General features: G+C 44.0%; 1 long non-coding RNA gene across 2 annotated transcripts; it reads right to left on the reverse strand.

Moving 5' to 3' along the window:
• Positions 1-17891: 17891 nt before the first annotated feature.
• Positions 17892-86853, reverse strand: LOC123362692. 2 transcript variants are annotated; one of them, XR_006576522.1, is made up of 4 exons: positions 86640-86853; positions 80039-80215; positions 36083-36156; positions 17892-18115 (listed from the first exon to the last, which is right to left on the reverse strand). It is a non-coding gene; the product is annotated as an uncharacterized LOC123362692 (long non-coding RNA). The 2 variants fall into 2 exon arrangements; XR_006576521.1 differs by having other exon boundaries at positions 80039-80218.
• Between the last annotated feature and the right edge of the window lie 57326 nt (positions 86854-144179).

Genomic DNA, 144179 nt, shown 5'->3' on the forward strand with positions numbered 1-144179 from the left:
CATTTTTCTTGATGATACTCATCATGTTGCTTAGCAAGTACTGATTCTACCTTCTGGGATGTGCAGAGGTGCCTATGCAATCACATTTAGACATGAGCTATTCTGGGAATAATTGCTCTGCTATCTGAATATAAAAGATGGCAAAGGGAACATAAAAGTTTCACTAGGATGTGAAACAGATGAGGTGAAAACTTAGTTGGGTTTATAAAGACCTATTATTATTTCAGGATTTTGTTTTAGCCTGATGTAATTGGTATATGCCTTTTAAGATGCTGTCATACATTCTCTCCCCGCGTTTCAAGACTTGCTGTCTCTTTCTTTGATGTAAATAAATCTGTAGCTTGGCTTCTGCCTCACATCAAGCTTCCTTATAATCACATTAATTCTAGTAACACTATTGATAACACTAAAAATGGCTGGTTCCCTAGGATACGGTACAATAAAAATTTTACATATGGTGCTCCCTGTAAAGTATCACAAGGAAAATCTGACAGTGAGTAGTGGAATAGAGAGGAAATGCTTTGGGCAAAAGGACCGTCATACAGGCAGAGAGGGAGAAATGATGGGCAGAGATAGAGGGGAGTCAAAGAAAAGAGGACCATATCTGAAGACCTCCAGATGCCTTGTAAATCATTGTTTTTGCAGAGCAGATGCAGGAGAGGGAAGTTGGAGGAAATGGAAGGTTGCAGAAGTGAGTGGAAATTCAAGTTAGGCTAAAGTCAGGAGGAAAGATTTTAAGATGAAGTCCAAAGAGAGAAAAGCCCAGTTAAATATTACAGGACTAGTGAAAGTATTGACTGTAATCATGGAGAGCTGCGGGGAACAGAGACAGGGTTGTGATTGGAGGGTTGGAATGAGCAGGAAGGGAACTGGTGCATCAGAGCTCAGAAGTAAGATGAGGCAAGTCCATGGAGACTTTGGAAAACCAAGAAGAGCATTTTGGCATCAGCGATGAATAGGAAGTCAGGGAAGGTTATAGGCAATAGGAGTGAAACGTTCCTGCTTCCTGAAGCCAGTACTCTGGTGTCAGCATACTAGACACATCACTCCTCCTTGACACTTAAGATGATAAGAGAGTGGCTTTATGCTAAGTGTGGACTGATGTGTCAGTACTGAAACAACTCAAAGTCCTCACTGAACATAGGGATTTGGTCCAGTTTTCACATTAGCCAAAGGAAGCATAGGAGGAAGATGAATCAGATGATAAATATCAGTTTTCTATGTGCAAATTTGTCCTATCTGCCTGTGTTAAAAATAGGTTTTATCTGCCCACAGGAGCTCTGAGAAGTTGCACTTGTCAGGTTGTTCCTGCAGGAGCTTACATGAGCGTGAATGACTGTTTTAGAGGTGTATTTAAGCCTTATCAAACCTAGCTACACTGCTTTCTGCTGACCCGAACCCAAATGCTGAAAGCGTGGTTCAGGAGATGAGCCACTGGGCCACAAGGTGAAAGAACTGGCCAAGAAAAGCTCTCCATCTCCAGAGCACAAGTTGCAAGAGAAGGCTGGATGCATGGACAAGATGGCTGGATAGGACTTTTGTGCTCTGGTAGCTCATCTCCAGAGAATGGGCAGAGGGGAGAATCCTAGTTTAGCTATTCCAGAGCTGCATGAGAATTTGAACCCAAACATGTCTGGGTTTGACCTGCCCCTAGTTCTTCTTGCTTTCTCAAGATAAAACTCAGTTCTCATTTTACAGCTCATTTTTTGCCCTAAGTAGAGCACAGGTGAGGTTCCACGTCAGCCTTGTCCTTTACTGAGTGAAGGACAAAAGCATCCAGTTGCCTCTTCTTTCAGAGGCTTATTTCTCTGTGACAATCCTTTTTCTTAAACCTTGGTTTAGGATTGCCTGAGAAACTATTCCAATGAGCACTCTACTGCTGAATGAGAGGTGTCTCCCTTGGGGAGAGGGCTGCTACTGCACTCCTTTCATTCCCTAATGTTGGGCTCATTATGTAGTGCGCTTTTCACACCCTGAAGTGCTAAGTGTCAGGTGACACCAACTGAAATGATGGGTCTAATCCTCATGAGAAGAACTAAACTTTAATTGTGAAGTGCTCTTAATCTCATAGTAAAGCTAATTTATTTATAGTTTCCTTTTGTCTCATTAGTTCCAGAGAGAATTCAAGTGACTTCCCCGACCCCCGTAATACATTATCCATTTCCGTCTTTGTTCCAGCGTCCACATGTGGAAGCCAAAAATTGAGCATTCAAAGGAAACTAAGGAAGGGAGGCACAAGAGATAACAGAGCACTGTGAAATGCTGATGGTGACAGTTCATCTGACTTCAGTTCATTGGAGTCCTTTCTATTGTGGATTTTTCTCACCTTCACATAAAAGGTACGGTATCGATTACAACCACATATGTCTAATCTAGAGATGGACTTTATTGATTGGTGGAACTTTGTGTACCTGAACTTGCTAGTGTTTGGAAGTCCACAGACAGACAAGTTGTTTGTACTATTCATGTGTCTCGTGCTCAGCTGCAGGGTGTTGCTAGTCCTCACCACTAAAGGCCTGATTCTGGCAGACACTTATTACTAGCTGTAGCGCTTACTACTGTGAGCAGTCCCAGTAGTTTCAGTGCAGGACTACTCACTGGTGTAAGTTCTGTGTTTGCTAGCTTGGACCCTACTGTTTTTTAAAAAATAAATACATTCAAGGAAATTGGAGGGTAGCGTAAATGTTTTGAATGACACTTCCTACAGATCCACAAGCTAAAGTACAAGTACAGCTGAAAAGGTGCCATGCAATGTGTGCGTCTCTTCAGAAAGTTTTTGAATCAAGGTTCACTTTTGGGGATGGGGAAAATGTTCAAGCTAGGTGTGTTTCCATCTGAACTTGTGGCTGTTTCTTTGCAAATTTATGAGCTAGGATATAAACTCAGCTGTCACAAGGTCATAACACTTGAGACAGAACTTGTCGGGGCATGGCAATTTTTTATCACCTTGCATCCAAAGTATCACTGATTTTCAATCTGATGGTATATAGGCTATGAAAGTGATTTCAGGACAGGAGTGGCAAAAGGTCCCTAAAAGTGGGAGGAGCCACTGGCGCTTGAACCATGGCTCTGCCCCCACACCACCCCTTCTTTCTGAGGCTCCGCCCTCACCCCACCCCTTCTCCCTGAGCCCCTGCCCTCGCACCGCCTATTGCCCCAAGGCCCTAGCCTCGTAATGCCCCTTCCCCCCAAGACCCCACCTCCCACTCATTCCTCTCCACCCTGTCGCTCATCCTTATGGCCGGGAAAAGGTGTGAGGGCACAGGCCCCCTTTTTAAAAGTTGGGGGTCATGGCCCTCTGGTCTCCCCCTGTTGCGGCGCCCCTATTTCAGGACCTGTGAATGTGCTTGTGGGATGCAGGACTGATGAGTTAAAATGATGATCCCAGAACTGCCGAGACAGATGGTGGTACTCAAACTTCTTTGCCTACTTGAATTTTCCTAAGGCGTGTGATGTTCTTAGAAGGCAATAATATAACTTTTTATTTACTTGTGCATAGCATTTTAACATGCACCCATCTCAATCGCCGTGCTGATGAGTGCATGTACAAAAATCCCTCACACAATACTCAACATTCTGTGACTCTGAAAGAATCCTGTCTCAAGGGGGTAGATTGGGTTCAGTATCGGGAAAAAAATGCTGGAATTTTTACTCTGCACATTGTCAGATTCTCATCCATGTTGCTCTTGGGAGTAAACCCCCTAAATATGAAACATGTATATTGTTGCCATTCAGATTGACCTCAGCAATGGACAAATTTAGCATTAAATAGGCTCTTAGAAGCTTCACTTAACCATTTCCCTGCTGCCAGAACCATTTGTGGGTTCTAGCAGCTGCTTTCTGTAGGATGTCAGCATGTACCAAGCCAAGAATGACCAGCAGGCAGCAGCACTGGACAAGATACCTGATACTTTGTTTAGTACTATGGGTATATCTACGCTGAAAATAAAAACCCACGGGTGGCTCAGGGCTGTTTCATTGCAGTGACTTCTGGGCTCAGGCTGCAGCATAAGCGCTAGGACCCTCTCATCTTGCAGAGTCCTATAGCCCAGGCTCCAGCCCAAGCTCGGAAGTCAACAGAGCAATAAAACTACCCTCCAATCCAAGGCCCAGTCAGTCAGCTGGCATCAGCCAGCCATGGGTGTCTAGTTGCTGTGTAGACATACCCTAAAAGGCTGATTCTGCACCACTGAGGTCAAATGGAATTTTGCCATTGACTCCAATGGCAGGATGATCAAGCCCTAGAATGCCAGATGAATTGATTAGTTGCATCTTTGTTTTTAGTTTGTCTTATGTCACTGCAGAAAGCATGAGTGCAAATGTGAGCTTCAGCTTATGCAGCAAGGTTTTTGTTCAGTTAGGCTTTTGACTGAACATTTGTGCTGTTATTTTCCTTCCCTTTGTAAATGTTTTGTAGCTTACCGTGTTAGTTTGTACAAAGGGCAGAACTGCCTATTAGTTACCATCCTTGTACAACGTCAGTACTTACTGCTGTGTGCCTGAAGTAGGTACTTTTGTTATAAGCACTATTGGGTAAATAAATAAAGGATCTTTCACAGAAATTGAGAGTCTTGTTGCAGAAAACAGGACCAGTGTCCTGGAGGATGCCTGGGGCCATCATAATATACATTCCATTGGCCTTCTTTGCTGCAGTTGATCAGCCCATTCCCATCTTATGGAATCACAAATCTCCCTTGTTTCTAGAACACTTCTGCTTGTCAGCCACTGAGTTCCAGTTGCCTTATTTTTTAGGTTCAAAACACATCACTTTGGGGTCTTTAAAATCCATCTGACACCCTGAGTTTAATTTTTTCTGAAGATTTTCTGTTGTACGTCATTTAAATTAATAATGTTTCTGGTTTGGGTTTGTCAGAGAATTTTGCCTCCCCATAGGCACAGTGCTGAAAAGCATCCAGTGTAGTCACAATACCAAACCCTAACTAATGTCTTCTCTTCACTGAGACCCATTGACATATTACACTCATTTAATCAACTTGCTTTGTGCTATTTATCTACAGGTCACTCTCTGGTTGCACTTTGTCAAAAGCCCTATTAAAATCTAGAAGGACATCATATGTATCTCCTGTGTCAACAGCCTTAAGACCACTCCAAAAAAAGGAATTAAGTTGGACTAGCAACAACTAACTTTCATAAAAAACCCTTCTAGTTCCCACTTCCTTGGTGACGGTTCTGTATGTTAGTTTCCACAGTTTTATCTGGAGCTCAGTTTAGACTAGCTGAGTTACAGTTTCTTTGTTCAGACACGCTCCCATTTTTAAAGATAGGAGTAACATGAGCCATCCTTTAGCCCTATACCTGGACCCAGGTAGAGCTTAAATATAGAAGGTAGTCTGCCTCTCCTAACTGAGAACGGGAACACATTCATTAAACGCACTAGAAAAACATTTCAGCATAATAATAATAATAATTAGATCTTTGTTCCCCCCTAATTTCCTCCTTCATCCCCTCATTCTCAGATAGTTGCTGATCCTCTAAATATTAACACTGGCAGCATGCAAGCTCTTCACTCTGCGATGCAGAAAGTCTGCAAGCTTTTCCATGTGAGACAGGAAACGGGGGAGAAAAGGGGTTGAACAGGAGATAGGGCCTTGCATACCAGTTGGAAATGCTGGCGAACCGCTCCCTGGAGTTCTAATTGAAAATCAATCTGATATATAATTAAATTCTAGTCATCACATATGCACCAACTAGTCTCATTAGCTCTTAGCCCAGGCAGAGAAGGAACGATGCTATTGATCAGCTCAGGACTACTGCACTATCATCAATACTAAATGGCTCATCCTAGGGCCTGCTTAGCTATACTGATGTACAGCTGGCAGGCAGCTCTGTGCAACTCAGAGACTGAAGGACAAACAGCTGACTCCAGCCAAGGTGTCCAATATTCCCTAATCATTTAAGTGCATTGTGGAGTGAGCCTGCGCTCGCCCCTCAGTCTCTACCCTGCCATCAACCTTGCCAATAAATCAGCTTTGAACAGGCTCCAGAGAGAGAGAGGAAAAGGAGGCTGATCAATTCTCTCCAATATTAGATTGTCATTTTAGCTTGTATCCCTCTAGTTCTACTTTGGTTAGATGCTCTGTAATGATTTCTACCAAGGTCTGGCAACATACATTCACAGCCCCAGGTTAAGGGTATAGGTCCAGTTTCTTTACCTAAGGAGGAAAGGAATAATATTGATTAAAAAAAAATTAAATGGAACTATAGTAACAATTTCATATTATTTAGTGTTTTAAACTGTTTTAACTTTAAAAACAGCCTGGGCACTCCATACGTGGGATCTCATTGATCTCTCTACATTCCTTGTGGCAGAGTGACATTATGTAGTCTAAGAATCCTGTGGCACCTTATAGACTAACAGACGTTTTGCAGCATGAGCTTTCGTGGGTGAATACCCACTTCTTCGGATGCAAGTAGTGGAAATTTCCAGGGGCAGGTATATATAAGCAAGCAAGAAGCAAGCTAGAGATAACGAGGTTAGATCAATCAGGGAGGATGAGGCCCTGTTCTAGCAGTTGAGGTGTGAAAACCAAGGGAGGAGAAACTGGTTCTGTAATTGGCTAGCCATTCACAGTCTTTGTTTAATCCTGAGCTGATGGTGTCAAATTTGCAGATGAACTGGAGCTCAGCAGTTTCTCTTTGAAGTCTGGTCCTAAAGTTTTTTTGCTGCAGGATGGCCACCTTAAGATCTGCTGTTGTGTGGCCAGGGAGGTTGAAGTGTTCTACAGGTTTTTGTATATCTGCTGCTCTAGACAGCTTTTGATATTGGTATTAATATTAAGTGACTTGTGTTTCTCTTTGGTGCTATATTATTAATCTGTTTAGGTGGTTATAATGCCTTCATTACCATAATATATGTGCACCTAGCAAGTACCAACATAGAAAACATTGTCAATTTACAGTTAAGATTAGTTCAGTAAATATAATTCCTATCCAGCATAAGAACGTTACAGTTAAATGGTAAATTAATCATGCTTCAGTAATCTATTAGAATTCTTTGAATGTGTCAATAAAATAGTGGGTAAAAGAGAACCAACTGATAGAATTTATGTATTTGAACATTCCAAAAGCCTTTGTCAAAGTCCCTGACGAGGCTGTTAAGGAGACTAAGTAGTCATGAGGTGTGGGGCAAAGTTCTGTCATGGATCAGAAACTGCAGCAGGCACCTTAGTTGGGAATAAATGTTTGCAAGACAGGGCTTTGGATTGGACTATAGGTGGGATTGCTGCCTCCTCTTAAGGTTGCCTGACACACACGTCTGATTTTAAGACTATTTTTAGTTGCTTATAATTTTGCCAAGCTTTAACCATGGGGGCCGACATTTTCCATGCTGGGCGTGTGCCTTAGACTGATTTTTTGCGGGGAGGGAAATGTCAGCCAAAATGGTTCCGCCGATTCTGAGAATAAGGCCAGGGGAAAAAATATGCCAATTTTTTTAACATGGCAGAACCACAGTCTTTTCTTTGAGATGCTCTAGTGCCTCTCTGCTTTGAAGAAGGGGCTTGACATTTGGCAGAGGGTGGCCTTTGTGTCAGGAATGTGCCTTTTGCTGTCCTGTGAAAATCCATCCGAATGTGGCCAAGCTATTAGCCTTTGAAAAAAATCACAGTTCACACATGCTCAGCAGAGACTTGCTAGATCTGTAGCTAAATTCCCCAAAGATTCCATCCACAGTGGGCATGCTCCAGCCTGGGGCTGGGCAGGACTTTCCCTGTAATTGCAGCTCTGGCTGCTGAGGGCTTTGCTGTCTGACCTGTACTCTCAGGTCCCGCCCTGCTGGGCCCAGACAGCATTGAGGAGGAAGCTTCCTGATTTGAATGCAGAGGGGACAAAAACCAGACCTAAAGGGGTGGGGTAGGAGGAGTAGATTGGAACAAGGAGGCTGGTGGTGGGGAGACTGGGACTGGGAAGCAATGGGGTGGAGACTGACTGGGCAAGGAGGCTGACATTGGGGAACAATAGGGTGAGGGGAATGTCATAGGGTGATTGGCCCTTTACGGGGAATTGGGTCCCAGCCCCACCTGCTGTCAGCAAATATCTGTGAACCCCACTGGCAAAGTGTCCCATCCCCTTCTAGGGCTAGTCTACATAGAGGTTGACAACCTACTACTGCTACCAGTCTCTCAGTTAGCTCAAGTGGCAGAGGTCTATGTGGTGGATCTAAAGCTTCCAACTCTGCTTCTGAACAATGAGGGTGTCAATATGACGCTATATAAGGGAATTTCTGTTTTTTTCAATTTGGTTTTTTTAAAACATCGGCAATGATTATTATTGATTATTGATACATTATTAATATTGAAAAGTAAGAACTCAAAAGTTAGGAAATGCCAGAATTAGGGCTGCCTATGCACCCAAAGCTCAACCCCTTTGAGCATATTCATTATGATACAATCTTCAATTACCTGATCGCATGCTATTTTTTCTACTTGACCCCTGCTTCAGTGCACAAGACTGGCCCTGCTCTGGGGTGTATCATGCTTGTATACAGAAGGCGGATTAAAATGTAGTGGGACCCTTGGCATAAAGAAGATTTGCCCCCCCTCACCCCCACCATGAGGCCCTAACCCTCCCCTTCCCCCCATGGCCCTGCCTCCTGGCCTGACCGGAAGCCGGGCTGTGATAAGAGCTGCTCAGGGAACCTGGGCTGCAGTGGGGAGCCCTGGACCCTCCACCTGTTCTGGATGGCGCAACCTGGGGGACACACGGACACTGGCTGGGGGCTGCTCTTAGGCACCCCGGCTCCTTGCCCAAGGCAGGTGGAGGATCCGGAGCTCCTCACAGCTGCTCAGGCACCCTGGGCGGCTCTTACTACAATCTAGGGTGACCATATGTCCCATTTTGGCCAGGACAGTCCCCTTTTTACACCCTGCCCCAGATGTCCCAACTTTTTTGGCAAAAATGGGCATTTGCCCATCATCAGTTGGCAAGAGCAATTGGGTCAAAAGCCCAGTTTTGGCAAAAAGGGGCTCGGGGTGGGGAAGGAGGAAGGCTGAGGCGGGGGAGGCTAGAAGGGAAGGTCAGTTTACAGATACATGGAGCAAAGGGACAGTGTGTATATATATTTTTAAAAGAGAGGGGAAATTTTGGCTGTCCAAAAGGCCCATTCACATAGGGAAAGAGTGAGGGGAGCAGAGAAAAGCCTAGAGAGCTTATATATAATGTACTGGACTGGCTGCAAAAGTCTTAAAAAAACCCCAAACAGCTATCGGGGAAAACCAGCTATTTATTGAGGTCAACAAAGGAACCGTGTACAGTTGCTGCACTTTATTTTACTGCCTTTATAGTTTTAAATGAGTTAGAACTGCCTGTCTTAGTGCAACAGGTTTAATAAAGAAAAACACGTAACGATTTCAAATACTTCAATTATTCAAATACTGTAACTTAGATACGATATGTAAATTTGCCTTTTTAAGTGATTTGAGAAGCTAATGTAGTCCAAGTGTCTGAGCAAAGGCTGTGGAGCCAGAAAAATGAGTTCTCTTCCTTGCTAGGTGATCTTTGCTTATTGCATAACTTTGCATTGTCTGAGTTTCCACATTATACAATTATTTTTACTTACCTCCCAGCAGGGAGTGAGGATTAATTATTTAGCTTTTATGAAGCAGCTTGAAGTTTAAAAACACTAAATATAAGCTACATATTTATTGAAAAAACACTAGATTGTAAGCTGCTCAGGGCGGGAGCCTTGTCTCTTTACATGTCAAAGAATATAAAACATTAATATAAATAGGCAGCATAGAAATAAATATGAATGAAAATAAAGGGCTCCATCCCCCCAAAAATGTGGCTATCCTAAAGTTGTCACCTTTGGTTTGAATGAATAACCCCGCTGATACCTGTGACCGTAGTTTTGGAGCCTGCAGTTTCAGGTGAGTGAGTGAGGACAGCTGCAGCTGTCAGTTCACATAATACAGCATTATGCCAGAGAACTCTGCCTAAGTGCCAAATTTTGAAATAGTTGAGACATGAAGTTTTCTATTAAAACAGTATTGTCTATTCGTAAGCGTTGGAGACTGAGAGTCAGGACTCTTGGTTCTCTAACTAGCAGCGATACTTGATTCACTTTGTGCTTGACTGTAGGCAATCCACGTAACCTCTGTGTGTTTCACTATAATAACCATGTGTAAAATGAGGGGGGAGAGGGACTCGGGGGGGGGCAGTTCCAAGCAGGAGGTGGGGGGGAAGAGGGAAGGAGAGGGGCTTGGGGGGCAGTTCTGCATGGGAGGGAGGGGGGAAGGATAGGGGGTCCGAGGGGCAGCTCTGTGCAGGAGGGAGGGGGAAGGAGAGGGGCTCCGAGGGCAGCTCTGTGCACGAGAGAGGGAGGAAGGAGAGGGGTTCGGGGGGGCAGCTCCACATGTGGGAGGGGATATGCTCACCCTACCACAGCTCCAGCATCCGGCCTGGCCAGGGAGCAGGGCCGCAGGGGGAAAAGGAAGAGCAGGGCAGTGGGGCCAGAGTTCTGGCCTGCGGGGGGCCCCACAATTGGCCAGGGCCCCTGGGCATGGGCCCCATTGGCCCATAAGTAATCCGCCACTTGTTGTATAGTAAAGGAGGCTGTTGTTTGCAGATCCCTTACTTCATTTGTTGAAGAAGTGGAAAGTACATAGTGAATGAGGCGGGGATTACAGAAAGGACTGTCTCATGCTTAAGGCAGTTGAATGTTGCCCTGAAGAACTGGATTTTAGAACTCTGCCACAGAGTTCCTACGTGATGCTAGTCAAGTCACTTAAACCAAATTTTTCACAGATGGTCACTAATTCTGTGAGCCTTATTTTCTGGGTTCCTGACTTGAAACCTTGGGATCTGATTTGCAGAAGTGCTGAGCACTCAGAGCTGCAACTGAAAGTAATCTCTGCTTTGAACATATGAAGTGCTATGCAATGCTAAGTACTCTTAAAAATCAGGTCCTCAGTGTCTGAAATGGAGCACTCAGAACTTGTCAGTGCCTCAGTCTGCAGAATGGAGATAATATTCCCACATCTCACAGGGGTGTTATGAAAATAAATTCATGAATGTTTGTGAAGCTCCTGGCTACTATAGTGATGGCTGCCATAGAAAAGGCCATGAGGAAATAAATAATGCCATCTTCAGAGCAGGGTTGGAATAGTGTGCAGGAAATAGAGCCTAGGGTCACACATTGAACAATGAGGAGAAAACTAAATATTGAATGGCTGATCATTCAGTGAGCGCTGTCCATCCAGTGCACTGAATGAGGCAGGGGTTGGTGCTATGTTCACAGCACATACACATGGAGAAGTTAGAGAAAAACATAAAATACTCTATCTGGAAGGCTGTGGTGTAACACTACTTTATTTCCTAGCATCCAGAACCCTAACACTCAAGAACCAAGAACAGACAGAGACAAAGCAGGCTGCTTCCTAAGGCAGAGAGGCATAACTCCACTCACCTACTGTATGCTGGCTCTTTGCAGACTGACATTGAAAGACTCAGAATACAAACTTCCCTAGGAAACTTTCTAGCCTGCATGCAGGGACAGGTAGTGTCTTTACATTTAGAGTGGTAGCTTGTAATTTTAACACACTTTTCAATACATCACAGTCGGAGGGAAGAACAGTAGGTGATTGTGTAATTAAATACTGCACCATAATACACATGGGTAAGGGGGATGAACTAAGATTGCAAAGGGAGCCTTAATTATGGCATTTCCTAACTTCTGAATGCTGGACTTTGCTGGAATAATGTACTTTTAACTTTTTGTATGTGAGAACCCATGGTCTCACAAGTAAAGGGAAGATGGCAACAAGAAGCTCTCAAATTCACACACAATGCCTATTCTCCCTGGCTTTTCCCAAAGGTATTCATGACTTAAAGAGCTGATCCCACATTCTACTGCACTTTTCTTGTTTCTGTTCATCTTCCATCTTCATGAATCTCCGAGTCCATGAGCAGCACTTCACTGGCTTGAGAAATGGCTGATTGTTCTGTGATTCTCACATTCCTGGTCACCACTCTTTAGCAGGTGGGGTGTTTCTTTCATCTTTTCTTTAATTTTCCCATTAAAATTTGTGAACAGAAATATGGGGATAGGAGGGGCTGATGCTGAACTTATTTAGCTGCCCAGTTAAAAACTCCAAAGGAGAGAACTGAAATGGAAAAGCCATTCCCTTTTCTTTTCATTAGAACAATGAACTCCACTTGGGTTTGTGTAGACTGATGGAAGGGAAATGTAAAGAGAAACTGTGGAAATAAGAATTTCTATTTTGACCCTTCCCAGCTAATCTGACCCCTCAGTTACTTATAAAAATAAACCCAGAGGATATGGAAGTGCCGAAGAGCAAAGGATATAAAATTGTTTTTCTTCAGTAAACTCTCTTTGACATCCTGTAGGGCCCTTGTACACGTACGATACATGGATGTTATCTTTTGCTTTGCATACTTGGAATATTTGGAACATAAAACCCACATTACTGTTTGAATTGTTGTGAACTGTTCTTGGTGCAACTTGGGAGGAGCCTGTGAGATGAAGCAGGATGGCTATGTATCGTATTTGGGCCCCAATATGATTTTCGCACATATTTTGTTAATATTTGTTGAAATATGTGATGCCTACGAGTATGCTTAGATCGTAAGCGTTTGGGGTAGGGATCTTCTTCACTCCTGGAAAGCCTCTGCAGCTGACTTCAGTAACTATATTTAAACAGTTCTTAGCTGTTCAGTATGTCTGTTTCAGTGGCTAAAATAATGAAAACGTGGAGGTAAACCCAGCCCCACATGACCAGCCAGCATTCTGTGGACAACTAACAAGTGCCCTGCAGACCCCAGTCTCTGAACCTCTGCTGTAGTATTTGCTCCCCTCCATGCCATACAGTGGAAGGCAACATAAGGACAATGGTTTCTTTCTCTGTCTTTGCCAGTGAAAAATTGGGAATCCTAAGAACTGTTTGCCATTAGCTCAGGCAGCATGGAAAGTGACGACACACAGAAATCAAGTTGATTTTTTTCTTACATTATTGAAGCTAATTATAATTCTTTGGAGACTCTTCAGATTGCAAAGTTTCATCATCATCATCATTGACAACAGCTAATAAAAGAAGTACTGCTTCTACTAGGGTTAATATTGCAATTTGTCTGATCATTAATGGTATATAAACCAGTGGAAACAATGCATCTTTTGTAATAGAACTCCTACCAGAAACCTTGGACGTTTCATAAGAAGGAAACATTGGTTCAGACTACAGCATAAATGTGGTGTATGATTTTCATATAGAAAATGAAGCATTAACATATACTACTATGCCAAGAACTTGCTACACAATATTTGTGGTTTGTATACTGCATTCAAAATGGGAGAAATGAAGGCAACATTTTTCCTAACGCCCATTACGCCCTTTTTTTTTGATTGGGTGATGCAGGAGGCTACTTTCACGTGATAATGGTTTTAAAAGTCATTTGTGTTCAAATAAAGCACATAATACAGAGTATTCAATGCTTCTGAAACTGGGATCATACTGTTTTAATTAAAAGGTCATCATTTGCTTGTGAATTGTTGCCTGGTTATTCCCCCCCCCTCCCCTTGTCTTTTGAATACAGCACTGAGAAGCTACTGTATGCTTGGCTGCTAATAAGATTTCAGTCTGTAACAGTCATGTCATTTCATAAGAATATTGGCAATTCAGTCTAATTTGCAATAATGAAGAATTCATACCTTCTTCCTTATAATAAACCATTAGTGTTGATTTTCAAGAACTCTTTGAACGCTGGGGAAGGTCCCGAAGATTGGAAGAAAGCTATGTTGTGCCACTATTTAAAAAAAGGTAAATGGGATAATCTGGGTAATTATTAGATCTGTCAGGTTGACATTGATCCCAGACAAAATAATGGAAAAGGTGATATGGCACTTGATTAATAATGAATTAAAGGAGAATAATATAATTAATGTCTATCTAATGTAAAACAGATCCTGTCAGACTAACTTGGTATATTTTTTATAAAATTATAAATTTGGTTGATAAAAGTAATAGTGTTGATATAATATAGTTGCACTTCTGTAAGGCATTTGACTTGGTACCACAACATTTTGATTAAAAAATTAGAATGATGCAAAATTAACACGGCACACATTACATAGATTAAAAACTGGCTAACTGATAGATCTCAGAATGCAACTGTAAATGGGGAGTCATCATCAAACAGGTGTGTTTCTAGTGGTCCCCGTTCTTGCCTTACACTATTTAACATTTTTATCCATTACCTGTAAGAAAACATAAAATCATCACTAATAAAGTCTGCAGATGATGCAAAGATTAGGAGAGTGGTGAATAATGAAGAAGATAGGTCATTGATACAGAGAGATCTGGGTTGATTAGTGAGTTGGTGCAAGCAAACAATATGTGTTTTAACATGACCAAATGTACAGTAATACATCTAGGAACAAAAAACCATAACCCATGTTTACAGGATGAGGGACTGTATTCTGGGAAGCAGTGACTCTGAAAAGGACTCGGGGGGCCATGGTGGATAAGCAGTTGAACATGACCTCCCATTCAAGGACTGTGGCCAAAAGGGCTAATACAGATGCTCCCCGGGTTACGCAAACCTGATTTACAGAAATCTGGACTTACGGAAAAAGTTCTGTAAGTTCCGTAAGCTTTTTTTTTTTTTTTGCTTAATTGTAGGAGATACATTCCCGACTTATGCAAAATTTGACTTACGCAAGGTGTTATGGAACGGAATGCCTTGTGTAAGTCAGGAAACGTCTGCACAATCCTTGGAAGCAGGGGTGAGCTGGAGCCGGTTGGCACCGGTTTGCATGAACCGGTTGTTAAATTTAGAAGCGGTTTTAGAACCGCTTGTTAACTGGCTTCCCTGTGAGGGAAGCTTTGATGGGCTCTGGCTGGGATGGGTGTAATTCCTCCTCCCGGCCACCAGGGGGCGCCCTGCTGCGAGGCGGGAGGCATGTGAACTGCCTCCTGGCCCTGTTGCTGCTGCTGCTCCTCGGACCTCTGGCCCTGGGGCTCCTGATGCTGCCTGGTGGGTCCCCGGCTGCCTCCTGCTGCTCCCAGCCCCCCCCCGTGTGAGTATCTGCACCCCTCCCCCGCTCCCCCTGCCTGTACCCCCCCCCGCCGCAGCCAGCCCCTGTCACCCGGCCCCAGCCCCCTGTCTGCACCCCCTGCCCTGCCACCCCCATTGCACCCCCAGCCCCCTGTCTGCACCCCCTGCCCTGCCACCCCCATTGCACCCCCTGTCTGCACCCCCTGCCCTGCCACCCCCTTTGCACCCGCAGCCCCCTGTCTGCACCCCCTGCCCGCAGCCACCCCCCATTACACCCCCTACCCCCAGCCCCCTGTCTGCACCCCCTGCCTGCAGCCACCCCCCATTGCACCCCCTGCCCCCAGCCTCCTGTCTGCACCCCCTGCCCTGCCACCCTCTCCTGCCTGCAGCCAGCCCATCTGCACCCCCTGCCCTGCCACCCCCCATTGCACCCCCTGCCCGCAGCCCCCTGTCTGCACCCCTCCCCCACCCAGAGCCCCCTGCCTGCACCCCCCCGCCGCAGCCAGCCTGTCACTCTGCCCCCAGCCCCCTGTCTGCACCCCCTGCCACCCCCATTGCACCCGCTGCCCCCAGCCTCCTGTCTGCACCCCCTGCCCGCAGCCACCCCCCATTGCAACCCCTGTCTGCACCCCCTGCCCAGCCACCCCCCATTGCACCCCCTGCCTCCAGCCTCCTGTCTGCACCCCCTGCCCTGCCCCATTGCACCCCCTGCCCGCAGCCAGCCCGTCTGCACCCCCTGCCCCCAGCCCCCTGTCTGCACCCCTCCCCCGCCCAGAGCCCCCTGCCCGCACCCCCTGCCCAAGCCCCTGCCCCTGCCCACAGCCAGCCCCTGCCACCCCACAGCCCCTGCCACGCCCCCTGCCCCCTGCCCCAGCCACCCCCTCCCCCTGCCTGCACCCCCCCGCCGCAGCCAGCCCCTGTCACTATGCCCCCAGCCCCCTGTCTGCACCCCCTGCCCTGCCACCCTCCCCTGCCTGCAGCCAGCCCCTGTCTGCACCCCCTGCCACAGCCACCCCTCATTGCACCCCCTGCCTGCAGCCAGCCCCTGCCACACCTTCTTCCCTGCCACCCCCCTGCCCACAGCCACCCCCCATTTCACCCCCTGTCCCCCTGCCCGCAGCCCCTGCCTGCAGCCACCTCCTGCTCCCAGCCGCTCTCCCTGTGTGTGTCTGCACCCTCCCGCTCTCCTCCTGCCCACAGCTGCCCCCTGCCACCCTCCCCTGCCCGCAGCCTCTGCCCCCCCCCCCAGCCAGCCCCTGTCTGCACCCCCTGGCCAGAGCCAGCCCCTGCCATCCGTCCTGCCACATCCTCTGCCACAGCCCCTGTCCCCCCTCCTGCTACAGCCCCGCCACCCCTCCTGCCACAGCCCCTGCCAGCCTCTGCCACCCTCCCCCACCCGCAGCCAGCCCTTGCCACCCCCCCGCCATCTGTCCTACCCACAGCCAGCCCCTCCCTGCCCTCCCCCGCCCAGAGCCACTCCCTGCCTGCACGCCCGGCCCAGAGCCAGCCCCTGCCCACAGCCAGCCCCTGCCATCCGTCCTTCCACAGCCCCTGCCATCCCTCCTGCCCCCTGCCACAGCCCCTGCCACCCCCCTTGCCCGCTGCCACAGTCCCTGCCTGCAGCCAGCCCCTGCCCACAGCCCCTGCCACCCCCCCGACCCCTGCCACAGCCCCTTTCCCCGCCACAGCCCGTCTGCACCACCTGCCCACAGCCAGCTCCTGTCTGCACCACCTGCCTACAGCCAGCTCCTGTTGCAGCCAGCCCGTGTCACACTCCCTGCCTCCAGCTAGCCCTGCCCCATGCCCCTGTCTGCAGCCAGCCCCATGTCCACTGGTGCCCTGCAGTTCTCAGGGCACTAACCCTGCACACCTGCTTCAATGAGGTGGGGCAGGGAGCAGCTGGGACCCACACATGTGCACACCCTAGGGTGACCAGACAGCAAGTGTGAAAAATCGGGACGGGGTGAGGGGATTTCTTATATAGGAGCCTATATAAGAAAAAGACCCAAAAATTGAGACTGTCCCTATAAAATTGGGACATCTGGTCACCCTAGCACACCCCAAGGGAATGGCAGGGACCCACACATGTGAAATGGAGCTCATTTCTAGTTCAGGCCCATCTTTTAAAAAAACTTTAGGTAGGGTTAACATACATCTGTATTTTCCCAGAGATGTCAGGCTTTTAGGTTCTTAAATCGCTGTCTGGGTGATAAATTTTAAAAATTCCTCCCGGGAAAATACGGACATATGGTAACCCTATTGGTACAAAAAGTACATACTGTGGCACATCCCTTAAATCAGAACTTTTTATAGGGAACCGGTTGTTAAGATTTTAGCAGCTCATCACTGCTTGGAAGTATGAACATGGGAATCTCAAATATGAGTAGAGAACATATATTACTCATTTGGCACTAATGCGACTACTACTGGAATATTGTGTCCACTTTTGGTGTCCACAATTCAAGAAGGAAGTTGGTAAATTGGAGAGCGTTCAAAAAAGAGTTATGAGAATGATTAAGGAAAACATGCCTTATAGTGAAAGACGCATGGTGCTCAATCTATTTAGATCTACATACCCAATTAACAAAGAGAAGATTAAGAGTTCACTTGATCACAGGAAGTACCTACATGGGAACAAATATTTGATCATGTTTTCTACAGTCTAGCAGATAAAGGTATAACAAGATCCAATGGCTGGAAATTGAAGCTAGTCAATTTCAGAGAAAAAAAAGGGAAATTTTTTAACTGTGAAAGTAATTGATAATTGGAACTACTTACCGAAGGTTGTAGATTTTCCATCAGTGGCAATTTTTAACTCAAGATTGGATGTTTTCTAAAAGATATGCTCTAGTTTAAACAGGAATTAATTCAGGGCAGTTCTGTAGCCTGTGTTATACTACAGGAGATCACATGATCCCAGTGGTCCCGTCTGGCTTTACAATCTATTAATCAAACCAGATTGCATGCATTTTACTGTTCAAAAGTTTTAAAATTATTTTTGCTGATATTTCTCAGGAAGAAGGCAGTTTAATCTCTCAAAAGTGCCACTGGACTGCATTACTCCTGCACGGAGGTTCATCTTTATCTGACAAAACAGAATAAAAATAAGAAGCATTGATCAATAACCTAACTAGTCATTAATGGCAAACTTTCCTACACTATTTAAGTATAGCGCAGTAGATTCTTTTTTCAAAACAAAGTACTGAAAGGATCTAAATAAAATCTGGAATGTATAGTGTACACAGAACATTCTGGGCCCAGTTCTCTGGTATGTGCTGTTCCAGTACTGCAAAGCAGCCCCGGTTTAACTGGTCGAGGCATACTGGTGAACCAGCCTCCTGTTTCCTCAATAGCACATGCAACACAATCCGTAACAGCCAACACCACATCATCAACCACTACAGTATCAGCACTGTATTCTCCAGGGATGGTTCAAAACAATGCAATGACTTTATATTGTAAAGCATTAAACAAATATTTCAGCCTTACTATGCTGGCCCAAACCTACAAGGTTCTGAGCATTATCATCTTGCATCCTTGGGCTTCAGAGAGAGTTGAGGGTGGTCAGATTGTATAGAATGATTGTTCCCTCTGGAGTCTCGTGTAAATCAATGTGACTCAGTTGTCAAAGGGGCCTGCTTAGTGCCTACAACATTTTCTGGGGGATATTGAAAACTTTGTTAAAATTGTGATCTTTCACTTTAAATTCTCTTAAGTTTCTTGATCCTGCTTGAAGGCTAGGGGGCTTTGTAGGGAAGTGTGCACAGTGTGATCAGAGTCAATTTTCAGGCAGCCAGCCTAGAGTAAGATGGGGTGAGTTGTGCCTCTCTGTTTTAGGGAGCAGCCTGCTTTCTCTTTCTTTTTTGAGGGTTCTTGTATGTTATTCTGAATTCTAAGTATTAAAGTAGTGTTATGTTTCAACCTTCCAGCAAGAGTATTTTAATGGTTTTAGCTAACTTCTCTGTGCGTATGCCATGGGTATAACATTTTCCACTTCTGCTTTGCATAGTGCTCAATGTATACCTACCTAGGAAATAAATATTGTTGTCGACTCGTTCCATTTGCACACATACATATTGCTGTATTTCCTATCTGATATAGACACTGGATTGTTACTGATTTAAATATATTGATACCACGTTTCAGTAGACCCAAATAATTGGGTAAAAGCAAAGAGATTTTATTTTAAGTAACTAGAGGAAAACTTGCCTATATCTCGTCAGATTATCACTTTGCCTTACAATATTTCACTGGCTAATTGTTGTTGAGACACTGAAGGAGCTGCTCCCAAAAGAGTCAATTACTTAGTCCAAAATGGATAATAAAAATGTCCTATGGATTGAAATGTAGTTCAGTTTGAAATGAAATCATATCTCCCTGGAGAATATTAAATGGTCTGGAAAAAATGTGTTCCGCTATTCACCTCTATGTTGCAACAATATATGCTGCAAAATACTCTCTATTAAATTGGGTTGACATTAAAAACTTCCTGGTTCAAATAAATTGATGGTATAATAAACTAAGAATGACTTATTATGAATATTTCTACTTTGGACAGGGTGAACTGCAGACACTTAGGGCAAACAAGGTTCTGTTTTGCCCGGGGCTGGATCTAGCATTTTGCTACCATAGGCAGCAATCTTCTACCTTTGTCAGTCCACAGGCATTCACACAGTTACTGAATTTTTTGTCATTCCTAATATTTTACTGGCCTTTGTTGTACTTGCCTCTGATCCACTGTCCTATCTAATGACATCACTTCAGGAAGTCCTGCTCTTGAAAGTAGTACAACCAGTAATACTTCTATTTCATCTAACCTAATGTAATCTTTGCACTTCGGTCTAATCTTTCTAGTTATATAGCCCTCCTCACAAGAGTATCTGAGCACTTTTCATCTAAGTCTCTCAAAGCACTTTAACCAGTGAGGGTAAACATCATTGTCTCCACTTTACAGACAGAATAGCTGAGGCATAAAGTAGTTGAGTGACTTTTGACTTTAGTGAGTCAGTGACAGAGCTAATATTAGAACCTGGTCTCCTGATTCCCAACCTCTTCTTCAGTCTGCTAGAACTCAGCTCCCCGTATATTAGTAATGTCATAATGTCATTTAATACTGATTGGTTGCTGTGAGTGTATTGGGCATTATAGCTGGTTGAAATTTTATTTTTCTCATGGAAAGTTTTGACAAAAATGGAAATAAAATTGCTTTCATTAAAATTTACCACAAAAAAATCAAAACCACACATTTTTAATCAAAAGCTAAAAAATTTAAACTGAAAACTGAAAAATGTTGATTCAGAAGTGCCACAGTGGTGCATAGCAGGAGTTGTGTAGTTCAAATGCCTCATGCCCTCATTCTCTTCTGTGGGCCAGCCCCCCTGCCTGGACTACATCTCCCATGCTGCAGTATGGTCTTCCCTAATGCTAACCAATGCAAGGCACCGTGGGAGTCCATGGCTGCAGTGCATCATGGGAGATGTAGTCCTTCTGGGGAACTCAACCCATAGAGAAGATTGGGCAAATGTAGCACTTGAACTACACCTACTGCTACAACCACAGTGGCATTTTTAAATTGACATTTGTCAGTTTTTGGCTGAAACTCTGAAAACTTTTCTGTTTTCAGGATTTTGTTTTTTCAATAAATGGTTGAAATTTTCTGTGGAAAGCGGACACTTCCATGGAAAAAAAATTAGTTTTGTTAAAACCCCAATTTTAGAGAGAAATTTTTTTGCCAGCTGTATTGTTCACTCCTGGAAGTGCTACCTTTTAGGGTTAGTTCTCTTGAAAGCAATGGAACAACATTATGTATCCCTTAGGTGGGTAGAAGGTACCCATGAGTAACTAGTAAAGCTGTGTGACTTCACATTATATTTGTGTGTGTGTTTGTGTACATGTGTTTGTGTACAAAAGTGATCCATTTCTACAACTTGCTCTGCATTTTTGGCAAATACTTGAGATGAAAATGGTTAATTGGGGGGGAGGGGGTGTTATGAAAAAGCTGGGATAATGATATGGTCTCCATTGTTCCTGAAACTAGGTAAGTTTGGCGTTTTCCTGCTCACCTATGTAGAATAGAATGCCTTGAATAGAAATACGTGAATTAATACCTTCTTACTGGACATATTTTAAAATAACACTTAGAATTTCTCTATGTTTAAGTAATCAGAAGAGAGAAGACCTGCATGAGCAGTTGTACCATAGAATAACATCATACAACAACCCTGAACTTGTTGAAGAACTGTGGTGTAATATGTCTTGCTTTAATGCTCTGATTTTACAAAAACACACACAATCTTTTAGGGCTCTTTCATGCTCCTATTTGAGATCAAGGACAGCATTCCTGTAAGAACATAATCAGTAACTGGTATATACACACACACTGAGGCAGTGGGAGCCATTGGAGTGCATTATATCACCAAGGAAACTAAACTTAAGCTCTGGGATGAAGACCATGGTCAACAACTCTCCTCCTCTGTCACAGTGAAACCTCCAACAATAACATACCCGGCCAAAACAAGACACTCCATTGCACATGCTTCTTCCTCCAGGGTGAGGATGAGAGAACAGCAACATGTGACAGATATGTCGTCATGTTGCTTAATGCACAACTGCAAAGCCCTTGGCTATTATGGGGATGAGCATATTATTAGAACCTATGTAGAATAGAATGCCAAATTCACTTCTAGAACTGAGCTTTTGGATAGGCTCCTTGTGGTGAGATCAGCTCCCTTGAACTGCCAACAGCTAAATCATTCTAAGTTGATGCAATTAAATGTCACTGTTGTTGCTGAAAATGTCCAGTCCTAACCAGTGCCTGCTCCAACATGGGTCTCCCGTTAAACCCCTCATTTACATACTGCAATTAGTTAGAGAGTCAGGGCGTGGATTTTTGCTGCAAGGCACAAGGCTTTCTTTTTTAATCAAAGAAATAGCTAATTATTTGTCTGACTAGATTTTTCTGTAGTTTCACTCTATTAACAGCCAGACACATGTATGGTATTTGGGCATAAACTCCCAAACTAGCCATATTTGTTTTGATGGGCATTTTTGTTGACATAGAGGAATCCTGCAGTTCTGTGCTTGATGAAGATATCCGAGCATACATCTATTGTAAGCTCTTTGGGGGCAGGGACTTTGTGTTCAGTGTTGGTGCACCGCCTAGCACAGTGAGGTCCTGGTCCACCACTGGGCTCCTAGGCACTACTGTTATACAAATAATAATCCGAAAGGTCTGACCCTTGTGTAGAGACATCATAGCACAGCACATGCTGAGAATCGTTTGAAGTTCATTCCTGTTACGGTCACTCAGGATATGTCTACACTGCAGTCGGAGGTGTGATTGCAGCTCTTGTAGGCATGCCCACACTAGCTTCAGTCTAGCTAGTGAGGCTGAATATAGCAGTGAAGACCAGCATGGACCCTGACACATGCATATATTTCCATGGTTCTGGGATGTCTGAAGATTATGCCACTGCGTCTTCACAGGCTAGATTAAAGTTAGCACAGGTCTGCCTACCTAAGTGGCAATCACACCTCCGATTGCAGGGTAGACATCTCCCGGATGTCAGCTTTCTGATTCTTCTATGTTGGGCTGGTATCAGGGCCGGCTCCAGGCACCAGCTTAGCAAGCAGGTGCTTGGGGGAGCCACTCCGGAGAAGGGCAGCAGGTCCAGCTATTCGGCGGCAATTCGGTGGAGGCTCCCTCACTCTCGGTCAGAGCGAAGGACCTCCTGCCGAATTGCCGCGGATCGCGATCATGGCTTTTTTTTTTTTTGGCTGCTTGGGGCGGCAAAACCCCTGGAGCTGGCCCTGGCTGGTATCTATTGCTTTGGGCAGGCCTCCATGTCATTGCTAGAGTCTTGTGAGACTGTGTATCACCACCAAGCACACATCAGGAAAATCAGAATGAAAAATCCTTTTGTTGCCTTCTCTATGTTTTCACTGAGTGACTGTTTAGCTGATGTACAATAAGGATAAAACACAAAGATTAATGCCTTTGAAACTGGAACAAAATAGATAATTGGGAAGTAACTAGTAAAAATTACATAGCTGCAGTAATAAATCAAATTCTGGTTTAGTACGTATGATGCGGTTGCAGCCAGGCTGTAAAACGGTTTCTTTCAAATTAGTATTTGTTATGCAATAAGGGTTCTTTACCTCGTGTGCTTCAAACTGGTAAAACCCCATAAAGGCTCCACTCTGTCTGTCCCTTATTCTCACAAGGCCATCAGGAAAGCTATTCAGAGAGACAACTTTTCTCAGTCAAATTAACCCATTGTGAATGAACTGTACAATTTTATTGTCCCAGCCTCATAGTGTGGCTAGATCATTCAGTTTCCTTTCTCCTTTGCTGTTATAATATAGGTGACCATATGCCATTCTTAAAGGGAAACAAATTGATTTTGTGCTCTTCTTTTGCTTCTTTACCTCGTGTATGAAGAAGTTTAGGGGTTTTTTTTAACCTGCTTTTTGCCTTGTCTTGTCTGTCTCTTTTGGTTTCATTGGACAACTTGTTGGACGCCTCAGAGACAATGGCAACAGAGACTGACAGTCCATCCTTTTACATTTGTGACATTGTATTTATTTCCAGGACAACAGACTATTGTCATAAACACAGAATTATGTCTCATTATAGCATCTTACAAACTGAAGTTGGGCTGGGCGGTCTTCAAGTGAAAAAAAAATCCCCAGAATAATAAGGGGTGAGCTCCTCAATACAACTTCAGCCCCTTTACACTGGGTAAAGTGTCTGGAGTGGTAGAAAGGGGCCCTGAAAAGCCTCGGTATCAATCCAGGGAAGGATTTCCCCCTGGTGCAAGTATTGGTGGGGACAGCAATACGGCTGATCTCCGAGGACTCCCCTGCAAGCCATGTGTCAGGATGGGGCTGGGACCAGGAGAGGTATGTCAGGGATGGTGTCACAGTATGCAGTGCTGTTGGGACATTGGCCAGTGTTGTGGCCTAGAGAGTAGCCTGGGAAGGCTGCTGTAATGTAGACAGACCCCTTAGGACTGTCGAACTTATACAGGGGGCCCCTTCAGCCCCTGGAGGAGCCCAAGATCAGGAGGGTACGAAGGTGGCTTAAAGCTCTGTTAATCCCCTCTCCCTGTGCTGTGAGTTCTAGTACAACATATCTCACCCAAAATATTTCAAATAATGGTAAAGAAAACACAGTAAATGCCTGGCAGAGTTGGACCTAGAGCTTTTTGGGTGGGCACACAAAACTTTTTACCGTGATTTATTGGTTTGGGTGCAATAATGAACATTTGTTTAGTGCTTGTGAACTTAGCTGCACTGATTTCTGGCATAATTAAATAATGAGAACTATAGAGATGTGTATGAGCATTGAAACTTTTCTGATTCGGACCCTGAATTTCATTTTGTGATTTGCTTTCTACAAACATTTGGGCCAGTCAGCTGGCTTGTCCGACAACTTACAAAAAGTGAACTCCAAAAGGGAGCCAACAAGGCTGAAGCAAATTCATTGCAAATCCTCCTTTTTGGCATGTTCCACCCAGCTGTAGTATAAATATTCCCTTTCTAAAAGCAGGCTGTGATGTGAAAGGCCCCTCTTTCACAAGATACATTGTCAGGATTACTCTCCGGCTACAGTGCAGAGGGCACAACCCAAACAGAACAGCATCGTGAGCACCAGGTTGCTCCAATAAATGTTGTGCCTCTGCGGTAGATGGACCATAAAAAGATTTAGGGTTTGAGCCTCAGCTGGCCTGGGTTGGCATGTGGAGCTACACCAGTTTACACCAGCTGAGGATCTGACCCTTAATCTTTATAGTCAGTTTATATACTAGTAACAGCAGGGAAGCTTATAAATGTCCCAGTCAGGTGCAGGTAGGTGAAGAACAGCAGCAACGTGCCTGCTCGCTGTCTCTCCATGTCACGCAGCTCCCTCCGTGCTAGTAATTTCTTCAAAGAAGCCTAGCAGGTTAGAAGGGCTTACGTGATTTTCTCGCCCAGAAGCTGTGTGCCGGGCTGACCCTGTTGGGCTATGTATATCCCAATGCTGTCCTAGTCTTTTCTCAGGGAGACTCTCAGTCAGTTTCTCAGGAACTGACGGGAGGCTCAGCGGTCTGTCATTCCCACAGTTTCCTTTGGCTCCTTTTTTTAAAAATAGGCCCCACGCTGTGATCAACTTTCCACTCCTTCTGCACTGTTGGGTTTCGAGTGTATTTGTACAGTGTGGGCCTGATCCTGATCTCATGACGCTGGTGTAACTCAAGCAGGGGTTACTCGATTGACTGAGTCTGATGTCACATCAGAATCAGGCCTATCTCCTGTATGAAACAGCGGACGCATGGTGTGTGGCTAAGGAATAGGAACATAAGTAAGGCGGTTGTGGGTCTGTCCCCTGCTCTGCCCTGAATTTGTTGGGCCTGATTCTCCTCTTATGCACTCTGGTGTAAATCAGAAGCCAGTGGAATTACACCAGAGTTAGCAAGAGAAGAATCAGGCCTAATACATGACTCTGGCTAAGTCATTCTCTGTGCTGAACTTTCCCTACCAGGAAAAGAGAGATCAAACCTACCTCCAATGGCTTTGGTGAGGCTTAATTTATGCATATTTGTCAAGTGCCTTGCCAGCCTGCTCCCGAGTCTGACCATCTTTGTTCAGGCCACAGTCTGACTCCCTGCTAAAAGAATAGGAACTTCCCCGTTGTCTTTTACAATGAAGACTGATGGCAAAATTTATGTAACTTCTCACTGGTTTGCCATTCTCTTGGACTGATCCCAGGCCCTTTGAGGAGCTAGAGGCTTTCCAGCTACACATGCCTTTTGATTCTGTGGCTTTGAAAGCCTTTTTAATCATTACTATTCACCCTGATATCATTGTTTTTGTTCTTCATGTTAACTCTGCCCTTTTGCAAAACAGCAACAGTCCTCTCTCCTCCCTTCCCTGCCTCCCCCCAGGCTTTTCTAAAACCCTCCTAGTAATTATTTTTAAAAGGACAGTAATGACTATAGTGGGATAGTTTGTTGTAAATAGTGACATGGAACTTGGCAGTTGCATCTAGAAAACAGGGAAAAGAGAAGAAATACAGGGAAATCTGTTTTTGTTTAGCGTTGGAAGAGATTAAGCTCTGATAGTGGGGATTTTTGTTAAGAAGCAGCAAATAAATATAAACAGGGTTATTTTGGGGCCGTGTACGGCCCCATCCTGCTATGCTGAAGACTGGCAAAAGCTACAATTAAGTTGAACAGAATGAGACTGGACCATTTAAAGATTATGCTCTGTATAATTTGAAATAGGAAAAGAATGGCACTACCTCACCATAATAAATAGACTGAAAGTTTCCATTGCAGCAGGACTATACTTGATGTAGGCCCAGTCCTGTGTGCTCTGGCCTCGATCTGGCAAAGCATTTAAGCACATGCTCAGTTTAAACATGAGAATAGACCCATTGATTTTAGTGGGACTTAGAGGTTTCCCCACCTGGTCCTCTTTGGAGGACTGAGGCCTAAAGGACATAGGTTAAAGAGACGACCATTCTCACAGAATGAAATGACAGTTGTTAAAATCAACCTCAGTTAACAGGATACATACTGAGTTCATCATCACAACAAGAGCAGGACATAGCAGATAACAAACACAGGCCGTTGTTTCTGGTGCGCCAACACTTTCCAAAGAGAAATAAGGATTATTCCTGCTCTGAAGAGTTTACTGGTTAAGGTCAAACACAAAAGGCGAAGAGGCAGCAATAAAATTCTGGATGGTCAGCATTTCCACCACTGGAGAGCAGGATTTTAGTAACATCTTCTCAGAACCCAAAGATCCTTCTGCCTTCTCTAGCCGTGGAGGCCCCATGTCATAGGAACCCTTCCTCTGCGTGAAGAGGGCTGGAGGTGGAGCCTTTCTGAGCTTTTCAGTGCCACTCCTTGCACTGGGCAGAGGAGGTTAGTCTGTCACCTCAAAGGCTGAGCATTTTTCTATAGTATTTTCCATATTCCTGCTGAGAGTGAGGCACATAATTGAGGAGGGGATCCTAACTCAGATCCCCAGTTTGGACCATAGCACAGTAATCAGGCACTAAGACAGCAGGGTGGCTGCATGAATAATGATTAAGACATTGTTTTAGTCAAGGGTATTTTTAGTAAAAGTCATGGACAGGTCACGGGCAATAAACAAAAAATCACATGACTTGTACTATATACCCCTTACTAAATCTTTGGGGGTGGAAGCCCAGGGGTGCCACAGGTGCTTGGGGGGCAGTCTAGAGGGCACTGCAGGTGCTCTGGGGAGAGAAGCCTGGTACCCCTGCTGGTGATGGGGTGGGGGAGGAGGTCTTGGTGTGACTGGCAGGCTCCCTTCCGTGTGGCTCCCTGGAAGTGGTGACATGACCCTCCCTCAGCTCCTAGGTGGAGGTGTGGCCAGATGGCTCTGCACGCTGCCTCCACCCTGAGCGCCAGCTCTGCAGCTCCCATTGGCTGGGAACTGCAGCCAGTGGGATCTGTGGGGGTGGTGTCTGCAGGCGGAGGCAGTGTGCAGAGCCGCCTTACCATGCCTCTGTCTAGGAGCTGAGGGAGGGATATGTCGCCACTTCCGGGAAGCCCTCCGAGGTAAGTGTTGCCCAGAGCCCTCACCCCCTCTGCACCCCAACCCCCAGCCCTGAGCCCCCTCCCACACCCAAACTCCTGCTGGGGGAGAGGGGAGCGGTGGCCCAAGACTGCCCTAGCTGTGGCTGGTGTGGCTGCCTGAGCTGCTCAGGCGGTCCCAGGCCAGTTGCACCGGCTGCTGCAGAAGTCCTGGAGATCCCAGAAAGTCACAGAATCCGTGACTTCCATGATCGCCATGACAAACTCGCAGCCTTAATAATGATCGTATTGCCTCTGGACCTGGGATAACGAGGTACAAAATGTGCTGCAAACGAGTAAGGGAAGTAAAGAAGATAGTGAAATACTATGAGAGTGAAGGAGACCCCACAGCTACTACAGCCACTCTCATACAGTCCTTGTATTTTGTACCCGGTGCAAAGTACTGATACGCTCTGATAGGGTACATTCTGTGGCATTGGCAAGAGGGGAACATTGTCAGTATTTCAAGCCTTTGACTTGGTCCAGTTCATGGCATGTGACTAAAAGCATGTTCCAGTCACCAGTTACTGACCCAACATGAACTTAAAAAATATAATTCTTGGGAAATCAAATAAAAGGTATTGTTGTGGCAGCATTTTAAATGAAACAATTGTGAAAGCCAGCTATAGTCTAGATGAAAGGAGACCATTAGGCTAGAGTAAAATATGTTCGTATCGCTGGTATAAGGGAGGATGGAAGCCTTCCCACAAATGATGATATTGTCTTCAGATAATTGCTCTCTTATCAGGGGACTCTCTGAATTTCTCATTAAAAAACTAGTATATTCTTCTCCAGTGGTGCCAGCATGAGTTGCGTGGGTGGGATGGAGCCATTAGCTATACCATAAACAAACTCTTGGAGCTTTGGCTGGGACGCAGTGCTGTACTTTTCATAACAGTTTCCTTTTGTTTGCACTGACAAAGATTTTACATAGTGCTCCAAACATCTAGTAATGTCAGCATTTCTTGTTTGTACTGTGACCTTGAAAATTGTCTTTTTGTGCGGCCCCATGAAATCTCATTTTTGTAGCCAGTAATGAGAATACAGTGTCCTGGTCTACACTGCTCAAATCCAGTACAGAAAACATAACCCCAAATGACATGGATACAGCCATGTTAGACATTCCTATGCCCATATATATGGGTGGGGATGGAAGAGGGGGAGGTTGTACACAACTAAGGGTTGTAGTGTAAAAAGCTCATGGGGCTGTTTAGCAATAGAGAAAACATAATTAGGGATTCATTTATACAAGTTTAACTTCACTGAGTGATCTGGAGTTACTTCTGATTTACTCTGGAGTCAGATCAGGTCTATACTGTCCAAACCCACTCAACGGAATTCTTCTAAAGTGCTACCTCTATACAAAATTAAGACTATAGCACTTTCAGGAGGGGATCAGTTCTTCCTTCCCACTCCAAGTCATTCCCCAAATTTGGTCTGTCTAGTAAAATATGGTTATTCCTCTTTTTTTTTCTGTAAATTAGCCATCAGCTTTTTCAGCCCTGCATTGTCTGCCGGCCATTTACGTCAGAGGTCTGCTGTTGGTTTTGACTTTCAGCACATAATGATTGGATGAATGCAGTGTAAACCATCTAGGATATAAGACCCCTCTAAGCTTTAAAGGAACCGTCAATTCATGTGTTTATTCTTCCAAATAAAATCTTTATAGTAGCAGTAATTTTCAGAGATGGCTGTATCTTCCCATTGCTATGTGCAAATGTAAAGGAGGCTCACTCATTTTTTTAAAATGATGTATTCACTTTCATCATCAAATACAGCAAATCCTTGACTATCCCCTCTATGTCCGTAAGGGACAGCTCAACTGAAACTGATTAGGGCCACATGTAGGAGACGGGATATTGTCCACATTAATTAAAAAGCTTTTTGTGACTGTTTAATGCATAAGAAGGTTAGAAGAATTTAACGATTTCAGATTTTGCAGTAAAGCAAGTAAAATCTTTTCAAGCATAATTTATACTGCTGACAGGAATCGCATTTCTAACACCAGGAAGTCTGGTTTTAATTCATGTAATATTCCTAGGGAGATGGGTGGCTTAGTTAATAAAGCTGATCTTTCACCTTTGGAATCAGATTGTGTTCCCTTGTTGAAACACACCTGTATTTAATTTGGATACTTCTGCTTATGGTGGTTACTAGCTGACCTATAAGAATCACAATTCAATGTATAAATATAGTGGTAAATCCAAGCAGCAGAGAGAGAGAGAAGCAAATTCAAAAATAGCATCCAGGCCAAATGAAAAATAAGAGAGGGTTTCAAATGTTGAGTTTAGGAAGCTGCAGGGATGGGAGGAAAGAAGGTGAGCTGGGACTTTACCAAGAGTTATAACAACAGATTTTCCTTGTTGTCAGGATTGCTGGCATCTTGGTGGAATATTTTAGCGCAAAATCCACTGGGCTAAACCACCAGGTTGTCAACTAAGGATGAGATCAGGAACAAGTGAAGAGATGTGTTTACTGTGTGCTTGTCAGATCAGATAGTTTAGGTTTTGAGTCCAGCCCTGCCAGCACTTACTACAAAGCATATTGCTTGCGACATCAAGGAGTCCCATCGAGGATTACTAACAATAGGAAACATTGGACTCAGCATAATTGTTTGCAGGGACAGGCCCTTTCTGGGAATGGGAGAACATGGAGAGCTTTGCTCTTTTCTTAGTAAGTTGTAGAAGTTCTGCAACAATGTTAGATTTAAAAAAATTCCCTACAGGGAAAAAATTATTCTCGCCAGCATCTCTCTGCTAGCCCAGTAAATTCAGCAAAACCAAAGAACAGGGGCAGGGTTGCGGGGAGCTGAAAAGTCACAGCTCACAGCATGCCATAGGTCAGTGGGGCCAGGGCTGTTTGAGTTGGGAAGGGCATGCGAGGGGAACATTTTGCAGGATCCAGAGGATATTCAAGCGGGCTCCAAGCAGCATTAATCACCACCATGTGCCTGCACTCTGCTCAGAGAGGTGGGTTGGGGGATAAATAAAGCAGAGTGAGTAGCACGGGTCCTTTCTGCTGGGAAAGGAAGCAGCAGCCCCACAATGTCCCACTCTGTGCTTTGGCTGTTCCTCCTACAACAACCTAACTCAGAACTGCCTTGGGGATAGGGGAGCAGTCATTGTCACAGAGAGGATGGCGCATGGAGCTGCAGCTTTCTTAGCCCACAAGTTCCCTGGGTCTTTCTGCTATGTTGCATGGCATGCAAACAGAGAATCAGACAAAAACATTCAAATACTCTTGCTGGAAGGTTGCCGCATAACATTATTTTAATTCTTAGAATTCAGAACAGTAAGTACGCAGGAACTCAAAAACAGAGCGAGACAAAGCAGGCTGCTCCCTAAAAACAGAGGCACAACTCACCACACCTTTTTCTAGGCTGGCTCTCTCCAGAACTGACTCTGATCACACACACCCCTACAGAAGCAGGTTCTGGAAAATCCCATGGAACTTAAAGTGATAGATCACAATTTTAACACAGTTTTGAATATATCACACTTTAGGGACTGGAAGCCATTTTCTCTGCTTCTTCTTTTGTTCCGCAGACCTCCTGCTGTGAGAGAGCATTGCAGGGAAATTTCCTTGGCTCTCAGTCCCTCTGCTATGGCTTTTACAACAGGATGGTTGTAAGTGGTGGAGTTCAATGGGGGAATCCTTTGATTTCCTGCAGAATCCCTTAGTGAAGGGCAACAGCTTTCAATGGTCTCCACTGTATCAGATGTCTTAGAAATGTTTTTTCTCTTCATTGGTATCGTATGGGGGCCAATTAAATTGACATACATGATCTGAAGAACTCAGTATGAGGACTCAGCTACTTTTGGCTTCTATTTCCATAAGAATAAGAACATAAGACTGATCATACTATGTCACACCAATGGTCCATCTAGCCAAGTATTCTGTCGCCTGACAGTGGCCAGTGCCAGATACTTCAGAGGGAATTAATAGAACAGTACAATTTATCGAGTGATCCATCCCCTGTCATCCAGTCCCAGCTTCTGGTGGTCAGAGGCTTAGGGACACCCAGAGCCTGGGGTTGTATCCCTGATCATCTTGGTTAATAGTCATAAATGGACATATCCTTGAGGAATTTATCTAATTCTTTTTTTAACCCAGTTATACTTCTGGCAACAAGTTATGTTTTTTTTAGACCTGCTACTATTAATTTCATTGGGTGACCCCTGGTTCTTATGTTATGTGAAGGGGTGAACAACACTTCTTTAGTCACTGTCTTCACACCATTCGTGATTTTACAGCTCTCTATCGTATTCCCCCTTTGTTGTCTCTTTTCTAAACCACCCAGTCCCAGTCTATTTAATCTCTCTTCATATGGAAGCTATTCCATACTTCTAGTCATTTTTGTTCCCCTTCTCTTTACTTTTTCCAAGTCTAATATATTTTTTTTGAGCTGGGGCGACCAGAACTGCACGCAGGATTCAAGGTATGAGCCTATTATGGATTTATATAGTGGCATTATAATATTTTCTGTTTTATTATCTATCCCTAATATTGTTAGCTTTTTTTTTCACCGCTGCTGCATATCGAGCAGACGTTTTCAGAGAACTATTCGCAATGACTCTTTCTTGAGTAGTAACAATGAATTTAGATGCCATCATCTTGTACGTGTAGTTGAGCTTATGTATATCTGAATGGAGAGGTAGTCTAAAAACTCGACTGCTTCGATTCAACAGTCAATGCTGATTTTTTCATTTAAAAAAAAATTCAGTTCACTATGGGAATGAGTGAACTTCTCGTGTGCGATAAAGGGAGCAGTATTCCGTAACTATATCAGGCTTCTCAGCTGTAACATCTGGACAGAGCATGGAGATTACATTTAAAACCATATAGAAATTATGGGGCAGAAATGGAGCTTGTGCTGAATACGTTAGATTGCACATTCCTGGGGACAGGGACTCCGGGTAAAATTTTCAAAAGTGCGTAAGTGATTTAGGAGCCTAAAGTTCCATTTCCAAAAGCACCTTAGGCTCTTAGGGCCAGCTTTTCGTAGGTATTTAGATACTTTAAGATGCAAATAGATGTCTACTGTGATTTTCAAAAATGCCTAAGCAGATGGGAAAATCAGTAGGAGTTAGATGTTTAGGCACTTCTAAAAATCCCACTAGGTTCCCATCTGGATCTTTTGGCACCTAAAGACCTCTGAAAAGCTGGCCCTTTGCAGCCTAAATCCCAGTGAGACCTAGGCAGCCTAAGTCACTTTTGAAAAATGGTATTTAGGCTTTTAAGTCACTTACCCTCTCTCTCTTTCCTCTGTGTCTGGAAACTGCATAGCATATAGTGAGCACTGCTACAATCTAAACAATAACTAAATACTAATCTGTGGTTTATGGAAATGACTCTTTAGTATCCCTGCTTGTGCATACACAGTTCTGGGATTTACACTGAAAACCAGCATAATCTGTATCTTGTCAAACTGCGACTTTGAGTATGGTAAACTGTAGAATTGTTTTATAAGAATGTCAGACACCACTCCTCTGCAGTTTGTAAGAACTGGGGGATTACTTCATCACTTTGCATTACTTCCCCCATGAAACCCTCCATTACCTTTGTCTGTAAGACTAGCACACTGATATGAAATATATTACTGCCATCTTGAACTGATCTAGGAGAAATACATTAAACAATGCAAAGTGAATACACAGTGCCATGTAAGAATGACACTTTCCATGACTTTATTCAGTTTAATCACTGTTGTACATTTAACTATAACTTAAGGGTAAACAAGTTTTGGAAAACTGAAATGTACTTGTGGATACTGGATTCAATGTTTTCTAAGGCCCGGTTTACACTGAGGGGGAGGGGTGTCGATGTAAGATACACAACTTCAGCTACGGGAATAGCGTAGCTGAAGTCGACGTATCTTATTTCAACTTACCTCCTGTCCTCACGGTGTGGGATTGACGGCCGTGGCTCCCCCGTCGACTCCTCTTCCACCACTCGCCCTGGTGGAGTTCCGGAGTCGATGGGAGTGCATTCAGGGATCGATATATCACATCTAGACGAGACGCGATATATCGATCCCCAATAGCTTGATCGCTACTCGCAGATCCAGCAGGTAGTCTGGACGTACTGTAAGAATAACAAAGTTTATGAAGTTTGAGTCTTGTTAAAGGACAGAGCCCCTTTTTACTATAATTTCAGCTCTTTTGGCTCCCTCAGAAAATGCTGAAGGAATAGAAAGTTGCAAAATATTTCAGAACTTTTTTAATGACAAAAAGTAAAGCAGCAAAAATAGAGCCTGGTGTAAATCAGGAGTAACTCACTGGGCCTAATTTTACTCTAGTGTATCTCCACTATTGTTAGTGGATTTACTCCTGATTTGCACTAGTTTGGAAGAATCAGGCCTATTGCAGTGACATCAAAGTATGACTAGTGTAAGTGACAGGAAAGTAGGCCCTAGGTGTTTCAAATTAGATTGTGTGATATAAAAACATAAAAAATCTCTCAGACAACCCTTTGCTTTGATGGATCTCTTTAGTTTTTGTGTGTTGATAATGTTTCTGAAAGCAAGTACTGTAGGTAGCTTTGAACTCAAGTGAAAGTCAAAAACCACTCAAATACTTTATAAGACCCTGCCTTCATCTTGGAAAGATCACACAAAACTAACGGCCCATCTTCCAACCAGACCACTTGCTATAAGAGCTTTATTTGTGGGAATCTACAGGGTACCTTAGCTAATAATCAACATAAAGGAATTTACAGTATTTTGAAAATTCAGGAAACCTTTTTTCTCCTCCATCCCCACTTTTCTCCTTTAATAGTGCTAGATGGAGTCCTGTGGGTGAAAGTGAAGGCTGAAAAAGGAAGGGAAGAGCGTGTACATTTCAGCAACTGTGGGGTTGGCAGCAACCCCTGGCCCTGTCTCCCTCCACCTCGCCCAGAGTTCTGTGTCTCTGGCTCATCTCCACCTGGTATAACAAGAATGTTGGTTAGACTGGCTGCTGACTGTTCCACTGTGTTCACAGGAAACATCTCCATAAAATAAAAAACATGTTATATCATAACAGAGACAACTTGTAGCAATCAACATGCATTTTTTAAATCTTTATTGCACAGGTGTACAGAGGTTCAGACTAGTAGAGTCAGTGGTGGGGTGGCCACCAAGGTCAATGGCATCAATGCATACCTTCAAACTACCCAGGCATCAAATGGCTGCAGAGAAATCCTCTCATGCTTTTTTTCCTTTATTGGCACATGCACACTGCAATCCTTCCAGACTGCACAGCTACACAAGTGAAGACATGAGCCGTTAATGTGTGCTGTGCACTATCTTGGGTAAAACCTGACAGACTGGGACCATTTTGACCCGCCGCTCATCAATAGTTTGATCTCTAGCGCTGCACAAAAACACCCCCACCTAGACATTTTTTGACAAATGGCAATTTTTTCCAGAACCCCTGGCTCACGTGACCCCCAAACTGGCTCACTATCCCTGCCCTGCACCCTCCTCTGGCACACCAAATTTCATAGGAATCCAACTAAGCATGTTGACTTTCGGGAACTTAGACCTTTAAACAGAAGTTGTGATGGCATGAATCAAGTCACTAAGGGATGAGGTGGTGTACAGATTTCATAAAATAGCCACCTTAAAATAATAAAATCGAGTGCATTTGTGTGGTCTGATTTCTTCGGCATATCTCCTGAAGATCATAGGAAATGATTCTGTACAGTCACCACTCCCCAGGTCAGCAGCAATGCTGTGAAGTCTGGGGCTGCGGCGGAACCCTGACTGCCTGGGGATGGGCAGGCTTGGGAGACCACCATCTCCACCTGGCCTCTCCACCCTCACAGAGCCCTCGTTTGCTAGAGAGCTGGCAGGAAATCCCACCCCTACTTCCTGCTGCCAGCTCTCCTCTGATTGGAGATGGGGGATGTGATTTGAGAAGGTTCTACTGCACACGCTGCAGGACGGGGCATGTGCTCCCGCCATAGGGACCTCACAGGTCAAGAGTCTGAGATGGGGCTGGGAGACAGGCCCAGGGAACAGCCTGAGCATGTGGCCTGTGATCTTGTACTGCACGTAAGTATCAGCCACTGCCCCCAAGGGAAGAAGGTGCCTTAATCTGGGACTAAAGAGCCAAGCCTGGTGGGATAATTGGGACTGTTTGTAACTGATGATGATAGAGTTTTTCTTATGCATCTGGTGGGTGTTGGTGCCCTGTGGTACACAGGAGGTCAGACTAGATGATCCAGTGGCCCCTTCTGGCTTTAGATGCTACGACTCTATTTGTGTTCTACTCCCAATTACTGCTCTTTGCAAGGAAGATCACTGGGATTCTGTACATGCTAAGAAAGGCTCTGTGATGCACCTGTGTGCTGGAGTGATTCCTTGGTGACCGTCTGCCTCTCCAAAGTTTGTAAGTGTTTGGAGCAACCTACCAGACAGGGGCACCCCCCACCCCTCCCAGATTCCAAAGAAACATAATCAGGGAAAGAAGAAGTTCACTAACCATAATGTAGGAGACAGAATTGCCATGTGTTTGACTGTTATCTTCATGTGGACCTCAAAAAGCAGAAGGGACTCCTAGGATGAAGAGGGAGAGGAATAATGTAGGTAAATGGGTAAAGGCAGCTAGGAAAGAATGTCAATGTAAAACACGTCTGAGTAAGTAGGAGAGCAATCTGAACATGAAAGTTCATGTGCATTTCCTGTGCTATGTAAAAAAGAAAAACCCCAGTGAAATCAAAAGCCCCAAAGCCAGTTTGGGTTTCACTCAGTATTCAGGGAGTTTGAATTAAAAATAGAACTACACATTTTTGATATCTGTGTAAATAGACTTGGCCATTATGTAACAGGAAAGAACTCACCAACCGATCCCAGCTCCATCTGGGTGAGGTTTAGAGCAGAATAACTCTTGCTTTGTGGACTTCTCAAGGTGAATGTCACATATGAATGAATGAGACAAGGGCTTAATTTGTGAGTTATGGAAAATAAATGCAAAGTAATGCACACTGGAAAACATAACCCCAACTATACATACAAAATGATGGGGTCTAAATTAGCTGTTACCACTCAAGAAAGAGATCTTGGGGTCAATGTGGATAGTTCTCTGAAAACATCTGCTCAATGTGCAGCGGTGGTCAAAAAAAGGCTAACAGAATGTTGGGAATCATTAGGTAAGGGATAGATAATAAGACAGAAAATATAATGCCACTATATAAATCCATGGTACGTCCACACTTTGAATACCGAGTGCAGTTGTGGTTGCCTCATTTAAAAAAAATATTAGACTTGGAAAGAGTACAGACAAGGACAACAAAAATGATTGGGGTATTCCATCTGAGGAGAGTTTAAAAAGACTGGAACTGTTCAGCTTACACAAGAGATGACTAAGTTGGGGATCTGATAGAGGTCTATAAAATCATGAATGGTGTGGAGAAAGTGACTAAGGAAGTGTTATTTACCCATTCACATAACATAAGAACCAGCGGTCACTCAAATAAATTAATAGCAGCAGGTTTAAAAAACATATAAGTAGTACTTCTTTACTCAATGCACAGTCAACTTGTGGAACTCATTGCCAAAACTATAACTGGGTTCAAAAAAGAATTAGATAAATTCCTGGAGGATAGGCTATCAATGGCTGTTAGCCAAGATGACCAGGGACGCAATACTATGCTCTGGATGTCCCTAAGCCTCAGACTCCCAGAAGCTGGGACTGGACAACAGGGGATGGATCACTTGAGAAATTGCCCTGTTTTGTTCATTCCCTCTGAAGCATCTGGCATTGCCCACTGTCAGAAGACAGGATCCTGGGCTAGCTGAACCATTGATCTGACCCAGTTTGGCTATACTTATGTTGTTCACTACTTAGGGGAGACAAATACCTTCACACTCAGCTAGACTTAGAGATCTCCAGGTATATGGGGGCTAGGTAATTGGAGGCTAGATATGATGCCTTCCAATTGTCTAATGATGGGTTGTCTTTCAAGATGTATTAAGTGCTGCTCTCTGGGAACACTGACAGTAGTTATGAATGCCTGAAAGCTAGGATCATAACGTGTCCCAAAGCCTAGCTAAGACCATGAAACTTTAATTTGGCACAACTTGTACTTTGAGGGTTTAATCTGTGTAGGGTGACCAGATAACAAATGTGAAAAATCAGGACAGGGGGTGAGGGGTAATAGGAGCCCATATAAAAAAAAGCCCCACATATCAGAACTGTCCCTATAAAATCGAGACATCTGGTCACCCTAAATCTGTGTCTCACTATACTCAGTGGTAATGTTCACCATTGTTCATCATTAATAAATCACTTACCTCTATTGCCACTATGCATGCTTCTGTCTGTTCCTTGTTTCTATGTGCAGCACAGACCTTTCACAACTCCCTCACCACTCAGCTTTCACAGCAGCTTGTGTGAATTATGTATTCCTCATAAAAAGTTTCGTTCTTACACTCTTCACTGCTGAATATTCAACCAGGGCAAAATCCGCTCAACCCGCATAAAGCCTGAGCAATAAGGTGCTGCCTTGATGGATGTGAGACAAGTGAGGAGGTTAGATCCATCTCCTCCAAACTAATGCCAAGACACAGGGCTGCCCCACTGTGGCAGCTCTTTCAGTCTATGTGCTGCGATAGTGGCCACAGCCCTCCACACCAGCTGTGTGGCTGACTGGATCTGTGTTAATGTGACTTCTCATGGGTCCTCTTGGAGATCAGGGGAACGTGCAAGCACCTTTGGGAAGCTGTTTTGCCTATGGTCCCAGTGCACAAGTCATAACTGGGACACAGGTCCTTGTGCTATCTGAATGTCAGCTGGATGGAATATAGTACATTGCATGAGTAAATGCTTGTAATGTTTGTATATAGATATAGATCTCATACACAGCACACACACATCTATTTGGATACTCATACATATACATGTACTTGTGTATGCACACACACACACCTGCTTTATTTTCAGAAAACAAGGGTGTAATTTTTAAAGTAATGCCTGTAACCGTATTGGCTGAGAAGACTGATGAACAATTGCTTATTGTTAGCTCCAGCCACCAGAGCAGCAATCCATTCGTGTGGATGTCAGGAGTAGGTGAAAGATGAAGTTTAGTTTTTCCTCTCAATGAAAAAGCCAGGTTCAGTGAGTTTTAAAATCCAGCACTGTGCACAGGTTTTTATCTACATAGTCCTGTTTCTTTTATTGGACTAACTGGAAAAAAATTGGATGCCAGCAGGCTTTCAATTACTATGGAAATGTTTGTAAGGGCTTTACTTGATCAGAAGCTCTATCAGTGTACTGTATATTCATGTTCATTCGTTCTTTAGAAACCTTTTAGTTCCCTTCAGACTTACAGACTAGTATTACTTTTTGGCTAAAGGTAATGTGGGAAGCCCAGTAACTGTAGGAGAAACCTTTCCCTTTGGGATATAATAGATAGCACAGGGCAGACTTGGCAGCTAGGAAATAGCTTAGCTGAAAAAATAATCTAGTCAAGATTGTTGAGTGATTTGCTTTCCTAGTTCTATCTATGATCAGCAGAATTCATAAAGAGATACAAGAGTAAACATGGATGGCTAGCATTTGGAACCCAGTCTTCTAATAGAAGTGATGGCTCTTGCCACACTTAACAATGGGTGACCTTCAAAGGAATAATAGAAGGGACTTACTTAAACTTGTCATACTGTGGAGACTGGATGAAAGAACTGTTATACCTTTTATTCCAGAGCTCTGATTTCATTTTATTAACTCATAACTTATATTTGGAGAAATTATGCAATGATCCATCATGTGAAATTGTCAATAGTTTTGTGAAGATCCACATATATTTAAAGCTATTTCTTCCCCTCTATCTAGATTGCAACTTTATTTCACTAAAAAGAAAAAGTAACCATGCTTGTCAAGTATGATTTATCTGTTATAAATCCATGCTGATTCACACTTGTTTAATGGAACATTATCAAACGTATCCTTCAGCTATCCATAAATATCCTTTTCTAATATAGATGTTAAAGACTTACAGCCTGATGGCATATTTCAGCCTTTATTGTAGGGTCTTTTTGTAAATCATTTCCTGATTTAACTTGGTACTGAATGTGAAATAGAAAAGTGCTGTTTAGAGTTTTTTCTGTCTCAGAAAATACTGAAAATCGCTTTCTGCGTAGGGGCTGTTCCACTGAGTTTTCCATTCTAGTATCTTAACCAAAGAGGAACAAATGGCTTTCGGACCAGTGTCCATATTTTGAGTGCTTATGAAAAAGGAATCTACAATCTTCTTTATGTCTGCCCTTCACAATGGGAAAAGCTAAAAGGTGAGACATGTTCTTGGTCAGAAATGTTTCCTGGTGTTCCATGACATGCTTTCTTCTATTGGCCTGGGTTCATGATTGTTAGTTATTGCAGTTTGTGGATGAGAGGTGGGGACAGCTAATCTCACCTTTGATGTTACCTGTATTTTCAAAAATGTTCAAATTTTTTCTCAAGGCACAAAGTTCATTTGAGAAGAACTGCTGTCCCTTGCCAAGCAGGGGAAGGCGCGCTGACTAACCACCACGGGCGATAAGAAGGAACTGAGAGAGCATAGGGCCAGCGGCGCCTGATATACCGCTGCATGACCGGAGGGCACCATATCTGACCCTACTGATACTGCTAAGGCAAAATCTCCGATGACCGCACACTTGGGCGCGTGCACACCTAGAATGGAATGAATATGAGCAACACATCTCGAAGAACAACAGTTACAAAAAGTAGGTAACCATTTTTCTTTTGCAGTGCTCTCATTTTCTTTCTTTGTGTTTTCATTGCAAGAACCATATAGGTATTAATTGCCACAGTACTGCAGCAGCCAGCCACATGCTATTTCACTGGAAAAATGTGGAGCACAGGAGTGTACTTTGCTTTATTCTGGGTTTTGCCTTTAATATCCACCTCTAGAAATGCGACCAATTTAGACACTATGGGTCTATCAACTTTCTTGCAGCAGAAATAGGAAGACACTGCTGTGTACATAAGATACAATGAAGTTTAGATCTATGATAAAGTAGTGTTGGATCTCATTTTAGATAGCCGGGACTTCATTGTACATATTGTCTTTATGGAATGTCTATATTTAAATCACACTGGTGTCCTAGTGTGAATCCAGTCCAACAGGCCATATCCTTTGCCTTGTCATATTTGATTTGCAATACAATGGTGGTGCAAACCAGCTGGACACGCAGCCGATGTGCCCAGCTGAGGGTCCTCTGGCTCTGCATTGTGGGCCATGCTGAGGGAAAGGACTCCATGATAAGAATACTCTGGCTCCAGGGCAAACCTGTAGGGCCATGGTCAGCCAGGTGTAACCAAGGGCCGCTCCAAGGCTTAAGGTCACTTTTGCCTCCACTCTCCACTGCATAGTTTGGCTGGAGCTTGGGATCTAGCTGACAAGATCCAATCTCACATTGTTCTTAACAAGCAAAATGTCTTTAATTCAAAGCAGGCTTTACTCCCTTTTGTGCTCCTTTTTGTGCTGATGGTAGGATTTCCTATCCAAAGCTGTACACTGTACAGAATTAAAGAAACAAAGTCTCGATGTCTGGGTTAAGAGAGCAGAGGATATCTGTAGAGGTTTCTCACCATATGGAATATGTTTGACAATAGTGCTGGGGAGGGGATTTTTTTATACCAAACTTGTATTATGTGTTGATTTTCTTGTAACAGAGAAACTTTTTGGCTAGGGCACGGTAACTATTGACTGTACCGCTAGTGATGAGGTTGCAATGGCTACTTGTCAACAGATAAAGGCAAGAATATTCCATTTAGATTAAAATGTACAATTACCAAAACAAACATCAATGTAGCAGCTTAGACATTTGTATTTTTGAAGACTGGGTCATTTCATTTCTCTAAGCAGCTATTTTATATTAACATATTCTGCTTTGAACTCTGATTTGGTGGATAAACTGTTCCCTAGCTTTGAGCTTCAGCTGCCTGCTAGACCTAATCTACACTCCTTCATCTTCACAGTCCAAATAAAGAGTCTTTTAAAAATACTGTGAAATTCCACCTACATGAATACTTTATCTAGTTGTCCAGCCAAACTAATTTAAATTTAACTTGCATAGCTCTGCATGTATGCACACACACACATATATACACACACCATTGTCAATGAGATGTAGCTTCTCAGTTTTTTTTATATCCTAGCTCAATGTCATCAGTTAATACAGTAAATAATCAAATTCGGTAAATATTGGGTACCATAAAAAAATCAGCTATTGCGAGCAGATACTGTACTGCCATTTAGTTAATGCAGTTACTTCCTATTCTAACCACAGGGAATAATTGCAGAAGCTCAGATACTGCTTTCGGGTAACTGTTGGCAAATGATGATGACTTTTTAATGGCCCACCACTGTACATTGATTGTGCTGTGGTCAATTAACTCCTGCAGTCAGAGAAATAACATTATAGGTAACAGGAAATAAGTATAAAGAATTATGAAATCCAGTATTAGTTATTAATGTGTAACATTTCATTGAGAATGATTGTTTTATCTGTTATAATTAATTGAATATTTAATAATTAATTAGTAGGTTTTAGGAACTCTGATTAATCTTCCATATCCTACATTTTAAATGCAATCACGCAATAAATCAGGAAGAGGAAATGTTGACTGAGTACTAAAGCCCAGATTTTTAAAAAAATTGGGGTGAAATCAGGGGCCGCTCTAGGCATTTTGCCGCCCCAAGCTGCGGGACCAGCGGACCCTCCGCAGGCACGCCACCGAAGGTTTGCCGCCCCAAGCACGCGCTTGGCTTACTGGGGCCTGGAGCCGCCCCTGGGTGAAATCCTGGCCTGGTTGAAGTGAGTGGGAGCTTTGACTCTCATTGACTTATTTGGGATTTATGACCTTTGATCCTACATCAGCTGGAGTTGCCTCTGAATACCTATCACAGGCCAGAACAAGGTCACAGTCTTCTCCCCAATAAATCATATCATTCCATCCTAGCTCCACCTCCTCATTAATTTATCCTCCTGGGAAGGGCTCATTTGTAAACGCCTGTCCACCATTTTGAATTATTTCTCCAAATAGACAGTTTTTTGTACAAAGGAGCAACTAGAAACAGGTAAGCTTTAAAACCAGATGGACTGGATGGGGAACAGGGAAGGGAAAAACAGGTGAGGGAGAAAAGCTACAACAAACATTGGGACAGACTGTGTAGGAAGAGAAAAGCACCAAAACCTGTATGTCTTGGAGTTCTCTAGGACAGACCTCCCAGTCTGACATCCACTGCCCTGCTTGTGCAAAATGGTGAGTGGTAACAGCAACAATTCACTTAATTTATATGACCCGACTACCTGAGCTTGGCTACAGGATCATCTTGATGTTTCTAGGACGAAGGCATAACATTTCTAAAGGCTAAAACAAGATAGTTTAAAAAAAAGTAAACTGTCTTATTGAGCAAGATCTTTTTGCTGCTATGTTTAAACAGATGCACTTCCCTATTTATTATTTAAGCAGCCATTTTTATGGTTTTGGGATCCACAGAAGAGGCCTTATGATAGCAACATGCCATTTGAGTACGATACTGTGACCATAAGTGTATGAATTCTAGCTGTTTGATTCCAGTACTGTTTTACTTTATTTTACTTGAGAAAAGGTATTTACATAGGGTAACCTTTTTCGTCTACAAATGTTTGAACAAGGGCCCAGTGGAACTGGCTTCTTGCACTAATACGAATAAATCTTGTCAAAAATACTTGGATAGTACATAGCAAAAGAATCATGAGTAGAATTCTTGCAATAAGTTTTTCCAGATTTTTCCAGATGGTATACATTTACTCCTACCTACTGCAAATTCTAAAGTTTACTTCCTTTGTGTATTTGTGATTTTTTTGAAACCAAAATATTTCTGTTCTTGGCCATAAGGTTAATTGCTGTTTACATATGATTTACATGTATCTCAGTGACAAAAGCCGACACTCCTCCTTAGAAAACATGTTTTGTGCTGCGACTGCTTTGACCTTAAATTGTGATCTGCTTATAAAAAAAAAGTGGGGGTTGCCCTTTTTTGCTTCTTGATGATGTATAAAGAAGGCCTGGAAGTTTGGGATTAAAAAAAATTGTTCTGCTTGCTTTTTACATTAGAAATTAAGATCTTATCTACCCTAGAAGACTCTATGGGTCACTGGAGGAATAGTAGGATTATGACATCACAGTACTAGGAAGGGAAACCTGATTGAGATAGGAAGTGATTTTTATTTGGACTGTTTGCAAATGCAGGTTTTGGGACAGCCATTCCCTATCATTTATCTGAGCAAAACATATTCACACAGCTAGAAATGGAAAAGATAACAAAAAGGATTGTGAACATGGCTGAATCAAACAGCAATACAGAATTTGTAAAAACATTCATAATTTTTCCATGGTTTGCCCAGATATAACCGTAAATATTGAAAAATTGATCTAGGATTCATTATAGTGGCTGTTTCTTTGTTTGATGTAACTAGATAGAAATAGTTTTAAACATGCAGAAACTAAAGAATCCAATAAATGAAGGAAGGTTAGTCTGAGGTGTTAATGTTCTATGTCTGAATGCAGAAGTGACAAAATAATTTGATTTCCAGTGTGCAGGTGTTGTAAAATTAGTTACTTTGCATATGTTTGCAAGTGCAACAGTAGTTAATTTTGCAAGACTGGGATATCTAAGTACATAGATCTCTCAATTTAAAAACTTAGCTCTTGCAATATAAATTAAATTGATTTTGAGATTCACATGTATAGTAGAAAAGAGTTTATATTTGTTGCATGAAATATTCCAGACTTTATTTGTATATACATTTATATACAAAGATCAGCCTAGGAGAACATTTTTGGAGAAAGCCCTAAATGCACAGAAAACAATTATGTTCAATATAATTGCAGGGAATCAGAAACTGACAGAATTAAAAACAGTATTCAGCCCCTTTCAAATTTGTAGGAGAAGTAATAGAATAGAAAATGTCAGAATAATCTAATACTGAAAGGGGTAATTGAATTATACATCTTTCTTGTACATGTCAAAATACACAAAAGAAAGTAAGAAACCCATATGGGGAGAGTAAATACATATTTCCATCAGGTGGTTTCATTACAGGCATAGTTCTCCAACAAATTTTCCTGTTGACTCTTATAAACACACACAACAGTTATTTTCTTTCTTAGATGAGTTTAGATTCCTACAAGAACTATACCTTGTTGCTTAGCATTTCAGAACGATTCCATCCATATTAGTTGGGTCTTCAATGCCAAAGAGCTAGATAGGCCCCTGAGCATTAGTGTAGGAGGGAAGTAAACTAATGCTCACTATTTTTCTATCATTAATCTCTAACATTGATGGGATCTATTTTCCAGTTAAATCTGTTAAAGAAGAGGTTTTTTAAAAAAACAATGTGCCTTAATTTTTGGCAATGTACTGCCAACTAGTTCCAGCTAAATCAAGGCAGCGGGCAGTGTTTTAGAAACGTGCACTTCGAAAGTGTGTTGTTGCACTCACGTATTACATTTTTGGTCTTAAAGTGCCACTCTTTGAAATAACTGTGTGCCAGTTGTTGGTTCCAAGTATTGCAAATAAAACTGCTGCAATTATCTTGACATTTTATTTTTAAAACAATTGAAAGCTTGGGAACAACAAAAGTGTCGGTGTTGTTCAGTTCTCCCCCACCCGCTCCACCCCAACATTTCTGAGTAATAGATGACATTGGGCTGGAACTACTTCCTCCAGGAAAAGATCTTTCTACAGCAGTGGTTCCCAAACTTTAACAACCTGTGAACCCCTTTCACTAAAATGTCAGGTATCGCAAACCCCCGCCTAAAAATGAATATTTCCAGGGATTTTCTCCTTTACCTGAGTATAAATTATAAAAGCAGTGATCTCAGAAATATAAAATTTGTTTTTGTGACATGCTTATTACACAGTATTTATTATTAATTATTATTTATCATGATATTATTTTTATTACATTGTGAAAACAGCAACACTTGTCCAAGATCTCACTTTTGTAGCTTGTATCACTTTGAATAAGCCTGTTATAAGACAAGGCTCCTATGTTTCATCAAGGAGTATCAGATGTGAAACAGCATGAAGGGATTTAAGAAGCCAACTCAAAGAGTCCCTCCTACACAAGCATTCAGATCTTGAGCAGTCCAGGCAAACATCGCACGTTACAACAAAGCTTAAACTTGTTCTTCATAGTAATTTTAAAAACAACACTAGCTGCCTATTTCATTTTAAAAACAGCCAAAAATATCCACCTCCCTTTCCATTTCTTATAAGGAGTCTTGAAGTTTCAATCTCCTCAGTGTGATAGATATGCTTACTTTGATCTGCTTAGCTCTTGGAAGTCCAGGGGCTCCAGGCTGCTGGCCCCATGCTTCCAGGGGTCCCTAGGGACAGCTCTGGCCACCGTTAGGGAATTTTTTCCTGAGAACCTCCTGTAACATTTTGCAACCCCCCAGGGGTTCACGAATCCCAGTTTGGGAACCACTGTTCTAGAGCACTTGTTATTCTAATATCTAAGTGTTGCTATAGCACCCTCATGTTGGGATTATGGTTAAAAGTAGGGATGATGATATTTTTGATAGCGGTTGTCAAGGGAGAAGGGGCATCTGGATAGAAGGTAGGGAGGGGTTAATTGGTGATCATGGGAAAGGGTAGAGTAGAAGTTAAGGGTTAGTCATAATATGGTATGGAGAAAGGAGAGGAAATAAAAGGTTTTGGAGACTGTAACACCTGCTGTGAACACCCAGAGCTGTAAGACACTGTGCTACCCCTCTCAGCCTCAGTAAGTGAGAGCTTTGCTGCATCTAGGCCGTGACAAGTCCCTGATACCCCAGCTTGTCTGCCTTGCTAGCAAACTCCTCAAGGCACTCCCAGCCCAACCCTTGCCTAGCAGGTAACAATCTGTGAACTCCAGCCCCTGAGTTCCTCAGAGATCTCTCTTTACAGTGCACAGCTCCTAACACTGAACATTCACAGAAGATATTTGGTTCACTGCTTTTTTAAAGAGTTCGTACATTGCAGCTTCTTAAAGTAACTGGGGGTAAACACACCTTTCTCTTCAAACACAGCACAGAGTTGATTTATAGTAAAAATAAAACAAGTTTACAGTATTAACAAAAGGACATAGGTTGTGTGTTGCCACATAGAAGGAAGAAAGGGTTACAAACAAAGAAAAGTAAAAATACACTTTCTAATGGCTAAGACATAACTTAACAAACTAAAGTCTTTGTTCAAGGTTGTTTCCTCACCAGTCTTCCTTTCCAGCAATGGCTGACTAGCTCTTAGTCCGGATCCCCACAGAGTTCAAGGCGCTGGTTTTCCCTGTCTCCTCAGGTGAAGGATAACTTAAGAGCTCTCTGCCCCTCTCTTTATAGTCCAGTAAACCTTTGAAAAGTATCTCTCTTGAAGTTCACTGACCCTGCTTCAAGAGGCAGGATGACTTCCTGGGGGTGCAGTCTCCATCCCCTGTTGAGCTTGTTAAGTGATCACTTTTTTCCCCCACTTGCTCTCCTGATAGCTTTGTTTGCCCGGCATGCAAATATGCTTTCCTTTGTCTTTGCTCACACCTTGCTCAATTTACACGGGAGACACATTCAAGCAGGAACCATGTTCCTTTGTCTGGAAAAAACCTGTTTTTTTAACTCTCCCCAACATGTCTGGTTTAAACACATTTTAATCACAATTCCAGCATATCTATATAATCCTTTGTGGGTTTTTATACATATATCATACAGGAATATTACTGATCAGTGAGTTATCAATCTTCCAATGACATATTACATGACACCTTATAGATACAGATTATAACAATAGTGAGTTCATGTACTCTGAGCTGGTCAGGCCGACTGACACTCACTGCTAGATACAAGGAAGTCCTTTGCCTTCTGGCGTAGGGATGCTCTTAGGGCCACAAATATGAACTGGAACATAATTTATGTGAGCCTTTTAGAAGTTTTGAATCTGTTGGGGGTTGTTCATTGTTTGTGGCATACTAATAATGATCCATTTGCATTTTTCTCTTATGGTTTATGATTTACCCATAATCTTTAAATATATTCCTTTCAAATTTACTCTAATCCAGGGCATTAGAGTTAAATATGCATCTCAAAGACTTTTCTTTTTGTAGCTTTTATCCCCAATGTCTTTCAAGGCATATTTATCTATTTTCTTTTAGTAGCTAATCATTCTATAACATTTTTAATGCCTATACTTTTGACTTTTATGAATGTGCAATAAAAGAATAAATAAATGTGCAATAAAAAGAAGTTGAGCTGGTTTAATAATTTTGCCATCTTCCCTTCCCAATTTTCTAGGTTTGGACTTTAAGATGTGGTGAATTTAGTCCTACAATTAATATTTTTTAAAGTAAATACAAATACATTATGCTAGAATAATTACTGTGATTTAAGTACAAGGATTTTTTTTGATACACCTTTAATTATATGTTCCATATTCTGATTTCCTAATTAAAAGCTTTGGCATTTAAAAAAAATGAAGATAAGTATTTAATTAAATAAGCAACATATGGTCTGAAAATGGAAACACCTGAATGTCAGAACACTCATTTTCAATTTTGTCAGTCTCTTCATCCTGTGAAGAAATTACAGGCAGCAAACTTTCTCTTATCCCAAAAGTGTTGACAAAGACCAATCCACAACTGTAGAATAAAAAGTCAGCACCAGTTTTGCTAATGGCAATGTACTTTGTTTCCAGATTTCCCTAATACCTTAAGCACTTAACCGTAGACTATATTAAATGCTGTATGTAGCTTGTGGCTACAAGTCAAAGGAAGCCTACATGACATTTGGTGCCCTTGTCTGGAAGTTGATAAGAGAGTCTGAATTCTCTAAACTCTTTAAGTACTAAATGTCAGAGTGGAATTTGGTAACTACAGTTGAACAATGTGCATTATTTAAAAATGCATGCTTAGTTCTAAGAGGTTTCCAAGCTTACTAATGCTGGGGTATATGAACACGGTAATAAGGTGCTTTTAAAACAAGCTTGTAATTCTGCAGCTTAATGATCAGCATCTTTCTCAAATATTATTTACATTAGAATACCTCTGATGGACTCATAAAATTAAACATGCTACTCAATAAAATGCAGCACAGTCCGAACAAGCCTCAAAGAAGTCTTAAAAATATTTCAAGCGTTTAGATCTTAATACAGCATAAAGTAAAGTTTTTGTAATGTGAACTTCGTTTGAATACATGCCCCAGGACTGCATAAAAACAATATATAGACAAGCAGGGAAATTACACATACCCAGTTAATGTATCCAAGCAGACCCTTGTATATTTGGAATGAGCCATGGATGATTCTGTATGCTGGCCCGGGCCTGAGTTGTTCCAGCGTTTGATAACACTGCATACAAGTGTCCCTGAGGCCATGTCTACACAGGGACACTCAGGAAAGTAAAGGCGAATCAATGAAATGTGTGAAGTCAATGCACATAAGTGAAATTTCATTAAAACCCTGTGTGGATCACTCATTCAGGAGTAAGTTACATGAATTAAGGCTACTCTACTCCCGAGTGAAAGCAGCCATAGGGGGTTTAACGCTCTTTAATTTACATGCTTTGACTTCACATCTTTAGTTGAATCACCTTAACTTGACTGGTTGTCCCCATATAGGCAAGCCATGAGTCTCTCCAAACACTTACCAAAAGTATCACGCTGGCCTGGTCTACCCTTAAAATGTTGGTCGGCCTAGCTAATCACTCTGGACATGAAATTTTTCAAAGTCCTATGTAGTTAGATTGACCTAACCCCCACTGTAGTTGCAGCTAGGTCAACAGAAGAATTCTTCTGTTGACCAAGCTATCACCTCTCAAAGGAGTAGCTTTACTAATGTTGGAAAAATTGCTTCTGTCACTGTAGTAAGTGTCTACACTACAGGGGTACAGCAGCAGTGCTGCAGCTGTGCTCCTGTATCCCTTGTACAGATGTTTCTTCACTATTCTGCTTCCTGGTGGAAACCAAATGTCTTTGTTCCTTGTCTTATCTGTAACCCAGCAAGCATAGGCTTACTGAGTGCAGACACTCTTAGACCTCAGTTTCAATGAGATCTCACTAGCTTGGTTTCATTCCTCTCTGTAGTTTCACCCTAGTTTGATCCTATGGAGCTGTGTTGGGAAAGGGAACATGTAGCTGCCTGCTAGGCTTCCTAATGGAGTTTGACTGGGCCCCAATTTCTTTTAGCTAATGTGCATTAAAGTGGAAGGTAGTGTGCTCATAATTAGGGCTGGTTGAAAATTTTCCATCCAAACTGTTGTTTGGATGGACAATTGGGCTTCTAACAAAATGATTTTTTTGTGAAAAATGTCTGCTCTCTAGGGAAAAAATGTCAACATTGTGTTAAAAACTGAACACGGAAAGTTTTGGGCTTTCATTCAAGAACAACAACAACAAATGGATTCAGAAGTACCATCATGGTGCCTCATGGCAGCTGTAATGCCTCATACCCCCATTCTTCTCTAGGGTCTAGGTCCCCGTGCTGGGCTACGTCTCCCATCCCTTACATCTCCCAGAAGCCAATGGCACTGAGACACCTCGGACTTAGGTGCTTTGGAAAATGGGATTTAGACTCCAAATCACTAAGGCACTTGTGAAAATGTTATCCTTGTTGTCTAATCTGGCCTTCCTTTTCCTGTGGTAGAGCTGACTGGGTTTGGACTGTATAAAGGCTTTCACTGAACAGTTTTCTGCAGCTTTTAAGCATGGGAGTTACTATCCTCTGAGACAGATTAACCGTTGGAAGTCTTCTTGGCATTGGAGTCTTTAATTGACCTAACCTTGCTTACAAGTTAGAGCCTAAATTCTCTCTCTGTATGTACTCAGCAAAAAAGCAATGTAAAATAACCAACCAAAAGCCTAATGTCAAATTATAGTAATTCCTTTTGCATTCACAATGCGTGCCCCATGACCTGTGCAAACCTGCACACATTAGGTACTATGTAGAGCTGGCATGACACATTGTTATACTATATAAGCCAATGTACCACAGCTCTTAACACGGTATTGACTAACTCTACTCAAAATGTTGACTATGTCATATGTAATAGTCCCTGACATGACAGTTAAGAAAAGAGAAGTTTTAGGTTTAAAAAGGATGGTACCATATATGTAAACCAGGAATTCAACTAAAACCGCCTGATTTTTCCTGTTTTGCAAGTTTTATGGCTTTTAGACACAGAGCCATAAATTAGATCACGTTCTTCATATCTGTGCCCAGGTTTACTCAAAAAAGTGTGCAAACCTTGGAGACGCATCTGGACTGAGTTTAGAGTTTATATAGTAACTCCAAACCAGGCGAGTTTCATGTGGTTCCAAGTGGCAACTGCATTAATATCAACTTAAAGGTACAATATATGCCTTTGAGTTCCTTTGAAGGAAGAATCTGCAGCAATACTTGGGCCCAGGATCAAACCACCAACCACACTTTACCTTATGCCCTAAGTATAATTTGAAGTAAGGTATCCCATAGGAAATCACCACTGATTCAGCTTTGGTGAGCTGGAGTAAATGCCTGTTTAACAGCATTAGCCATTGTGTATTAAGCAGGTATTTCCAGATATGAGAGAAACATTATAAAGCAATGTGGAAATCCCAGCATCCTTTACTCACTGTTCTGGAGAATGCTATGGCCCTGGACAACATTATAGTCTTGCTTTCTTTGAGGCTGTAATTTCAGAACCATACTGTTTATGGTACCATACTGTACTTGAGTCTAGAGTGTAGACCATAGATCTCAGTAGTTTTCAACCTTTTTTCATTTATGAACCCCTACAAAATTTCAAATAGAGATGCGGACCCCTTTGGAAATCTTAGACATAGGCTGTCAACCCCCAAGAGTCCACAGATCGCGGGTTGAAAACCACTATTCTATGATAATGACAACCTTTCACAGACCCCTTAGACATAGTCTGCGGACCCCCAGCGGTCTATGGACCACAGGTTGAAAACCACTGATGTACACCATTAAGGCATAACATCTCTCTTTTATTTCTCTCTAGTGGTCTAGTTCTGGCAGGATGCAAATTTATAACCTCCATCATTGAATCCACAGGTCTGATCCAATGACCCATATATTCAGGCTGCATTCTCACCACTGCATTTAAAAAAAAATCTACCGTAAGGCTTTGATGCTTTAAAACAAACAAACAAAATCAGCAAGCTATAGAGGTAATAAAATGGTTTCTCACTCCCCTATGCTGTGACAGGTTCAGGTTGTCTCCAGTAAAATAATGAAGATGACATGAAAACCACAAAAACAGTGCTCTCTGCAGAATAGATTGTACATGCCCCTTGTATACAATACACAGCAGCCCATGAAAATGGTGCCACCATCTTATCCTCTGCAACAAGCAGTAGAAACTTCTTTTGGCTCAATCATCACGATCCTCCCACACAATGACCAAATACGGTGGAGTTTGATAATAGTAGGATGTACTTTTCCTGGCAAGGATATAGACTAATCCAAGGAAATGAATATGGGTGACACTCCTGGGCTTTTGTAATCTGTCTGTGGCAAGTGAGTCTAATAATTTAGGGCTGGACTCTGATTCCTGAACTCATGCTGCCTAGTACCTTACTTAATTGATACAGCCCATTCAACAGAATAAGCAGGAATAAGAGTATCAAAATCTAGCCCTTCTTCTGGAGATTAGCCATTCAATTAACTGTGAAAAAAATCCAATGCACCTGTTCACAGATAGAAGAGAAAATGTCTAATTTAGGATATTAATTAATGTACGTGTACCATAAAATGTAGTGGTCTCCACTTTCCTTGTGCTACGCACAGCTCATCACTTTGCTTGTGCCATCTCACTGCCCTTTGCTAATTTTTCTCCTCTAAAAGCTTTCCCATACTGGGAGCTAGTGACCTGCTCAAAGATCTATACAGGTTGTTAATTGAATTGTGAGTTTATGCACCAGAATCTGGTCTGTTGAGGTACAAATATCTATTGCATGTTAATTGATTTTAAAGACTCATAAGCCAGAATCTTCTGCACAAGTGTCTCAGGGTCTGGATCAAATACATTTACCATTCCCGGCCGAACTCATTTCTCCTACCTGTTTCTCTCCTGTTTTTAATTCCCTCTCTGTTGGTCACTAATACTGTATACGTTTAGCCATAGCTGTTTGAACTATAAACTAAGTCTAGGGACTAATAAAAATATCAATAAACAATAACACTATTTTAATAATTAGATTCAGCTAAAATAAAAAACTTGTAATGTAGGATTTAGAAAGTGTAGTCTAACTGAAAGTGCTAATATAACTTCCCTATAATTTATACAAGGGCAAAATTCACCTTAACATATAATAGATACAATCTGGAGTTGAATACTCAAAGATAGGCGTCCATATTACACCTGCAACAATGGTGTATTGGTACAAATTGGCACCTGTTTATGCAAGATGCATATGTAGGCGTGTAATAGGCCAATTTGGCAGGAATAATGTATATTTCAGAGCCTCTTACTCTAAAGTCTGTTTTCAGAAAATGAGTGTTTATTTCCCCCCACAGGCCCTTTTCCAGAAAATCTGCCTTTGCTTGCAGAACAATGCTGGCCAAGTCATTGTACATTGATTTAGCATAGTAGCTACAGTTATCCAAATGTTCAATTGTTTGAAAAGAAGAAATTCAAAGTTATGATTGCTACACTAGCCTTACTTCTCTCCCTTACCTACATCGACCCTTTCCTATTGCACATATGCATTATAACACATATGCATTATAACACTGCCTAGTCTTTTATTGTATCATTATATCACTAGCACTTATATTACAAGGGGGGTCTCAGACTACGGGATGGAGGGTTGTATTACTCAAGACCAGGCTGAAGTCTGCTACGTGAGTCCTCTTCTCATCCAGCTGGATGAGGGGCTCAGGAAGACCCAGAGTGTGGGAGGACCACAGCTGAATGATAGAACCTGCAGAGCTTTTAAACTCTGCCAGGGAATGTGCAGTATAATAATGGTGCTCCACTAATAACTAAGTAGCCTGGGGACTCTGGAAAGATAGAACATGACATGTGCTCTGAGTCTCATTTGGGGATTAATGTGCCAAATAATTCTGATGCCTTTATTCCGAGCTAATTATGAGAGGGCCAAGAAATAAAAAGGCGATTTTCAAAAAGTGAAAAACAGTACTTTTATCTAAGATTTAAAATTTAAAAATGCCTTTTCCGAACTAACTTTCAGTTTCCCATGAACCTACCCACCGTGAAAGAATAATTGCATGCATTTCAAACCAAAAGGAGTTATTTCCCCTTCTCAGAATTAAAAAAGTGGGGTCACAATTGAACTTAGAATGGAGACTGTCCTGGTTCTTAATTATGATGTTACTGTACCGTGTCTCCATCATGGAGCCAGGCATTCCCTCATTTCGTCCATCACAGGAAGAAGAACTGAGGTCTCAGCCTATTTGTAAAGATAAAACAGCATTCAGAGCTTTGCATTTAGGGTAGCTCTGATTTTGCTTCCTAGGCTGATCTTTAGTGCAGTAGAATTCAGACTTCAAAATAATTTCCATTGACAAACATCCCCTATTCTTTTAGAAATATGAGTCTCCAAGGGAAAATTACTTCTGTCTTTAGTTAATGTGAGGTTTTTATTCTTTCTTCTTTTCGTTTCTAAGCTCTGTCCTGGCTTACCAGGATGGCTTCACAAATCAATCACAGTAAGAGATTTCATTGTGGATGCAGTCTCGGTATCAGATACAAAAGTACAATAGTTGACATCCATGCCGCTTTTCAGGAGGCTTTGGCTATTGCTTTAACTAGGATTCAATTTCAAAACTGACTCCATTTAAAATCAATGGTAGAAACCCAAATGTTATTCATGGATACTCTTAACACTGTTAAGAAAACATTTTGAAAAGTGGTAAAATATGTTTATACAACATGACCTTCTTCTGTTTGGAAGGGTTCTCTCACAGCTGAACCCATCCTAGGGCACACACACATTAGAGTTTGACAGATACATATATGCCCTAGGCGCATTCTCAACTGCCACTTTTATTGGCAGAATACTACTACTGTCATTTAAATGGAGTCTCATTTATTTTGAGAGTTATCACAGGAAGTGATCAATAATGCAGCTCTGGCTCACTTTTACTTGCTTTCTCACTCCTATAGCAACGGTTCATTTGTTCTATTAAAGTGGCAGTCGTTTGGGGGTTTTTTTTGTGTGTGTGCCAAAAAACCAGAAATGTGTGTAAAACAGGATTGTTTGGGACACAGGGTAACCAGATTCCGGAATATCTGTGACCCAAACATCTGATTGGTTCCAAAAGGCAGAGATTTTTAAATTATTTTTGTTTTACAATAAAATAGATCGCCTTTAAATGCCACAGAGCAAACTCAAGCTACCATTCATGGACATGTATGTTGCAGGAGCAGGAAAGACATGGCCAACTGTTGCGCTCACCAAAACCCACATAGTTGGCGCTCTGCAAGTGCTCTGTGGTGTGAGCCATGGACAAATGTTGTGGGCCAGAGTGTGTGGGCAGGAAGCAAGATCTGCACATAGACACTCTGATCCAGCTACCCCAAGTCTCCCAGAGAGTAGAAAACGGTCCCAAATTAATTAACACACGTTTATGTTAATATATCTGTTCCAGAAAAAGCTAATAAAGGCCTGATTTCAGCCCCAGATGTGTGGAATTCAAGTGTTCTTGGGGTAAAATGAAGATTTTTAGAGCAGATTTCTCTTCTCTCTGTGTATCTTAGTCTACTACACACAATGGATTCTCAGTCCCACAGGCTATAGGTCTGCAGTGCAGACAGGAAAGAAGGATTTTGCCTGAAGCAGAAATACATTGGATATTGCTATCTTGAATCTCCAGCTGGACCCCAGAATAGGCATTTCTAATACTATTTGTGTGGGAAATATTCTAAAGAAAATGTGTCTTCAGTGTATTTCAGTGAAGCTCCGGTAGCAATCTAAGGCCTGGTCCACACTAGGACTTTAATTCGAATTTAGCAGCGTTAATTCGAATTAACCGTGCACCCGTCCACACCAGGAAGCCATTTAATTCGACCTAGAGGGCTCTTTAGTTCGAATTCGGTACTCCACCCCGACGAGGGGAGTAGCGCTAAATTCGACATGTCTATGTCGAATTAGGCTAGGTGTGGATGCAAATCGAACTTACTAGCTCCGGGAGCTATCCCACACTGCACCACTCTGTTGACGCTCTGGACAGCAGTCCGAGCTTGGATGCTCTGAGCAGCCATATAGGAAAAGTCCCGGGAAAATTTGAATTCCTTTTCCTGTCTGGACAGTTAGAATCTCATTTCGTGGTTGGACATCGGGGCGAGCTCAGCAGCACCGGCAGCGATGCAGAGCTCTCCAGCAGAGGAGTTCATGTAATCTCTTAATAGAAAGAGGGACCCAGCATAGACTGACCGGGAACTCTTGGATCTGATCGGTGTGTGGGGCGAGGAGTCTGTGCTTTCGGAGCTGCGCTCCAAAAAACGGAATGCAAAGACCTACGAGAAGGTCTCCAAAGCCATGAGAGACAGAGGATACAGCCGGAATGCAACGCAGCGCCGCGTGAAAATCAAGGACCCCAGACAAGGCTACCAAAAAATCAAAGTGGCAAACGGACGCTACGGAGCCTGTCACCACTGCCCCACCAGTGACCATGGACTTTGACGATGGGACAGTGTCGACGGCCAGTTCCTCGGCGATGTTCGCGGACGGGGAAGATGAGGAAGGGTTTGTGGAGGACGAGGCAGGCGACAGCGCTTACAACGCTGGTTTCCCCGACAGCCAGGATCTCTTCATCACCGTCACGGAGATCCCCTACCAACCGTCCCCGGCCATTAACCCGGATCCTGAATCAGGGGAAGGAGCAGTCGGTAAGTGCTTTAACCATGTAAATTTTTATTCTTAATATAACAGGAAGCTGAAGTATGTGAAAAGGAGGTCTCTCTATATATGGGAATAGAACAGAAATCCTCCTGGGAGATCTCCACGAAGCTCTCCTGGAGGTAATCGAAAAGCCTCCGCAGGAGGTTCCTGGGGAGAGCTGCCTTATTGGGTGCTCCGTGGTAGCACACTTTTCTGCGCGAGGCTTTCATGAGGTACTCAGGGAGCATTGCCTCCCCGAGCACGGCTGCATAGGGCCCTGGTTTGTGCTGGCTTTCACGCAGCATGCGCTCTCTATCTCCTTCAGTGACCGTCCTCAGGGTGATCTCGCTCGGAGACTCCTGCATCTAATTAGGGGAATTACTGTAATGTTACGCCTGGTCCAAAGTATTTTTAAAAAATCTCCGGACAGACGGCATAGCAGAGACTCAGCACGCTGCTGCGTGACAAGCGTAACGGAAAGCCAAAGACTCAAATGGACGCTCATGGAGGGAGGGGGGAATGAGGACACAAGGTATCCCACAGTTCCAGCTGTCTCCGAAAAGCATTTGCATTCTTGGCTGAGCTCCAAATGCTTCTAGGGTCAAAAACAGTGTCCGCGGTGGGTCAGGGCATAGCTCGGCAATTTACGCAGCCCCCCACCCACCCCCAGAAGTGAAAGGGAAAACAATCCTCTCTTGACTCTTTTACATGTCACCCTATCTTTAATGAATGCTGCAGATAGACGCGATGGTGCAGCACTCAACACCAACATCCTTGCTCCCCCCACGCTATGGATGGCTGATGGTACAATAAGACTGATATCCATCGTCATCATCAGCCTATTGGCACATGGGGCAGTGCAAAAGGACTGGTAACCATGCTGACTAGCATCTGTTAGGTCAATCAAGGGCGCCTGGCCCTAATTTTTCCTGGTAGATGGTACAGTATGGCTGATAACCATCGTCATCATAGCAACAGGGGGCTGAGCTTCATCAGCCCCCACCCTTCATGTGTAAAGAAAAGATTCAATTGCCCCTGGACTAGCAGCAGGATGCTGGGCTCCTCTCCTCCACACTCCTTAATGTCCTAGCTGGACTATCATAGCAACTGGAGGCTGCCTTCCACTCATTTCTCACTAACAAGTCACTGTGTCTTATTCCTGCATTCTTTATTACTTCATCACACAAGTGGGGGGACAATGCTATGGTAGCCCAGGAAGGCTGGGGAAGAATGGAATGAACAGGTGGGGTTGTTGCAGGAGCACCCCCTGTGAATAGCATACAGCTCATAATCTATGCAGGATCTGACACAGAGCAGCTGTGCTCTCTGGTTCTCTGATACAGTGGTTCTCTAGTACACTTGCCCATATTCTAGGCAGGACTGATTCTATTTTTAGATACCAAAAAGGAGGGATTGACTCAGGGAGTCGTTCCCAATTTTGGCTTTTGCGCCCCTGGCTAAGAGCAGCCAGGGGCACTTATGACAGCAGCAAATGGTGCAGTGCAAAAGGACTGGTAACCATGCCCATCTTATTACCAATTTATGGTGTGGTAGATGGTACAATATGGCTGGTAACCATCTCTGCTGTCATGCAAAAGCAAAAGCATGCTGCTGTGTAGCGCTGCTGGACCGCCTCTGTCAGCGGCATCTAGTACACATACGGTGACAGGCACAAAAGGCAAAACAGGCTCCATGGTTTCCACGCTGTGGCGTCTGCCAGGGCAATCCAGGGAAAACGGGCTTGAAATGATTGTCTGCTGTAGCTTACCAGGAGGAAGGGATGACTGACGACATTTACCCAGAACCACCCGCGAAAATGGTTTTTGCCCCATCAGGCACTGGGATCTCAACCCAGAATTCACAGAGACAGACTACACTGTGTTCATTGTTCGCAAAAATTTATCTTTGCAAGGAATTCACTCCCTTTTTCCCATCACACAGCTTGGACTGTCTCCAGACCCGCCACAGCATGCCCCTCACAGAGGCTGGCAAAGATTAGGCGGCGAAAGAAAAAGACAGGGGACGAGATGTTCGCTGAACTTATGGGGTGCTCCCGAGACGACGCGGACCAGCAGAGCCAGTGGAGGGAGACCCTGTCTCTGTACCAGCGCTCACACAGCGAACGGGAGGAGAGGTGGCGTGAGGAAGACAAGCAGGCGACTCAAACACTGCTTGGACTAATGAGGGAGCAAACGGACATGCTCCTGCGCCTTGTGCATGTTCTGCAGGACCTCAGGCAGGAGGACAGAGCCCCCCTGCAGTGTATCTGCAACCACCCTCCCCTGCCACAAAGTCCCATACCCCCCTCACCCAAAATAACCAGAAGGAGGGGCGCCAGAGGCCGTGTAAACTGTCACTGCACCCCAGCAGAGTGCTCAAGTACCCAAAAGCTCTCATACCCTAAATTTTGAGAAGTCCTTTCCTTCCCGCCTCACCCAAGCCCCCATCCCAGTTTCATCCCCTAACTGTCTAGTTGATAATAAAAAATACTTTTCTGTTAATTACTGTTTCCGTCATGTTCTTTTAGAGGAGACTGTGTTTGAAGGGGGGAAGGGGGTTGGTAATTTGACAGGACAATCACCTTTACCAGGGTACAGACATGGGGGCAGGATCAGCAGCAGGTCACACACACACTGCAGTCAGTACGCACCCTGGTCGGTATGGGAGGTGGTTTGCAGGTTCTGTGTGGGTGGGGGGGTACGTGACTTTGTAGTGGGGGAGGGGGGTTACAGATCTCATGCAACGGTCCCTGTCCTGGACCACAGAGCCACGCAGCAGAGGAACCTGTATCCGTCCTCCCCCGCCAAAAGGCCACATAGCCCCCGCACACAGAGTCCCAAAAAGGAGGGATGGCAGGCTCCGTTGAAACATCCAGTCCGGCACTGCAGACTGCTCTGGGAGCAGGAGCCTGTCATTCCTCAAGTTTACAGGCGGTCTTTACATCACTGCACACCCTACCCAGCACAGTCCGTGTCCCAGTTTCAACCCTGTAACGCAAAGTCATCAATAAAGAAACCTTTGTAAAGTTACAGTGGAACATGTATTTTATTTTTAAACGTGTGTTGGAAGTTGGGGAAGCGGGGTGGGCGGAGTATGTAACTGCAGATGCCAGTCAACAGTCACTTGGTAAAGAAACAGGGGCAGCTTCAGCTTCTCTGTAAAGAAACTGAACAGTCACAGGTCATGCTGCTCACTGCTCGCTGGTACTTGAAGAGTTCCTTGTCGCTGTGCAAGGCGCCTGCATAGGGCTTCACGAGCCAGGGCATTAGCGGGTAGGCTGGGTCCCCGACGATCACTATAGGCATCTGCACATCCCCCAGACTTATTTTGTGGTCCGGGAAGAAACTACCTTCCTGCAGGCGTCTAAACAGACCAGAGTTCCTGAAAACACGCACGTCATGAACTTTGCCTGGCCACCCGACGTTGATGTTGGTAAAACGTCTCCCATGGTCCACCAGTGCTCGCAGCACCATTGAAAAGTAGCCCTATTTCTCAGCAGCTGACTGTGGAAGAGGTGGACAATAAGGTGCGAGGAGTTGACAACGGCCATAACTGCAGCGGGATCCGTGCTCAAAGTGCTGTGGCGCCCGCGCTGCCACTGAGCAGAAAAGTGCACAAACAGATTGCCCGCAGGCGCTTTCAGGGAGGGAGGGCGTGCTTGACGGTTCAATGATGACAGTTACCCAAAACCACCCTCGACACATTTTTTCCCCCCAGTATGCATTGGGGGGAAATCCCAGGATTCCAATGGGCAGCGGGGAGTGCGGGAACTGTGGGATAGCTTCCCACAGTGCACCGCTTCCAAAGTCGACACTGGCCCCGTTACTGTGGACTCACACAGTCGAACTAGTGTATTTAGTGTGGATACACAACTTCGACTTCATAAGGTCGATTCCACAAATTCGAATTAAGTTGATTCGAAATAGTCTTGTAGTGTAGACATACCCTAAGCTTTTTGGAAGCAATGCATTTTTTATTCTTCTGTTTTAATAGATCTCTTTGGTGAGAGAGGGTTAGTCTAGTGAGCCAGGAACCCCTAATTTCTGACACTGATTTTCTCTTCCCTTGAACAAATAACTGTTTCACAGTTTCCCTAATCATCAAATAGAGATACTAGTTAGGGCGGTATGTGGATTATGTAATGTTTAAAAGCACGTTGGGAGTGAAGAGTGCGACATAAGTGCTACTATTATTCCGGCATATTTCCTCTGCTTCCAAAGATGGATGAGATTAATGCACCAGTCACAAGGGGACAGCAAATGAGGGGGATAATCATCCCAATCATGAAGTCATTCGAATGTAGCTCGTGTTTGATAAAGAGAGAATCTACTGCAAGGATTTCTACTTCACCCAATCACTCAACATCAGGAGTGGCTCCTCTAAGCAGGCTATTTTTCATTTATTTGAGAAGAAACCCCCTTATCTAGATGCTGAGTCTACCTCTCCATTATCATGTATCTTGGGAAGTCTTTTACATCTGTGCAGAACGGGGGTTGGGATTTCTACCATAATCTACTAGTATGATCAGGTAGATTTGACATTCACTTTGCCCAGATGTAAATGAACATACAAGGTTCAAGGCAGAGGTGAACCAGGCCTACCAAGTTTTTCTCTTTAAGGGGACAGTGCCATCTGCCTCCTTAAATCTGCCCTGCTGAAATCCACTTTTTGAGTGTAGGCTGGGATTTTTCCTAGCTACACGGTAGCCAGACAAAAAGGGGAGAAATCCCAGTCCCATTAAAGTCAATGGAAATATCTCCCATTGACATCAATGGGGCAGGATTTTACCCTAGAAGGGATCAGGGCCGTCTCCAGCTTTTTTGCCTCCTCAAGCGGCGAAGGAAAAAAAAAAAGTAAAAAACCAATCGAGCTGCCGCCGAATTGCCACCGCCGAGTGAAGAGAGGGCATGAAGGACCCGCCGCCGAATTGCCACTGAAGACCCGGACTTGCCGCCCCAGCAACGGACGGAGTGCTGCTCCTTTCTATTGGCTGCCCCAGGCACCTGCTTCCTTCGCTGGTGCCTGGAGCCGGCCCTGGAAGGGATAACACATTAGAGAAATCTTCCCTGCAGTCATTGAATGTGTCCTACAGATTACCAGAAATGAAACTTGAACTGGGACCATCATGGAATATAGGCAGCATCTGTGCCGGGTGAGCTAAAATAAAATTCCCTCTGACTGAACTGGCTGAAGATGTGATAAGCTGGTCTCATATGGAGTCATTCTGTGCACATCTTTCAGGAGCTTACTTCAGCCAAGTGAAGGCTTGTAGAGAGACTACTGTATAGTGTGAAGATCCTCGAAAGCAACAAAATCTAGGTGATGCAAGTTGCCTAAAGAAAAGCTCCAGCTCATGCTTGTTATAGTCTGTGATGTACAAGTAATAGCATTTTGTGATGCTGCAGGAATATAATTGAATACCAAATAGCATAGAAGTAGGTAGCACAGATATAATATAAAAATTAAATTAAAATAAAATAAAATAAATAAAACATAATATATAATATAATTAATATACTGTACTACAAAAACTGAGCCTATTTTTATTACGTTATAAAGTTATAAAATACCTTAGTTCTTTGGTGCCTTCAAAAGCAAGAGGAGCTGTATTTAACTCACTATCTTTCTTGTCCTACTATACTTAGGATTTGTAATAAACTAAAAGTGATCCTGCATAATCATTGCATATGCTTTTATTCCAACACAGATCTAATGCTTCAAGGCCATCACCAGTCCAGTCTTGCAGTAAGAGGCAGTAGATTTGATCAAAGCAAATCCAGTAAATTGGTTTGTTTTTAAAAGTTGTCAGGATTTAGTTATTCATTTTTGTAAGTAAGAGTGCTAGGTAATTTCAATAAAGGATATCTACAGAGATTGTTCACGTGACATCAGAAAGCTTTAAGAGGACCAGTTCTGAGGATGTTTTTATTTTTGGTGCAAATAAATGAACAGTCAGTCCTGCTTTCACACTTGGATAGCTGAGGGGGGAAATGTTACATCTGTGGCTACACTGAGCTTTGTGCACTGTGCTCCTGATTCTTATCTCGGGAATTAAGTTGCAAAATGAGGCTGAGGAAGACACAGAAAAGCTCTGTTAAATCACAACCCTTAATCCTGAGTGGCTAAGTGCTTGTGCCAGAGCACACTGGGAAAAGAGGAATGTGCAACAACTGTCAAGTTATAATCAGCATTGCATGTATTGTGAACCACCCCACCCCAGTCTCCTTCCTGTCCACCCACAGCAGCACACACGAAGAGATGCTTGTAAAAAGGAAGCCAAGTTAGGGTAAGAGTGACACATTTAAAGCAAAGGTTTATCTTAGCTTTCTATCAGGCTTGCTTGAAAGAGGATGCTGTTTGGCTAGTGGCTCTTGAGGAAACTGTTTCTTTGTGGCAGCTGCTGGTTTTAATGAATCAAGTCAATAAACCGCTTTGATGGTATCTGCTTCTCCTCCTGTCCCCCATACAAAAGCCTGTAGGCCCAGACTTTAGACGCAGGAACAGTTTGGAAGTAGGCAAGCATAAATTAAGGTATCTGGTTAATCACAGACTATGAACCTCAACATTCCTCTGGGACAAGCTTACTTTACTCTCGATTTAATAACAGTAATAGGTGTGGCGGGCTGGTTGTGAGAGATCCAGCTCTGGAGAACAGTGAGGATACCTGTGAGGCTAATGCTACTGAGACAATTTCAGGTTTGGGAGTGATTATAGCAGCTATTCCCTGAACATTACAGAGCCAGGATCCGAAATATCCTTCAGGAGTTGGTAACGAACTGGAATTCTTTGGTACTCGTGTGTGAAGGTCTAAGCTAAGAAGCTTTGGTAGGGGACATGTGGTAGCATCTCCTTCTCATGGGAGAAACACTTCTTCAATTCTGGCATAAAAAAGGGAAAGTCACAGGGCTCAAGGAAGAGCTGGAAAATAACAGAACTGGTAACTTCCAAGAGCTTGTGACAGATGTACCTGTCTACCGGTCACCCCAGACAAGTGTGATTTGGAAAGTAGAACAGGCGGCCACACGTGCAGCTGGAGATGAGGATGTGGCAGCTGCTGCTAGAAGCTCATCACTGGAGACCAGCACTGTCTAGGTTCCACCTTCCTTTAAGGTCTTCAGAGGCATTGAGGGGGTTGCTTAAAGAGAGGTGGAGCAACTAGATGGCTTGGAGGGAGAAAGATTGGCCAGCCAGGGAAGAGAGGTGAGCCTTTCCATTGTCACTTGTAGTGGGCTAGGGAATTGCAATGCTCCTTCCTATTGATTTTCCCCAAATGTAGCCTTTTTATTGTTAGAGCATGTGCAAAGTTAGAGCATGTGCAACTGTGCTAATAATCCGCAACAGGCCCACATGAGCCCTGTTATCAAAGCCAGTTCTCAGGCTCCTGAAGGGGAAACTCTGTTAATAGGTTTGTCCACTTTAGTGCCTGTCCAGCAGTTGAATAAATCAGTCTGCAGGTAGATCAGTTTTCCTTCACCTTAAATGCTCATGTAATTTGGTGCAGTAATGAAAAGAGAGTTTGGTAAAGGATCTCAACAGAATTCTCCAGCACTCTCATTTCAAATCATAGAATATCAGGGTTGGAAGGGACCTCAGGAGATCATCTAGTCCAACCCCCTGCTCAAAGCAGGACCAATCCCCAACTAAATCATCCCAGCCAGGGCTATGTCAAGCCTGACCTTAAAAACCTCTAAGGAAGGAGATTCCACCACCTCCCGAGGTAACCCATTCCAGTGCTTCACCACCCTCCTAGTTAAAATGGTTTTCCTACTATCCAACCTAAACCTCCCCCATCGCAACTTGAGACTATTACTCCTTGCTCTGTCATCTGCCACCACTGAGAAAAGTCTAGATCCATCCTCTTTGGAACCCCCTTTCATGTAGTTGAAAGCAGCTATCAAATCCCCCCTCATTCTTCTCTTCTCCAGACTAAATAATTCCAGCTCCTTCAGCATCTCCTCACAAGTCATGTGCTCCAGCCCCCTAATAATTTTTGTTGCCCTCCACTGGACTCTTCCCAATTTTTTCACATCCTTCTTGTAGTGTGGGGCCCAAAACTGGACACAGTACTCCAGATGAGGCCTCACCAATGCCAAATAGAGAGGAATGATCACGTCCCTGGATCTGCTGGCAATGCTCCTACTTATACAGCCCAAAATGCTGTTAGCCTTCTTGGCAACAAGGGCACACTGTTGACTCAAATCCTTTTCTCAGTCCAAAGACTGTAACCATTATGTTCCAGTACATTGCTATCTCCATTGCTTTGGTTTTGTGTTCAGTCATGGCAGTTCTTCAGGCCAGCCTGTAGGTACTTTGGTGCATACCATGTGCCTGTCAGATCTTTTCATTTCCATCTGCTGGTCTTTCTGTTGAAGACTGTCTGAAATGAGCCATTTCTGAAAGGCTCGCTTCAGTTCTCTTTCACTTTCTCTGTCCCAATAAGGAGCAGTTCATCATCCTCATCCTTGACAAAATGCGCTGCCTCCAGTCCATTCTGAGGTTTTGTTCCAAGCTCATCTCTTAGCTGCTTAACTCCTGTTGTCTGCTTCACTTCCTTTTTCTGCATCATCTGCGACTTCTGCCTCTATCTAGCTCCATTTTCTTTATGGTCTTTAATTTTGTTGTTGCATTTTTCTGAACTTTCCCATTCCACTAACTGTCTGTCTCTCTAATCCATTTTATTAGCCTAACTAATCCAATTTAGGTATTTAGAGTGGGTCCAGCACTGCAGTAATTGTCTCCAGGTCTCTTCCTCACAAACTTTATTCTTTCACTGATGTGGTCAGCCACTCTCACACAGGCATCCGACAATTGTCTCCATTCATCACTGGCTTTACCAAGCTGCAGCCCTGTTATCTCTTGCATCTAAAATGCATTTTTTACTGCTTGTTCAGTTCAACTTTCCTTCTATCAATCTCCCTTGACTTCCCATGTCAGCCAGCTATCACCCCTATCACCAGATTTCAGTTTAACTGGGAATAGATGCGCCCTGCTGTCTCTCTCATAATTACTAGATGTGTTTAGTTTTTGCTCCACTGCCCTCACAAGCAGCAATTTTTGTTCATTTATGAGGTACAGAACCAGATGTGCCATGTCTTAAAACATTAAGTTTGCCATGACTATGTGGTTCAATACAACAGCTGTAACCCAGTTTCTATCTACCCTGCATTGCACACTTCAGTCAGCATCTCATCATTTCTGACTTTGTCACGTCCTGTAGTTAGGGTGACCAGATGTCCCGATTTAATAGAGACTGTCCTGATATTTGGGGCTTTTTCTTACATGGGTGCCTATTACCCCCAACCTTCTGTCCCAATTTTTCACACTTGCTATCTGGTCACCCTACCTGTAGTATATCTTAAAACTCTTGGAGGGTATGAAGTGTAAGCAGGAGTAGCTCCTGTCACTCTCATCTCAACCCCCTGAGTATTGTGGAAGGGAACAGCACTTGTCATGTGCTGATCAGGAAAGAGAAGATATTCATCACCTATGATTCTTTGATGGTATGTGTTGAAGGGATTTCTGAGCAGGGCATGTCTACACTTACCTCCAGAGCGATCGATCCAGCGGAAGTCGATTTATCGCGTCTAGTGAAGACACAATAAATAGACCACCAAGTGCTCTCCCGTCGACTCCGGTACTCCACCGGAGCAAGAAGCATATGCGGAGTCGATGGGGGAGTGTCAGCAGTCAACCTACCACAGTGAAGACACCGCGGTAAGTAGATCTAAGTACGTCGACTTCAGCTACGTTACTCATGTAGCTGAAGTTGTGTAACTTAGATCGACCCAAACCCCCACCCCCATTGTAGACCAGGCCTTAGGTGGGCCACTAAGGGGGCCACCGTGGTCTAGTTGTGGAAAGGGGAGTAGAGTGGGAGTCAGAAGACTTGGATTCTGTTCTTGGCTTTGGAGTCACCTTGCCTCAATTTCTTCTCTGTTGAATGGGGATAGTGACATTTATCCTCCTTTTGAGCGTGTTTTGATCTCTATAGATATAAGAAGGTTGAATTAGGTGATAGATAGGGGTATCAAGCATAGCTTTAAGCTACTGTTGCCGTGGAACAAACGATTGCTCCATAGAATCAGGGCTACCTAACCCACTGAAAAACCTCCAACACAGATTCCAAGGGCCGTGTTACAGCTAATGGCGAAAGGATCCTAACTATCAAACTCAGTTCATTCAAACTAAATCTATGATCAAGCCACTGTCTTAGCTATATTTAGATATGCCTATTGGAATAGCAACTGAGAAATACTTTATAATGACTCTTTGCCATTGTTGTGTGTCTAGGATTGGCGGACATAACAATATTTTAGTTCTGTTTCCTGGTCAGACACGCCTTGCAAATTATATGCTTTCAACTCAAAGCATGATTGTGTGCATGAAACTCATGTTAATTTTCCTTTATAACATGCTTCTCAGAGCCTGTGGTCTCTTGTCAAGTTACACCCCCTCTTCTCCCCACAAGTAGTTTCAAGAAAGAAAGAAACCTCAAAAGAATGGAAGTGTAATATTTTACTGCCTGTGCAGTTTGTAATGCAAGTTCGGCCCGCATAGTAGTCTGGATACTGTTACATTGCACCACATTTGTCACTTTAGCCCTGAATGGCAGTGTTTTACAGACATCCTGGAGAGAAAAGCAAGATAAATTTGTAGATGCTTCATCTTCCTCATAGAGCACTGATAGCAAGTCTGACAATGTTAAGCCTTCTGTGTTATGATGTGGAGGAAACAGAATGCCCGTTGGAAATTAAAAAGAATATTAGGAAGAAATCAAAGGAGTGAATAGCAAACAAGCAATACCTCTTCCATCAGCTGCTCTGTTGTCTCTATAATCCCCAGTACTTTAGTCTGGGAATTGACTTGAAATTCGGAGGGCCTTTCACAAGATTATCTGTATCAGTTCAGGCTTTGAAGTACAGGCTGCTGGCATCTCATTACTGACAGAGATCAAAAACATAAGACTAGCATGGTCCTGGGCCTGCTGGACTTCATTCACACATCACAGAAGTGCTAAGTTATCAAAGCCCAGAACAGTGCTTATGTGTTACCTTCTCAACCATAAATTCAACAGCATACACGGCTAGTTAGTTTTTAAAAACCAACAAGCTTTCTGCATATAGTGTGGCTGTTTCCTTCATAAGAAAGAACAAATTTGGGGAAATAAAAAAAGATTTTTAGGTAAAATAAAGGGTCAAGTGAGCTAATCCACTTAAAATATTTGGGCCAGATCCCAGCTCCTTCTTGTAGTGGCTTAAAGGAAGCAGAAGGCCATCTTAATTAGCTGTTTGGGATCACCCCACCCCAGAGTAGGGGACTCCTTTGATGCGATAGAGCTAGCATAGTCTGCACTATACCACCTTCTGCTCCTATACCCTGGTTCAGGGTTTGTGATGGGGGCATGTCAAGGAGAGAGAGTGTGGCACTGCACTGTACAGCTGAAGAATGCACTGCATTGCAGCCCAGCACACTTTGGAACAGCTCTGAGTCTGCTCTGAATTATGCTGGCAAGCAGCTCCAGGGATCTAGGGAGCACAGAGTGGTTTCAACCTTTTCAGCTGCACTTTGCTCCTCCCTTATCAGCTGTGCTTTGCAGAGTTCTGGAACAGCAGAGGATATGGGCCTTTGAGTAGAGATCCGCTCAGTTAAAAAAAAATACGGGTGTTATATGAATTCCTTCAAGTCGGTGAATCTCAGACATACAGTACTCAATCCATTCTTGCTACCTAGTGCGCCTATGTACATCCAATAACTGGGAATGGTGGGGAAGTGTCTTGGGATGGAAGTTCTCCAGCCTGATTCTGGCTCCCACTAAAATGATGGAGAGACTCTTGATGCAGACCGTTAGAAGTGGAAGTCACAGATGACCATTCTGAGATAGGAACTAAGAATCGGGCGGGAGGGGATGGGCTGAACATAAATGCATGTGCATCCCCATGCCTGACAAGCACATTAATGCCCAGTGCAGACCGAGGGTATGTCCACACTAGAAATGTCAGTCGACCTATATTAGGTCGACTTACAGCCACTGTAGTAATTACTGCGATGGTGCATGTCCACACTGCCCTCGTTGGGTCGGTGGTGCTCGTCTTCACCAGAGCGTTTCTGCCAACCTAAGAGGGGCAGTCTGGGGAGCTGAGAGCCCAGTCTCTCAGCTCTGCTGGCAGCTCCCTGCTGGGATTCTGGCTGCCCCACAGGCTCCTGATGGGCTGCCCCCATTCCATACTAGGAGTGGGGAAGCCACCCAGGACTTCTACCCTCCTTGTTCCCTGCCTGTTACCAGGGGAAGCTGCCTGCGGCTTCTTGCCTTCGGGAGCGGGGTCCAGCTGCCCTGGCTGCTCACCCCCCCCCCCGCACCCTCTCTCCCCTGGGGATCCAGGCAGCCTTGTCAGTTTCACAGCTCACTGAGCCGGGAAATTGACAAGGCTGCCCTATTCCTGGTGGGGAGTGGTCAGAAGCCACTGGGGCTTCTCACCCCAGCTCCTAGCTTGGAGTAGGGTCCGAAGCTGCTGGGGCTTCTCAGCTGGGAGTGGATCTGAAGCTACCAGGGCTTCTCAGCTGGGGAGGGGGGAAGCTTAGGGACTTTTCGCCCCAGCTCCAGGCTGGGAGTGGGTCCAAAGTCGCTGGGCCTTCTGATCTGGGAGTGGGTGTGATGGGTTCCCCCCCGGGGTGCCGCCTGGAACTGGGGTACCACTGAGTCCTTTGACCCACCAGCCTGGGCTTCCTCTCTCATTGAGTTGCTGTGATAAGCTGCAGACCCGCTCCCAGTCCTACACTTCTACCAGCATTCACACAGGTAGGGACACACCCAGTTGCAGTTATAGGCAGGCTCTCTGACCAGCCACTGCATGAACCAACAATAGAAAGGCTACAGCCAAGGTAACTCTCAGCTCCCCAGGCATGCACCCCCTCTGGAGCATAAACCCAAAATTATACCATCTTGCACTGCACAGGGAACTGTACAGCGTAATCTCATAGAGTTTTCCCCTCCCTCAATGAGAAGAAGAAATACAGCAAGCCTGTGTTAAACTAAGTTGAGATTTCCCCTCAGATACTTCATTTAAAGGCACACTGGGTTTAATTTAAAACATAAACAGGCTTATTAACTACAAAAGATAGGTTTTAAGTGATTATAAGTGATAGCAAACACATCAAAGCAGATTACCTAGTAAATAAACAAAAATGCAAACTAAGCTTAACATACTAGATACATTGAATCTGAATAGCAGATTCTCACCCTGAGAGATGATACAAACAGGCTTGAGATCTTTAAGGGACAAGCTACACTTGCTTTACAGCTTGGAATCCCGAGGTCCTTCATATGCAGGCTAACAATCCCTTTAGCCTGGGCCCAGCACTTCCCCCTGTTCAGTCTTTGTTCCTCACGTGTTTTTCTTGGAGTCTTCTTGTGTGGGGAGTGAAGAACAACAGATGAAGTCACTCCCTGATTTATATAGCTTTAGCATATGGCGGGAATTCTTCATTTCCAGACTCAGTTTATGGAAAAACACTGACACCCCAAAATGGAGTCCAGAGTCATGTGGCCTGGTCACATGATGTTGTGGAGTCATAGCAGCCATTACTTACAGGCTGTCTGGAGCCCTCTCAGGAAGGCTCACCAGATGGGAAATAAGCTTCTCCTAAGGCCTATTGTTTCCCTAATGGCCCATTACCCTGCTATTTAGACTGGAAGCATCTTGCCTACTGGGTATCACCCAGGTGTAACTATATTTGAAATACAGATACATAGTCAATAGTCATAACTTCAGATACAAAAATGATACATGCATGCAAATAGAATAATCATATTCAGCAAGACATAACTTTTCCAATGACATCTCACATGACTTATCTTGCACAAAATACATCATAATAATGCTATAATCATATCGTAATAATATCACTATGCAGAATATGGGGTGCAGTGTCACAGTGGGGTCCGAAGCTGCTGGGGATTCTCACCCTGGCTCCCAGCTGGGAGCGGGGTCCATTGTTCCTCTGGCTCCCAGCCAGGAGTGGGATCCAACCCCCAGCTCTCCAAGGGAGCAGGGGCATCTGGGCTCTAGCTGCCAAGTTCTCTTGTCAATTTCATGGCTCCTGCCATGAAATTGACAAGACAGCCAACCGCTGATATAAGGGACACAGTGCAGACACTGCATCACCCTAACTACACTGACATAAGCCTTACACATCTCATGGAGGTGGAACTATTATGTCGGTGTGGTATGGCACTTGCATTGGCGGGAGGAAGGCTAGAGTGTAGACAATGACATAATTAGGTTGATGTAGGCTGCTTATATCAACCTAACTGTGTAGTGTAGACCATCCCTAAGACAGGAGCCATGGAAGATGTCCCAAGGAGCAGGGTCATGGGCCCATCCCATGGCCTTGCTATTTACAAATACACTGTCTCATCCATTCAGTCTATATTCTGCTAGCAGGATTAATTTGTCTGAGGGTCTTGGGGGTTATTACTAGTCTCAATAACAGCTTACACACTATTTGTGCCTCTCTTGGGCCCATGCCACAGTGGCTCTGAATACTCATCCCACATGCGAGCAGTAGGTTAAAGATATATCCTTGCTTTGTGCCATATTTCCCATTGTCACATTGCCATATGGCTCAGTGTAAATTGTGAAGACCAAGAGCCATATTTTGTATTGGGCACTTGGCAGAATTAGGAGTAGGGACTTGCTGCCAGCTGCACAGGGGCATATCAGAGGGAAGGAGAACTCTGTGGGTGTGGAGAGCGAGAGAGATGCTAATTTTTACTTTAAAGGATCTTTATGTGTAGCTGAAACTGACCCTGGTATCAGGAACATTCACTCAAAAATCCATCCAACTTTGTAAGCAAGTTAATGCCACTGACACTGCCATAGTGCTATTGCTGGCCTGTAGGGGCTGAGAATAACATGGAGACCCCTGAACAGCTGGCTGGGCATATGTGGATTTGGGCCAGAGGGTCCCATGCCAAATCTGGCCCTGCCCACTGCCTCTAATCCTTCATATTTTGCTGGGTAAGCATTGCTCTCTTTGTGCAGTCTATTGTACCGGGGGCACTATGGGGGTGCGGCTGGGTTGGACTTTGCAGCACCCCATTGTGGCTCGCCATAGCACTACTCACCGTGCCTCAGGTGTTCCCATCCAGGTGTTCACAGGATGGCAGCCACCTTCACCGGAGTCCAGTGCTATGGTGACTTAGCCCTCTGCCTAAGTCACACCCTAGAGCCAACCCTTCTGGGGTATCAAAGTTCCAAACAAATATCACAAACACAACAAAGGAGAGTCATCTATCCTGGCCCTTGACTGGAGCCAGCCCTTCCTTCCTTCCATCCAGGGCCTGTCTCTCTGAGGCAACACCCCTCCAGGCTCCCTGCTTCAGGCCCACCTTCCCTTTTGGGGGCCGAGGGTTCTGCCAAGCAGCAGTCTCTCCCAGCGCCAACAGGCAAGGTGCTCAGAACAATAGTCCTGCTGCAGCTCTACCTTCCCTCTCTCCACCAGCTCAGCACCCTGGCTCCAGCAAGGCTCCTCTCATTGAGAGCCAGAGCACTGTTCTCCTTCTTAGTCAGCTGGCATTGGAGCCGGATTCGGCCCCTTTAGCTTCTCCCTCCAGGCTTGACACCTACTTCAGGTGTAGCCAGGCAGGCCCATAGGCGCCCGTTAACCCCTCCTCGGCCTCTGTGGGGTTTGTACACCCCATTGAAAGGGGCCATAGGTCCTGAGCCTCTAAACGCTCAGGCATATACTTAACTTTACTCACACGAGTGACTCGAAGAAGAGTCCTTGTGAATAAAGTTGAGCTGGTGCTTGCGTGTTTGCAGGGTCAGGGCCTTTAGTTAATAGTTTAGTTTTTTGAGGGGAACATTTGAGCCTAGGTGGGGAGATTTGCCACCATCTTCTCTAGAGCTTTCTCCAAATTCCTCTTTTGCTCTCCTTTGCCCCTCCCTTTCCTTCCCTCCCTCTCTGTCTCCCTTCCGTCAGGTCCCCACTTGTCTGTCTTCATTACAGCACAGGGCTGGGAGAGAGGAAACAAGACACTATGCTGATGTGTAGATATGGATATTGGAAATGTGCCTGGGAAGAAGGCTTGTGAATGATGATGACGTGAGTGAGCAGCCTGGAGTGGCCTGGGGCACTCGGCTGCAATGAGCTGTTCTTTATCACTATCATATTGTTTTGAGCTACGCAAGGAAATCATCTTTGTGTCTTTTTCTCCACTTATTCCTCCAGTTGTTCCTTCCTGCACACATTGAGCTGAAGCTCCTTACAAGAGCGAGGTGGAAGAGGCGCCTTCCCCCAAAACCTACGCCTGGCAAAGGTGGGCTGAGTCCTTTTCCAAGTGGTGTCCCAATGCTTTTGTTCCTGCTCAGTCAGAGATGGGGTACATCTGGTACATTGGTGTGCTGCAGTATCCAGGCCCCTAGCAGACCCACTCACTTGGATGGGGAATGTAGTAATTTTAAAGCAGAGCTGATTTTTTAAAATAGAGTGAGAGTTGGAGAAACCTCAAGCTGTCAATACTCAAAGCCACCAAATTGCAGGGGGGTTTCAATTCTCTAAGTTCCGAGAGCTCCCACCTCCTTAGTAATGACAAATTTCATTTGGAAGGCCTGTCCCAGGGGGGAAGAAAAGCCCTGCTGTGTGCACTTTAAATATGCAATTAGCATAAATATACTTTGTGTTCAACTGCCCAAAGTTAGAAACAAAGAGTTTGCGAAGGTCCTAATTGTACCAGAGGGATTGCATGTCATGAAGAAAAAGACAAAGAGGAGCTGTGTTCAAGAGGACATGTGAGAGAGGCCAAACCATCAATCGCCTGAATCCAAAACAGCCCCAGAAGCTGTCTCTGAAGTCATGCCAGCAGAGTCAGCAGTGGAATTTGCCAAGGAGTTAGCCCTAAATCCAGCCACAAACCCAGCCCTTGCTGCAAATGATACATCTCCGTTTGGCATTGTGTACCTGCCACACTTACTCTGTGAGTGACCACACTTATTGACTTTATTACTGAAGTAGAAGAGATGAAAGGGAACAACAGCAACACCATAAATTCAGTGTTTAAGCTGCGACTTTGTAATTGTAAGTTTTCTCAGTAATGAAAATGTTTTCTTAGAACTTTTTTCTTCTTGCCTGTGGTCAACAGAGTAAATGACGTTACTTTGCAAAGGCACATCTGAGACTTCATGAACTTTCTACAGAATTTACAAAAGAAGGACGATAGTTTTGGCTCTATAGATCTGCCAGTCCACTGGGGGCTGGTCTCACAAGCTAACGCCAGGATTTCCACAGACCTTGTCTTCATGGCTGGTCAACCTAACGGGCAGCAGAGTTAGCTTGAAATAGAATCTCCCAACTCTAACAAAACTAAACCTGCTCCTTCCATGCTCAAGAGTTGTAGAGCCTCACAACTGACGTGGATACCCCTGGATCTTCCCACCTTTCTTTGGGCTTGACCCTGTGCCCTCTGAAATCAGTACCAAAGCTCCCATTGGCACTAGGTACAGACTCATGTCCGTGGTCTTTAGGCTTCCCAGGTGACCCAAATGCCCACAGCCAGTGTCCTGGCAGCACCTTTCAAGTTGGACTTTCTGTGCCAACACTTTTGGCAGGATGCTCCAGATGGGTCCCTTTGTCCCATCTCAGAGTCCTCTGAATCTAAGGTTTCAAAATTCTTCTCCCTAGGACCAACTTGCATCATTTAGCCCCAAACCCAATGCAATGAACAGCAATTATCTTAAATAAAAAAAGGTTTATTTAACTTGGAAAGAGAGAGGTGTTTTTTTTTAATTGACATGGATGCAGGATGCAGCATATCCATTCGAAGACTATGCAAAACCTCACTTAGCTAGGCTAATACTGTAACTACAGTCTTGTGATTTAAGTTGGAATGCAACTAATTCCTTGGAGAGCATGTGTCCAGCCTGATAGACTGTCTGTTCCAGGATGTCTTTGCTTTAGTGAGACACACTTGAGTCACTGATGGCTTCTTTCCTTTGCTTTCTACCCCTTTCTTTATCCTCTGCGTAGCCTTTTACTATGTAGGCGTGAACAGTCTTTATTAATGTGAGACTTAGTTAGCCACATTTTCAGAAGTTTGCTCATGCACAAATCTCTATGTGGGTTCTTAGTTCAGGGCACAAGTGGAAAATGGGTGCCCAGTGGTTTCCCTAAAGCATGTGAAGAGAACATGCAGAATCCACACATGCCAAATGACTGGTTTGGGGAGTTGGGTTTCCCTGTGAGCGTGGAGCTGAATTGCTCCAGTGAATCCATTTGGGCCTGTCTTCCTGCTTATCACTGGAGGTGCAGCAAAGTGTGTCTGTTCATATCAAAAGCATCACCTGGGTTTAGCAATTCAACTGAGGTCTGGTGCAAAGCCTGCTGATGTCAATGGAAACACTTTCACTGACGTCCATGGGCTTTGGCTCAGGCTCATACACGCTTAGATGTCAGGCACAATTTTCAAAAGTGCCTAAGTTATCTAGGTGCCTAGTCCCATATTACAAAGTGACTGAGGCACTTAGCAGCTTGAGTCCTATTAATTTCCAGTGAGAAGTAGGTTCCTAAGGGCTTGTCTATATGAACACTTTGATTTACACTCCAGCTTGCCAGGAACTATCTTGCACTTGCCTGTCACACACTAAGTGTTCAGGTGGATCCTGTTACCACACACTAAAAGTTCAAAGTGGGGTAGATAAAAGCACACTAGGGAACCTTTAGTGCCTGGCATCAGGGTCCACATGGACAGTTAGTGTGTAGCAGGCTAGTCCAAGGTAGGTTTAAACCCTAGTTTGCTATGAACTAAGTGTTTGTATAGACAAGCCCAAAGTCACTTTTTTAAATGGGGGGTGGTTTTGAAACCTTTACCCATGGTAACAATCTTAATGATCTTTTTGCCTAAAGTCCATTACCATTGAGATGGCCTTAGAATCATAGAAGATTAGGGCTGGAAGAGACCTCAGGAGGTCATCTAGTTCAACCTCCTGCTCAAAGCAGGACCAACCCCAACTAAATCATCCCAGCCAGGGCTTTGTCAAGCCGGGCAAAATTTAAATCTCTTTAGTCCACCAAGATTATACAAAACCAGAAATTTGAATCTGAACCTCTTCAGATTTATTGCACGTGTGTTTAAGTGGAATGGGAATACTCAGAGCTGAAGCTACCCTTTCATTTGGGGTCAGATCCAGAAGCAGATGAGCCAGTATTCTGGTGCCAGTTCACGTGCAGCCAAAATCTCAAGAGAATAGTTCATAAGATTTTGGCACTGTTGAATGCAAGCTTAAACCCTGGCCATGATTCAGCCTCAAACCTGAACCATAGTTTATTCATGATCTGGATCCCATTCTGAACACCAGCTCTTTGTCTCATCTTTAATATATGGTTTACACCTACAGAGGGAGGAGCTAGATTGAATAACCAACCCAAACACCTTGACCCAGTGCCAAAAAGAAATTTTCCTGTGGTTTGAAAATATCTGCTTAACTTTGTTTTCTTTTTGGGAGGCTATATTTTTCCCTTTATTGTACTTTTCCTCGCTTCTAGGTTTTGACCAGAAGTAAAAATCCTGCAATGCCAGAAGAGAAGTTTCCCTTGCAGTATTTCAGTCACAGGGAGAGTAGCTGAATAGAAACTGTGCAAGAGCAGCTGTTCTGGTGATAATTTCAGGGCCTGATTTCTGAACCAAAGAAATTAATCTATCTAGAGCTGGTTGAAAAATGCAGAACTACTCTTGCAAAAACAGTTTTGAATTTTTTTCTCAACATTTTTGGTTGAAATTTCAAATTTTCAAATGCTGTGTCAGCTGGCTGAAAAACCAAAACCAAACAAAAATTCCATGAAAAAGTCCAAAATATTTTCACTGAAATTTTGAAATACAGTATTTTTTTCTCCAGCTCTCTGTTTAGTTCTGTGGACCGACGGAGCTTCAGTGGCAGTTTTGCTTCCAGTAGGGTAGCAACATCAGCCTCCATCTATGTAGCTAATTCATTTATTTAACTAGGGAACCTAAATTACTCTCTTCAGGTTCCCTTTCAGTTTAATCTCTCTCTGGGGTTCTTCTTTTGTCCCTTTAGAAAATCTTCCCCTTGAGTTCTCTCATCTCCCATTTGCAATGGCCAAGAGTACTCAGGATTATTTTGAACACCTTCAGAAATCCCTTGTCTGTGCCCTTGCTGGTTGGAGTATTTCATGACTGCAGTTAAGTTTCTGTTTTTTTGCTATTTGGCATAGAAGACCAATTGGCCTCATTCTATTGGTTTCCTTGGACTGTAACAGAGCACCTGGTAGCAGTGGACACTGAAGGTAGAGCAGCTTGACTTCAGAAAGAAAAAAATTAGAAACAGCAGAAAGCAGAAGCCAAACAGTAGCAGCATCTGGATTTTGGGTGATTGACTCCACATGTATTTCCCTGTTACTGCATAATATCTCAAGCAAGCATTTTAGTCTTTCCTTGCAGCCTGTGAACTATACATGTCTAAATCTTAACTTGATCATGTGGGATGAAAAATGTGGTAGGTCATATCCCATATGAAATCAGTGCTACAATTTCCTCCATTGCTTGTTAGCTGTATGCCTGCAGGCTCACATTTTATACACAAGAGGGTGTGATATGAAGTAAAGCACGTGTCCCACAAGCCATGTAGTAGATACAATGAATAACTGAAGACACAGTGTGCCTAAATCCAAAAGATCAGACTAGAGCCGTGCTATGTGTAGTGCATTGAAATCAGGAGGAGTTTTATCTCCCCTGGTTTCAGTATTTAGTAGACACAGAATTGGATTTGACAGCTGCATTGTGGTCTCAGTTTTTCATTCCTTTCTTTTTAAACAGTGATTTTTTTATCTTCTGCCCATAGTACAGTAGCATGAAGTGCTTACAGCTGTCACTCCCTAATAAGTCTCTAACATGCCGTTTCATACTATCACTTTGTGTCATTAAACCCTTCCATTCATGGCAAAAGTGTTCCGTTTTATGGTTCCTGCAATAATTTAACTCCTAACTGTCATTGTTTATTACATGTCTCCATGTAAACAAAGATTTGCATTCTTGGCAATATCTACTAATTTCTTGTTATATTTCAGTATATCATTGAGGAAGCCAACAAAAGGCTACCCTGCCCATACCGGAAGTTATTACCAGGAAAACAGCATTATGATATGAAGCTTTGATCATGCAAGTGCTTGGTATGTGAATAATTGTACAGTGGTGCGTAGTTCCATGAAAACCAACTGGACTGCTTAGCATAAATTCGCTCAGATGCGCAAGGGGTTGCCAGGTGAGTGTCTGTGCATGGGTGCATATACATCATTACAGTTTCAATACAGTTCATCACAATATTTTACCATATAAAAACTATTTTTATTTTTTATGACAACTTTGGAGCTCCAAAATAAAAATCATTATAAAACCAAAGGACTCCAAAAAGAGAAGAGAGGGCTAGAGTTTCAGAAGACCTCCGTATGCAACATCTCTTACTGAGGCACCTAAAGGAAGTGGCTAGATTGCTGCAGCTGCCATTGTTGTCCATGTTCAAAATCCAGCCATTTCATTTCAGTACCTAAATTGGATATTTTGACAATATGGCCCTATCGTCAGTGCTGAATTCTTCAGAGTAGCTGGCCCTGAAAAATGAACACTATTCCCTGTGATTTTTTTGAAGATTTGCATTAGCTGCCTATTTAGTGTGTATTTTTCTTGTCTATATTGCTTTGTATTCCTTTCCATCGGCAACCACCAATGGGAATTATTTGCATAGACCATCTGCTGTCAGTGTGTTAGGTGAACCTACACTCAATGGTAGAGTATTTGGGCTTCCTTGGTACAGTTGTGTTTGGGATATGGCGACATTTGTGGATGACAGAGCTGGGGAGTTCAGAGGGTTGGGGTGCACTGGCACTGCTGGGGATGAAGGGGAGTGGGGTGCACTGGTGTACCTGAGGGTGCAGATAGTTGGGGTGCACTGGCAGAGTTGGCAGGTGCAGGGGATTGGCGCGTACTGAGAGATCTGGGGTGGAGAGATTTGGGCTGCACTGAAAGAGCTGAGGTGGAGAAATTTGGGGTGCACTGGCAGAGCAGGGAAGTGCAGGGGTTTGGGGTGCCCTGAGAGAGCTGGGGTAGAGGGATTTGGGTTGCACTGGCAGAGATGCGAGGTGCAGGGGTTTGGAGTGCCCTGAGACAGCTGGGGTGCAGGGATTTGGGGTGCATGGGGTTGGTGTGCACTGGCAGAAGCTGAGGGATGCCACACATCCCTCATCTGAGCCTCCAACCTCTCTCCCCTCCCCATTTATCCCCTCTTCCCAAATGTCCCCCCTCTTCTGTTCTTTAATACCCCTCCCATTGTGATTAATTTATCCTTCGTTATGTTAATTAAAGGGTGACTTTACAGCCATCCATCTCTGTGATTCATCCAGTCATGAGTATCTCCCAGTTTAACAGCACAAGGTAGCAGAAGGAAACCATTGGGCGAGGGGATGTAGCTTGGGAACCCCTCAGTCAAAGGACCCCACATTTGGATCACTAACGCCACCCTGCACCTTCAAGAGGCACACCACTTTCAAAGCAATCCGATTAACCGTTCCGATTTTAGACCATTCACAATCATGGAGCTTTAAGGTATATAAAATGGGAGGTAAGGAAACATTCTAGCTGTTTTTCTGTATTGGCGCATGGAAAAAATTTATCTTTTCTTAAAGGCTTCTCTCACTGTGGGTCCCCCAAAGAATTCTTGGTGCCACTCACGCTGCTTTGGGTAAAACTCGACAGACTGAGACCACATCACATCAAGAGTTTGATCTCTAATTCTGTGCAAACTCCCCTTCCCACCCAGCCACCTAGAACCTTTTATTAAAATGGCTGGTTTGGGGGGGCATATATCTCCATAACCTCTGGCTCAAAGACCCCAGAGTTTAGTCACTTATCCTACCCTGCACCTTCCTGAGGCCATCCAAATGTCAAATTAGGGTTGCCACCCATCCAGATTTTACCCATACAGACGGGGTTTTGGCTTCTGTGGCCAGGTCCCATTTAGAGTTGCCAGATGCCTGGTTTTCAACCAGACAGTCTGGTCAAAAAGGGAACCTGGCAACCCTAAATGGCACCCGAACCAAAAGTCCAGGTACCATGGGGTGGGTGGATGTGCCATCTTATTAACCTTTGCCAGCCCCTGCTCAACTGCTACCCACAGGCAGGTTCCTTGAGACGATCCAGCGAGTGTTGGGGGGAGGGAGGAGAAGAGAGAGCAACAGGATGGGGCCTTGGGGAAAGAGTGGGAGATGGGAGCAGAGCCTGGGGGAAAAGGTGGAGAAGGGGTGGGGTCTTGAGGGAAGAGGTGGAGCGGGGGTGGGGCCTTAGGAGGAAGAAGCAGGGCAGGAGGCAAGGGGCAGGGCTTTGGGGGTCTGGTTACCAGCAATTAGAAAGGTGGCAACCCTATTCTGACCAAGCATCTGACCAAGCATGTCAATTGCCCAGGACTTAGAAGTGTCGACCTTTCAACAGAAGGCATGATGCGACCTTACCTATAGTGGCACTGTTATTCACCAACCACGGTAATACAAAGGCACACATTTGAAGTCATTCTAAATGCTCACCGTAAGCAGCTCCTGGATTGCACGCTGCCCCTTTGACCTAGTCCTGGAAAGGCTTCAATAGTCAGCTTTTCTGTCACTGTTGTGGTGGACTGTTCTCTCTCTTGTTTGCATAAGAAGGGTGAGATGCTGACTTCCATCTCCTGAGAATTGCTCTTTGGGACTCCGTCCTGCAAGCTGCTGCTAAGAAAGAAGTGCATGTAGGCTGTTGTTTCCAAATCCTTTTCTCACTAACGTTTTTTTTCCTACTGCAAAATAAACAATACTTTGGTTTCAGGAGAAGGCTGTCTGGTCACTATACACACCACAGGTCACAGGCTGCTGGAGGGAAGAACCACAGGCATATAAACACAGCACACAGTCGATACACGGGGTGTTGTATCCAGGGCCTGGTCTGAGAGGGGGAGAATGATGGCATTCCACCTCCGGAGAGGGAAAGGCCTGGGGAGTGACAGCCTGTGGGTGCACTCAGACCAGAGAGGGGACTGAGGTGCAGCTAGCCCTGTAACTGTGACACGGGCGTCCAACTGTGGTCCAAAATAGTCTAGGTGTGGTGACCGCCAGAGCATGCGGCAAGGCCTGGCCTTCTGTTTGCTCAAGCACAACACTGGGAGACTGTGCACAGGGGAGCACGGTGACTGGTTGCTCCCTCCCTAGATCCATGGAGATGCAGAGGAGCCCAAAGAGGCAGAGAGGAGATGGGGCTATGGTCCCTCCCCTGTGCTAACCCACAGAGCAGGACTGGTGCAGTGGAGGGGAAGAGCCATGAAAGGGTCCCCCTCCACACCAGGATGCCTAGACTGGGAGTCTGTCTGCTGGCAGCAGAGTAGCCTCTGAGCTCCCCTAGATGTGCTGGACACCTGCATTTCCCCCCTTTACTTGAGGCCTGCCTGCACCACTCCTAAAGCTGTGCCTATATGTGGAATAACATATTGGTGATGCTACAAGTGTGAAAATAACACCGAACAGGGCCCTGGCTTGGACTATATTTCCTGATGCTCTCTGATTGGAAGGTCTGGCTCACAACTGAGAGACTACTAGTGTCTGTATGCATCTAAACCACGGACCATGGACCTACTTGTTGTGAATTAGAATTGACACTAGTGTTATAAAAACAGATTAGCCCAGTTACTGGGAATGTGTATGGGTAAGTGGGAGTTTATTATTATCTTTCCTGCAGGGAAGCCACATTACTTAATGGTCTGAACACACGAGTGGGAGCCAGGAACTCCTGAATTCAAAACCAGGCTCTGACACTCCCTTCTCTGGCTCTAGGCAAGTCACCTAACTCAGTGCCATGGTTTCCATAGCTGCCAACTAGGGAGGATAATCTCTCCCCGGAGTGTCGAGAGGATTCATCAGACAGTATTTGTAGAGCACTTTGAAGATATAAAATGATAAATATTATGATGCAGCTTGGAATTATTTTCAGGACCTTCTAATTTCTTACCCTGAGCTTTTATTAGCTCCCCCCTTTCCCAGTGGACGTCTATTAGCTTGGGAACCACCCCAGCTACTTTGGGAGTTGCTTTTCCCATAGCTGGGAGCCATTCTGAAATGACTCTGACTCACACAAACGCCCTGTAGATGCTGAATTTTATGTGAATCTGTCTCTGACAACTGACCCTGACTGGGAAACGCCCTGGTATTCTCCCTGTTAGGGAGCCAAGGCAGGGAGTGGTCGGAGACAAGATGAATCAAGTTTAACTGTCTCTAATGAAGCTAGGGATGGATCTATCCCATCACTCTTCTCCAAGAGCATCTCACTGAAGGGAGTTGTGTACGCCAAGGTCCCTTTTGACTGAGAAGAGGTGGGGAGCTCATTTCTAGCTGACCACTTTGGTTGTATTCTTTGTGTCATTCATTTCCCCTGGTCGGTGTAGGGAGGCTGGTACAGGACGTGCATCTAATAATGGTGTAACATTTTCATTGCTCTCCAGCTCACTATTGGACAGCATGTACATTGGAGACAATGGGTTTTCTATAGACTACAATAACACCCCTCCTCAACCTCACTCTTAGTACAGAATCAACAGGCTTCAAATGTCTAGTTCTTTGGAACATGTTGAATCTCTCCATGCCGTGTGATGCTGAGTGCCACCATGATGTGTCACACCTCCTCGCAGCGGCATCATCTCATAAAAGCCAGCGTTAATTTCGCAGGTGTGTGAAAAATGAAGGTCGCTCCTAGGCACCGGGAGCCCAGTTTTTCATTAAAAAGTACAGGAGTACTTGTGGCACCTTAGAGACTAACACATTTATTTCAGCATAAGCTTTCGTGGGCTACAGCTCACTTCTTCAGATGCAAAGAATGGAACACACAGACAGGAGATAGTTATACATACAGAGAACATGAAAAGGTGAAAGTATGCATACCAACTGGGAGAGTCCAATCAATGAGACGAGCTATCGTCAGCAAGAGAAAAGGTTTTTTTTCTCCTGCTGACGATAGCTTATCTCAATTGATTAGTCTCTAAGGTGCCACAAGTACTCCTGTACTTTTTGTGGATACAGACTAACATGGCTGCTACTCTGAAATCAGTTTTTCATTGTTCAATGATCTCGGTGGGTACAAGTCCATACCCTGCATGACTCTCTACGCCTTCCTCTCTACACTGATATTTCGAGCAATGTAATGTCCTGCTGCCATCCCACTGTTGGAGCCTTTCCCCACTGCTGGAGTCTTTCCCTGAAACTTGGGCAGAGGGGAGCCAGTAGGGAAAGGCTCTGCCGCCAGCACCCAGTTGCTGAGGCCTTTCCCTGCAATTCAGCCCTTTCCCACAGCCTCCTCCCGGCCAGAGCCTTCTTCTCACCACAGTGAAAGGCTCTGGCACCAGGGAGCTGCTGAAACTTTCCCCTGCTGCTTCCCCCCACCAGAGCATTTCACTGACACGTGTAGCTGCACACCACAGTGTGGACAGAGCCTGCTGTTCACTGCGGTGTGTAGCTACACAGACCCTATGCACTGCCACCAGTTGTGTGCAGTGTAGACATAGGCTTTGTGTTGTTCCATCATTCCTAAAGGCAGTGAATCTACTCACTGGGGAATGTCCTTGGTGTAGGGGCTTCCTGAGAGAGTAGAGAGCTGGTATAACTGGTTCTACACATCTCCCTCCTACAACCCCTAGCCTATGAGATGTGCCAGGGGAAGGTGCATTACTAGAGCATGCTGTGTACCTTGACTGCTGCAATGGCCCCGAGGAGTCTGGAACAGCCATAGGTCAAGTCAGAGCATCTTCAAGACTGCTCTTACTTATGCCAGTAGTTGGGCAGGCCTCTGGACAGTCCCAGAACAAAAGGTGGCATAAAACGATTTTGCACATGCACCTCTATTCATATGTGGAGTCTAGTCTGCCAGAATGGCAAATCAGGCCTCAGGTTTTTAGGGAAGTGGCCCTATTAGTCACGATTGTAATTATTAGCATTCCTAGAGCACTCATTGCCTGTAGGGGCCGGGCACTCAGTATTACTCCCAGAACACCCTGCAGACAGACATCAGGTAAAGAACTCCTGTCTACTTTCCAGTCTCTTGTCTAGCCATCTCAGCAACGAGTGGTTTTTACCTTTACACTCTTTGTGTCAGTGAGTGTTTTACTCTAGCTACTTAAAAGCATGATCTCCCTCGAGTGGAACAACTACTGCACTGCATCTCAACAGCTGCATGTTACTAGACCTTGTCTGCCCTTTTGCTGTGTGATAATATGTAAAGAACTGTGGGGGAAAATGATGACCACATGTAGCACAGGCTGTGGTGAGTCCACTTAATGTTCTCTATTCTCAGCCGCATAAGAGAACATGGTGTGTCTTGACTAGCAAGATCTAGAAATGAAGAGGAAGGAATAAAGGGGAGCAAAGAGTGAAAATCAATTACGGTAGTTAAGATTTGCAATTCTATGAACTAGCTGTTTGCTTAATTTGAAGCCTGTTGCTTCTTCAAAGAAGAGTGGGCCAGGTACCTTTTTAAAACGTGGCCACTGTTCACTGTCACTACCAACAGATGGAAACAGATTGCCATTGGCCACAAGCATCACCCGTTTCCTATAGCCACTTAAAACCTTGAGGGTGAAAATCAGCCTAGTGCAGAGGGCCTGGACAGGGCTTATTGACCACTTCTTGTCCTTATCACAGAACTTCAATGGGGCACAGGACTTGCTGCACGGCTTTGGACTGGCATGAAGTTTGTCTTATCAGATCGATTCCACATGCATTAGAGAAGATGGTACTTCCCCCGCTCCCAGTAAGGCTTTGTCCGGAGTAAGAAAGAGGTGTGTGTTTACCATGGTTAGCTAATACATATGAACTAACACATGTTAAAATGCTAGTGTGGACAATGCAACCTGTTGTTTTAACACATGTTAGCTGGTCAAGGTGAATGGTAGGCTTTCCTAGGGGTTACCTTGACCAGTTAACACAGGTTAAAAATCACACCCTTTTCTAGCGTAGCTATGAAGGATTCTGCAAATATTTATTTATTTAGATACACATAAAATATTAAAAACTCCCTATCTAAGCTTCAAGGCACCTTTGCCATATGTTAAAAATACAGGGCACCCTATACAAACAAATATTAATGCAAGAACCTCCCTAGAAACAAAACCTGGCTGAGGGGGGAACTACTACGGCCACAAATCCTGAACCTCAGTGCTCCAATCTCAGCCTTTAATGCAGTCCTTCCTCCTCAAGTGCTTGTGAAGAGAGATGGAGTCTGGAGGTCAACAGGCTTATTCTGGACCAAGTGGGAGAAGTAAATTCCAAACCTCAAGGCCCATCATGGAGATACCCAGCTAGGAGCTCCCTCTCCTATAGCAAGAGGGTCCCAGCTCGAGCACCTCTGCTGATCAGGACTGCAGCAGTGTTGCCCAGGGAGAAAGACAATCCAGCAGGGAGTCGAGTCCCAGGCCCTTTAGCATCACGTCAGTCAAAAAACTGACTACAGCTGGAAATTGCCAGTCAGCCAGCGCAGATCATGGGGTGCTGCAAAGTGCTGACAGTGAGAAACTCCACTTAGCAAGCAAGTCACCATGTTCTGCACCACGATGATGTCATGTGCAGCCCCATGTAAAGCATGTTGCAACAGACTACTGGGCAGGTGACAAGGGTGTGGTTAATGTCAGCAAGGTCTGAAAGAAATGATTGCCACCGCCTGGCCAGCTGTTGGTGAAAAAAGCTGCCTGGGTCATTGCTGCTATATGATCATCTAACAGCAGCTGGGGATCCAACAGTATCCCACATTGCAAAACCAAACAACAAATAATGTACACAGGCTATCAATGAAAGGGCAGATATCATCCTTGTCATATCTTCTATTAATGGCGCTTGATCTATTAGTGAGGGCACTTTCATGTGTGCATCCACATTTCATGGGATAGCCAGTCCCTGTACCCTTATTCACCTCCACTTAAAGTGTAGCGAAATTGTTAGGCACATCCACACAAATCCAGGTATAGGATGCTATAGTCAGAATCCAGGCACAGAAGCAATTTATTGGTAGGCAGCAGACCTGGTTTTTGATCCAAGTTTTGGTGATAAGGTAGCCTGCACGCTAAGTCATTGAAATATGAATGAATGCAGAGAAGAATGGTTGTAATTGTTTCTACGTAATAAATCAAGGTAAAAGCAATGCATCTGCTTAATAATTAGAGTTGTCACGGATGGGTTTTATTCAAAGCTTAAATTAGATTCATGCTTGAACTTGTCAATCTGCTTGAAGCTAATATGGCTGAACTCAAAATGCAAACTACTGTGAGAACACTGAAAATGATACAGGAAGGGGAAAGGACTATTTTGTCCAGGCTACTTTTTCTCATAATATGCTCAGTATTATCCACCTGGAACATAAGACTATTTGTGGTAGCTCCTTCATTTAATTTAAGGGCAGAATTTCATAATATGTATGTGGGGATGTCAACCAGAAAAAGTAATCTATCTTTTTTTCTGATGCATTTGCCATACATGACAAATAAACTCAGGCGAAATTATCCCACGGAATGTGGGTCATTGATTAACTCAGTATTCTACTGTCCCTTATTCCAGCGCAATTCTAAGATGCAAAGATTGCATGAAAGAGAAAGCTTTACAAAACAAAATTTAAAGGAAGAAAAGTTCGTACTAAAATCAATGGAACTATACTGATTTTCACAAGCTGAGACTCGGCTGTAAATCTTTTTAGTCTAAAGGCATGCTTAGAAAAAGGAGGTTTAAACTGAAGTGTCACAGTGAGAAAACAAATAAGAAATAGTTTGTTCTGAGAATCGTAATAATAAAAAAACCTCACTGCATGAACTGAACCACCCGTGTGGCATGTAAGGCCTGACCTAGCTTAAAAGCCTCACCTTAAAAACTTTTAAAAGCCCTGTGCTGCTCTCAATTGTGTGCCTAATCCATACTTGCAATAATCAAGTATTTGGCCATGAACTTACCTAGACACATTGCCATTTGTACATACATTATTTATAGCTGTATAAAACCTCTGTGCCCAAGGCCACAGAAGGCACCAACAAGTGATTGTTCCGGGGCCAGAAGGAAATCCATGAAGAATTACATAGACCTTGCAAATAGATATAAGAAACAAAGAAAAAAGAGGTCATATTTTGGACAAACCCACCTTGATATGTCAGCATTCAATGAAGTTTCCCTTGGCTGCAAAGTCCTCGCTTGTGTAACATGAGTTCTGTGACTTTTTGGCACTGCTGTTCACCCTTTCAGGTCATGTGTACTACTCATAAAAGCAACATCATTCTTGTGGCATGAGATGGAAGCCCTGATGAGGTTCACTGTGGGGTGGGAAGGACTACGTTTGAAGGGCTCTCTCTTTTCCAACTGGCTACTGCTCCCAGAGGGTGCATGAAAGAGAGAAAAAGAAAACAAATGGGACATATTTTTATGAATAACTACATTTGACACAGATTTTTTCATTTTCCTGTGGGCAACTTTCACCTGGCAGCAGAGAATTGGATGGGGGAAGGGCAGATCCTTTAACTCTCCCAAGCCTGCTAGGGTAGGTGGACGTTTTGAACTGCATTTCAGCACAATGTTACAGGCCTCCTATTTTAAAAACAGCCTCTGTGTATGTGGGTTTGGTGTTGTCATGCAGCAGATTGGGCATGCAAAGCTCTACATTTCCTTCTCTCTAGCTCTGTTAAGGAATATCTTTATCTTCTCAGGCCTCTTCTCTCTCCTCCTTTGAGTCTCATCCTTCCAATGGATTTCCCCCCCTTGCTTATTACTGTGGTGGTACTGGATGCCACTAAGGCAGTTTAGATCCTGGTGGTCACTTTCCAAGCAATTACTTTGGATACCAAAGAAGAGACTGAAGAGGGCATGACTCTGATCTCTCTTCTAATGGTGTAAAATTTGGAATAATTCCATTCTCTTCAATGGAGCTCTCTGGATTTATTGCGAAGTAATGGAGGGCAGTATCTGGCTCTATAAGTCAGATGGGTCAAGTTTCCCTGATTACACATAGATATTTGTCCTGATCTTTTATTAAGCCTTCTTTAGTAAATCTTAGGAAAGACCTTTCATTGCTAGGCTTTCCATGGTAGTGAAGCTGCAAGCGTCCTTCATAAATGTGGAGAATGGTGTCTGCCCTTTAGACTGGAGAGTGGGTGTTATTATTTATATGTCTTTATATCCTCCATAAAATGCTTTGACCACTATATAAAGGCTTGGTAGTAATTGTGACCAAAGTTTGCTGTCAGATCCATGCACACGATTCCCACTGACCAGGAGAGCATGCACATACAGGGTAGAATTTGCCCTTTAGAATGATGGAAGAAAGTTAAAAGGTATTACTCCTTCCAGCAACATGGCTTGAAAGGAGTCTTTCAGCTTTCTTGTCCTTTGTAGTTGTTTTGTTTAGTTGTAAACTCTGCTTATCACAACCAAAGCAAAAGTACTGTAGAGACCTGAATAAATGTGTGCACCCTGAGTCCCTGGACTATCCAGATAATGTTTACTGAGCATACAGCTGCGATGGGAGTAGACTTACTGATGCCAAGATAAGGGAACACATACTTTGGTCAAAACAAACACAAATACCAATGGAGCCAATAAAAGCACAGTGGAGTTTTTTTCTGAGCCACCCTGGGTAAACCCAAGGCTATAGTTCTGTTGCATACACTAAAGGACTGTGATCCTGTGAAACAGAGGGCAATGGCCTTGTGGTTTGAGCTATGTGAACAGCCTTCAAGTCTCATTCTACCAGAGACAACACTATCTTTTCATCTCTCACAGAAAGACACAAGTGACCCTGGACTAGATTTAAATCCCTTCCTAGAAGAAAACATTGCACTTACTATTTATAATCCTGCAACGGGAGGCAGCTGAGTTAAAGGTTACTGAGCCAACCTGCTGGAGGAGTGATTCCAGGAGTACAGGGGAGACAGGGAAGAAGTGTCTGTCTGGTGAAAGGGCACTAGGAGGAAAAGTCCCTTTGTGGGGTGCTGAGAGAAAATCAGGAAGCCCAGACTGGGGACTGTCAGGAGTCTGTGAAGGAAGCGGGAATGCTTGAATAGCTCTGGGCTTCTTTGCTCCCTTTTGAGATCACATTACAATGCTGGTATTTGCTGGGATGTTTGGCTGCACGTCCACAGGAGCTAATGAAAAGGCTCTTTGCACAAGGGGACAGTGTGAGCTGATTGGTAGAAAGAAAGGCTTCCCACAATGCCAATTAAGTATAATCGCAGTGACACAACTGACTTTTTCAGGGCTTCGAGCTGTTTTAGCCCACTCAGAGTCATTTTAAGCCTCGGTTATTGAGCCCAAACAGCTGAACTTAGATGTTGTTTTTCCTATGACACAGACAGCTGAGATCACGAAATGGGCATTTAGCAACTCTTATATTTAGCACTTCCTTTCTCAGTGTCAACACATCTTCCCTCTCCTTCAGCACAGTGCTTTTCATTATTTGATACACACTTGTAAGTGAGACAGGGACAAAGCAAAACAAAACAAAAGTCCCAGCCATAACCACAGAATTTTAACTTTCCCAGGCCATAGCTAAACATGGGAAAAAGGACTACATAGCACTTTGTTTTCCATCAAACGAAGCGTCATTGATGAGCAGCAGAATAATTTTTCTCACAGTACCCAGAATACATTTCAGTGTTCATGAACACCTGTACTGAGAATTAGCTAGCTACATGTCACAGTTAGGGCCCTACCAAATTCACAGCCATGAAAAACGCGTCATGCACTGTGAAATCTGGTCTCCCCCCGTGAAATCTAGTCTTTTGGGTGCTTTTACCCTATACTATACAGCTTTCCCAGGGGAGACCAGTGGTTTTTAAATTGGGGGTCCTAACCCAAAAGGGAGTTGTGGGGGGGGGGCCGCAAGATTAGTTTAAGGAGGTCACAGTATTGCCACCTTTACTTCTGCGCTGCTGCCTTCAGAGTTGGGCAGCCAGAGAGCAACAGCTGCTGGCCGGTTGCCCAGCGCTCAAGGCAGCGCCCCACCAGCAGCAGTGCAGAAGTAAGGGTGGCAATACCATACCATGCCACCCTTACTTCTGTGGGGCTGCTGGTGGCAGTTCTACATTCATAGAATCATAGAATCATAGAATCTCAGGGTTGGAAGGGACCTCAGGAGGTCATCTAGTCCAACCCCCTGCTCAAAGCAGGACCAAACCCAACTAAATCATCCCAGCCAGGGCTTTGTCAAGCCTGACCTTAAAAACCTCTAAGGAAGGAGATTCCACTACCTCCCTAGGTAACCCATTCCAGTTCTTCACCACCCTACTAGTGAAAAAGTTTTTCCTAATATCCAACCTAAACCTCCCCCTCTGCAACTTGAGACCATTACTCCTTGTTCTGTCATCTTCTACCACTGAGAACAGTCTAGATCCATCCTCTTTGGAACCCCCTTTCAGGTAGTTGAAAGCAGCTATCAAATCCCCCCTCATTCTTCTCTTCTGCAGGCTAAACAATCCCAGTTCCCTCAGCCTCTCCTCATAAGTCATGTGCTCCAGCCCCCTAATCATTTTTGTTGCCCTCCGCTGGACTCCCTCCAATTTATCCACATCCTTCTTGTAGTGTGGGGCCCAAAACTGGACACAGTACTCCAAATGAGGCCTCACCAGTGCTGAGTAGAGGGGGATGATCACATCCCTTGATCTGCTGGAAATGCCCCTACTTATACAACCCAAAATGCCATTAGCCTTCTTGGCAACAAGGGCACACTGTTGACTCATATTCAGCTTTTCGTCCACCGTAACCCCTAGGTCCTTTTCTGCAGAACTGCTACCCAGCCATTCGGTCCCTAGTCTGTAGCAGTGCATGGGATTCTTCCGTCCTAAGTGCAGGACTCTGCACTTGTCCTTGTTGAACCTCATCATATTTCTTTTGGCCCAATCCTCTAATTTGTCTAGGTCCCTCTGTATCCTATCCCTACCCTCCAGCGTATCAACCACTCCTCCCAGTTTAGTGTCATCTGCAAACTTGCTAAGGGTGCAGTCCACACCATCCTCCAGATCGTTAATGAAGATATTGAACAAAACCGGCCCCAGCACCGACCCTTGGGGCACTCCACTCGATACCGGCTGCCATCTAGACATGGAACCATTGATCACTACCCGTTGAGCCCGACCATCTAGCCAGTTTTCTATCCACCTTACCGTCCATTCATCCAGCCCAGACTTCTTTAACTTGCTGGCAAGAATACTGTGGGAGACTGTATCAAAAGCTTTGCTAAAATCCAGAAATAGTACATCCACTGCTTTCCCCTCATCCACAGAGCCGGTTATCTCGTCATAGAAGGCAATTAGGTTAGTCAGGCAGCTGCTGCTCTCCAGCTGCCCAGCTCTGAAGGCGCCGCCGCCGCCATCAGCCCCACAGAAATAAGGGCAGCAGCACCGCAACCCCCCCTACAATAACCTTGTGACCCCCTGCCCCCACAGTGCCTTTTTGGGTCAGGATCCCTACAATTACAACACCGTGAAATTTCAGATTTAAATGGTTGAAATCATGAAATGTACTATTTTAAAATAGTGGCCATGGCCGTGAAATTGACTAAAATGGACCGTGAATTTGGTAGGGCCCTTGTCATAGTTATTGTTCCATCACTGGGTGTCTTGAAAACTTCACTGCTCTGCATGTCCTGTAATGGATTTTTTTTTGAGGCCTCTGTGATGTGACTTTGAGGTTAAAGTCTGACTCTAAATTGTGACCCATTTGCTCTGTCATTTTTCACAGTGTAAACATTCTTTTCAATGCTGGAGTCAGAGGGGATTAGAACAGAAATGCATTTATTACTAGTAGCTGAAAGCCTGGGCTGTCGCCTGGGGCTAATTTGTAAAGTGACTGGTAAAAAAGCCAAAAGTGGCTGAAAACTTAGAAATTGGACGGTAACAGACCATGAACCCAGTGATGATTCAACCTAGTGATATTCTAAACCAAATCCCATTGCTTGCAGCTATTTCTATCACATTACACTGACTCAACAGACATTCTAGGCTTCAGAGTGATGTTTGGGGCTAAGAACATAAGAACAGCCATACTGGGTCAGACCAATGGTCCATCTAGCCCCGTATGGTGTCTTTCAACAGTGGCCAGTGCCAGGTGCCCCAGATGGAATGAACAGAACAGGTAATCATCAAGTGATCCATCCTCTGTCGCCCATTCCCAGCTTCTGGCAGTGAGAGGCAAGGGACCCTTCAGAGCATGGTTTTGCATTCCTGCCCATCTTGGCTAATAGCCATTGATGGACCTATCCTTCATGAATTTATCTAGCTCTTTTTTGAACCCTGGTATAGTCTTGGCCTTCATAACATCCTCTGGTAAATACGTCCTTTTGTTTGTTTGTTTTAAACCGACTGCCTATTAATTTCATTGGGTGACCCCTAGTTTTTGTGTTATGAGAAGGAGTAAATAACACTCCCTTATTTACTTTCTCTAAACCAGTTATGATTTTATAGACCTCTATCATATCTCCCCTTAGACGTCTATTTTCTAAGCTGAAAAGTCCCAGTCTTATTAATTTCTCCTCATACGGAAGCTGTTCCATACCCCTAATAATTTTTGTTGCCTTTTTCTGTACCTTTTCCAATTCCAGTATATCTTTTTTGAGATGAGGCAACCAGATCTGCACCCAGTATTCAAGATGTGTGCGTACCATGGATTTATATAGAGCAATATATTTTCTGTCTTATTATCTCTCTCTTTCCTAATGATTCCCAACATTCTGTTAGCTTTTTTGACTGCTGCTGCACATTGAGTGGATGTTTTCAGAGAACTATCCACAATGACTCGAAGATCTCTTTCTTGAGTGGTAACAGCTAATTTAGACCCCATTTTATATGTATAGTTGGGATTATATTTTCCAATAATGTGCATTATTTTGCATTCATCAACAATGAATATCATCTGCCATTTTGTTGCCCAGTCACCTAGTTTTGAGAGATCCTTTTGTCACTCTTCACAGTCTGCTTTGGACTTAGTTATCTTGAGTAGTTTTGTATCATCTGCAAATGTCATCACCTCACCGTTTACCCCTTTTTCCAGATCATTTATGAATATGTTGAATAGGACTGGGCCCAGTACAGACCACTATTTACCTCTCTCCATTCTGAAAACTGACTATTTATTCCTACCCTTTGTTTCCTATCTTTTAACAAGTTACTGATCATGAGAGGGCCTTCCCTCTTATCCCATTGTATTTGTTATTGTATATGCTGGTTGTGTTATTGTGTGGGTAGTTGTGTCAATTTCTAAGTGGGTTGTATTGTGCTGTGACATTTGTGTGGGTGGTGAATGGAGATGAGTGCTGCAGTGAGGGACTGTGTGTGTTTGGGGGATATTATGCATGCTGGATGTGTTGTGGTGTGGGTGGTTGTATTGATTTGTGTCTGAGGGATTGTGTTGGGAGATTTGTGCAGGTGATGAATGAGAGGTGTGTGCTTCAGTGAAGGGCTAAGTGTATTTGGGGTTATTGTGTGTGCTGGTTGTTGTATTGTGCTGGGGGCGCTGAATGAATTTGTTGGGTGATGAATGAGTGTTGTGTGCGATGGTGTTGCAGTTGGGTGAATAATTCACCATCTGTGCATTCTTCCTCATACAACCAATTAAATTGCTGCATGGAAATTAGCTGTAGAATAAGGGTGGTAATTGGGTGAGTTACTCTGATATCACAATGGTCTAGGATTCTTGGCATGCCATAGATACATGCCTTACTAGCACAGTATACTGCACAAGGATAATTCATAAAGTCAAAATGGCTGAGAACTTAACAAACTGGACAGTAAAAGACCATGAAACCCAGTGACGATTCAATCTGATGATATCCTGAACAAAGAGAGCCCTCAACAATGCTTGAAGTTGCTTCCATCACTTCACACTGACTATACAGACATTGTAGGCTTCAAAGTGACACAGACAGTGACAATCCTGGAATCTTTCTGTATAGATTACTTTGGCTTCTGGTACCACCCATGATGTTCTAAGTGCTTTGCAAACATTCAGAGTACCTGCTCTGAGAAGCCCACAATCTGAGGAAAGGCAGACCAACAAGCAGACCGAGGTTTGGGAACTACAATAGGCAATTTCTATACAAGTCGACTCTATTCATTGCAGATAGCATGGCAGAAGTGGGTCTCTACGAGCTCGGAAAATTACGTCGTGTTAGAACATAAGTTAAATAACATGTTGTGACTAACACAATATGAAACACTCAGGGTCAGCTCTTGAAAAGCACTCAGCGTTGGCTGGACTAGGCTCCCACTGGAGGCCAAGGTGACATTCCCACTGATTTCAAACGAAGCAGAGTTAGGCCCAAGCTGAGCGCTTTTGAGGCATTGCAGGCAAGAACTGTCATGTTTAACATCATGCCATTGGCTCCTGGTTCGCACAGGGGTCTGCTTTTTGAAAGGTATTTTGCCATTTAATGTGCAGGGAACCTCATTGTTATGGGGTCCATGTACAGTAATACAATCAACCTTTTTCCTCTTATACCAGTAACTTGATTGTGTAACCTTTTATATACAACTTATTTGCTTTCTTTGTACTGGTGAGACTGCTGTTTTCATGAGTACATGAACACTGGGGTGCATTTGCAGAAAGCCTTTCCCCACTTTGAATAGGTGTTTTTTTCTCTAAGGGGTGCTACCAGTATATGGATTTAGGTGGTTTACATAAACTCTCACTAATTCCATTATGGATCAACTTAAACACCTTTCCGGAGAAGGAGTCATTATCATGCAAATCGAGCCAGTTCCTTCAAATGTATAAATGATATAGATTGGTACAGGAGTAGGTACAGTTCAGATCAGACAGATCTAGACCCTCTCTGGGCCAACATACCGTCACTCTCTTGGACAATCCTGTCATGACCCATGAAGGATTAATTTGAACACCTAATAGATATTTTCCATCTTTTATTTCTATGAATCGATCGTCTTCATAGTCATGATGAATTCAGAATTTGAATAACAATTTTTGAAATGTGAGATTCAGTGAAAAGCTCCTCCAACTGCTATATAGTCTTATTCTCTTTGGCTGGAAATAAAAATAACTTGCAAGATAATAAGAACAGTCTGCCTCTTGGGATTTCCACTTCTTTATGCTTCTGATGGGGCTGGAAACACTATGAGGATACCTTAGCTTTTCAGCACTTCCATATCAGTTTTTTCCTAGAATTTAGAAGTGCGGAGGTGTTAAGCAAAATAGAGGTGGTGAGGATGGTAAATGATCAGAATAGATGAGCTTCCTAAAGACCTGAATGCAGTTTCAGTATTGTCCATAAGGTCACGTCACTTTGTCTTTACTTGAATGGGTTCAGCTACCTGCAGGTCCCACCACAACTCTGTCCTGACTTGCACCTCTGAACTTTTCTCTTACTGCTTTAAACCCTGTCCCCTGCCAAAGGTGCTAGCCTCCTTACCACCCTTGGTAGCTTTTTCTCCTTTCTTTAGGCCTTTTTCCACACCATCCCTTACACATAGATAGCTCTCCCCAGCCTGGGCCACCAGAGCACTCTCTTGTCCACCTTCAAGCATCTCTTAAAGACTTCTCCCATAATACATCTAAGAAATCGGTCAAAGGGGAGAAATGCCTGTATAATAAAGTTCCAAATGATTCCCTCCTCTGGGCTTCCCAATGTGTCCTGTCAATTCTGGTTTTGTCTGTCAGACTGTAAGCATTTCAGGGGAAGGTCTCTTTTAATTTTATGTCTTGTACATCACTGAGCACAATCGCTGCTGAATAGGCGATTAATAAAAATGATAATGTTCCTTAACCACAGTATAAGGCTTATGATTTCAGGGATGAAAAATAAACACATTCATTTGAGTCAGAAGAGTCTGACCACAAAAGCAGAGTTCTCAGTGAGGGCAACTTTGTCTGAATGGCTGGTACTACCTTAATCTGGTGGGGCCATGTCTGACAACAAGATGCTCCTAAGTTAACCTCACCTCCAGGATACTGTACCCCGCAGAAACTGAACTTTCCTTTTTGTCTTTCTTGAATTAGAACAAGAGTGCAAACCAAATCCCCACTTGAAAATTCCATTGGAAAGAACTTAGCCCTGGATTCTGCGTTTGGATGCGGCAGGGGACTGGAGGGAGCTGATCGTGATTCCGTGACTGAGGATCACCTTGCCCCAGGGCAAGTTAGGACCAGTGGAAGGAGGAGAATATCAACACTCTGCTCCACCATGCACCTTTCCTCCCCATCTCACCCATGGCCCTGCCCCGGTATGTCCCCACTGCACCCCCTTCTTGACTTTTTTAGGGGGTGGGGGAACTGGAGCAGGAGCTGCCTCTGTCAGCTATCACTGGCAACGTTCCCTTGTGGAGGGGAAATTCTCCAGCCAGGTTAGTGCCATTTTGCACCATTTATGGAGGACAAAGTGGGCTGAGCAGAGATTCCAGTCTGTAATGGCCACAAACAAAAAGCATTGAGACTGGAGCACTACTTTTCAGTTACTGCCTAAACAAGAATATTTTTGATGAAAATAAAGCATAAAATGCATTTCCAAATCCAGTGTGAATGGTGTTTGCAGGTGCGGTGTTACCCTGTATTCTGTAAACTATCAAAGTTAAGCACCTACATCCATATTTGTAGACCCCTCCCTATGCTAACTGATTTTCAGAGGTGCTGAGCACCCACAGCTCCCAGTGACTTCAGTGGTATTTGTGGGTGCTCAGCATAGCTCAGAAGATCAAACCACTTTGATATAACATTAGACACCAAAGTTGAAGCTATTTGGCCTAACTGTTATGAAGGGTTAGCTCTGAGGTTCAGAGCTAGTGTCACACTCTTCCAAGCAGGAAGCCCGTATTCATGCCCTGTCTTGGTCTCATCTTCAGGCCAGCAGTGGCTGGGAGTGTGGAGAGAGTGCTAAGAGCCAGGGAGCCTCACAGCCCACACAAGGACTCTGTTGGTCAGTCGGAGTGTCCCTAGAGGAGCGCTGGAAGCAGCTCATGCTGGTCACAGGGCTGTAGACAGGAGTGCGGTGGTTACTGAAAGGGAAAAAGAAGTCCTTCATAAAGGTGGAGCATCTGTTAATCAGCGTGTGGATTTCATGATGTAACTAGTTCTCCCTCTCCAGGAAAGGCCCCAGTCTGGTCTAGTGAGAAGTTTTACCACAGAGAAGCCAGAAAGTGGTTATAGAGGTTGGGAAACTTAGCACAGTAGGAGGAAGGGAGTTAGATCCACCAGGGCTACAAAATCTTTAAACCCTCAATTTAATGTTTCAGAGCAAGATGAGGAGAGTCTCTCTGGAATTTTTAATAGCATCTTTCACACCCACATTCTTATTTTCTTTTCAAAGGCCAGGCCCTGCTTTCCTAGTCATTTTCAGTTGCCATTCACACAGGCTTTGTTGTATAATTTTCAGGATGATTTCCAAACCAGAAAGGGGAGAGGGAAATGATGCCTCAGAAATGCCTGGTGGGAGAGGGAAGGGAAGACAGTCTCTCAGTTGCCTGGATGTTTACAAACAGAAAGGTTAGGTTCAAAATCCAAAATAGCTATGGAAATTTTGATTTCAACCTATAACCTATAAAAACCCAAAGCCCTGTCCTCATTCTAACTGAACAGACAGTTGTTTCACAAAGCATTGCAAGTGTGGAATAAAAGACACACTTACACAACAAAACTGAGGTAGCGACTTGTGTAAAATAGGATATAAATTAACATTAGCTTCACTTGAGAGTCTGTGTCTAAGGCAGAGGAGGAAAACAACCATGAGGGAGACAAAAAGAGGGGTGTCCCAGGCTTGCAGCTCTTCTCTGCCATGTCTCACTGGAATCACAGGGAGGGGTGTGTGTGTGGGGGGGGAACTAGACTGAATGCGAATCAGCAGCACCAACTATTTTACACTCTGACAAGCTCAAGACATTTCAACAAACACTGAGGACATCTCTGTGAAACACTGCCGGTCGGGCCCTCCACTTGTGTAAATCAGCGTCGCTCCAGTGACGTCAGTGCAGCTACATGACTGACAGCAGCTGAGGATCTGGCCCTAACATGTTGTACCAGGAGAAATTACTCATCATACGATAAACATTTCCCCCTGACTAATGTTATTGTACGTCTCATGGCATGAATAAAATAAATTATTTGACTCTGTGAGGCCTGTTAACTGGAAACATTTCCCAGGGAAGCATTTCACAAGGATACTCTTCATAAACGGTTACCTCTTCAGTAACTCTAATAGCGCCCAAGGATCATGTTCTCTCTTTGGTTTCAGGACATACATGGGCACTCTCTTTCTCCCCTCCCCCCCACCACCTCTACACACTTCCTCTACTTTCCAAATACAATCAAGTTGTCCTTAGTTGCTCTCTTGCTGTGTGTGCCAGTGCCACCCCCAATCCCACATTATCCCAACTGGCCATTTCCATGGATTCATCTCTTCTTTGTACTTGGCACCTCTGTATTTCTTGTCTCACGATATTCCCTTCTCCTTAGGCCTTCTCTTTCTGCTAAGCCTGTGTTTCAGGCTTGCCTTTTGTGTGGGCCAAACTCCCCCTTTTTCTCAGAATTATAGGTTTGAGACAGAGATGGGGTCCCAGTCATGAAGTTCAGCTCTGAGTGCACAGTTCCTAAGGTTCAGGCATTTCAGAGACAGAGCTAATGCTAATGCTGAAGTTAGAGGCACAGTAGAAAACACAAGACAATGTGTTTTCATCTGTGTCAGCTTCAAAGATTATAACATACATGATCATGACTCTTTTCAGTTATAATTGCCAGGGACAGTGAACCCCAAGTCACTGAACCACTTTCTAAATGCTAGTGTCTTTGCAGACTGTTGGCCAGGTTCTCCACTACATTGCCCTGGTGAAAATAATTGCACAGGGGGTGAAGTGGGTGCAAAATGCTGCCAAAGCAGAATTCTCCACTTTTACAATGGTGGTAGCATTTCACACTCCCTATGCCCTCGTGTAAATGACTTCACCTGGTGCAAGGCACTGGAGACTTAGAACCTTTATTTTACCTGCATGGCAGCAATTTGGCAATTGCAAATCAAACCCAGGGCTGCTCTGGAGAATTGATAATCACATTATTGGAGTTTGGGAAGGATTTCAGAAATAGTACTGAGCATATCACATGCCCCTATCACTTGTGTTATATCACACTGCCAGCCTCATCTCAGCTTGACGTCAGGTTGAGCTTTACATGCACAGACTACAGTAAGCAGTGAAGTGCAGTGACCACTGACATGATCCATTTTGTCGAATGAGGACATGGTGTCAAATTAAATTGTGGCTTTGCTGTAACAGAAATCTTAAATAAATAAATACATAAAGTGAATGTCTTGCTAGTGAAAGTTGCTGGCCTGTCAGATTTCCAGGCTGGTGAATGGGCCATCAGACAATAAAAGCCTGACCCAGCAATTGAGAGCAGGGGACACAGATCCTAGAAAATCAACTTATTGCCTGGGACAAATAATGAAAAAACCAAGGGTGGGGGCAAGCCATAGGGTCTAAATAAGAGATTCAAAGGGGGGCCGTGAGCAGGGAGCCCTGAGGAGTGTCCCTCACTCTGAGAAGGATCCCAAGGAGTCAGTGAGCATCACCCAGAGGACCTCTGCCTGGATGTGTGCTCAGTCAAGGGACAGGAAATAGGCCCCACATCTGCAGAGATCTCCACCATCCAGCTTCCTCCTCCTGGACTGATGGATGGTCACCTGGGCCAGTGTCAAGTGGAGGTTGACAAGAAGGCCACAGGAGTTTATGGGGCAATGGATGGGGAGTGCGTAAGGGAACAAGTGTGGGGGAAAGTGCAGCCAAAACTTGGGTAATTGTTTTTGAAGGAGATGGAAGAAAGTTGCCAGTTTGATTTCCCTGGAGACCGAAATCCGGCGTTTCCTCAGAACAGCAGCAATAATGTAATCTTCCATCACTCTACAAAGTTGCCCCAGCTCTCTCCTTGCCTTTGCTGACCTCAGTCTCCATGTCCACTCAGTTCTTGGTCTCACTGCTGAGATCATTCATTTTATTGATGGAAGTAATACTTTTGTTGATCAGGGCGCTTGTCTATGAGGAACTGGACTGACACCTCCAGCTTATTTCAGATAGGCCACCAAACCCCTATCAAGTGGTGTCAGCTGACGTTGGCAGGGTTCAGACTAATTACTTAGAGGAGAATCTTTGTCCTATTACCAATCTCCTGATCCTTCCTTTAGAAGAACTCTACAAAATGCAGAGCACTGATACAATATTAAGTGCATTGTGTTGCACTTTGTTTCCTTTCCATTCCTGCCCTAATCTCTCTGGGAGAGAAAAGGGGCAAAAATGAAAGCAGCTGTACTGAGCAGGGGTTTGTGCTTCCTGACAGCCTGAAAATGTCCAGCATTAGGCTGAAGATTTGGTTTTTGCACTAACTATTATCTCCATAGCACCATGTCAATTGTGCAATGCTGTTGCATAGGCAGGAAGTCAACACAGACCCTGAAATGTGAGATGTGATTGCCCTTAATTTAATGTCAGTAAATGGTCTATTTTTATACTCTGGACACATCACTGGACTCCAGCTCCCATCCCTATGAATTAAAGAAGTTGACCGCGCTCTCAAGGGTTAAATTTCAGCAGGCAGTTTAAAGTTGCCACACATCTTGGAAGAGGCTGTACAATGGCATATTTCCTACTGACTCTCATGCACAGGGAGATGTAGGAACCAGTCACAGAGACTGAGACAGAGGGTTACAACCAGGCTAGGTTATAGCAACATCAATATTATGCTAGTTAAATAAATGATCCTAAAATCTGCTTCAGCCATCAGTGAATTATCACTGACTATACTGCATAAAATACTATTTCCTTCCTTCCTTTCCTAGTTAGGGATTACATGACAAGGAGAGATTGGTTAGGCTACACCCTAAGTGAAAAAGCTCAGCCCAATCCCCAGATAACATTTCTCCTTTCCAGACTACAACATACTAGTGTTTCAGTCTCTTGCTGTATATAACCCCTACAATATTTCTAATGATTTATGTTGTTCTTCCCCGGAGAGGGGGAAGAAAAAATGTTGCTGCCTCTTGCTTCCCATCCCAGAGGCTCCACAAACATTACTTCCTGCAGCAACTAGGTGTTCCTTGGATTTTGCCCTTCAAGACTGACCCAACCCTGATTAGTTAATGAGATCTGACAAGATCACAGCATGGGGCAGTATAGCTGCAGGAAAAGTAAAGGTCATTTTGCAGTCATATTTTCCAAACTCAGGAGCATATTAGCATCAAACTCTTCTAGCATTTTCAGACAATACGGAAAGTTCAAATAGACGAGCAACCCTGCAAACCCTTTTAGACAGAGTGCAGTCAGTTGTGTGTTTTTTGGTGGCGTTCCATTTGAATCATCTCCATGGTGTCAGGGCTATTAGAATCACAACATCTTGTGATGGATACTGAGGTGTTCATAAAACCCCACTGACATAATCCCGCGTGGTTTTTGTAATAAATTACTCAGTGGCTACGACAATCTGGCAATTTGCAGTGCTGTGCAGGAAAACAAGCACAAAACGGGATCCTATTTAATAATAACAAGAGGTTATTTTTGCACAGTTTCACAGCATCTGATTAGAACTGGAGAATCCACCTGCAACCTCTTTGTTTAGGGACATTGTCATCATTTACAGATAACTATTGTCTTCTGTTCTTGAGTCTATCACATGACATCTACATGCAGATAAATCCATTGATTTGACAGTTATTCTTGGTTTGCAGAGGTGGAAGCAAGAGGAGAACGAGGCACTCTGTCTGTGTCTCTGTGTACGTTGTACTCTACTTTTACATTATTTGGTTCTGGTTATGTTACCCTAAAGAACTATCACTCTGTTTTCTTTCCTTATTAAAGCTAACTGCATGGGTAGTGGGTGGAGCCCCTTTTGGGGGGGGCTAGTCCCCAGCTCCACCCCTGCTACCCACACCATCCTCCCTCGTGGACAGAGCCCTGAGCCCCCCCACAGCCAGAGTCCTAAGACCCCCTGCCCCCACTTCCCCCACAGCCAGTGCCATGAACCCCCCCGCCCCCCCCACACACACCTGCCGGAGGAGCCCTGGGCCAGCTGCAGCCACATCACACCTCCTCTCCCCAAAGCCCCAAGCTGTCCTGGGGAAAAGCGTCTCATACGGTTGAAGCTTTTCTTCTAGGGTGGCTGAGAGGATGGTATGTGTTACTGAGCTTCCTGGGTTCATCAGTAATCCCTCTGGAGTCCAGGGAGATTACTGATGAACCCAGGGAGCTGAATAGCACATACCGCCTCCTCAGCTACCCCTGATCCTGCATGGGGAATAATTAGGGCCCGATCAAATGCAGTCCATTTTGGTCAATTTCACAGTTATAGGATTTTAAAAATAGTAAGTTTCATGATTTCAGCTATTTAAATTACAAAGGAGTTGTTGCGGGGTTGCAAGGTTATTGTAGGGGGTGGTTGTGGTACTGCTATCCTTACTTCTAGGCTGCTGCTGGCGGCGGCGCTGCCTTCAGAGTTGGGTGGCCAGAGAGCAGCGGCTGCTAGCCAGGAGCCCCGCTCTAAAGGCAGAGCCGCCGCCACCAGCAGCACAGAAGAAAGGGTGGCATGGTATGGTATTGTCACCCTTACTTCTGTGCTGCTGCCTTCAGACCTGGGCCCTCAGTCAGCCGCTGCCACTCTCTGGCTGCCCAGCTCTGAAGGCAGCAGCGCAGAAGTAAGGGTGGCATGGTATGGTATTACCACCCTTACTTCTGTGCTGCTGCTGGTGGGGTGCTGCCTTCAGAGCTGGGCGCTTGGCCAACAGCCGCTGCACTCCGGCCACCCAGTTCTGAAGGCAGCACAGAAGTAAGGGTGATAATACCACGATCCAACCTAAAAGAACCTTGCAACCCCCCTGCAGCTCCCTTTTGGGTCGTGACCCCCAATTTGAGAAACTCTGGTCTCCCCTGTGAAATTGGTATAGTATAGGGTAAAAGCACACATAAGACTAGATTTCACCCGGAGAGATCAGATATCACGGTCTGTGATGCATTTTTCATGGCCGTCAATTTGGTAGGGCCCTAGAAATAATAAAGCAAAAACTCCCCCCCCAAACCCCACAACCGGGGGTCTGGCGGCAGCGCCAGGGGAGGCTGAACCTCCCCTGGTCTGTTACACCCACCATCCATGGCAAATTGTATAAAAGTCCCTCTGCTGTGGGTTCATTTCAGTAGGCACTATCTGGCAGCAAAGTGCTTTCTCCTTTAATTTAAAGAGATTTCCTCTCTCCTGTGTGTTTGTAGAATTGTTTGGTTGGACAATATGCCTCTTGAAATCTATGTTAAATAACCATATGTAAGGCTAGGAGACAAATCCTCAGCTACACCAAGCTTGTGCCACCTAAGCCACCTTTCTATTTCCCAATCCTGGGGCTGCTAGGGGCCACAGGAAATGCTCTACTGTCCAAGGCTCAGCCAGAGTTCTCTGCCCTCTGTCTGGCTCCATCCTCTTCCACCTCTAACAGGCCTCCTCCCCACCTCCTAGCCCAGAGAATCCACACCAGCCCATTTGGGATTGGTTTATGGCTCCTTTGCACCACTCGGGTGGTGCACAAGGGCCGAGGATCTACCACTAGATGTTTGCAGTAGTTAGTCTGGGGAACAGAAGGATTTCAAGGCAGCCAGCTGTATTGTGAGTCTAATGAAATAATTGGCCTGTTTGAATAGCGAATACATTGGCAGCTCTAAAATGTTTTTTTCTGAAATTTCTCTACAAGTTCCCTGAAATCTTGGCCCCGGCTTTCAGAATTGCTCCAATCACTCCACACTTTGCATGCCAGTTGCAGTCACTGGCCTGTTGATTTTTAAGACTTATTTCACAGAGCCAAATCTTGGTCCCATGTCAGTAAGCACCATGTTTACAGGAAACTGCCCAGCAACAGCTGGGGCAGCCACAGGATAGGGGACAAGACTCCATGACATCCCCATGGACCTGGTCTCCAGGGGGAGAACCACCCACCCACCCACGCACACACACACAGAGACACCTCAGCAGACTCCTCCCTAGAGCCATGGGGCAGAGGAAGTGCAGCATTCCTGAAGGTAGAGTCAGCCCCCAGAGCATAGGACTGCCTGACATAGCTGGGAGCAGTAGTCGTTTTTTCCCTATGGCATGTGCTATGGGGTACGTATATACTATTTTTGACTCTACCTATTGAGGGTACCTGGGACATTAGCTAGCACATTCGTTCCCAGGCAGTGTTGCCTGGAGGCTTGCAAGGAGTCGGCAATAGAGTCTTGGAAGAACACCAACAAGAAATCAGATTAGATGCTATTAAAGTAGCTCTACAACAAGTAATATCCATCTCATCCTTCCCTAGCATATCAGTTGCCTTGGACCAGGGGTGGGCAAACCTTTTGGCCAGAGGGCCACATCTGGGTATAGAAATTATATGGTGGGCCATGAATGCTCACAAAATTGGGGTTGGGGTGCAGGCTCGGGGGTGGGGCAAAAAATGAGGAGTTCAGAATGCGGGAGGAGGCCCCAGGCTGGGGCACAATACGGGGCTGTGGGGGTGTCAGGGCTTTGGCTTGGAGTGCAGGCTCTGGGGTGGGGCTGGGCCTGAGGGGTTTGGGGTGTAGGAGGGTGCTATGGGCTGGGACCGAGGGGTTCGGAGGGCGGGCGGGGGATCAGGGCTGGGGCAGGGGATTGGGGTGGGGGGGGTGAGGGCTCTGAATGGGCGTGCAGACTCTGGGGTGGGGCTGTGGATGAGGGGTTCAGAGGGCAGGAAGGGGCCCTCGGCTGAGACCAAGAGGTTTGGCGGGCAGGAGGGGGATCAGAGTTGGGGCAGGGGATTGGGGAGTGGGGGAGGGAGGTGGCTCAGAGGTGCAGGCTCCGGGCAGCACTTACCTCAAGCAGCTCCCGGAAGCAGTGGCATTTCCCCCCTCTGGCTCCTACGTGGAGGTGCACCCAGGTGGCTCTGATGCGTGCTGCCCCATCCGTAGGCACCACCCCTGCAGCTCCCATTGGCTGTGGTTCCTGGCCAATGGGAGCTGCGAGGGTGGCACTTGGGCCGGGGGTAGTGTGTGGCGCTCCCTGGCTGCCCCTATGTGTGGGAGCTGGAGGGGGGATATGCCGCTGCTTCTGGGAGCCGTGTGGAGCGGCCCCCGACCCTGGTCCCTGACTGCAGTGCTGGAGCAGGGCAAGCCCCAGACCCCACTCCCCAGTCAGAGCTTGAGAGCTGAATTAAAATGGCTGGTGGGCCAGATGCGGCCTGTGGGCCGTAGTTTGCCCACCCCTGCCTTAGATAGTAAAATGCTATTCTCAGTACAGTGGTGACATTTACATATCTGACTATTTGGGTCAGAATATCACAGCTCCACTAAAATTCCAAATTCTTCTTATTATCTATTATTTGTATTACCATAGCACCAAGGAGCTCCAGTCAAAGATCAGGGTCCCGCTGTGCTAGGCACAGTACAGACAGAACAACAACAACAACAACGAAGTCCCTGCTCTAAAGAGCTTACAAGCTAAGTAAGAGTCAGCAGACCACTGGTGGATACAACAGGCAGATAGGGGTAGCACATGAAAGCAATGAGACAATACAAGTCTATCTATTAGCTAGGTTTTTTTGTAGACATCATGTTAAAGAGAGAGTTTTTAAGGAGGGATTTGAACAAGGCGGCCATGCAGATATTTATGGGGAGTGTCTCCCATGCTGGAGGGGCAGAATGGGAGAAAGCACAAAGCTGTATGGCTGAAAAATTAACAAGTAAGTGACGAAGACTGGCATTATTGGCAGAACAGAGATGGGAGTGAACAACTCAATAGCGCATGGGATGATAGCTAGGGTGGGGACAGCCCTGAAGGGCCTTGAAAGTGAGAACAAGTTGACCTGTACAAAATACTAGCTTTACACATAGCCCTGCTCAATAGAATTGTATTCCAAGGGTTCTGATGATATAACAATAATCTATGGCACCGTAACACTCTCTACACATTCCCTATTCTCCCCCTGTCCTCTCTCCCCACATATTTAATTTTACTGAAGCCTGGTCTACACTACAAACTTAGGTCGACCTAAGCCACAGTAAGTCGATCTAATAATGTATGTGCCTACACTACGCACTGGTCTACACTACGAGTTTAGGTCAAATGTAGCAGTGTTAGATCGATTTAACCCTGCACCTGTCCACATGTCGAAGCCATTTTTGTTGACTTAAAGGGCTCTTAAAATCGATTTCTGTACTCCTCCCCGACGAGGGGATTAGTGCTGAAATCCACCTTGCTGGGTCAAATTTGGGATAGTGTGGACGCAATTTGACGGTTTTGGCCTCCGGGAGCTATCCCAGAGTGCTCCATTGTGACCCCCATTCCCCAAGGATAACTATAGGCATTTCAACATCCCCAACGGTTATTTTCTGGTCTGGAAAGTAAGTCCCTTGCTGCAGTCGTTCACACAGACCAGAGTTCCTAAAGATGTGAGCGTCATGTACCTTTCCCGGCCATCCCACGTTGATGTTGGTGAAATGTCCCTTGTGATCTACCAGTGCTTGCAGCACCATTGAAAAGTACCCCTTTCGGTTTATGTACTGGCTGCCTTGGTGCTCCGGTCCCAAGTTAGGGATATGCGTTCTGTCTATCACCCCACCACAGTTAGGGAATCCCATTGCAGCAAAGCCATCCACTATGACCTGCACATTTCCCAGAGTCACTACTCTTGATAGCAGCAGCTAAGTGATCACGTTGGCTGCTTGGATCACAGAAGCCCCCACAATAGATTTGCCCACTCCAAATTGATTCCCGACTGACCGGTGGCTGTCTGGCGTTGCAAGCTTCCACGGGGCTATCACCACTTGCTTGTGAACTGTGAGGGCTGCTCTCATCTTGGTATTCTTGTGCGTCAGGGCAGGGGAAAGCAAGTCACAACGTTCCATGAAGGTGTCCTTACGCATGCGGAAGTTTCTCAGCCACTGGGAATCATTCCAGACCTACAACACTATGTGGTCCCACCAGTCTGTGCTTGTTTCCCGGGCCCAGAATTGGCGTTCCATGGCATGAACCTGCCCCATTATCACCATGATGTCCAAATTGCCATGGCCCGTGCTTTGAGAGACGTCTGTGTCCATGTCCTCATCACTCTTGTCACCACACTGCCGTCATCTCCTCGCCTGCTTTTGCAAGTTCTGGTGCTGCATACGCTGCAGGATAATGCAGGTGGTGTTTACAGTGCTCATAACTGCCACGGCAATCTGAGCAGGCTCCATGCTTGCCGTGGCATGGTGTCTGCATGGAAAAAGGCGCAAAATGTTTCTCAGCTGTTGCTCTCACTGAGGGAGGGAGGCCTAACGACATGTACCCAGAACCACCCACGACAATGTTTTTGCCCCATCAGGCATTGGGAGCTCAACTCAGAATTCTAATGGGCAGCGGAGACTGCAGGAACTGTGGGATAGCTACCACAGTGCAACGCTCTGAAAGTCGACGCTAGCCTCGGTACTGTGGACGCACTCCATCGACTTAATGTGCTTAGTGGGGACACACACAATCGACTGTATCAAATTGATTTCTAAAAAATCGACTTCTATTAAATCAACTTAATTTTGTAGTGTAGACATACCCTACTACCAAGTTCCTTCTGACAACCTAAGTGGCCTGTAAAGTCGACTTCTGTACTCCACCTCCGCAAGAGGCGTAGCACTTGATTTGACAACCATGGGTTGACATGGGGATCATGTAGACACTGCGTTGTTTATTTCAAATGAATTGGCATCCTGGAGGTGTCCCACAATGCTCTGCTGTAACCGCTCTGGAGAGCGCTTTCAACTCCACTGCACGTCAGCCAGGTACACAGGAAACAGCCACTTCCTTGTTAAAGCTCTGGGAACTTTTGAATTTTAATTTCCTGTTTGACCAGTGTGGAGAGTTCACCAGCCCAGCTGATCATGGAAACTCAAGGTGGCAAACGCACTCCAGCATGGAGTACACAGGAGGTGGTGGATCTTATTGCTGTGTGGGGAGAAGAGTCTATGCAGGCAAAACTCCGATCCAACAGAAGAAACACTGACATCTATACCAAGATCACGCGGGGCTTGGGGGAGAAGGGCTACACCATGAAAATAAAGGAGCTTCGACAAGTGTACCAGAAGACAAGGGAGGCAAACAGTTGTTCTGGTTCTGCCCCACAGACATGCTGCCTTGATGAGGAGCTGCATGCGATTCTCAGCGGCAAACCCATGACGACCCCAAAACTCTCCGTGGATACTTCCCAGTAGCCCCGGGCTACCTCGAGTAACAACGAGGAGGACATTGTTGATGAGGAAGAGAAGGAGAAGCATATGAGGCAGGCAAGTGGAGGATCCATTCTCCCCAACAGCCAAGAACTGTTTTTAACCTTGGAGCCCATCCCTTCACAGGAGCAGTTGGCGATGGAGTGTGATGACGAGGAAAACACCTCTGGTGAGTGCACATTTCCAATCAAACTGTAGGGTTACATGCTATTATTTTTTATGTTTAATCTGAACAAAAGAATAAGTGGCCAATTCAGCTATGCAGAGGGTGCTCTCCAAAAAAGACTGTTTATGTGTATGGGGATGGCCTGAGAATCCTCCATGGAGATCTCTAGGAAGCTTTCATGGAAGTACTCTGGAATCCTTTCCAGAACGTTTCTTGCAAGGGATGACTTATTTCATCCACCAGGGTAGGACACTTTCCCATGCCCTCCTGTATTAACTGCTGGCATCATTGTAGTACACAGCGTTGCAGCATAAGGACTAGGTTTGTACCCAGACGTTTGCAGCATCTGCTCCCTTGCCGCCTCTGTTACCCTCAGGAGAGTGATTTGCATAGGGTCACCTAAGGAAAATGAGGGAAGTTTTCAGTGCTAGCCCTTAAACTGCAAACAATTCAACAAGTAATCCACCCGTTTGGTGAAATCTGGGTCACACAACCACACTTTCCCAAACATGCTGTGGTTGTGGTTGGAAGGGATCACTGTGTATTGCAAGCAGCATTGAAAAAAAGGTGGAGAGTGACTGCTTCTTGTTTGTCTCCCTTCCCTCCCCCACAGCTCGGTGCCGCTTTTGTAAAAAACAAACCATTGTGGGGCTTTACACTGGTGCCTGTCCTCACAGGCTGCTAGGGGAAAGGGGGCTTTTCTCAAGTTCCAACCTGTGATCCCAAGGATGTCTTCATAAAAGCAGCAGCACAAGACCTCTCCCCCATGCCTTGTGGCCTTACTCACCATGGCTGGAGCAGCAAACCAACTCTTGCAATAGCCAGTGGATGTGATTACGTTGTGACTTGCAGTGAAGTGTATTGACGGGGTGTTTTTTAAAATAAAAAAAAGTTAATCTTAAACCAGAAACAATGTATGCACTGTCAATGCTACCCTTATGATTTGCATTCCTTGCAGCTGAAACCTTGTCTGTGGGCGCATCCTCCACACTGGGACAGATACTTTTCCAGATTAGAAGATGGAAAAAGAAGCCTCAGGAGGACACGTTCAATGAGTTAATGCTCACCTCCAAGAGTGACAAGACAGAGCTCAGGGCATGGAGGAATACATTGTCCAAGAACCTGGACATGGACAGGGAGGACAGGAGATCATGCAGGGAACAAGAGCATGCTATGCAGGAAGAGGTACTGCAGATTATGAAGGAGCAATCAGACATATTGAGGCATCTGGCTGAGGTTGGAAAGGGCTGCTGGATGCTAGAGTCCCTCTGCAGCCTATGCTGAACCTTCTGCTATCATCGCCCAGTTCTATATCCTCCTCCCCCAAACGTCATATGAGGTGGGGGGCGGAGGGAGAGGGGAAGGGGAGAGGGAAAGTTCGGTGTCCCTTGCACTCAATACCAGGGGAGAGTACAAGGACCAGAAGGCACCCATTCCCACACCTTTGATTGTTATTGCAGTGCTTCTGTAAGCAAGCTTTCCTTGTTTCTCCCCCTGCAGTGTTAGCAGCGCTTTTGCCGCAAGTTATCTTACTTTTCTTTGCTGTCTCTGTATGTTTGTGTGCATAATAAAACTTAATGGATTGAGGAAAAAATGCTCTTTATTCATTCAATACACGGTGGTTGGTGGGGGTGGAGTTTACAGGGGAGAAAATACAATGGAGCGGACAGTTTGGTAAGGAACACCACAGATACGTGTCACATTACTCTGGCTCATTGCTGAAACTGGTTTTCAAAACCGCACGGAGATGCAGAGCCCCTCAATGTTCTCTTATTGCCCTGGGGTCTGGCTGCTCAAAATTGGCTGCCAGGCAATCTGCCTCAACCCCCCACTCCAGCAGAAACTTTTCTCCCTTTGTTTCACAGATATTATGGAGCACCCAGCAGGCAGCAATAGCAGTGGGGATATTGCTTTCACTGAGGTCTAACCTAGTAAGCACACTACGCCAGCAACCTTTTAAACGTCCAAAGGCACATTCAACCACCATTCTGCACTTGCTCAGCCTATGGGTGAACTGCTCCTTACTGCTGTCCAGGCTGCCGGTGTACAGCTTCCTGAGCCATGTGAGCAAGGGGTAGGCTGGGTCTCCCGGGATCACAATTGGCATTTCAAGATCAGCAATGGTTATTTTGCAGTCTGAAAAGGAAGTTCCTGCTTGCAGCTTTCTGAACAGACCTGTGCTCCTAAGGATGCACGCGTCATACACGTTTCACCAACATCAACGTGGGATGGTCGGGAAATGGCCCCTGTGATTCACCAGTGCTTGCAACACCATTGAGAAGTATCCCTTTCAGTTTCTGTGCTCTTTGGCAAGGTGGTCTGGTGCCAAGATAGATAGAAGACATATGCCTATCACCCCACTGCTGTTAGGGACTCTTGTCATGGCAAATCTATTCACTATGTCCTGCACGTTGCTCAGAGTCACTACCCTTCTTAGCAGATGTCTGTTAATGGCCCTGTGTCACATTCTGTACCTTGTGGGAACAGCCTACACCCCCCATGTTCATCTTTATAAAATGATTGTGTGGTATCCAATGCAAAGTTTGTCATGTTGGGTGTCTTCAGAAGGCTTGTGATGCCCTGAGCATTGTTGTTATAGTAATGTTATAGGTTATAATTTCATGTATGTAGTTATGAGGCTGAAAATGTGTCTTCATCACTTAAAATAAGCCCAGGCAAAAACTCTCCAAGAGCAGAGAGTCAGTTCACACCTCATCAGGGCACGTATGGGACAAACCCAGCCCAGCCTCACAGGAACAAAGGACACTGGCCTAGGCAGCAACAAAAAGATCTGTTGGACTCTCCCATGAGTCACTCCCCTTTCTTTGGTCAGTTTGGGACTGCAATGAGGTAATGCTCACCTGACTCTGAAGGGAGAGTGGGGAAAGCCAAGAGGGAAGAAAGAACATGATAAAAGGGAGACACATTTGTCATGCTCTTCCTCTCTCTTCCATCTCCATCTACAGACATCACCACCAAGTGACTGAAGCACTGATCAAAGGGGAGAGCCTGGCTGTAGGGCAACCAGCCAGCCTCTGGTGAGAAGCATCTAAGTTTGTAAGGGCACTGAAAGTGTTAAGATCAGCTTAGAATGCGTTTTGCTTTTATTTCATTTGACCAAATCTGACATGTTTTCACTTATAATCACTTAAAACCTATTTTGATAGTAAATAAATGTTTGTTTATTCTACCTGAAGCAGTGCATTTGGTTTGAAGCATGCCAGAGATTCCCCTTGAGATAACAAGCCTGGTACATATAAATTTCTTTGTTAAATTGATGAACTCATATAAGCTTCCAGCATCCAGTGGCCGTAACAGGACACTGCAAGATAGATATCCCTAGGGTTGTGTCTGAGACCGGAGATATTGGCTAGTGTCATTCAGTTGCACAATCCAAGCAATTTACATGCCAGAGGCTGTGTGTGAACAGCCCAGGAGTGGGGATTCTCACAGCAGAGCAGGGTAAGGCTGGCTCCCAGAGTCAAGGATTGGAGTGACCTAGCAGATCACTAGTCCAGATACCACCAGAGGGGAACCTCACACCCAGCAAACTTGGATCACAACAGATCCCATGGTAGATTTACCCACTCCACATTGATGCCTCACTGAATGGTAGCAGTCTGGCATTGCAAGCTTCCACAGAGCTATTGTCACTTGCTTCTTCACTGTCAGAGCAGCTCTCATTTTAATATTGCTGCACTTCAGGGCTGGGGAAAGCTCTTCACACAGTTCCTGCAAAGCAGCCTTATGCATTTGAAAGTTCTGCAGCCGCTGCTCGTCATCCCATAGCTGCATAACGATGTGGTCCCACCAGTCAGTGCTTGTTTCCCAGACCCAGAAATGGTGCTCAACTGTGTCAAGTTGATGCATGACTGTCGCCAGCAACTGCAAATTGCTCCGCTCCATGGCTTCCAGCAGGGGTGCTTGCCTGTCATCACATTGTTCTGCATGGAAGCTCCTGTATTGGCTGTGTAAATACTGCAGGATAAGGTGCAAGGTGTTTGTAATGCTCACAACGGAGTATGGCTGAGCATGGTCCAGGCTTATTGTGCTATGGCATCTGCGCGGGTAACCCAGGTTTACGAAAAAAGGTGTGAAAAAGGTTTGGTTTGTTTGCTGTTTATTTCAGGGAGGGAGGTAAGATCATCATGGGAGGCTAATGCCATGTTTCCATAGCCACCCATGCCAATGTTTTGGTCCCATAAAGCATTGCAAGCCCAACCTAAAATTCAACTTGACTGCGTGCACTGTAGGATAGCTACCCACATTGCAGTGCTCCATGAGTCAATGCAAGCCTTGCTAGTGAGGATGCACTCTGCCGACACAATGAATGTAGTGTGGACACGCAAGATTGACTTGCTTAAATCGGAGGCTGGATGTCTATTTACATAAAGGCGACTTAACTTTCTAGTGTAGATATGGCCTTAGTTTGTGCAAACACAGGCCTCAGGAGCACTTTTGCAAACAGCACTGTCTGGGGGTTTCACCAGAACCTGACAAGAAAGATTGAGATTGTACAGGGAAGAGGAAACCTGGAACCTTTTCTCTTAATACATTTAGCTCTATAGTCCACAGCCTTTGCATTCAAGAGAAGCACTTTACAGAGAGAAAATTAAATAGATAATGACATGCTGGAGACTACATTCTGACAGGTTTCACTGAAGGCTAGTACCATGGAAATGAAAACAGACTCCTGGCCTTGGTCTGAGCATTTTCTGCTTTGTAGCATAAATCTACCAAGGTACTGGGGATAGTTTAATATTTTCCCTTGCAATTGAACTAAGAGCAGAGAGCTGCAGATTAGTATCATTCATAATGGTAGCGCAGTTAGCAGAATACTCTGTTTCAGTATTTCACTTCAATTATAACAGCTCATGTTGCCTCGGGAGAATATTGTAAAAAAATCACATAATAACAGGTTATTGTGCAATGTACTGTAAAGCCATCAGACCAGGGCGTTCCCTTTTCAGTAAAAACCAACTCAGTAATATGCCTGGAGTCAAACACCTATTACTCCACTGCAGGTATGTGGACTGTAATTGAATGCTTCACATTTTCTAAAACATAGAGTTTAACTGTGATTACAAGTCCACTTAAAGAGTGTTTTGTAATCTACACTGTAGCTATGCCACAGTCTCTCAGTTTCAGTGTATCAAAAGATAAATTAAATATATTCAAATCAATTCTGAAGAAAAGAAACTTCAGATATAAGTTATAATTTCTTGTATATTGATGACAAATATGTGAAGCAGAACTGTTCATTCATTTAATCCTCGTTTCCCCACATTGTTTTGCAAATAACAAGATTGTCAACCTAGAATTAATAGCAATGTTTTCATTATTATTCTTTACTGCAATGGAAACAGATTTTGTTTAAACGTATAGTGCAGGGTAGTCTGAAAAGAACATAAGAACATAAGAACGGCCGTACCGGGTCAGACCAAAGGTCCATCTAGCCCAGTATCTGTCTACCGACAGTGGCCAATGCCAGGTGCCCCAGAGGGAGTGAACCTAACAAGCAATGATCAAGTGATCTCTCTCCTGCCATCCATCTCCATCCTCTGACGAACAGAGGCTAGAGACACCATTCTTACCCATCCTGGCTAATAGCCATTTATGGACTTAGCCACCATGAATTTATCCAGTTCCCTTTTAAACATTGTTATAGTCCTAGCCTTCACAACATCCTCAGGTAAGGAGTTCTACAAGTTGACTGTGCGCTGCGTGAAGAAGAACTTCCTTTTATTTGTTTTAAACCTGCTGCCTATTAATTTCATTTGCTAACCCCTAGTTCTTGTATTATGGGAATAAGTAAATAACTTTTCCTTATCCACTTTCTCAACATCACTCATGATTTTATATACCTCTATCATATCCCCCCTTAGTCTTCTCTTTTCCAAGCTGAAGAGTCCTAGCCTCTTTAATCTTTCCTCGTATGGGACCCTCTCCAAACCCCTAATCATTTTAGTTGCCCTTTTCTGAACCTTTTCTAGTGCTAGAATATCTTTTTTGAGGTGAGGAGACCACATCTGTACACAGTATTCGAGATGTGGGCGTACCATGGATTTACAAAAGGGCAATAATATATTCTCAGTCTTATTCTCTATCCCCTTTTTAATGTTTCCTAACATCCTGTTTGCTTTTTGGACCTCCTCTGCACACTGCGTGGACATCTTCAGAGAACTGTCCACGATGACTCCAAGATCTTTTTCCTGACTCCTTGTAGCTAAATTAGCCCCCATCATATTGTATGTATAGTTGGGGTTATTTTTTCCAATGTGCATTACTTTACATTTATCCACATTAAATTTCATTTGCCATTTTGTTGCCCAATCACTTAGTTTTGTGAGATCTTTTTGAAGTTCTTCACAATCTGCTTTGGTCTTAACTATCTTGAGTAGATCTGGCGCCTTCTTACACAGCTCTCTGTGTGTATCCAGAATATTTGCTGATTTCCTTGCTGACAACCAGTTCTGCATACTTGCTGACAACCAGTTCTGCATACTTAATAGTTATATGTGTACTCCAGAGACAATAAAGCTTGGGGAGAGTTAGCTGGATTCCATTCTAGCATATGCATCTTCAACAGGAATTGTTAGAGATAGTCAACTTCAAAAATCACAGATCTGGCTGAGATTTTTGTATCTACTGTAGTTACAATTACTGTAATGGAAAAGTTAGGGGGGAAATATTTTCCCCGGTTTTTAATATTCTTTTTACAATGCTTTAGCCCAGATCCTCAAAGATTCAATGGGAGTTAGGTGCTTAAATACCTCTGGATCTGGGCCTCTGTGTAATATCTGTTTTACTGTGACCCTTGTGTAGTTAGGCACACTGCAATCCTGCACACATTTATACATATGCTTATCTTTACAGAGGGCTTGTCTTCCCACAACAATTGTATTATTTTAATGATACCAGTATATTTAAAGTGGTACCACCCCTCTGGTCTGGACTCAGTTATACTGGTATAAATGTGCTTATTTAGCTACATCTATCTCCATAAAGGAAGGAGAATAAACTGTACCAGTATAAAGCACCTTTATACCAGTAGAACTACTTCCATGCTAGGAGTTGTACTAGCCTAGGTATAACTGGGCATAACTATTTAGATTAAAATTAAAATTAATTATACCAGTATGAAAACTCCATTTTTTGCAAATATATTTTTGGGTACACAACTAAAAAAAGTGCTTAGCCCAGATGAGTCACACTACTTTTTGCAAACCAAAGTTTTTTTTGATGTGCACCTTTTGGAGAGACGGGGGGGAAATAAAGAGAGAGAAAGAGAGAGAGTTACTTGTATTCTGGTACGAAGCACTAACAATTTTAAACAGGATGAATGATTTGTTCCTAGATCAAAGACTTGTAACTGGGCGGTTTCATGAATAGAATTCTCTTTAGCAGTAAGGGGAGGTCCTGAGAGTGCAACAAATATTTTCTCTGTGTGATTGGTATTTATTTAAAACTTTAAACAAATGCTAAACATTTATACTCATCATTACATGTAAATCAGAGTGGAGAATGCAGGCTCTATAAATCAACTGTTCCTAAAATAATTATTAAAGATTTAATCCTTTTAGGAATGTCAGGAGATTAGTTGCAAAGATCAAAGAGGAAGTATCCAGTTCTTTCCTTTATTAAAATTGCAATACTTATGGGAAGGGCTGGATTGAGAGTTCAGGAGACTTGCAGTCCCCTATTTAACAACAAAACAGATACTGTATAAACAAGGGCATCACAAGCCCTCCCCACACTGCCCTCAAAATGTGCCTCATTCTTGGTCCAGAGAGACCACCTTTGAAGGCAAAAGGAAGATTTGTCATCATACTCATTTCATCCTTGGCCTCTCTTCCACTACTGTGTATTGAAAAGGGTGCTTGTTAGTGCCAGGTACAATGTACTGAGACCACAAGCACAAGTGACCATTCCAAAATTCTGCTCATCATGTAAAGAAAACCCAGAGGCAACAGAAATAATTGGCTTTGTCACTCTTTTAGTCTGAATGCAGGGAACTCCAAAAGGCAAGTCATTTAAAGAGGCATCTCTCTTCAAAAAGATATTCAGTGCAGTGGGCTGTAATACACGGCCCCAGTCCATAGTTTGGTCACCTATGACCATTTCTCATATGTAACAATATTATTACTATAATAATTATCTGGTTATTACTGTCATGGTATCCCTTTATCCTCCTATAATACACTATGATTGCAAAAGTCTTCCATTTAAGGTATCATTAGGGCTATACTACTTTACAGGACTCAAACATATTTATTTATTTATATATTCAAGATTTTGAAATACCTCCTTAAGCTCCACCCAGTACTGTCAGTGCTTATCCCATATCTTGAAAATCACAACATAAACATGGGCAAAGGATCACCCATAAATATATCCACCTGAACCCAGACCCTCCTCAGCAGCCTTGACAAGGAAGGGGAAGAGTTAGGCTTTGTGGCATGCCCAGATTAACACATCTAGGCTCTGGCAAACCAAGGGAAGGAGGGACTTCCAAAATAAGGACCCCTCATAGAGAACACCCAGCTAGTCGCTTCCTCTTGTTTATATTAAAGGAGCTCCAGCTTCAGTGCCTCTGTTCACCTCAGTTGTGGCACCATGTCACAGAAAGAGGTGATTTCTCAGAGGACCGTGTCCCAAATCATTTAGGATTTGATGGGTTAAAACCAACACTTGGAGTTCCACCTGGAAGCCAGTGCAGCTCTTGGAGTGTTTGCTTATTGTGCTCCCAGGGTGCTGCATTCTGTACTACCTTAGCTTCCAAAGGGTCCTGCATAGCCCTGTGTAGAGGGCATTACGGTGATCTAATACTGAGGTGGCAAAGGCATGGATAATTGTGACAGGGTTCTCTTTGGAGAGAAAAGGTGGCACTTGCTTTCCCAGGCACAGCTAGAGAAAAGTTCCACCTGAGCATCCAAGAGCAGCCCAGGATTTAACAAAAATCCCATTGCACTCCTGTTTTGTGTGTGGCTGTTGCACTCGCTCTCTGAGGGGTGCCAACATGAATTCTGCCAACTCATCTGGCTGCTTCCCACAGTGCCAGCATTATCTCAGTCTGGACTAGATCAAGCTGCATCCAGCTAGCTCTCATCCAAGGCTCCAACTCATCTAGACACTGGGTAATTTGTTCCTAGCCTGGTATCTTCCTTCTCCCCACGATGTCCCGGAACAATAGTATTTGGCTACCTTATGAACCTCCTAGTCACTCCAGACTAGGATTGGACACTAAGGGTGTTGGTGAGGGGGAGGGCAGAGTAGAGGAGGAAATTAGTGAATGATTTTCACCCCCAACTTTTCTTTAAAAAAAAAAAATCTTGTTTTGATGGAAATTTCCTAAGTGGCTCCACTCCTAACTGGATTTGCTTCCTTGTGTTGCATGCAGTCAACAGGCCCTTATTTCACTGTGAGCCTCATTTCCAACTGATCTGAATGTAATGCCTTAAAATAGCATTATTTGCCACAACTAACTAGAAATATATTGTTCTGTTTCAGCAGCTACAGTTTGAATAAAGTTTGAAAATTTGCGGCTTATGTCTTGTGTAACTAATTTTGTGAAGAGGAGTCAGGACACCAATCCAGAAAGCAATCTGTAGTCAAATCACAGCTTTCAATAGCTTTTTGGGGAACATAGCAGAAGGTTTACTATTGTGCAATTGCACAGAAGAGGTAATAACATGAATTTACCATGGAATTAATTACAGACTATAGTAACGCCAATTTGTGCTTCATAGAATAACAAAATTAGAGGTTCACTATTCGTACTATAGCACTGATGCAACAGCTGAGCAGATTTTATATAAATACTATAGTTATAGCACATTTGGATTTTGTAAATGAGAAATTACAAATCATTCCTGTGGGAGTTCAGTCCTTTAACAAAATTGGTGTTATCGTATCTAATTGCTAACATGAAAGGCTTTTCTTTCTTTGTTGCAACATGTTTTATGAAGCTTGCTGTAACATTTGTAATGCAAGTTCCTATGCAAAAATCTTAAGTTATAAATAAATGTAAAATACGTACGTACGGCTACCTTGTGAAGTCACAAGTGAAAACCACAGTGTTTTCATAGGTGATAGACTATTCGAATTTTATGGATGATTATAACAACAACAATAATTCTTATGATTAACTCACACATGGTACTGACTATAGGTCCTATTGCAGGCATACCTACAATGGGAGAGAACAAAAGATGCAAATCTTACAATACATTATGTATAGCTGGACTCTGGCACCTGGGAGTAGTCCCTTTGATTTCAGTGGGTTTCTGTGGGATCTGTTCATATAAAACCCATTGCACAATTTAAGCTAAGAAATCAGGTGCTAGAAGTGGCTGGTTCACTTGAGAACTATATCACCTTATGTCAATCTGGTATTTTCTCCCTATAGCTCACAACTTTTTTTATTTTATTATTAATGTGGCTCCTCTTCAGTCCAAATTTACACTTGCTGGTTAGCCCAGTGCTGATGAACTACATTGATTTCTCCTTTACATTTGGTCCTTTATTACACCTGATTTTTTGAAAATATTTCTTTGTTACTGTTATGTCATTTTACTTTTTGATTTACTTATTTTTTTCTGCTCTCTAGTGGTAAAATTCCCTTTGGACTGCATGGAACCACAAGCATTCTCTGCCTTGCCATTAACAAAAATATAGCTATAGCTAACCTGCCTGGACAGTAAAGCTTTCCCATAAATAGTAAGCCCATTTGGTAAGCTCTATGGTTTTGTTAGGTGGGATAAAGGGAGAGACCTTTCAAGACAGTTTTGAATCAGTCGATATTTAGGCTCAGAAATAGCTTTATTCACTTTGGGAATGCACTTCCTGTTTTGACTTGTACTCTAAATATATATAATTTTTAAATTACAGGTTTACGTCAGGAGAACAATTTAGTCAAGTATTACTTTCTTCACATCCCTGTTGTTGCACATAAATTATGGAATGCGTGCAGGCATAGGGAATGTATGGATCTATTAATCAAATAACTTTTGAACAGTTTTACAGGTTTGCTGCAGAAGACAGCTCTGCTGAAAATGGCAGCACTGTTAGGAAGCTCCTGAAAGAGGGAGACAAAGGAAGAATGAGATACATTGCTGTGAATTAATTGTCTCAGGGAATACAGCAAGGTGGGAGGAAAGGGTAGAGTTTTGAAGAAGCCACTCTTTGCAGCATGTTCTCCTCAGCTACAGGAAGATTTCGGTATTGGTCGTAGGTGTGTCCATCACTGTAATATCTAGGGGACAAGGTAAATGAGGTCTGAAGAGAAGTCTCCTTAGAGATTCTCGGGTTCAAGGAAACAAGTATTTGGCCTTATTGGGAGCTATGAAGTTGGTCAGAGTTTGGCTTAATCAAATATCCTCCAATAGCTAGGAATTGAGATTTGGCCTCTGTCCACTGCTATGAGGTAATCCATTATAACACCTGGGGCCATCTCCATGCCATGTCATGGTGTAAAACCTGATTGTGAAGAGTCAAAGATGTCAGTGGATGACCCATGTTGTTGGTGGCTGGCTGTCCCTACTCTCTTTGGGCTAGATTATGCATTTAGGCATGGGCCTGAGCAAGCTGTAGTGCATCAAATGCACCACTCTGGAGTAGTCCGAGAAGCATCGTGCCTCAGAGAGACTCCTCTGTTGTACAGTTCCCTCCCTGATTCCCTCCTTGCTTCAGGAGACCAAAGGGGATAGCAATTTGCTGCAGGTCTTATTCCCATCTAGGACAGAACAAAGTAGAGATGGCCCCAAGTCACAAAGTTCAGGGATGTTGTGATCTATAATTTTTGTTGGGCACATTACCATGAGAAAAGCCTATCACAAAGGTAGGCTCTGCATGCAGATTTAGAACTGAACTTTTCCCAAATTCAAAGTGTGGAGGGGAGGGTGGGATCCAGAGGTGGGGAGGGGTTCTGATCTTTTCCACAGCTGTGGGGTACTGGGATATAAAGTTCTGGCTCGTCTCTAGTGGGAAGAGGTACAACAGGTCATCCTTTGTAAAGTTCCCCCAGCTCTAATATTTGATCACACAAGGGGACATTCCCACCAAAGTCTATGGGAATTTTACACATGCGTTTTAGGAGATTTTGCTGCCTGAGGTTTATAATAAATCGGCTCAGTATGACTCAGTAATGTGATACTATCACGTAGGCAAAAGCTGTATTTGATTACATTTAATTAGTATGTGTAAAACAATGTAATTAGTAGTTATTACACCTTTCTCAGCACTGATTAGGGCATATTTGCATGCAGCTTGAAATATCATGCTTTAAAAAGGCATCTAAATTGGAGAGGTCAGAGAGAATACCCCAAAATATGCAAGTTTGGAAAGTCAACCCCATTAAGAATGTTGGGAGAACTAGCCATGTTTTTTCTGGAAAACAAAAAGTTCTATGGGAAGCGTAGTGCAGCATTGTCCACATCTGAGAGGGAGCCCTGACTGGCTCTCTCTTTGTAAAATGGATTTGTTCTGACACAGATTATTATCTAGATGAAATGGTTCTTGTGTAGAGACTCCAGCTTCCAATCCAGCTGCTGCCAGACTATTCCCTATCCTCATGGAGCAGATCAGTACATTTTACTTCCTCGTCTCTTCCCACCTCCAAAAAGGCTACTACAGTACTTGTAAATACACCCATCTGTATATGCAAAGCCATGTATTTCAAATTGCATCTCATGTCACTGCACAGTATCCAATTTTACATTCCTAATGACTCATTTTCAAGGTGCAATTGCAGACATTTCAGAGGTTGCATAAAAAATTTCTGTTCACAGGTGCTGTAATGCATTCTGCTGTGCACTGGTTGTCCACCTGCTTTCTGCCTTTCACTCCAGAGGTGACTACATTTTCAGCAGTGCTGTGCTGACTGTATTATACATACTATATTTCTAAGATGATTTAGGCTCCTTTAGGATGAAAGTCCTATATATTGTACATGTACAATCTTATTATAATAAACACGTTAGCTTGAATCCAAGCTTACAAAAAAATCATATTTCTTTTGTAGTCTAAGGGCATAGTGTGACACAGAAAAAGGGAACAGAAGTGAAACAGGGCTTGCAAAATTTTCTTTTGAATCATGCAAATTTCTGTACAAACTTCTGCAGCTGCTTTTCTGAGCTGAATTTAGCATAAGCCTGGAAAAACTATATATACACACTGCATTTACTTGTTTTCCTTTTGAAAACATTTTCTGGGCTAAAAAGCAGAAAGAACTGTCTCATAGATATACTTTTGCTTTAATGTTGATACAGATGTGCTTTAATGTCACACATTGGCAGATATCCTGCACTTTATGTTTTGATCAAACACACAAAACCAATCTATCAAACAGCTTCTACAGCAGACTCCCCTCACCCCTAGTGTCTCTACTATTTTTGGAGAACAGTCTTCACATCGTATACAAACCTGCTCCAAAGAATATTTGGCTCCCAGTATAGAGGATAATAACATCTGTTTAAGACCACTGTGGTAAAAGGAGATTGCCATAAGAGCTTGGCAGTGAGTTTTGGGTTTCTCCATGAAGCTGATTCAGCTAAGGCAAAATGAAATAGCCTGTCAGATCATGCCAAAGGGAGCCATTTGTTATGCAGAGAGCTCATAAAGTGTCTTCTTGTTTATTTTTTCCCAATATTTCAACCCAAGACTTTCAAGGCCCATCTTAAACAATGCCTCATTATATTTAGCCATATCAGTTGCTGGCCATGGCTCATCCTAGCACTGAACACACACCCACACTGTCTTGCTCCACAACATTGTGAAAGCTCTCACCCAGGTCAGAGGATTACTGGTGGGACAGGATGTGCAGAGACCTTTGCTGAGCCCACCCACACTGCAATAGTCTTGTGGCTAGAAGATCTCCAGCTTCCTCCACTTAATCTTTTTCATATTATATATCCCCTTCAGACCCAAGCTCCAAAAACAGTGCCCATCCTTTTCCTTTTCATGTTGGTGACCTTCTTTTGTTTAACACGCACACAAAACGTTTCCAGCTGTTACAAACGATACCATATAAAATATTTTTTAAAAGTGAATAGGAGCCCTGCGCACAGCCCAGCAATGGAGGGGAGTAAATGTTTCTCATTAATGATTAGATCGATCACATACTGACTTGCAGACCTTATGCATCTGAAATTTGCAAACATTAGGAAAGCCTGGAAAGAAGGTTTAGATCCGGATCCTGCAATGGTCCCTCTATACAGGGGCCGGATTTCACCCAGTCATTTCAGCCTGCATTAGAACCTATCGAATGCAGGAATCATTAATGACATAGGGTGGAATTCACTCCTGTGAAAAACTGATGTCCCATTTAAGATGTCAAAATAAGGCATAAATGAAGACTACGCCTTTTGCTGGCCTTCTTCACAGTGGTAAATATCACATAAGAGCTCAAGCCAATAGTCACAGGACCTGATTCAGCATTGCATTGCCTTTAATTAAAGTATTTTATCCGTGGGACAAACAACATTTCACTTGCCAATCAAACGACAAGTAAAAGAAGCATTATTCGCCGTGTAGTTAAAAGGACTAGAAAAAAATACAAAAACCTCTAGAGAAAATAAATTTTTGTTTTCATTTTTTTAATCCACAGGTGAAGGCAAGTTTTCCAATACTATTGATCTGTTTGAAATGTGTTCTTGATTTATATTTATAATAAGCAGTTTGAGTGTTGCGTGCCAAGTGGGAGAGCAACAGACCTGATACAGACCTACCATGTGGAAAAATATGTCATTGACAAAAAATGAAATCTATGCTTAATGACAGTTGTTTGCATTTCCTTATGCTATTGGTCTTCTGCTGTCAGACGTCTGTTTTGTTCAATGAAACATATCATCTTACAAACCACGCTGTAGTTATGCTCAATGAATCTAATGAAGAGTGATTAATAAAGCCAAGTGTTATAAATATATTACAACTGCTGCCAACTGAGCAAAGACATAACTACTAAAATGAATGAGTGTATCCTTTTACCAGAAAACATTCTCTGCCCTGGAATTAGAATTCAAGATGCTCATGTTTAAATCTATAGACAATGGGGCCCAATCTTAATTGAATTTACACTGGTAACTGAGATCAGAACTTGGCTTCTTGTCTGCCTGTGCAGATATCTCACTAAACTCTACTTTGCATCAGCACTACTTGATAGTGTCTCCTAGGAAGTGAAATATTTTCTCTAAATGCTTGCATAAAAAAAGGTATAGACTGAATTAACCCACAGCCAGAAAGAATTTAACAGACATCACAGTTGAATTTAAAAATATTCCATTGGCTTGAACTTTTCTTTGCAAGAAACATTGCACTCTCTGTAAGTAATTTCTGCCTCAGCCACAAAGAATACATTGGTGTACAGAAAAAATGCATTCACATTTCTTTCAGGAATGGATAGTTAACCTAGCAATTTAGAACTGCTCTGAGTACAGAGTGTGGGAACAGTAAATAACCCTGGTTTCTGTTTTTCTAAACCTGTTATAGAAAAACTCTATGACCCATTAACTCTTTAGTCTTTACAGAGGTTATTCTGGACATGTTGCTGAGGGCCTCACATTAATCTTTGAGGGGACCCATTCAGAGGCTAGGTACTATGGTGACTGGCACTCACCAAGTAATTTATTACATTGGGCCCAATCCTGCTTGCATTGAAGTCAGTGGAAATTTTGCTGGAGTAAGAGATGTTGAGTAAAGCTCTGACCAAATAAATGCACTGAGATCAAGGAAAACAGCATAACTCTAAAGCTGAAGGCCAGATTCACCCATTGAAGTGAAGACATTTTCAAGTCTTATGTAGGCTACGAACAGCATAATTTGGGATTATGTTCATTTCATGCATCTTTCACTCTCTTCCCTGTTTTAGCTCAAACAGCAGCTCCCAGCAATATCATGGAATGTTTATAGTGGGGATACAGGGATATAAAGGAGGGCATAATTTAGTCATATATATATATATATATTTATATATATATAGTGTGTGTGGGGGAGGGGGTTGTGTAGGCACATGCATGTATGTCATTAGTTTATTAATGACCCAAAAGAAGATCACATCACACAATACCCTAATGTAGGTTTTACTGCCAGTCTCCCATCCAACTGCTAAACAGAATTGACTTCATGTAACTTAGGAGATTTGAGAGGATCACTGCAAGGGAAAAGCCTTTCAGGTGACATAGTATAAATTGCCCCAACCCCCGTTGCCCCTCCCGACTGGTTGCTTGACCTTGCCTTGAGAGAAAAGCCAGGCAGCCTTCAGTGTATGCTCATATATACACTCCCACCATACCCTGTAACACTTTAGTTCCATTTCTTATCTCTTTTCACCCCATCTGCTCGTGGGCAGATGTAAAACACAGGGTCTTTGTCCTCCGTTTCCACATATTAGTGTAAGATATAAAGAGTATCAAAAAGTCAAACCTAAAATTCTATCTCAGGCTGACAAACAGGCTTATATGCTACCTAAGGTCTCGGTCCCTATCTTCAAGATGCCTCAATGGCCTAAATGCCTGCCTGAAGCTCTGGTATGTCAACAACTCAGCCCCTCTGACATGATGGAACTTTCTATCTTAAGAGTAAAGCTCAATGGTGCAGGAGACAGAGCTTTCACGGCGGCTAGTTTAAGACTGTGGAACTGAAGGGTTAAAATCCATGTGCGTTTTATATAACAAGCTGGTATATGGATTGTGCCAGCTCTTTTCCAGACCCAAATTCCAGAGTATGGTCAAGAAACCAAAGGCCTAGCAAATAGTGATCAGCTAAAAGAAAGCTGGGGTAAACAGATACTCTTGTTTTGCTAAAATAAGACTAGCCAGCAAATTGCCAGGTGTTGGAGCTAAGAACTAAATAATTGTGTCTTATTCAGAGTTGCAGATTGAACAGTTAATCCCTCTTCCTATTGTGTTAGTCTCTTCTGTAGGGAGACGTTCTTCCTGAAGTTGGCACATGTCAGTATAAGATATGGCATCCTCCCACCTCCCTTCCCAGGGACCAATGCCTGCATAAAGGAGACAATCTTTATTGCCATATACTTTCACTGTTTCCTTGCTTTAACCCCTAGGAATGTACCTGTTGGACAATCAAAGGAGTTGCTCCATTCCTATGAACCCCAAATCAGAATTCAACATATATATTTTATACTAATAATATTTTATCAAAGTATTAATTAAATGTTAACTTGCTAACTTGAGACCATGGGCGGAGACATTATGTAACCTATTAACCATTGGCTAATGTGCTTATCTTGTCTTGCTGCAAAACCTATCCCGGGGTGTGGAACTGCCTACCCCGTCACTTTCCCCCGCCCATGGAAAATCTATATATTCTATTGTAATCAATTGATTGGCCGTGTCTCTGAGCCTAATAAGCAAGGTGACACTCTGCCAGCACTGTGTGCAATAAACTCCTATGCTTGACCTCCACATGGTGTGGATTTATGTCCTTCAGGAACAAACTCCCCCAAGAATGAAGGACTATCCAAAACCTCACCATCTTCCGGAGTTTGCGCAAGGCACACTACTTCAACCTGCCTTCTCCAACATAAGCACCTAGCAGTGTGTCAATAAAAAACCCAACCAAAACAAAACACTCCACACACAATTCTCCTCCCGAGGGCAGGATAAGGGAGAATGAATTACATGTGGTAGATGTTAGTCACGTCACTTAATGCATGACTGGAGGAGCTCTAATATTACTGTTGTAAGGGCAGTATAAGAACCTTTGTAAAACTGGTAAGTTAGTACTGTACAGTACTTCTCTATTTCTATACGTTCTTTTCACTGGTGACTGCAGCCTCAGGAGGCATTGCTTTTCCTACAGGTAGATTTCAAGGGAACTGAAGTAATGATTCTGTGTAATAAGTTCACTTTGAATTTTAATAGGATCCAAACCGTGGCTTTTGGCTTTTTCTCCAACACTGAAAAAGTTGCTGCTGTTAATAATGCTGTTTGCAAGCACATTATCTATTATATAAGTCTGGATTCATGGCTAAATCCCTCCTTAATACACAGGGTGCATGTTGAGCACGTATGGTCTCCAGGTCAGGAACTAAAGATCTGAAAGATTCCTATTGACTTCATTTGGCTTTTGGGTCAGGTAATTCCAAGAGCTGCTTTAAGGGCCACGTTCTGCCTACTCTTTCCACAAGTACCCAGTGATGCAGACGGTGCAAGGGAAAAATATTAAAACATCTCCCAGGTACATGTGTTTCACAAATCTACAAAAATACATAAGAAAAACACAATCGTTCAGTAGTTCATTATTTCTGGCCCAGATTAGAGGAATATAACATTTTGAACAGCATCAGCAGGTAATCCAGTCTTTATAATAACAAACCAGTTGCTCAACCCTTGTTCATACAAGGGACACTTACTAACTCATTGATTTACACTTCCTCTGCAAGGTGAGGGGACGCTTGTTAAGCATGGAGGTAGGGAGAAGAGACGGCCAGAGTGCCAGCCGTGGTAGATTTGAGCTGGAGTGTTATGGATTCACTGAAAGAGTGTGGCAAGAAGCAGGGAAGAGGAGACAGTACTAATAGGAGGAGACGACAGAGGCATAGAAAAAGGTTAATACCAAAATAAATAACAAGGAATCCTGTCCTGATTCTCTTATTAATTTGCAAATTTAATCCAATAAAAATCTCCCTTTTAGAAAGACATTCAGAACTTGCAGTTTGCTGCATTGTAGTGGCACAGAATCCAGATCCTATGTGGATGTAGTTAGGTCAAATTACACAGGACCTTGCCAATATCATTCCCATAACTCGGATATATAATACATTATAAATCGATGTGACAAATCATTGATGTCCAACATCAGCGCCTTGAATTTTCTATTTTAGTTAGAGTTCCAACATCAGATTCTGTCACTATGGGGGGGTGGGGAGTTAGGCTTCTACATAAATGTATGACCTGGAGGCACCAGCAAGCACCACCATTAAGTTCATTATGCTCTAGTTCAGTAGACATATTACATTTAGCATGTCTGTACATATATTGTCTGGGTTGCTGGTTTCCCCCCCTCTGGGATTATCATTCCAGGCAGTTGACGAGAAACAGGAAGAAAGGTGAATTTTTTTTTTAAATTAAATGGTGCTTCATTCAATCAAGACTTCCTTAGACTCTCTCCCACACACATAGTAAAATGCAAAGTAATTGCAGGAGACAGGGGGAAAAAAATACATTATGGGCCAAATGACACCAGTATAACCTAGAGCAGCAATCCAGTATAACTCCGTGCCAAATGAGTTACCTTGGATTAACCTGAATGTAAAGGAGAACAGAATCTGGATCGGTAGCCCCAATTTTGACAAATAGAACAATGAAAAGTACTGTACAGTACAAGTAAGGAATGAAAGATGGGGTGGTGTACTATGCAATTACATCCCTGATTTGCAGTAATAGTTTTCTGTTCCCTTTTGAAGATAGGAAGTTGGCCAGAAAACAGGAAGTGGACATAATGAAAAACATTCAAAAGTGACTTTTAAATGGCTGCACAATTATAGTCATTGTTTGTTAAAGGGTTTGATGAAAACCTTCCTTCACAGATTGAAAGTATCTGTAAGGCTACATACTTGGCCAACATTCAAAGGTGGTACATTTGTCAACGTGAATGGCATGTCAATAAATGGATCAATGTGGGTGCGCTGGAACCAAAGCTGGTGTGACTTACATATTGAGAGGTTGGAAGTAAGTTAGACTGGGGAAGGGACTTACTTCAGTTTCACCTTCTTACACTTTCCTTCCAGCTGCTTTCCCTGCTACACTCTCTATGATCTTTTCTTCTGGTCCTTTAGCTTGTGAACTATATCAACTTACACTCCCTTGAACCCACTTAGCCAATTTACACTGAATTTCACTGTGTAGCTATAACAATGACTGCACCAAATTCTGCTCTCTGTTACCTCATACTCATGGGCTTGCACCACACTGCATGTGTGACGAAATCCTCTATAGCGAGAGATCTGCTGAGAAAAAGCTATACAAAGGCTTGTGTAACATGTATTCACTGTGCACGGAGATTTAAAAGGCCATATTATGATATCCCTACTCATATGGAGTAGTAGTTTACTCTTCAAATACTCACTGAAATCAATGGGACCTGGTTGTGGAGTCAGGTGCTACCCCATATGAATAAGGGTAACATGTGGCCCAATCCCCAAACATTACATTTATTGTTTCACATTAATTTGCAAAGTATTCTCTCTTTATAGGTTAAACTATAATTATGAAACTAATAGCAACTGCTACAAACCGGTGTGTCTTACACATATTGTTTTATTCCTTTAATAAAGGTGAAAGAGCAGGAGCTGCTAAACTGCTCCTCCTGCAGGCAGACTCTCTTGGGCACTACTCAATGACTACCTTTCAGGACGCTACTAAATGAATACCTATAAATCATATCTCTGATCTTGCTGATACCACAGACCATAGTGGTGATTAGCATTTTGTGATGTCAAAAAACGGGATTTCTCTGGCAAACCAACATAATAAGAGCTGGTTAAAAAACACATTACTGTGTTTAATTCTCCCCTCTAACCCACCTGGCCAAAGCAGCCTGGTTAACAGGAGCATTCAGCATTCACATCTGTGCATAATTATATTCTCATTTTAGCTTTTTCATTCACCATTAAGCCATCACAAAGTAGGATATGTGCTTCAGATATCTGTGTTGCGCTACACTTGGACCACATGACTGTGGAGGTTTAATGTTTATAAGTTTGGACCAACAAATCGTTACATTCAGTTTTCCTTCTTTATGGGTCCTTTTTGCTTTTGGTAAGTGATAATAAAACACTAGAGACTTTGAGTCTTCAACTTTTTTTTTTTTAAATGCAAGACAACCAATTCTGTGGGCAATAAAGAAGAGGTCAGGAGCAAATATAACCTTCAGGATCACAGCAGGAAATCAATAAGATATAGCACAATACTACTGGTGAGGACAGAAACTTAACTAGGGGTCAGAGTCACATGGAGTCGTAGTTTACTCTGCAAGTGCTTCCATTGAAGTAGTCTGCCACCAGAAATGCTGCATCTCTCAGCAAGCACGAAGTTCACCCTTGTGCAGACAGCCAGTACAAGATCAAGGCCCTGGACCCATTTGTATAGGATAAATTTCATCTAGGGACAGAATGAGTGAGGTCGTATACTTCTGTTTCAGCTGTGTAATCTAGCTGGACAGTCCATAACTCTGTTATTACAGCGAGATGTGAGAGATCAGTCATCAGCATTCTAGCAAATACATACAGACACACTATTGCCACAGCAACCAGGCAAAATCCCACTGCCACAAACACAAACCGCCTCTTTCTTTAGAGGCAGCTTGTAAGAGGATGAAATCCTTCCTATAGGCTTTTTGAACCATCCAATAGATTTCTACAGTGTGGTGATAATTCTCTAGTGCCATCTACAGGGTGGTTCAAATGATCTTTAGAAAATTACAGATGTCTATAGATTTTTCCATAAGGGAATCCCCACAAAGGGGTTTGTGCACTCCTTCTAGATTGGAGATTTTGGGCCTCTTCACATGAATATTTGCTTCATATGTCCATTTTGATATTCAGCTTAAATTCTCTTTGGCTCTATTTCATCCCATTACTGCTACAGCCTACTGTTGGCTACTTGAAACAATTCTCCTTAACTGCTTTTGTTCCTTTTTTCATTCTTTTCCCTCTTGTTAAGAGAACGTATCTAGATCTGTAAGGCCTATTTACTTTACATTTTTCAACCATAGTTTTTGTTGTTCCTGTTTTTTTTATAAATCTTGCTGCACTTTCTTGTTTTTCTCCACCTTTGCCATTTCTCTGTTCTGTTACCTCCTTTTTCTATTACATGCTCTGTTGCTGGTTATAGAGCACATGTGGGTGAACAAAATCTGTTCCCCACATGATTATTGCAACAAAATGGATTAAAGGTTGTATATTTCAGGAGTTCCACACGGAAAACATCATCGCCTACACCAAGGGTAGTCAATAGGCAGATCGTGGGCCAAATCTCGACAGCCAGACACTTTTGAACGGATCCCAAAATCTTTTTACATACTTATTATTTTCTCTAGAGTCTGGACCTTGACTATACTTTGACCAAGAAATTTGGACTTTCACAAAAATAATTGACTATCCCTTGCCTACACCTAGCCTGATCCTATAAAATGGATATAATACGATCAGGCTAACTGCATCTCTGAAACAGTAGGACCCCACAAAACACTATAGTTTGACTCAAGGAGGGTAGAAGCATTTAAAGTCTAAATAAACAAGCCAGAGAAAAAGAGAGGGAGAAAGGAAGTATTATTGTTCCTGTTTTACTGATGGGGAACTAAGGCACACAGAGATTAAAGCCTCAATCCAGCATCCACTGAAAGCACTCCCATTGAGCTTCACGGGAGTTAGATCAGGACCTGACAGAGTTTTCCTGTGTGTCTAGTGAAGCCTGACAGAGCCTTGAACTCAGCTCTTTGGAGTCTCAATCACATGCCTTAAGCATGTGAGCATGTTTCCCCCTCCAGAAGGTAAGTTATTCCAGCCCTGAGTGACTGCTTTGTATAAAGTAATGTAGGTGAGCAGAAAAAAAGGCAGCTGTGTAGGCATATCTGTTTGCATTTGTCAGCTACAGCCAAGCTATTTAAATGCAGAAGTAAGAGGAATCATGTAGATTTGCACCACTTACTGCAAGGGTTTATGCCCAGATTTTCCAAAGTGATCTGCCCTCAGCAGCTCCATAGAAAGCAACACCTCACAGTGAAGAGCATAACATGTGCCATTTCTTTCACGTCACTGATATCTGTCCTACATGCCAGACTCCTTATTGCTTTTCTTTGGAACCTAAGCTCTTGGCAGTCGTACACACCAGAGAAGTCATGGAGGTGTTTGTGTGAGAAGCTGACCAACAGGTGGCTGAAACTAAGGTGACCAGACAGCAAGTGTGAAAAATCGGGACAGAGGGTGGGAGGTAATAGGAGCCTATATAAGAAAAAGCCCCAAATATTGGGACTGCCCCTATAAAATTGGGACATCTGGTCACCCTAGTTGAAACTGATATTGTTGATGGAGCAGAGGAGATGGGCGGGGGGGCAAAATGATAAGCATGGAGGAGTCATGAATGTCAAAGTTGTGGTGGGCCTTGAAGGCATAGAAGCTTGAACTGAACTTGGTGAAACATGGGGAGTCAGAGGATGGATTCAAAATAGGGGGCTGAAATAGTCAGAGCAACAGGCAAGGAGGATGATCTTGTCAGCAGCGTTCTCTATAGACCAGAGAGGGGGAGATGTGTGTGTGCAGGAGCCCGGCGAGGAGGGAGTTACTGTAATCAAAAGAGGAGCTATAACAATTTAAGTCTAATATGCAGCATAGGACATGGGGCCTGGGCTAGGAGAATGCTAACGTCAGACGTCTGAACACCAGAGTAAGCATGGGATTCCTCTAGAAGCCTTGGGATTAACTGATTGCACATTCTGTGGTGTGCTAACATAGTTCACATTTTTCACAAGACTTTAAATACCTTAATAGTTGGGATAATAGTAAGATGCTGGAATAATTTGAAACCCATAAGTCTTTGGCATTTGAAAAGCCCTCCCTATAGTTAATTAAATAAAGTTGTTGAATTTGGGTAATATTCCCCCATCCATTCTCTTCTCTTTAGAATTTCTGCTCTATGTTTGGAGAATTCTGAAAGCTTTCACACAAGCTTTTATTTCTTGAACTTTTCTACATTTATGCTGTTTTGGGGGAAACATAGGATTTGCCACATTGGCTCAAACCACCAAACCCAGCATCAGGGCCGGCTCTAGACCCCAGCGCGCCAAGCAGGCGCGTGGGGCGGCATTGTCCCGGCAGGGCGGCATTTGGCTCCGGCGGACCTTCCGCAGTCATGCCTGTGGGAGGTCCACCGGAGCCCGGGACGAGCGGACCTGCCGCAGGCATGACTGCGGAGGGCCCCTCTTCCCGCGGCTCCGCTTGAGCTCCCGCAGGCATGACTGCGGCGGGCGCGCTGGTCCCGCGGCTCGGACGGAGCTCCCGCAGGCATGCCTGTGGATGCTCCACCGGAGCCGCGAACCAGCGCACCCGCCGCAGACACTTCTGCCCCGGCCGCGGGACCGGGGAAGGGCGGTGCAGCGCGCCACCCTGCTTGGGGCGCCGTAATTTATAGAGCCGCCCCTGCCCAGCATATTGCCATTTGCCCGGGGCTTCATGGGAAGATGCATTTTCTTTCCCACCCTTACAAGGTAGCTGATCAACTAGGCTAGGCCTTACATGACTCGAAAACATCCTTCTTGACCCTTGCAACCTGAAGCTACCCTGATCGTATCAATCAGAACCATAAATAATGGCCCAGCTGCTACCCATCTCTAAAGAGCTTAGAATTCTGTGAGATTCTGGCTGCAGAGTTTCTTCTCAGCTCTTCCTTATAAGGACTGGGTTTTGTCCCACCCCAACAAAAACAATTTAGAGATTGTCAGAAAATCTTTGATGGAATGATTTTCCATCAGAGAATGCAGTTCTGTTGAAATCAGTACACTTTGCTGAATTCTGTTGATTTTGCTGAAGTTTCGTTTTGGACAAAAAAGGGAGAAAAGAGTTCTGACAACACCAAAACATCCCATTTTGACATGTTCAGCATGACACACTGATTTTTCCTTTTGAAAGGACTGTTTTGAATTTTTTTCTGATTTTGTATTACATATTATAAAGTAATACAAAATTAACCAATGACTTTTTTACTCTATGGATTAACCATGCACAGTACTCTCCAAGTATTAGTTATTATTCAAAACTGGAGCTGTACTAGTTAGCTGTGATTGGTCACAAAAATCAGTGTTGTTTCTCTTTGCTCACACCCAGTATGCCAGCTTGGGAAAGTTACTGGGACTGTAAAACTCTAGGGAAGAGGCCATAGTTTAGGGAGAGGTCAGTCATGACAGGGACTGGATTTTTTTAGAAAAGGTTAAAGCTTTTCCTTTCTCACACAGACGTTGCCTGACACATCATTTCTAGGGAAATCAGGATTTATTGGCAAACAGGGAGGAGTTACTTGTCTGAATGGCTATAAAACTGTCACTTAGCCTGAAAAGTTGTAGACTGACCTTCATAGTGACGTTCAGATCAGTAAGGTCAAGCTCAGGAGACCGGGCCATGCTATGAAAATGCTGCACCCTATGAAATACACAAGCAGAGCGGCTCAGTGTGTATTCCCTGGACTTTCACCCTTCTTTGGTGTATTTAGCCTGTGTCTGTAAAAGGATCGAAAAGGACAGTGCACAGAGTCACCCAGCCGGCTGCCTTTCAAAGGGCAGGTTATCCGTTGGCTAAAACACGAGAGTTATGTTGAAAGATTAAATTCTGAATGACACCATCATTGTACAAGCCAGACAGGTTTTAATAATTCATGCTCAGTAACATCCCCAGCAGTTGCTCTCACCATTCTTCAGAAACATTGAATTCAGCCTGAAGTCAGAAGTTCAGCATTTTTTTATTTCTTCTTTCCCTTTTCAAATCCACTAAGTGGTAGGCAAACCTTTCAGTGAGGGCACTGGTGGAAAGGTGCCATCTTGGCAGGACAAGGATGACTCTCTGACATGAGCATCTTGAATGTGTTATTAAAAACTGGCATCTGATGCTCCCTATCCTATTCTATATCACATAGACTCACTATCTTATTGCTGTCTCCTTGTTTCCTTGTGCTTCCCCTACCTATCTCCAGTTATCATCTCTTGTCTTGCACTCAGACTGTAAGCTCTTTAGGGGCAGGAAATGTGTTTCCATTATGGGTTTGTATGGCACAATGGGGCTTTGGTATACAACTGGCGCTTTTGGATGACGTTGCAATACAAAAAATACTACCCCTCTGTTAAACCAGCCTTCTAAAAATCAGGTTATTATAGGCTTGCCAATGATCTAACAGAAGATGATCAGGATCTTGTCCCACAAGCAGGCTACAGAATTAGAGAATGGAGAGAGTTCAATACCTTGTCAGGACCCTCGGGTGTGTGGCAAGGACACTCATGCTGAGGACAGAGATTTTTATCAAAATAAAGGAAAAAGTTATCAAAGCTCCACACCACAGAATCAGGAAGAAATAATACAGTTCTGGGGTATCCATGGCAACATTCCTTACAAAAGCTACTTAAGGTTAGTCTACTCACATCCTTCCTTGGGGACCTGGTGATAAGAGACAAAGGCCCAGCCTCGTCTCCGGCATGCCAAAAGAGTCTGATGGTCCAGGTTTCTCAATGCCGAGATGGAGATAAGGGTTCAGTGCTGAGTTGCTAAGTTATATAAAGGCTAAGATAACAGCAATAGGAATTAAAGAACTGAAAGCTAAAAGAACTAACTCCACATGGTGGTTTGCCCTCTAATAGGGTCTTGGTACTATCCTGAATATTCATGTCAGTGCCCAGCCTTCCATGCCCAAGTCTCATTTCCTCACCCACATAAATCTTAGGGTAGGCATACTCTGAAGGCTAGCACGGGGCAGTGGCGGATTAACAAATTTGGTGCCCCTAGGCCCTCAAAAAATTGCCCCCCTCCCCCGCCAGCTTACCTCTGCTCCCCTGCGGTAAGCCTGGGAGGGAGGGGGGAGAAGGGAAGTTGTGGCACGCTCGGGGGATGGCAGCAGTGGAGTGGAGGTGAGCTGGGGCGGGGAGCAGTTCCCGGCCCCACAGGGTTACTCCCCGCGCCCATGGGCCCCAGCTCACCTCTGCTCTGCCTCCTCCACCGCTACTCGCTTCTCCCTCCCTCCCAGCGCTTTCGTGCGGCAAGCCTGGGAGGGAGGTGGAAGGAGGGAAGCGTGGCGCGCCTGGAGGAGGAGGCAGGCTGGGGATTTAGGGAAGGGGCAGAGTTGGGGAGGGGTTACGAGCAAATTTGCCATCCCTGCAAATTTGCCACCCTAGGCCTGGGCCTTGTTGGCCTAGGCGATAATACGCCGCTGCTCAGAGGTCGACAACCTCTCAGAAGTGGTGTGCCGAGTCTTCATTTATTCACTCTAATTTAAGGTTTCGCATGCCAGTAAATACATTTTAACATTTTTAGAAGGTCTTTTTCTATAAGTCTATATTATATAACTAAACTATTGTATGTAAAGTAAACAAGGTTTTCAAAATGTTTAAGAAGCGTCATTTAAAATTAAATTAAAATGCTGATCTTACACCGCCAGCCTGCTCAGCTTGCTGCCAGCCTGACGTTCTGTTCACCTAGGCCGGCAGCGGAACAACATTAATTTGTTTGGTGGGAGACAGTCACCATAACAAGATAACTAACAATCTTCCCACCGCCCATTTCTCCTTTAAAAAAAAAAAAAAAAGTAGCAAGCTTCCAACAAGCAGTTAAACAACCCAACCTTACAAACTAGTAAAGAGCATGATCATCTGAGGGGAAAAGTTTTAACCACCCTCATCACTAAAAAGAGATACCAGAACTTTGAATTTTGAGGCTATTCCTATAAGATATTGACACACTTTGCCACAGCGGGAACTAAGTAGTGGGAAGATATTTTTATTTAAAGCTTTATTTATAACAACCTGTGTAAAAAGTGACAAAGAGTCCTGTGGCACCTTATAGACTAACAGACGTATTGGAGCATAAGCTTTCGTGGGTGAATACCCACTTCATCAGACGCATGTGGTGGACATTTCCAGGGGCAGGTATAAATATGCAGGCAAGAATCAGTCTAGAGATAACGAGGTTAATTCAATCAGGAAGGATGAGGCCCTCTTCTAGCAGTTGAAGTGTGAACACCAAGGGAGGAGAAACTGCTTTTGTAGTTGGCTAGCCATTCACAGTCTTTATTTAATCCTGAGCTGACGGTGTCAAATTTGCAAATGAACTGAAGTTCAGCAGTTTCTCTTTGGAGTCTGGTCCTGAAGTTTTTTTGCTGCAGGATGGCTACCTTCAAATCTGCTATTGTGTGTCTAGGGAGGTTGAAATGTTCTCCTACAGGTTTTTGTATACTGCCATTCCTAATATCTGATTTGTGTCCATTTATCCTTTTACGTAGGGATTGTCCAATTTGGCTAATGTACATAGCAGAGGGGCATTGCTGGCACATGATGGAATATATTACATTGGTGGACGTGCAGGTGAATGAACCGGTGATGGCTGATCTGGTTAGGTACTGTGATGGTGTTGCTGGTGTTAATGTGGGTAGAGTTGGCATCAAGGTTTGTTGCATGGATTGGTTACTGAGTTAGAGTTACTATGGTGTGGAGTGTGGTTGCTGGTGAGAATATGCTTAAGGTTGGCAGGTTGTCTGTGGACAAGGACTGGCCTGCCTCCCAAGGCCTGTGAAAGCGAGGGATCGTTGTCCAGGATGGGTTGTAGATCACTGATGATGCATTGGAGAGGTTTTAGTTGAGGACTGTAGGTGATGGCCAGTGGAGTTCTGTTGGTTTCTTTCTTGGGCTTGTCTTGCAGCAGGAGGCTTCTAGGTACATGTCTGGCTCTGTTGATTTGTTTCCTTATTTCCTCATGTGAATACTGTAGTTTTGAGAATGCTTGGTGAAGATCTTGTAGGGTGTTGGTCTCTGTCTGAGGGGTTGGAGCAAATGCGGTTATACCTCAGTGCTTGGCTGTAGACGATGGATCATGTGGTGTGTCTGGGATGGAAGCTGGAGGCATGAAGGTAGGCATAGCGGTCGGTAGGTTTTCGGTATAGAGTGGTGTTAATGTGACCATCACTTATTTGCACTGTGGTATCTAGGAAGTGGACCTCCCGTGTACATTGGTCCAGGCTGAGGTTGATGGTGGGGTGGAAGCTATTGAAATCGTGGTGGAATTCTTCCAGAGTCTCTTTACCGTGAGTCCAGATGAAGATGTCATCAGTGTAGCGTAGGTAGAGAAGGGGTGTGAGTGGACGGGAGCTGAGGAAGCATTGTTCCAGGTCAGCCATAAAAATGTTGGCATACTGTGGGGCCATGAGGGTGCCCACAGTGGTGCCACTGGTCTGGAGGTATATATTTGTCACCAAATTTGAAATAATTGTGTGTGAGGATAAAGTCACAGAGCTCAGCAACCAGTTGTGCTGTGGCATCATCAGGGATACTGTTCCTGACAGCTTGTATTCCATCTGTGTGTGGGATGTTTGCATAGAGAGCCTCTACATCCATGGTGGTTAGGATGGTATTTTCTGGAAGATCACCAATGCATTGTAGTTTTCTCAGGAAATCAGTGGTGTAATGGAGATAGCTGGGAGTGCTGGTGGCATAGGGTCTGAGTAGAGAGCCCACATAGCCGGACAGTTCTTCAGTGAGAGTGCCAATGCCCGAGATGATGGGGCATCCAGGGTTTCCAGGTTTGTGGATCTTGGGTAGTAGATAGAATAACCCCGGTCAGGGCTCTAAGGGTATGTTGATTTGTTCCTGTGTTAATGTAGGGAGTGTCCTGAGTAGATGGTGCAGTTTCTTAGTGTATTCCTCAGTGGGATCTGAGGGAAGTGGCCTGTAAAATTTGGTATTGGAGAGTTGTCTGGCAGCCTCCTTTTGGTAGTCAGACCTGTTCATGATAACTACAGCACCTCCTTTATCAGCTTCTTTGATTATATTGTCGGGGTGGTTTCTGAGGCTGTGGATGGCATTGCATTCTGCATGACTTAGGTTCTGAGGCAAGCAATGTTGTTTTTCCAGAATTTCTGTCTGTGCACGTCGGCAGAAGCATTATATGTATAGGTCCAGACCGTCATTTCGACCCTCAGGAGGAGTCCATGTGGAGTTCTTCTTCTTCTTGTGCTGTTGGGGGGTGGGTAATCTGTGTATCAGTGCGCTGCTCAGTGTTATCTTGAAAGAATTCTTTGAGTCCGAGACGGCGAAAGTAGGCTTCCAGATCGCCGCAGAACTGTATCATGTTTGTGGGGGTGGCAGGGCAGAAAGAGCGTCCCCGAGATAAGACAGACTCTTCTGCCAGGTTGAGTGTGTAGCTGGATAAATTAACGCTATTGCTGGGTGAGTTAGGGGTACCACTGTTGTGGCCCCATGTGGCAGGTAGGATTTTAGACAGCTTGCAGTCCTTTTTCCTTTGTAGAGAGGTGAAGTGTGTAATGTAGATCTCCTGTCTTATTTTAGTAAAGTCCGTTTGTGTGGAAGGTTGGTTATTTATGAGAGTCTCCAGGTTGGAGAGCTCTTTTTTGATGTTTTCCTGTTTGCTGTATAGGATGCTGATCAGGTGGTTCCTCGGTTTCTTTGATAGTGTATGGCATAATCCCTCACTGTGGTCTGTGCACTATGTAGATAGCAATGGATTTTCACCTTCAGTCCTTCAGCTATGTAAAAGGTCTCATGTCACTGAAGTAGAAGTGTTGATTAACACTTAGAAGAACAGAGGAATAATCACAAGGAAAATACCTGTCACCAGGGGATAGGGAAATGGACATACCACATACTCATGAATAGGAGCAATTAGTCTGGCTCTACATCTCAAATGATCAGGCAATTAGAGAAAAGAGAATGTATCATATTAAAAGTCCAAGTCAATAAAACATGAAATTAAGGTGAGTTTACAAGAATGACTAAAATAGTAAGCGAAGCTGCATGTGTGGATCTAAGGCTGAAGTAAAAATTCAGATGTGAGAAGTTATGTATGTGACCCTGTAGCTACAGCCTGTGCATACCAGGGGGCAGAGGTCAGGCTGTGTGTTTTCTTCCTAACTGGCACTTTCAGACTAGAATGTTTAACGGTGCAGCCTTAATGCCGTCTTAACACAGAACCAAAACCTTGCCAAGGGCTCAGCAGGGCTCCCACTCACAACGCAGCACTAGCCCTTGTGGGCAATCGCTGTCCTATGTAGCGAAACCACAGCTACCCGGTCCCTCTCCTTCCCCTAGAGGGCCAGGCTCAGCCCCACCCTGCAGAGTTGCTGGGGTGGGGTGGGGTGGGGTGACATCAGTAGGGGTCTATGTCCCTTTGACATCCCTGTTTGATCTCCCTGCCATAGTGACAGCCAGGCAAACTGGGAAGGGCTCATTATTCCTTCCTCCTTCTGGCACCAATCCTCTGGCCCTCATCTGTTCAGACTATGGTGTCTCCAAGTGCACCCCCTACCACTGGGCCCCCTCTCTGTTCCTTGGGGGCCACTCTGTGGGGGCCACTGCTGCCCCCAAGCAGCAGTAGTTCCTATAATAGGGAAGAGTGTCAGGATTCACAGAGGCAATGAGCTCCCCACCCCCTCCTGGGTCCTCTGGGGACCTGGACCTGCTGTGCTGGCATGCAGGCTCCCTCCATGAGCTCAGGCTTTAGTCTTTGGTGTTTTGCATTACATTTGAGCAATAGTTTCAGCTGATCTCCCCCGGGAAGCCTTTATTCTCAGTGTGCTGCTTAAGGAGCTATTCAGAATCAGAAGGGTAAACTGATCTCTCAGTTCCTGGTGCCCCATGATGCACAATCACACACCCCCTCTAAAAAGAGCCATCTGACGTCAAGATTTGGATGATAAGAATATGGAACACTTTAGTCATGGAAGAGCTGATGTACAGAAAGAAACAACCAGTAGATTACCTTGGTACTTGGCCGTCCTTCTTAGACTATATAGACAAGGAAAACCCTTAATAACCATGAACCAAAGAGACTTAATTCCTTTGCTCCTATATGTGTCCTGCTCTTTGGTATATGAGGATGCCGCGCTTTGCAGGACCCTTGTAAGATGAAAGCATAAAAGAGCTGTTATAAAACAAGATATAGAACATTGCTCCAATTAGCAAGTCAACACCTCCTTAACATTTTTGCTTTCAGTGTTCAGGTTAATTGTATAGCTGTTACTTATAAAATGAATATGAAAACCCTCACTTGTTATGCACATTACGAGGCATATGAGATGTGCTATCTTTTTTGGGGGGGGGCGGGGGAAGGAATCAAAGAGATTGCTAATAAAGGCCCTGAAGCAACAAGGTACTGAAAAGCATGCCTAAATTTAAATATTTGAATAGTTGGAATACTCACATGCTTAAAGTTAAGCACATGTTTAAGAACGTTACTGAACTGGGGCAAAAATTCAGCATTGGGGTGATCGGTTGGTGTTCAGCTGCCCCCTGCAGGAGAGGAGATCTAGCTTTGATTTCCCCATCTCTCCCTAGTCTGGAATGGGAAAAATAAAATCAGCGCCGTGGGTTTTGGAAATACAATTCTGTTTACTTATTAGTTTACATCATTCTGTACAAGACTTCCTCTTCCTTGGACCTTTATCCGTGCTTGCCTATAGTCAAATGCCAATGCAAATCACAGAAGGGTCTGGTTATCCCTTACCAAGTTTAAAGTTCAAAATATTAACATTATGTTGTAACATGTGGACAAATACAGTTGTGCTGCTGAAAGGGTCCAGCTGTAGAAGTTCCCAGCCCAGGTAGACATATGTGCACTAGCAGGGCTTGAGCTGGAACACTCAAAATAGCAGTGTGAATATCACGGCTTGGGCTGTATTTGGGCTCTCAAGCGTAGGAGATCAAGTGGGCTTGAGAGATCTGAGCTGTAGCCAAGCCTCACATCCATGCTCTATTGTTAGCTTGCTAGTTCGAGCCCTGTTAGCACAAGTCTGTCTACTTGGGCTGGAAAGTTGGCTCCCAGCTGCAGTATAAACATATGCTTAGGGCTCCATCCTGCAAAGTGATGAGTATTTCTGTGAGGTGTTGAGCATCCTCAAGTCCCACTGACTTCAGTGAAAGTTGAGGGTACTCAGCACCTTAAAGACTGGAACTTGCTCTCTGCCACAGTTTCTCCACCTGTAGAATGGGGACAATAACTTTTTCTACCTCATGGGTTGTTAAGAGGCTAAATTAGTATGGATGTTTGTAAAGCACTTTGAGATCCTTAGACAAAAGAGACTGTAGAAATGCAAAAAGTCTTCAACAGGTTTCATATTTAAAAATCACATCTAGTCCAGAAATCTGAATTATTCCTTAAAATGTAACAAATGACTGTCTCAAGTTCAGTTAATAACATTCTGAGACCAACTTCTGCTCTCAGTTACACGTGTGCTATGACATTAGATTCAGAGCATTGGTGCCTTTTCAACTGAACCACCATCAAACACTGCCCATACTTCTGAAAACCTGGGTTTCTTTTTTTTCTTACAAAATAATAATAAATAACATTCTAACTGTAATAATACTGTGCCTTCAGCCTAGGATAGCAAAGCATTTTATGAACATTAAGGATCAGATTCTGATCCCCTTGCCTATTTTTACTAGGACTTTATTTCTGAGTCTCACTGAAATCAGAGACTGCTCAAGGAGTAAGGCATTACTCAGTGTGAGTAAGGGCATTGGAATCTGGCCCCAATTAAATGTTTTATATGGAGAGCAGATTAACAATAATGAGAGGAATACCATTTGTGTTGCGAAATCCCAAAAGCAAATGCATTAATATCCATGTCATTACCCATGTCATGAATGTGGCCGCTCTTCACTGATCATTAGCCTTGGGGCATAATGGGAGGTGCTTTGAGCGAGGTTAGATATGCAGCGAAAGGCTGGTTCAAGAGTTCAAGGCAACAACTCCAGGGAGAGTGAGGTAAAGATTAGGCAAATGAGGGACGTATGGGCATATGTAATAAAACCAATTTGACAAAATCTTCTTAGACAAGAGTAGGTGTCCTGACCTTAGACAAGGTGATCGGATACATATCCTTTCCTTTTCCCCCAGGGCTTACAGTAAAGGTGAGTGCAGGGACTGACGAAGGGGAATTTTCCAATAGAAATCTGAGAGATAGGGAGAAAGTGCTCCCAGTTAGTAACCGCACTGCAAGGGAGGCTGGAATTGCCCCTCCTCCCCCAATACATCTTGTCAGAATGGTGCAACTGATTTTTGTTTCATTCTGACAGGTTTCAGAGTTTGAGTTTTTTTTCCTCCTGCTGACAATAGCTCATCTTAATTAATTAGCCTCGTAGAGTTGGTAGGACAATTCCCACCTTTTCATGTTCCCTGTGTGTACAAATATATATCCTCACTATATGTTCCATTCTATGCATCCGATGAAGTGGGCTGTAGCCCACGAAAGCTTATGCTCAAATAAATGTGTTGGCTATGGCTACACTTAGCGCTGTACAGCGCTGCCGCGGAAGCGCTCCTGCGGCAGCGCTTTGAAGCGCGAGTGTGGTCGGAGCGTCAGCGCTGGGAGAGAGCTCTCCCAGCGCTGTCCGTACTCCACCTCCCTATGGGGATTAACGTACAGCGCTGGGGCTCTGATCACACTGGCGCTTTCCAGCGCTGCAACTTGCAGCGCTGGAGGGGGTGTTTTTTCACACCCTGCTGCAGCGCTGCAAATCTGCAAGTGTAGCCAATACTGTCTCTAAGGTGCCACAAGTACTCCTGTTCTTTTTATTCTGAGATACCCTGTGCAAATGCCTGCTTCCCTCTGCCCCGTATGAGTGAAGAGGAATGCTTCATCAGTTCTACATGTCATTCCTATACATGTTTACAAGGATGTGCGCTCCAGGCTGGTGGCAAACAAATGTCTCTAACAAGCACATTTCAGGTCCATAGAAGATGTGTTCTAGGGTCTCACTGTTTAGAAGCCAGCCTGAATTTTGTGGCAGTGGTTCTCAACCAGGGGTATGCACACCCCTGGGGATATGCAGAGGTCTTTCAGCAGATACATCAACTCATCTAGATATTTGCCTAGTTTTACAACAGGCTACATAAGAAGCACTAGCAAAGTCAGTACAAACTAAAATTTCATACAATGACTTGTTTATACTGCTCTCCATACTATACACTGAAATGTAAGTACAATATTTATATTCCAATTGATTTATTTTAGAATTATATGGTAAAAATAAGAAAGTCAGCAATTTTGCAGTAATAGTGTGCTGTGGCACTTTTGTATTTTTTTGTCTGATTTTGTAAGCAAGTAGTTTAAGTGAGCTGCAACCTGGGGTATGGAAGACAAATCAAACTCTTGAACGGGGTACAGTAGTCTGGAAAGGTTGAGAGCCACTGCTCTATGGCATTCAGAATGTTGTGCATCTGTGAGTGTTACCTTAAAGCATCAGGGGGAAATTCACTCAGGCACTTCAGTGTAATTACTCCACTTACCGCTGTGTTGGTGAAAGTGGAATTGGGCATCCCCTGCCCAGTATATCCTTGGCTGCAGATTCCCAGATATGAAGAAAATCTTTTCTTTATTTATATTCAGTAGAGCTGGTTAAAAAAAGTGTCTGCATTTTGATTTTTTGAGTTCTCTTTGAAGTGTCAAGTTTAAAACAGAAATGATTTTTTGGCTAATGTTTTCATTTTAAAAAAAATCTTGTTTTTTGACCACTTGTATAGCTTTTGACTCACTTCTACACCAAAAACAACAATAAAAAAGAATGGGATGAATTGTTCAAAACACTTTTTGTAAAACAAATTTCCCATTTTTTGACAAGCTCTAATATTTAGCAGTAATTTTATTTAACATTTACTTATATGGGGCATTTCTAAACCAAGGAGGAACCCTGGCATTAGAGCCTCAAAGGTCTCATTAGCTTTGTGCAGCTTTGCCAATTCTTGATATTAGGTACTCTTTTTAAAGCCTTAGACTCTAGATTTATGTGATTAGGTGAGAATCTCATCTTTCATTTAAAAAGTTTCTAGCCCTCATGGTTCTGGAGAAAAAACCCCCTGAAAATATGACCTCTAAAGACTATGAAGACCAACCCCCTCCCCCTCAAACAAAAAACCTCCAAAAGCTATTCATTTTTTAAATCTGCCTCATGATTTCTAATGCTGGGGTTTGCAATACCACCTATCTTTGTCAGTGCCATCACAGTTCCTAAACTGAGGCGTGCCTCTGCACCGTTACATAGCTGTGAGTTCTCAGCCTTGATGCACAGCCCCCTTGGAAATAATTCACAGCATTCCAGATTTGTGCTCTAAGGAACATAGTCAATCCACAGTTGCCTTCTGTGCTGTCTGAATGTCTCAGTCAGGAAAGGAAGGGCAGCCCAATGGTTAGGGCATTAGTGTGGAACTCAGGAGACCCGCATTCAGTTCTTTGCTGTGCCACAGACTTTGTGTGTGAACTTGGGCAAGTCTCTTCATCTCATCTGTAAAATGGAGATAATTGCACTTGTCTACTTCACAAGGGTGCCGGGACGACAAATATAGACCTTGAGGTGCACAGATGTGACAGTGATGGTGGGGATCAAATAAGTAACTAAAATAGATAGGCATCAACCATGCTAGCCCATAGAGACCCCCATGCAGCCAGTGATCCAGGCCTTGAGGGCACAGTCCATCCTTTTAAGGGTCTCCCCATAACCAGCCCTGGCGTCCATTCTAGCAGCATGCCTTTAAATCTGAAGGTCAGTTTTCAATGAAAGACGAAGGTTGGGGCAGCTCTGAGTT

Source organism: Mauremys mutica, chromosome 2, assembly GCF_020497125.1.
Source record: "Mauremys mutica isolate MM-2020 ecotype Southern chromosome 2, ASM2049712v1, whole genome shotgun sequence".
Classification (NCBI taxonomy): Eukaryota; Metazoa; Chordata; order Testudines; family Geoemydidae; genus Mauremys; species Mauremys mutica.